This window comes from Sorex araneus, chromosome 10, assembly GCF_027595985.1.
Source record: "Sorex araneus isolate mSorAra2 chromosome 10, mSorAra2.pri, whole genome shotgun sequence".
Lineage (NCBI taxonomy): Eukaryota > Metazoa > Chordata > Mammalia > Eulipotyphla > Soricidae > Sorex > Sorex araneus.
Genome location: NC_073311.1, coordinates 67097370 through 67236366, shown reverse-complemented (window position 1 = coordinate 67236366; position 138997 = coordinate 67097370). Strand labels below are relative to the sequence as shown.

At 58.2% G+C, this 138997-nt stretch overlaps 3 protein-coding genes across 4 annotated transcripts in view; 2 read left to right on the top strand and 1 right to left on the bottom strand.

The window, feature by feature from the left end:
* Positions 1-24510: 24510 nt before the first annotated feature.
* On the top strand, positions 24511-27663 carry LOC129399110 (sucrase-isomaltase, intestinal-like). Its single transcript, XM_055117995.1, has 5 exons — positions 24511-24635; positions 26140-26228; positions 26590-26639; positions 26723-26881; positions 27508-27663. Exons 1-5 carry the CDS (start codon positions 24514-24516, stop codon positions 27661-27663), a joined length of 576 nt encoding a protein of 191 aa, XP_054973970.1. The 5' UTR covers positions 24511-24513.
* Positions 27664-44181: 16518 nt separating this feature from the next.
* CPNE8 (copine 8) lies at positions 44182-111756 on the top strand. 2 transcript variants are annotated; one of them, XM_055118394.1, is made up of 20 exons: positions 44182-44383; positions 50175-50215; positions 50911-50957; positions 59460-59563; positions 60417-60456; positions 65879-65955; positions 73233-73296; positions 74635-74738; positions 77616-77720; positions 78767-78808; positions 84772-84847; positions 89157-89210; positions 89741-89802; positions 94760-94806; positions 98905-99086; positions 103775-103902; positions 104766-104868; positions 105830-105887; positions 106888-106961; positions 110549-111756. In XM_055118394.1, exons 1-20 carry the CDS (start codon positions 44289-44291, stop codon positions 110780-110782), a joined length of 1737 nt encoding a protein of 578 aa, XP_054974369.1. In that variant the 5' UTR covers positions 44182-44288; the 3' UTR covers positions 110783-111756. The 2 variants fall into 2 exon arrangements, with proteins under 2 accessions (XP_054974369.1, XP_054974371.1); XM_055118396.1 differs by having other exon boundaries at positions 44187-44383; positions 110535-111756.
* A 25934-nt stretch (positions 111757-137690) lies between these two features.
* ALG10 (ALG10 alpha-1,2-glucosyltransferase) overlaps positions 137691-138997 on the bottom strand; it is a 3990-nt gene continuing 2683 nt past the window's right edge. The window contains exon 3 of the mRNA XM_055118178.1: positions 137691-138997. This exon is cut by the window's right edge and continues 979 nt beyond it. Coding sequence (XP_054974153.1) covers positions 138939-138997 — 59 coding nt within the window. The 3' untranslated portion in view covers positions 137691-138938.

Genomic DNA, 138997 nt, shown 5'->3' with positions numbered 1-138997 from the left:
TTCTCTGGGATCTCCAAGCCACTCCCAGGAGTCTCTGAGCCAGCCAGGCTTGTTCAAAGCTGGGTCCCAGGAGCATGGTGCTGCTTGCATGTGGCAGCGCTGGGGCCATCAGGACACACCCAGCAGGACTCGCTGTGAGGTGCTGGGACATGTGCCTCCGAGGCAGGTGTCCTGAGCCCCGAGAGTCCCTCGAGGCACCGGGAGCCCGCCTTTCAGCATCCCGTTATAAACGTCATAGAAGTCAGTCCTCCACAGTTACTCTCGGTTTCTCTCCTAACGCTAAAACCCAGCCTGCCTTGTCTCGAGGAGACAGTGGGATCTCCAGTGAGGCTTATTCGCCATCGGCTCCTCATCTCTTAACCTTTCTCCGTCCTCCAACCGCAGAGGAGGTGTGCGAGGCAGGGTCCTGGCGCAGTGACCTCAGCCTGACGCCCGCCCTTCTCGGTGGCCTGCAGCTTCCCTTCAGGCTTATGTCAAGTGCTGCAGCCACTGTGGGAAGCTCCCCCGCTGTCCTCCAGGAGCTTCTGCTCCACACACGCCTGTTTCTTGTGCGTGGCTAGGTCCGCTCTGGGACTGTGGTGCACGACGTGCCGTTTGAACTCACCGCTGGCTGTGTGCTTCCATCACAGCACCCGGATGTCTGTGCCCTTCCCAAACCCCGCTGCTTAGGGTGGTGGTTTCGGGCTCTTGGTGATGCTTAGTGGCCTGTCCAGCGATTCCCACACACCTGTCCCCACCAGCTTCCCACAGGAGGGATGTGTGTCAACGAGGGCAAGCCAGAACCTTCCAGAGGAGCCATCGAGGCAAGAGCCCGTAAGACTCAGTTGCCAGCAAACAGCCGGGCCCCTGGTGTTTGTGTCACTGCCACTCAGGAGCTTTGCTTCAACAACACGGGGCAGACACTTGACTCTCCAAAGGCTACTTGCCTCGCATTGCATTTCTGTAGCTTGTTGATTCACCAAAACTCTGATTTTGGCAATGATGTTCGATAATGACTGAACTTCCCAACATAATTTGGAAATGAGGATCTTTCCCTTCTCCTAGGAGCGATCATGTCCTCACAGAGAACAAGGCTTCGCGCAAGCTGGTCTTTTCTTCCTGCTTCTGTCCCTGCCACTTCCCCTCTCTCGCTCACACACGAGGAACTTCTCTCACTAACACGGCCTAATAGTCATTCTTCTGAGGTTGGTCTGTGAGATTCCTGGTCTCCTGGCCTGGACCCGGAGAGTCTCTGAGGGGCACCACCTGCTTCATCTCTTCTTCTCGGAGCTCAGAGACCGTCTCCTGTTTCCTCAGGTTCTCTCAAGTGCTTGGCACACGCCGTGTGCTGGGAAGGAGAGTCGGGGAGAGTGCTCAGTCTGCCCACCCTGGCAGGTGCGTCTGGCCTGGGGTCCTGCTGTGGGTGCTGTCCCAGGGGCTCGAGCAGAAGCCCCTGGTGGCATTCCTGCCTGGAGAGTGCAGGCCAGACCCACTGCAGGGGCTGTTCTGGTGGTCCCTCCTCTGTGCTCGCTGCTGTCACTGACGAGGGGTGGTGTGGAGAGACATGGGGTCAGTGGCAGTAAAATCTCACAGCTTGTTGCTGTAACTTCTTGGCCCTGAGCGGGGGTTGGCCAGATGGCCCAAAGTGAGGTGAGTTTAGTGTAGGAGAAAGAGACCAGCTAGCTAGGGCGAAGCCTGTCAGGAGACGCTCAGCTCCCAGTTCCCGGGGGAGATCGTTGGCCTCCCCCTGCAACGGCAAAAGGCAAGCAGCCCCCCTCAGAAGGAGTGGAGACAGCCGGCAGAGAGCCGATGCTCTGAGCCCGTGTCCCTTCAGATGTCCCTCAGATATTACAGTCCCCCTTTGTTGCTATAGTGATGGCAGTTCCTGCTGCCTCTGAGGTGATTCAGAGCAAAGCTACTCAGTGGCTTTGAAGTAAAGTCCTTTGAAGATAGGTGTCAGCATCAAGAATGGGATTCTTCATTCCAGGCCCGACTGTAACCTTCGCCAGGGTTTGGCTCGAACCTGGGTCCCATGTGCTGGCAGGGACATGCACAGTGAGGTCGGTCGCTGGCAGTTCAGAGGAGCACTAGCATCAAGTCACCAGGGCTCGTCCCCCAACCAACGGTATACCAGGATCTGAATCAGATGTCTTTCGCCCCCATCCCCTACTTTATATAATCTCTCAGTCTGTTTTCTGCTGAAGTTTCGAGGGTAAACAGGAGTGACCAAGTCCTGCTGTGCTCCTGTGGCCGTGGAATGGCCAGAGAGCGAGCAGGGGCCTCAGGGAGCCCCAGTCCACGGCAGCTGCAGCGAGGCGAGGAAGAGAGAGCACCCATGAAGCTAGGTGCCGCAAACGTGTGGAGAGATCATGGCTGAGGTACTCCCGTGAAGCTAGGTGCTGCAGACATGTGGGGAGATCATGGCTGAGGTGCTCCCATGATCATGGCTGAGGTACTCCTGTGAAGCTAGGTACTACAGATGGGTGGAGAGATCATGGCTGAGGTGCTTCTGTGAAGCTAGGTGCCGAGATGTGTGAAGAGATTGTGGTTAAGGTGCTCCCGTGAAGCTAGGTGCCGCAGACATGTGGAGAGATCGTGGCTGAGGTGCTTCTGTGAAGATAGATGCTGCAGACATGTGTGGAGATTATGGCTAAGGTGCTTCCGTGAAGCTAGGTGCCGCAGACATGTGGAGAGATCATGGCTGAGGTGCTCCCGTGAAGCTAGGTGCCGCAGACGTGTGTGGAGATCATGGCTGAGGTGCTCCCATGAAGCTAGGTGCCAAGATGTGTGAAGAGATCGTGGTTAAGGTGCTCCCGTGAAGCTAGGTGCCGCAGACATGTGGAGAGATCATGGCTAAGAGTGCCAAGGAATTAGCACACATGTCTTCTCTTAGAGAAACTACTTTAATCTCACTTAAATCTGACAACAGAAGCAAAACATAATCTCTGAGGCAGCAGCTGAGGGTGAAAGCAACGGCCTGTGTTGGCCCGTGGGGCTTGTCAGTCTCAGGAGGGTCCAGGTCAGGTCGCCTGTGCGGAGTGAGCGGGGACCGTCGAGAGCGTCAGCTCTGGGTCGGGACTTCGGGACTTGCCCTTCTCTCTGGATGGTTGGAGCAGCGTGGGCTGGGACCCCCGAGAGGTGGGTCTCACACCGTGTGCCCCCGCCTCACCTGGGGCCTCCAGACTTCCCTGAGCACCAGGGCCGGGGCTGCCAGCCCTGAACCAAACAGGAGAGTTCTGCCCGAGAACAGCCATGCGGGCTCAGGACCAGGTCGAGTCCCCACGGGGCCTGAGACGTGAGTATTTCCTGCCAGCCCTTATGGTTTGGAAAACAACAAACCTACCTCCATTTTCTTGTACTTAGTCACTGGGGAAATGTGGCTTAAATACAAAGGTAAATACTATGAATACTGCAAATTGGACAGTTACGACTTTTGCCAAACAGTCTTGCCCCTTCCGAGTAGAGACCAGCAGCCCTGTGGCAGCGTGAGCCACAGGACCTGCGTGTTGCCAGCAGCAGTGTGGCCGCTAAGCTCTCTAAAGGCAGGGCTAGGGCTTATTGTCCTTTATGATTGTAAGACTTAAAAAGATCAAGCTACTATGATCCTTGTACGTGGCTCCAACACCATCCTCTAACCAGTATACTCTCCCGTCTCCACAAGGTTTCCAACAACCCTCCCCTGAAACCAACGCCCCAACTCAGTTCTGTGGATCAATTTTTTTCCTCGTGTTGCCTTTCACCCTCCCTTTTTTTTTTGCTTTTGGGGTCACACCCAGCGATGCACAGGGGTTACTCCTGGCTCTGCACTCAGGAATTACCCCTGGCGGTGTTCAGGGGACCATATGGGATGCCGGGAATCAAACCTACGTCGGCCGTGTGCAAAGCAAACGCCCCACCTGCAGTGCTGTCGCTCTAGCCCTCGCCCCCCACCCTTTTTTTTTTTTTGAGAGAGATCATTTTATATCCCTTTCCTTCTGAGTGACTTCCCTCAGCATGGTAGCCTCTAGTTTCAGTCATGCCGGAGGAAAATTGCATGATTTTGTTCTTTTATAGATCTGCATAGTTCTCCATTGTGTGTTTGTACCACAACTGCTTAATCATTCACCCATTGTTGAACTTATGGATTGTTTCCATGTCTTGACTATTTCTAAGTGCTGTGGTGAACATTGGAGTGCTTATGTCCTTTCGAGTTAATGTTTTTCTTTTTGGGGATGGATGCCAAAAAGTAGTATCAGGTCATAGGGCAGTTCTGTTCCTATACTTTTAAAAGATTTCTGTGTTGTTGGCCATTGAGGCTGAACCACCAGCAGTCACAGCATCCCCACCGACAGTGGATGAGGGTTCCCTTCACCACAGCCCCACCGACACTGGCTATTCCCAGACTTCTTTTCTTTTTTTTTTTTTTTGCTTTTTGGGTCACACCTGGCGATGCACAGGGGTTACTCCTGGCTCTGCACTCAGGAATCACTCCTGGCGGTGCTCAGGGGACCATATGGGATGCTGGGAATCAAACCTGGGTCAGCCGCATGCAAGGCAAACGCCCTACCCGCTGTGCTATCGCTCCAGCCCCTATTCCCAGACTTCTGACACGTGCCATTCTCACTCGTGTGAGAAACTATCTCAGTGTTGTTTTGATCTGCGTTTTTCTAATCATAGTGACAAAGAGCACTTTTTCATATGCATATTGTCTGTCCCTGTGTCTTTTGGGGGCAAGCATCTGTTCATCTCTCCCTCATTTTAGATGGGGTTGTTGGAGTTTTTGGTTGTTGAGTTTTCTGAGTGCTTTATCATTCGTGGATATCAGCCCTTTATCTGAAGAACTGTGTCCAATAATTTAGTAAATATCTTTTTATTATGGAGTTTCTTTTGCTGTGTAAAAGCTTTGTAATTTGATGTTGCTCCATTTTCTTGTTGTTGTTATCTTTGCCTCTGTCTGTCATCCATTTCTGGGAGAGTTCTGCGGATGTTTTCTTCAGTATATTTATGGTTTCTGATCTAATTTTGAGGTCTTTAATCCACTTTGAGTTTACTTCTGTGCGTGGTATGGTACTAATTTTATTTTTTAACATGTAGTTATCTAATTTTCCCAACACTGTGTGTTGAAGAGATTTTCTTTGCTCTGCCTCATTTACTTAGGCTTGTTGTAGAAAAACTGTCCGTATATCTGTGTGGTTAACTTAGGAGTCCATTCTGTTCTATTGGTCTGCAGGTCTGTCTATAGTTCAGTGCCATGTGGTTTTGGTTATTATAGCTTTGTAGTACAGTTGAAGGTTGGAAAATGTGTGTGTGGTGGGGGGGAGGTTTACTGTGGTTCTTGGTGGTGGAATATGTGCACTGAAGGGATGGGTGTTTGAGCATTGTGTAACTGAGACTTGAGCCTGAAAGCTTTGTAACTTTCCACATGGTGATTCAATATAAAAAGAAAAGAAAAGAAAGTTGGAAAATGTAATGCCTTCGACTTATATTTCCCACAACTATTCAGGAAGTTTTGTGATTCCATGCAGGTTTTGGTAGTTTGTTCCACGACTTTGAAAAAAAACATCATTGGAACTTAAATTGCTATTGCATTGAATCTGTATGCTACATTGGGTGGAATAGTCATCTTGAATATGCTGATTCTTCCAATCAGTGAAGAATCACTTCCAGTATGTCTTCCAGTACATGAACAGGGAGAGTCCATTTGCTCATGCCCTCATCTGTTTCTCTTAAGCAGTGATTTATAGTTTTCACTGTATAAGTAATTTGCTTCTCTTGTTAAGTTTATTTCTAAGTATTTGATGCTTGGGGATATTATTTTTAAGGAGATAGTTTTTAAAATTTCTTTTAGTTCTCTTATTTGCATACAGGAATGCCATGGATTTTTGGGTATATTTTTTAACCAGCAATCTTACTATATTAGATTACTTTAAGAGTTTTTGTGGAGGTTTAGGGTTTTCAATGTATAATGCCATGTTGTCTGCAAGTAGTGATAGTTTGGCTTCATTTCCAATTTGGATCCCTTTGTAATTTTTTCTTGTTTGATTGCTGTTATAAGGACTTCTAAAACCATGTTGAATAGGAGTGAGGACAGTGGGCACCTCCTTTTGCCTGACCCCAGGGGGAATGCTTTGGAGTTTCACTGGGAGGAAGAAAGGGCTGGGGGCTCGTCGCAGAAGGCCGTTGCTGTCTCTCGAGACATGTTTCTTCTCTCACTATTTTGGGCAGGGTTCTTTTCTTTTTTTAAAAAAAATCATGAATGGCTGTTGTAGCCTGTCAAAAGCCTTCTCAGCCCCCATTGTTATGGCTATGTGATTTCTATCTTTCTCTTGGCTGATGTGCAGATTACGTTGATTTACATATTTTGAACCACCCTTGCGCCCCTGGGATGAACCCCACTTGATCATGCTGCATAATCCTTTGATATTTTGTTGAATTTGGCTCTCTAGGATTTGGTTGCGGATCTTTACATTGATCTTCATCAGGGATCTTAGTCTATAACTTCCTTTTAAATAGTTTTATGTTTTTGTATCAGTGTAATACTGGCTTCATAGATGCCATTAAAGAGGATTCTGGTGTCCTCAGTATTTGCAAGAGTATGGGCACGAAGTCTTTTTGAAAGTCTGGTATAACTCACTAGTGAATCCAGTTGGACCTGAACTTTTATTCTTGGGGAGATTTTTAACTACTGTTTTAATTTCTTTACTTGAGATTGGGAAATTCAAATTTTCTCTTTGAATTTTCTGTTCAGTCTTAGGACCTTGTATGATTCTAAGAATTTGTCTATTTCATTTAGGTGCTTGAGCTTGGCATAAGGTTGTTCATCATAACCTTTTATGATTTTATGATATTTTTGTATTTCCAGGGTGCCTGTGAAATTTTCCCCCTGTCACCTCTGGTCCTATTTATTTGGGGCTTCTCTCTCTCTCCCTCTCTCTCTCTTGCTCTTTCTCTTCTTGGTGAGTCTAGCCTAGAGGTTGTTATTCTTGTTTACACTTTTAAACACACCTTTGTGTGTGTGTGTGTATGTGTGTGTGTTTTTCTATATTATTGACCCTTTGTGGGTTTTTTTTCTTGCTTTCTATATTATTGATTTCCTCTACAGTTTTTATCATCTCTTGCCTTCTACCTGGTGTTCTTTTTCTAGTTTCTCTAGCGAGGGAATCAATAATTGAACCCTTTCATTTTCTTTTTTCTGGTGTGTGATTTAGTAGCTATAAACGTTTCTCTTAGTACTGCCTTTGCTGTGTGCCATAGTTTCTGGTAGTTGGTACCTTCAACTCTCATTACTTTCCTCAACTCTCATTTCTTCTGTGATTCAACTTTCATTTAGTAATTCATTGTTTAGTTTCCAGCATTTCATCTTTATGCCACTTTCTGTGGTTGATTTCTGCTTTTGTGGATATGTGGTCTGAGAAGATAACTTGGTACGATTTCTACTTTTGTGAATTTGTGGATCAGAGTGAGTTTATTTATGTGCCTGTTCTCTTATAGCCTTCTTATCCAAAAGGAAAAACTTAAATTTCCTTTTATTTTTAAAACTAGAGTAACAGTCTTTGTTGGAGTATTAGAAAGAGAAAGAAAAGAATCCCACAAATTTGAATTCCCTTTTAGTGTCAACAGTAGTTGTTCTAGAAAAGGGGAAATGATGTAAAATCAGGATAGACCAGGTCGAGGTCCAATAAGTCAGATTTCCTATTAAAATGCTGTGGAAGCCTTACTACATGGCGTGTGCCAGAGACCGAGACGGTTTGCCCTCTGTCTACAGTTCATCAGACTCGCTTCCTTAGCTCACTGTTGGGCAGTGTGGACGTCACATGTCTAGGAGAGGGATCCCTTGCCAGACAGTCCTTCTGTGCCTGTCCTTTGCCTTCCATCTCTGAGTGGTCACTGCAAGATTGTCCAGGGGAGGGCTTGCTTCTCCTGCTTCTGTTTTCCTTCTGTAAGAGCTGAGCCACGAAGTCACTTCTATGGCAGAGAGGAAGAACTTGCTATGTTTTCTATGTGTTTTATTATTTGGGGGCTTCTACGCCAACTTCCCAGGAGATTTTTGTGTGTGGTATTTGAGATGGTCTAGTTCTTTTACATGTGACTGCCCAGTTTCCCAAAATGCTATCGGAGAGACTTTCCTTGCTCCATCGTACTCCACAATTGTGTGTATTTTGGAGGGGTTCTCATTTCTATTTAGTTGATCTCTATGTCGGTTCTTATTCCAATTCCATGCTATTTTGATTACCATTGCTTTTTAGTATAGTTTGATGTCAGGGAGTATGGTATTTTTTTCTTTCTCGGTATTGCTTTGGTTAGTTGAGTTATTTTGTGTTTTCATACAATTTTATGATTAAAACATTTGTTTCTGTGAAGAACACCATTGGTATTTGATAGGAAATGCATCGATTCTCCATATATATATACTTACTTAAAATGACCATTTCAATCATGGCAATTGCTCAGCCTGTGAGTACAGAAAGTCTTTTCATTTCTTTGTGTTTTTTCATTTTCTGTCAGTTGTCATTTAATAGTTTTATCATTTTTATTGTATTGGTCATATTTATTCCCAAGTATTTTATTATTTTTGATGCAAATGTAAATGGATTACTTTATTAATTTATTTTTTGAGTTTGTTAATTTGCAAACTACAAACATGCAGCATATTTTTATATATTGATTTTGTAGACTGGAAATTTTCTGTATTTATTATTTCCAATACTTTCTTTTATTCCTTTCCATTTTATTTTGGGTTCCATCTGGCAGTTTTCAGGTGTTACTCCTGGTTCTGTGCTTAGGGATCACTCCTGCTGGTGCTGGGGGACCATATGGGATGCTAGGGAGTGAACCCAGGTAGCCATTTCCAAGGTGAGTGCCTCACCCACTGTACCGTCTCACCAACCTGTTACTTACAATACTTATTTTCCAGAACTTAATTTCTTTTTTAGATTTCTATGTATAATAATTTCATGTAATTCCTTGTCATCTGCAATAGAGAAAATTATACTTCTTCCTTTAGGATTCCTTTTTTTTTTTTAAAATTTTTTAATAACTTTATTGAATCACCATGTGGAGGGTTACATAGTTCTCAGGATTATGTCGGTTATACAATTCTCAAACACCCTTCCCTTCACCAGTGCCCATCTCCCATCACCAACCCCCCCAGTATACCTGCCGCCCCCTCCCACCTCCCCAGTCCCCACCCTTGTACATGATAAGTTCCACTTCGTTTATGCCTTATCTCGATTACATTCCATGTTTCAACACACAACTCACTACCGTTGTTGGGGTTTCCCCCAAAAAAGGAAAGCAGTCCTATTGCCAAGGAGGCATTTGATAGTTCTCCACTGCTAAGAATATAGAGATATTAAGTCCCACTGTTTGTTACATAACTTTTCTTTTTCCCCCTTGCCCCGCGCCACCGAGTTCACGCCTGTTTGGTAATCGCCACGCTGCCTGACAAGGGAAAAAAAAAACCGAAAAGGATGGTTATTTCCCGTCATCGGCAGGCATGGGGCTCTGGCTTAGTTGATAGACTAGTCGAGTGTCTGCAAGCAGTTTCTGGAACCGAACGGCTTGCGCTGGTATCGGCTCCGGCTCGAGATTCCACCAGCGTCCCACTGTTCCATGTACATAATTTTTCCCCTTATATCCCATTCCCACGCCACCAGGTCTGTTTGCTTAATGGACATCACACTATGTTTGACACCACGCCGCGTTTCTTCCCGAGAAAGAAGGATATATCTTCTCAGCTGGTGTGGGGATATAGCTTAGTTCAGTCTAGAGAGATGGCTACCACTTTGATTGCCTTCAATATTTCAGCAACAGACTTACTATTCTTGTTAGGATCTCCCACAAAAGTCCGACCCATTAAAAAGGGACATATTACATATTGCTGATGCTAAGATGACATTAGGTCGTGCAGCCGCGGCAGCGGCCGCGCGGTTTTGGGTTTCTGTATAAAGTCCAGGGAAAGTACAACCAGAAATAACATCACTACAAACTTTTACCCTTTTATGGTGCTCATAAGATGGAGAAGTCCTGCGCTGTGTTCAGGAGGGAGGAGTTGAGAGAGAGAGACAGGTTAAAAGAATTGGGGGATGCCCGGGTCCCACTGTTTCAGCGCACCGTGGGGTCTCTGGTCCCATGCCGGAATTAGTTCAGTGGGCTGCCTGGAGTCCAAGAGCGCTCCCTTGGGCTCTTCCATCATGCTCGCTCCGCAGCCGGATCCAAAGGGCTTTAGGATTCCTTTTAAAATTATTTTTGTCTCATTGCTACATCCAGACTTCCAATACTATGTTGAATAGCAGTGGTAAAAATGGACATCCTTGTAGTACTCCTTCATCTTAGAGGAAAAGCTTTAAATTTTCACTGTTGATTCTGCTGTTATCTGTGGGCTTGTCATAAGTGACTTTTATTATGTTGCATTACATTCACTATAAACCAATTTTACTGAGAGCTTAAATCATAATTGCGGAAACCGTCAGTGCTTTTTCTGCATCTTTTGAGATGGTTGTTATTTTTGTCCTTCCTTTTATCAATGGGGTATATCAGGTTGATCGATCTGCATGCGGTGAACCATCCTTGCATTCCTGAAAAAAAGTCGTTTAATATATTATTGAATTTGACTTGCAAACAACTTACTGAGAATTGTTGCAGCTATGTTTATTAGCTGTATTGACCTATAATTTTGTATGTCATATGGATTTTGGATCATAATAGTGTTCCCTCCTTTTCAACTGTTAAATCAAGTTTGAGAAGGGAATTCACTTACCTTTGAAAACTCATTGACTTACTAATGAAACCCTCTGGGTGTGGGTTTAATTTTCAGAAGTTTACTTTTCCATTCCAATTTCCTTGCTAGCGATTAGTCTGTCGAAATGTTCTGTTTCTGAAATCCCCCCACCCCCCCACAGATTCATGTGTGCACACATGCACACACGGACACACACTCTGTGCCCTGCTAATGTCCCAGACGAGCGTCTTTACAGTCCCACTCAGAGGGACTTAGTGACACTTCCTCTCCGAGACTCGGCAGTGCCTGCGCCCAGCTCTTGCCTACGGTGCGACTCGCTGTTTCCGGCAGGAGTGGAAGTGGCAGACAGAGCGATCTGCAGCGTGAGACCCAGGCAGCACGTCTCCCAGGTGCTGTCTCTGCTCACAGCGCATGTGGCCACGTGCCCCTCTGTGGTCAGGGTGGTCCTGTGTCCTTCTCATGGGAAAAGTCCCCCTGTGCGCGGAGCCGTGGCGCTGGCCTGCGGTGCCGGTGGTCCCTGCCTGCCAGCTCCTCCCGCCTCTCAGTGCAGGGCCGTCTCTCCCGTCTCTCCCGTCTCTGCCACCTCCTCTCTGTCCCCACAGTCTGTGCTCGTCCCCGTGCTGTGCAGTGCCTCTCGCAGAGTGCCTCCCCCTCTGCTGGGGACCTGCCCGTGTGCCCGCCCACTGGGTGCCCGCTGGCGGCGTCAGTGTGGAGCGTGTGTCCCTGGGCTGGCTCCTGCCTGTCTCCTGCTTCCCGACTGTGGTACTGCGGGTGCATGAGTGGTCTCGGGTGGTGGGCTTGGCGCCCACACTCAGGCCCAGTGCCCCCCAAAACCTGTACCTGGCTCTCCTGAGTCTTCTCCGCTCACCAAATAGAGGTGATTGCTCCGTCTCCCCAACCCTGAGACAAAAGGCCACCCGGTTGCTCTGTCCTCTTCTTGGCACGACATCAAGCCCAGAGCAGTTCTGCTGGCTGCAGGCCAGACAGATCCCGTCTGGCTGCCCGTGGACCTGGGCCTGGACTGGGCTGACCTGCCTCCCAAGAGGGCTGCAGCAACTCCCATTTCCTGGGGCTTATCCTCAGAGTTCACCGAGGCGTCCAGAACCGTCGAGAATATCACCCCCTTTAATGGTTCCACTTGTAATCCAACTACCAGAAAGACATTTTGGAGCAAACTAGGAAGTTTGTATGAATATTTGAGGTCATTGAGGGCTTCTGCTTGATTTTGGGCTGGTGCTAAGAGACTAATTTCTAGGGACAAGTTTAGAGGTAACTGGAAACTGACATGATTTCAAGAAGTTTCTTTAGAGTACAGTAGACAGGGCTCTCCCCACCAAGGAGGAAATGGTGAGTGTATGAGGTTAGTTACAGATTCTAGATACTGGGCCTGACGACACAGACTCTGCTTTCGTCCCTGTAGCCCCGGATGCCTCTGCCCTTTGCCCAAGCCACGCTCTGGCTCCCCCTCCCCATGGCTTACTGGGGTCCCCAGCCCCCTCACTCTGTGACCATGCTGTGTTTGCTGTTGGGTTTCCTTCCTGTGTGGTGTTCAGCCCCCCAGAGGTGGGCCCGGGTGGACCCACTGTCCGTGGGCAGCGGGTCCAGCTCTATCACCTCTCCAGGAAGGAGAAAACTGAGACCGTAAGTGGGCAGATATCTCCATGTCACAGGTACTGAGAAGCAGAATCCAGATGCGGCTCAGCCTTTTGGGGCCCTTTCCTAGGGGTCTGCATGCGGAGGGGCAGGGCCCTGGAAGCATGCCCCCTTATTCCCCAAAGTCTAGTGCTGCCTTGGTGTGTCGGCGGAAGCACCGGGCTTGGGATCAGACTCTCCCAGCAGTTCTGCATCCAGCCATCGTCAGCGCCGAGACCTGCGGCTCAGCACCGGGAAGCGGGCACGGCACCGCCACGCCCGCGGCTGCCCGGAGACTGGTGGGAGCGCCTCCTGTGCTTGTCCCCTCTCCACAGGTCGTGGGGCGTCCCTACCTGCCGCCATACTGGTCTCTGGGATTCCATCTCTGCCGACAGGGATACAGCATGGACGAACTGAAGAAAACGGTTGACCGCATGAGGCTGTTCGACATTCCCCAGGTAGCACGGCCGGAGGCGCCCACTCCAGAGAGGAAGGGCCCCGTGACGTGGGTGAGGTGGGCCTGTTGTTTGCAGACATTTTCTGAGTGTCTTGTGAGAAGACGGTTTTCTTTCTCGTCAGCCCTGTGTGACCTGCAGCTCCCCGTGTGGTTCCTAGTAAATACCCTCACCGCGGTCGCGCGGTCAGTGTGGTGTTCTCCGTTTGTGTTGTCAGGACGTGCAGTACAGTGACATCGACTACATGGACCGCCACATGGACTTCACCTACGACAGGACCAACTTCCTGGGCCTGCCCGAGTATGTCAAGGAGCTGAAGACGGAGGGACTGCACTACGTCATCGACTTGGTACTGGCCCAGAGCAGGCGTGGAGCAGCCTGGTTCCGAGCTTGGGCCCTCTCAGTGTATGCAGCGCGATAAACTCAGCACCGAGTTCCAGACACTGCTGCACGCGGGGGTCCTCTGCACACAGCCTGGTGTGGCAGTCCCGCTGCACTGAATGAGCCAGTTATGCGCAGGGGGCAGTAGCCAGTGACCTGGAAACGACATCAGCAGGCGGGGCGGTGGGCTGGCCCCTCACTAGTGACCCCTGAGCACGGAGCCAGGGGTAAGCCCTGAGCACCACAGGGAGTGGCCAAAAATCAAGCAACAGTGGGGATGGAATGAGGCACTGTTCTTTTTTATTTCCTTTTTGGGTCACACCCAGCATGCTCAGGGGTTACTCCTGGCTCTGCACTCAGGAATTACTCCTGGTGGTGCTCTGGGGACCTTTGGGGATGCTGGGAGTCGAACTGGGGTGGGCCGCATGCAAGGCAAACACCCTACCCGCTGTGCTGTTGCTCCGGCCCTGAGGTAATGTTCTTGAAAATGGCCGAGAGATGGCCGGAAAGGCACGCCCGCCAGGATAACCCTGCCTGTGAAGGCGGGACAGCTGTCCACGAAGCCTGGGGCAGCCGTGTGACCATGGCCAGGCTGAAGGGTGGGGCGGGCAGGCTCCGTTCCGCACACCTCCAGGGCAGAACCAGAGGCCTTTCTGGACCCGGCAGGATGAACGGTCCTTAGCGTCGGCCTTCTCTCTGCGGGGGAGTTTCGTTGGGAACTGGTGATTTATTCTTCTCTGTGTTCCAAACATCTCCGTGGTACTTTGTCCTTTATGCGCTGTCCTCAGTGCTTTGTCCTTTGATAGGAAGTGTCACTGTGTTAGAATCCCTACATGACTTAATGGTGTTAAAGTTTCTTTTACAAAAACATGATTTACTATAAATGAGGAAATAGATACGTATTTCCCAGCTGAGATGATTTTGCAGGAAGGGACAATTAAAATGCTAAAGTGTAAACCTACTATGGCCATAAAGTGTTTGGCAAGAGAAACATTTGGAATAGGGTCCAAGTATTAAAAGATAGTAAATATTTCCAGACAAAACCCACACAGAATCAGACACAGTTTCCCTCTGAGTTATGTTGGTTCTGAGAGGACAGGAACAGACAGTTCTCTGCTTACCCGCTGCATTTCGTGGAGGGGAAACGTGGGCTCCGTTCCGTGGCTGACGAGACCTTTCGTAGTGCTATTGACAGTAGGTCCAAGCGGGGTCGCTTCTCACCCAGGGGTCCTCACTCTTCACCCCCATAACGGAAGAGGAGCACACCACAGCCGGGGAGGCAGCCCGCGGGAGTGCCCTGTCCAAGCGGCGGTAACTGGTGCTTGGACCGGGGTGTCGGCTGCATGGCTAAAGCCGCGTCCCTCTCCCGTCCCCAGCCCAGAGACGCGGGAAGACTGGTGTGGCCACCGCCAGTGTGTGCGACGGCAGCAGGCAGGGAGGGCCTCGGGCTGTGAGCCTGAGCAGGGCCGGGCGTCCCCTACCTCTCCTCCTTGGGCCCACTGCCCCTGACGGCGTCCCCGAGGCGAGGCAGGGCAGTGTCCTGCACGGCGATTTCCCCGTGACGTAGCTCTCGGTTTCTCTGGAGAGCCCAGGGCGTCGGGAAGTCATGTTTACATGCCAGTGATCAGACATGTGCCATGGACACTGTGTTTGGGCTTTGCAGGACCCCTTTCTGACGAAGGACGAGCCCGTGGGTACTTACAAGCCCTACGACCTTGGGAAGGACTTGGGAATCTGGGTCAATAACTCTGATGGAGTCACAGCGGCCATCGGCAAGGTAAGTACCAGCAGGAGCAGGGGGCTGCCTGGTGGGCAGGGCGGTGTCCACGGCACCAGGGACCGGCTCCGTCTGTGTCTGGCCGGGCCCAGGTGGCTTTTTAGGGTGTCATTGAAGCCCCGTAGAATCGGTGAAGTACTCAAAGATAGCCAGACGCACACGAAGACACGCCTGAGACAGCTCCAGAAGCTCTCGTGCGTTAGAACAGGCAGTATGTGTTGATCGAGATGTTGGACAATTAATTTGACCTAGATGGATACTTCTCATAAGGTATCTTTTAAGTAGGAGGAAGGTGTGATTTCTTTTATTTTTTATTTTTATTTATTTATTTTTTTGCTTTTTGGGTCACACATGGTGATGAACAGGGGTTACTCCCGGCTCTGCATTCAGGAATTACTCCTGGCGGTTGTCGAAGGATCATATGGGATGCTGGGGATCGAACCCGGGTCAGCCGCATGCAAGGCAAATGCCCTATCCACTGTGCTATCACTCCATCCATTCCCCATATTAATTCCTGTCAGAGTAGCTCATCTTTTTTGGTGGTAGTGGTTGGTGGCCAATACACTGCTTTGGGGTCCCTCTTGGACCTGTGCTCGGGGATCACTCCTGGGGGTCTCAGGAGCCTGTGTGGATGCTGGGATGGAGCCCAGGCTGGCTGCACGCAGGGCAGACACTGCCCGTCTCTGCACTGGGGGTCTGATCCCACAGCAATTACTTAGAAGGGGATTATATCCCCTGAAAAGTGCTTTCTTCGGCCCTGTTCTCTTCAGGCCCCCAAAGGCCTCTAACCCCAGGGCCCGCGGCTGGAGAGGGGTTTCTTGTGTCCGTTTCCCTCTCGCTGCAAGTGAGGTCAGGCGTCTGCTGGCTCCTGGTGCTGGCCCCGTCCCTGGGCAGTTTTACCATGAGCCAGTGGCCACTCTGTGTTATCCGGACATCCAGCTGCTCCGTCCTTTAACTCGCTCACGCGCCTGTGAGCTTAGGCCCCTTCTGCGTGGAGTCAGACTCAGACGTCCGAGAAGGGCTCCCGCCCGTCCTTCCAGCCCTCGTGGCCTCTCCAGGGCAGGGCCCCTGGCTCCAGACCCTGCCCTGGAGGGGCCGTGTCTGGGCTGGCTCCCCGTGCCGGCTGCCTGCCCCCTCCCTGCTCTCACTGACTCAGGGCACTCAGGACGGTTCTCCTGGGCTGACTTGCGTCACGTGGCACGTGGCATCTGCTCAGCGACAGTCTCTCTGGGCTTCGGTGCAGTTGCCCTGGGATGGGGCCCGCAGTGATGCGGCACCGCCGGGGCCTTGCTGTCCCGCTGCAGGCCTGGCCCCCCGGAGACTGCGTGTTCCCGGACTTCACCAACCCCAAGACGGGCGAGTGGTGGATCCAGCTGTGCACGGAGTTCAAGGGCACCCTGGACTTTGACGGCATCGCCATCGTGAGTGGGGGCCCCTCAGGGCCGGGCTCCTGCGGGCCTCACTCGGCGGGGGGCAGAAGTGTGAGCCCCCGGAGGGTGGGAGAGGGCAGGGCTCACACCTGGGGGATGGGACGGGGTGGGGCGGAGTGGGGTGGGGGTCTGACGGGGCAGGGGAGTGTGGCAGTGATGGGAGCCAGCGAGACCGCCTGGACGGCGCTCTGAGGCTCTGATGCCTGCAGGGGGACTGTTCTCCTGTGTGTGTGTGTGTGTGTGTGTGTGTGTGTGCACATGCATGTATGCATAGGTATGTGTGTCTGTGTATGCATGTATAGGTATGTATGTGCGCATATGCATGTATGTATAGGCGTGTATGTATGTGTGCATGTGTATGTATAGGTTTGCATGTATATGTGCATGTGTATGTGTGTATAGGTATGTGTGCATGTATGTGTATGTGCATGAGTATGTAGGTATAAGTATGTGTGTATGTGTGCATGTGTATATAGGTGTATGTATGTATGTGTGTATGTATGTATAGGTGTGTGTATAGGTGTGTGTGTATGTGTGTGCATATATATGTATAGGTATGTGCATGTATAGCTATGTGTGTATTTATGTATTTGTGCTTATAAGTATAGGTATGTGTATGTATGTGTGCATGTGTATATATATGGGTATGTGTGTGCATGCGTATGTGTAGGTATATGTGCATATGTATATGTATGTATGTGTACATGTGTATGTGTAGGTAGGTATGTGTGTGCATGTATGTATAGGTATGTGTGTATGTGTGTGCACATGTATGTATAGGTATGTGTGCATGTATGTGTGCATGTGTATGCATGTATAAGTATGTGTGCATATTTATGTGCGTATATGTATGTATGAATTGTGCATGTGTATATTTGTATAAGTGCGTGTGTATGTACGTATGTGTGCATGTATATGTATATATAGGTATGTGTGTGTGCCTGTGTATGTATGTATAGGTATGTGTGTATGTATAGGTATGTGTAGCTGTGCATGTGTATGTGTGTATAGTTTGTGTGTATATATGTGTGTGCATGTGTATATGTGTATTAGGATGTATGTATGTGTGCATGTGTATGTATATATAGGTGTGTATGTGTGTGCTTGTGTATAGGTATATATGTATAGGTATGTGTGTATGTATAAGTATGTGCATGTATGTGTATGTATAAGTATGTACGTATGTGTGTAAAGTATGTGTGCATAAGTGTATAGGTATGTGTCTATGTGTGTGTGCATGTGTTATATGTATAGGTATGTGTGTATGTGTGCAAGTGTATGTGTGTATAGGTATGTGTGTCTATGTATGTGCATGTATGTATGTGTATAAGGGTATGTGTGTGTGTGTGTGTGTGTGTGTGTGTGTGTGTGTGTGTGTGTGTGTGGCTGCTGCTCAGGGGGAAGGGACGTGCAGGGCCCATGTCTTGCAGAGCCTGCCCTCACACAAGTGCGGAGGTTCTGTGGGACTGTGGAGGCCTCACGGAGCCCCTCTGCCCGTAGGACATGAATGAACCGGCCAATTTCCGTGCGGGCCAGCAGCCGGGGTGTCAGGAGAATCTCCTCAACTACCCCCCCTTCATGCCAGGTGGGTGCGTGCAGGAGCATCGGGGAAGGTTTCGGAGACTCCGCCTGCCAGTGTTGCCAGCGCCCGTCTTGCAGTTCTCACTGCTCACGGGCAGTGGGAGAGTCTGGCCATTCCCCGCAGCCCACCCTGCCCGGGCAGCCTCCTGTGTGCACAGCCCCCCACCTAGAGCCCTTCTCACAGGCTGCGGCACAGGGTGGCCGAGGGGCCCCGGCAGGGTCTGAGGAGGTGACCGACACAGGACTGACTATACTGACCCCAGGCAGGATGCAGGGCACAGAACTGAATGTCCAGCGGGGAGTTCCCATGACCTGTGGCCTGGGGCACCACCCCACTACGTGTGTACACGCCACAAAGGGGTTGGCTAATCTCAGGGTGCTGGGGAGCACAAGGGCAGGAGCCACAGCCCTGGTGCCCACTCAGGAAGGGGCGCGTCTTGCTCCAGCTGTTCCTCAGGTGTGCGGGTAGTCACCGCACAGGGCTCTGGGTGGCACTGACCCCTGCCGGTGCTCTGGGGAGTACGCCAGCTCCCTGCAGACAGACAGACAGCCCGCCCCGCGGGCAGACCCCGCTCTCTGCGAGGACTGTTCTGTGCCTAGTCTTGCCCCTCTGACTCATTTCCCATACTCATCATATTTCCTGCACTTGTTGCATTTCCCCTACTCACCGCATTTCCTCCGACTTTGACCAGCACAGGGCAAGGTGTGTGTGTTGGGGGGGGCGGGGGGGCAGCTGCGCTCAGGACATCTGATTTCAGACTCCAGAAAGTTCTAGTTGCCAGTGGAGTACGAGGCTGCTCTAGAAACCTAAATAGGTTGAATGAGGTTCATTTTATTGCCGTCTCATAGATTTAATCATGAATGAAACTGAATTTTCCCATGCACTTTAAAAAATTTGAGATGATTACTTGCTTCTTTTAAAATGTTAATGTCTGGATTCTGTGAATCTTCAAATGTTACATTTTCTTTGATTTCTGAGACACACCAAGCTGGTCTTGACACGAGCACCAACTATGTCTCACCAACTTGAAGCCAAAGTAGCTTCTGTGGCTTCAAGAGGCCCCACCTGGGAAGGCCAGTGTTCACAGGGGTCAGAGACTGAGGCAGAGAAACAAGTGCTATAAAGATATTTAACCCACGGGGGTGTTGGTCACTTAGTGCCGGGCTGTGGCTCCGTGGATATGTGGGACCCTGAGTTTGATCCCTGGCTTTGCAAGGCACCCCAGGCACTGCGGGGACAGTCCCCAAGCCACTGCCCAGTGGGGCCCGAAAGCCAACCAAAAAGGAATGGAAACTTACTTCATTTCATCCTTAGATGTCACCGGTGGATTTTTGGCTGAGAAAACCTTATGCCCCGATTCCAAGACTTTCTTGGGAAATTTTTATGATACTCATTCTCTGTATGGCTGGTCGCAAGCAATACCCACCTTCTAGTAAGTTTTTAGACCTTCATAAAATGCGTGCTTTTAGTGTCCACAGATTTTACTACAGGAGCCTTTAAGAGATGGGAAAAACGTATTTAAAACAGGAGTCCCATCTTCCTTTCTGCCTCGGGGAGGGGTTCACAAGCCGTGCTTTGGTCTGGGTGGTGCTGGCAGGACACGCAGGCCCAGGGCTGCTGCTGGGCCTCCGTGGGTGGTCTTGGAGCCATGCAGAGCCAGCATTGAACCAGGCCCGAGCCAGCCACGCACAGCCTCTGGCCTTTCCAGTTAGCATCCTGCCCCAGACATTATGTCTTAGAAGATTTCCTGCTGTTTCAAGGATTATACCTAGTCTTCCTCTTGCGGTTGAAGTTGCTGCTTTATTACTTTACTCAGTTCTCTCCCTACTTCCATCTGAAGCAGAGAAGCAGAGAAACAAGTGCCATAAAGACGTTTAGCTCTCATGGCACCTGGTAACAGCAGCACCCACGCGGGCCGCTGGCACTCAGCACTCTCCGCTGAGCAGGGCGCCTGGGCGTGGCTGGGTTCCAGGCAGCCGTGAGCCGCCACGCTTGCCCTCAGCCCTCCGCAGAAGGGTCCTTGTCTCGTCCCAGTGCCTGTCAGAATGCCACCAAGAAGCGAGCCTTCGTCGTGAGCCGGTCCACGTTCGTCGGCAGCGGGAAGTACACCGGCCACTGGCTGGGCGACAACTACTCCCAGTGGAGGGACATGCACATGTCCATCATTGGGATGCTGGAGTTCAACCTCTTTGGGATCCCCTACGTGAGTGTCCTCCGAGCCGCTGCCGGGGTAGCAGGGACCAGGAGAGTCTGTCCTGGGGAGGAGGCGCTCGGGGGAGCCGCGGCCGGAGGTGCCCAGGGCCCGTGGGAAGGGTGTTGGCTTGTGTCCAGAGAGGGTGAGCTGAGAGCACCGGGGGGCGGGCAGGGCCGGCTCTGTGGGCAGCAGGCTCAGTCTCCTCATGTCTGTGGGCTGTACTTGAAGCTGGGGGTGGAGACGGGCTGAGAGCACTGGGTGTGCCGGGACAACCCTGGGTGCCCAGCTCGGCATCACACACCTGGGTGCTGAGCACAGTGTCACACACCTGGGCACCCAGCACGGTGCCACACACCCGTGTCCCTGGGGCCTGGGGTGGCGTGGGGCTCAGCCACAGATACTTGGAAGCTCCCGGGTCAGTGTGTGGGCGAGTCTGCACTCTCAGAGGCAGGAAGAACAGAGGGAAACTCTGAGGTGTGCTGTCACCCACCAGGGCAGCCCCCGGCCCCCAGGTGAGCCCCGTCTCCTCGTCCCCTGCTCCTCCAAGCACCGAGACCCTGTGTGGCCCCGTCACATGGCCCTGAGAAGCTGTGTGGCCTGAGGGATGCCAGGTACAGTGGGACCAGGGCTAACCAGCATCTCTGTCCAGACCGGAGCCAGTGTCTGTGGGTTCAATGGAAACGCGACGTATGAACTCTGCCTGCGTTGGATGCAGCTCGGGGCCTTTTACCCCTACTCCAGAAACCATAATGCCATGGGGTCCAAGGTGAGCGGGGCCCCACCCAGAGCCATAATGCCACGGGGTCCTAGGAGAGCGGGGCCCATTCAGTGGCAGCTGCTGTATTTACCATTTTGGCTCTGCACTGTCATCCTGTTGCTCATTGATTTGCTCGAGCGGGCACCAGTAACATCTCCATTGTGAATCTTGTTGTTATTGTTTTTGGCATATCGAATACACCACGGGGAGCTTGCCAGATTCTGCCGTGAGGGCGGGATACTCTCGGTAGCTTGCCGGGCTCTCCGAGAGGGACGGAGGAATTGAACCAGGGTAGGCCACGTGCAAGGCAAACTCCCTACCCGCTGTGCTACCATTAGGGATTAGTAAATGCATTTCTATAAAATCATGAGGCAAGGACTGAAAATCCAAATGATTTTCAGCATTGCTGAGGTATGGTTGGGTTTTTGTGACACGTTCTTGATTGAATTGTGACTACCTGGGAAAGGTAGGAAAGCTGGGAAACCAGCCCGGCTTCTCAGCCTGCTCTGCCCTGGGCTCCCTGCAAGAGCCCCTTCGGGAAGGCCCCAGCTCTGCTGGGGGCCCCGGCAGGGAGGAGCCCCAAGCCCCTGCAGGCGGGCGGGCGGGCGGGTGGGTGGAAGGGATCGAGCCTGTCACAGCGTGGCTTCCCTGGGCTCGAGCTCTGCAGTCTGTGCCAGGTGGGGCGTGACGCGCTGCAGGAGCCCCTCAGACGCCACAGCTGTTCCTCAGGCCCCTCAGGGAGCGGCGAGGCCCCTGAAGTCGCTCTGTGTTCCAGGAGCAAGACCCGGGGGTGTTTGGAGAAGAGTTTGCGGTGATTTCCCGCTCAGTCCTGAGGAACAGATACTTCCTGCTGCCGTACCTCTACACGCTCTTCTACCGTTCCCACGTCTCTGGGGACACGGTGGTCCGGGGGCTGGTGAACGAGTAAGCCCGGGCCTCCCCCGCCATGCCCAGGGACGGCGCAGGGCGGGGGCCGCATGTCCGAGCATCCTGACGCACCCGGAGGTCGGCCCTCCGTCTGTGCGTGAGCCCGTGTGGGTCCTTGCTCGTGCCCGCAGGCGGCCTTGCTGCTGCCCCTCGGCCTGCCCGTGTCCACGGTGACTGGGCATCGCCCTCTCTTCTCCTGGGCCTCCTCTCGGGCGTTGGTCACCGGGACCACGAAGTAAGAATTTAGCTACTTAAACAAGGTCACCGGTTTGATTAAACTAATGATTTTTACCCCAAAAACCTAGATTTACATCAGATCCGCAGGCTCATGAAATTGACAGAGCGTTCCTGTGGGGGCCGGCGCTAATGATCGTCCCGGTTCTCGAGGAGGTGAGTCCTGGACATGGGCCAGGCAGTAGGGCGGCCCACAGCCTGTGTCTGTCTGGTGTGAACGCATGCGTGTGCATCTGTGTGTGCGTGCTTGTGTGTGTGCCTGTGTCTGCATGTGTCTGCATGCCTGCGAGCCTGCACATGTGTGTATGCGTACATGCCCATGCATGCCTGTGTGTATGTGCATGTGTATAGCAGTAGATGTGCATGTGTGTGCATTCGTGTTTGTGCATATGTATGCCCTGTATGCATGGGCCTGCATGTGTGTGCCTGTGTGTTTGTGTGCACATTACTTGCCTGTGTGTCTTTGTGTGCATACGTATGCCTGAGTGTGCATGTGTGTGCCTGTGTGTTTGCACTTGCATTGCTTGTCTGTTTGTGCCTGCCTGTGTGCATGTGCCTTCCTGTGTGCCTGTATGTGTGCATCTGTATGCATGTGTACCTGAGTACGTGTGTGCCAGTGTGAGCATGCATCTGTGTGTGCATGCCTGTGTGGGCCTGCACGTGTGAAGCTGTGTGCGTGTGCGTGCCTGCCTCGGTGCATCTGTGCAGATGAGAGAGAGATCTAGGGTCACATGGGAGGCAGATCATGTCCAGCTCCCTTTCTCAGCCTTATGTGATGAAATATGCACAAAGCGGGAATGTGCGTGCTGCTCAGAAACCATGAAACTCAATAATTTGCAAAATTCAGGTGTTGACTCAAAATACAGGCCACATAATCTGAAACACACTGTCCTCCTTCACTAGTCTGTTCCTAAGAGAACAGTTTTTCAGAACTGGGAAGACCACAAAGCAACGGTATCTGAGCTATTAGAATAAACACGTATTTCATGAGACTTGCAGTCTGAGACACAGAGCAAACTCAACTAGACTTGTAGAAAACATTACGAGAAGTCAGCTCCAGCATACTGGTGTAAGCACGAACTCAATTTCCCAGATGATCAATTCTCTATGCCTTCTGCACGATCATGTGTGAGTTGATTAACTCTTGTTTCTACACTAAATAATACCATGGTTCATTATACAGAGAGACAAATGTGTTTTAGTTGAAACTTTAATGATGGGAAACATTTTCAAGTATCATTTTTTTTCCCTAAAGGGTGCAAGAACTGTGTCTGTGTATTTTCCTGATGCATCCTGGTTTGACTTTTACACGGTATGTATTCTAGATGTTTCATAGAAAAACCTATAGATTATGCGGTATGGTTTTTATTGTTGTCATATGACGTCTGGAGCCCAAACCCTCTGCTCAGGACTGTTTGCCCTTCCCAAAAGATGGAATTGGGTGAAGGTTGGCAAATATTTAAGATACACAATGACTTATTTTTTTTTAAGTAGAGAAATCAATGCTTTTCATAGGAAGAGCTGAACTCTAAAACACACAGCTTCCCACAGTGACATTTCTTTAGAGGAGAAGTAAGAGACTCCGGTCTTCCGGGACACAGAACTAGAGGTGGCGCAGAGCTGCGGGTCATTGCAGGGGCACAGAGCAGTGGACAAGGAAACGTCACGGGAGGCCAAGCAGATGTCCCAAGTGTTGAGAACAGGATTCAGTGGCCGCAGCTGGCCAGGCCCAGTTAGGCAGGAGGCTGAGTTGTGTGAAGCGACTCAGGTGGCAGGTCCAGCTGTGGAGGCGTCCTGGCAGGACTGTCCAGGACTGCTGCGTCCCATGAACTCTGGTTCCCAAGTCCTCTGGGGGGACTGGACACTCCCCAGGTCGCGGGGGAAGAGCGAGGCACAGGCTCTTACCCAGAGCAGGTCTCAGCCCGGGCACCTCCCCAGGCACTGATGCTGAAGGAACTCCGTTCTGTCACCACGTAGTTTTCGTGGCGGAGACTTGGCTCCGTGCGGGCTCGTCCACGACCAGTTAGTCGTCTGTGGAGATGTGGCATTGCAGACAACGTGTCCAGAGAGACCGTTACGCTCGTGGTGTCCACCACAGCTGCAGACTCACTGGGCTGCTCCCCACCCTAAAGAGAGTGCAATGTCACTCTCCATGAAACTGACCTTGAAAAAGACTAAGGAAGAGGCTCACGCGGTGCTGCCCTTTCCAGCTGAAGCCTGAGCCCCTGTTGAGGGCCCCAGGACTGTGGGCTCTGCAGTGAGCACGGCTTCGCCATGCCCTCCCTCTCCACTCCCGCGGAGACGCCTGGGACAGTCCTGTGCACGGCGAGCCCCGTGCTGTGTGGGTGTGACAGCGCGCGGCCTCGGGCCTGCACCCTGAGCTGGAGACTCGTCCCCAGCCCAGAACCGAGCCCTTAGAGCCGCTTCTCACGGCAGGGGGAGCACATGCCGTCTTCGTGGATCGGGAAGTTTGTGGAAATCCCGGCCCCCCTGGACATCATTCCTCTGTTCATTCGTGGAGGGCACATCCTGCCCACGCAAAATCCCGACCGGACCACAACAATGAGGTAACGGGCACAGTGTCAGCAGACCCGGCTCCAGCAGCCGCCTCCCGTCCCGGTCTGGGCGCCTGTGCTGAGGGCGCGTGCTTGGCCACAGGACCCTACGGGTCCCCGTGTGCAGGCTGTACCATAGGAGCCAGCACATGCGTGTTGGGAGGCAGCATGCGTGTGCATGTGTGAGAGAGACCAGGCGTGTGTGCATGCATGAGGGTGAGTGTGCCGTGCGTAGTGTGTGTGGCAGCCTGTATGTCAGCATGGGTGTGTAAGCACAATGAGACTGTGTGTAAGTGTGAGGTAGTGCACAAGTGCCTGTGTGCACATGCTTGTGAGACAATGCATGCGTGTGTGAGGGAGGAGGGTATATGTGTACATGTGTGCACATGTAAGGCCATGTGTGCAAAACAGGCCATGAGTGTATGTGAGGCAGCACGTGTGTGACAGCATCTGTGTACACGACACAGTGAATATGTGTGAGACAACTGAGTGTGAAGCGGTGTGTGTGTGTGTGTGTGTATGTGACTGTGTGTGGGGGGTGGGGGGAACAGCAGAACTCGAGTGAGAGGGAGGCTGAGCATTTAGGCCAATTTCCAGTGTCCCTGTCCAAGTACCTTCTTGCACTTATTTCTAAGTCAGCTGATGGTTTCTGAGCCCTGAATTCCACCCCGCCCAGGTCTCTGGAAGGCCGGGTCGGGGTCCCTGGGCCTCAGTCTGTGGAGTTCTGTTGCGTTTGCCATCTTCCCCGCAGACGCCGCCTACTCAGAGGAACTGTCTGTATAGTTTCTAAAGCAGCAAGAACCTCTTTCTGCTTCTATTTTACACCAAAGACTCATAATAGCAAATCAGAGCTTGTAAATTTTTATGAATTTAAGTGGGAGGTAAGTTGGAGTCAGCATGATTAAAATGCGTTAGATGTGCTTTAGAATGAGACGTTTGGTACCTGTGAAATATGGAAGCGTCTTGAGGCGTGGTCATCCCGGGCACGGGCCCGACTCCAGGCCTTGGGACACGGCCCTGCTATGGCAGTGGACGAGAGGCGCTCACACCTCACTCTGAGTAGGAGAAACCCGTGGAACAAGGCAGTACAAGGGACAGGCGAGTGTCTCCTGGCCGCCCCCGCGCCTTCTCCCCAAGGGGCTTCTTGCCAGGCGGTTTCCTCAGGCCAGGGCCTCGGCCAGCCTCGCCCTGTGCAGCATCAAAGCGGCCGAGGACCCCGGCCTCTTGGAGCCTGAGGTGGGGCCCAGCTCCCGCAGGGCAGCTCCCCCGCACAGCCCCTCCAGTGAGGAGGAGATGCTGGCTCAGCGTCCCTGGGAGGTGAGCCCCAGTCGCCCCCTCAGTCTGTCCGCCTCAGTCTGCCCCTGCTGTGTCACCCCGTGATTCTCCAGAGCAGAGCTGGGTGTCAGGAGCAAACATTTGGCCAAGATGTTTAGGACAAGATTCAGCATTCTTCTAGAGCCTTCTGTGTTGTGGCAGGGTCTTCTCTGGAAGTACGTTTCTCCCTCTCTCTCCCCAGCCGTCTGAATCCTCTTGGTCTCATCATCGCTCTAGACCATCAGGGGGAAGCTTCAGGCTCCCTCTTCTGGGACGACGGTGACTCCATCGGTAAGTGATGGGCAGTGCGGCAGAATGTTCTGGATCCCCTGATATTAGCGGTTGGAGCCTCCCTCCCCTCGAGGGCAGTGTGGTGGGCCCAGGGCACAGCGGGCGTTTCTGTCCAGGAGCCCGGAGTTTCCCTGAGGTGAGAGCAGCTGGCGGCTCCCACGGAGGGTACTCATGCCCAAGGCGCGCGCCCGGCCTGTCCTCCCAGCCAGGAGGGAGACGAGGGTGCCGCCCGCTCCACCTCTCAGGCCTCTCGTTCCGTGTGGGGGGGTTCTGGCCGGCTCGGGGCCTGGCCCAGGGGCGCGTCCGTGAGCTGAGGGGAGAGCCGGGACAGTGGCCCCCCACGGCGACGTTCTCTCTGCAGACTCCATCGAGAAGGAACAGTTCTTCTACGTGGACTACAAGTTCAGTCACGTAAGTGGCCGCGCCAAGCGCTCGCTGGCTCTGTGGCACGGGGCCCCGGCCGCGAGGGGCCCACGTCCGCACTCTCCCCACAGCACATGCTGAAGACCACCGTGGTGAACAACGGCTTCCAGGGGGTCACCAACCTGGCCTACGGCACCATCCAGATCCTGGGCCTCAGCGCCAGGCCCCAAGTGGTGTCTGTGAACGGGAACACCATCGCCGACAGCAGGATCCAGTACGACAACAGCGGGGTGAGCTGTGTATGCCTCACATACACTCATGGCCTGTTTTGCACACATGGCCCGCGGCAGCTGGCAGAGCACGGCCCGCCCGTGTGGCGAGGGGCGCTCTGGGGCACGGGCAGGACGGGCGGGGTGGGTCGCCGTCAGACGGCGGGTGGACGCCCTGAAGGGCCTGGCCTGGACTCGCCCTCCTGCGGGATCAGGGCTGCGGGCGCTCGTCCCTGTCGGGAGGGGGCAGGCGTCTCCTGCCCTCGAGCCCAGGCCCTAACCCCCCCACCCCGCCCCACCCAGTGACCCGCGCCTGAGAGGCAGGTCCCCGAGAGTCCTACCCTTGTCAGCGTGAGCACGGGCGGCTCGTGGGACCTCAGGCCCCTCGGAAGGAGCAGCCTTCTCGGGCGCTGGAGCCTCCGCCCCCTGGACGCAGCCCCTGGGCGCCCAGTCTCCCGCCGGCTTCAGTGAGGGCCGCCTCGTCTCTGACAGCTGGTGCCTGCTGAGGCCAGAGACGACGGCCCCCCTGAGGCGTGGGTGTGCACGTGCCGAGACCCAGCCGGAGAGCCCGCCCGCGCCCTGTGAGGCCTCCCTCAGGGCAGCCCGCGGCCGGCGCAGGCTGAGCGAGCCCCTCTCCTCTGTTCCAGAAACTCAGCGTGCTGATATCCGCGCCCCTCTCCCAGGAGCTGACGATGAACTTCGAGCTGGAAGGGAGCCTTAGGAACGCGAGCCAGAGTCACACGCCGCCCTCTATGTTTTCCGCCCCACCTAAAAACGTTTCGAATATAGAAATAGCAGGTTAACTTGGATATGATGAGCTCAGAGTGTCTCGGCCTCTGTGGTCTGCGTGGTTCTCTCCCCCGAGTCTCCACGGGCTCCACGGGCTCGGGCCGCAGAGGGGGCGGGAGGCAGCTGCAGGCGTTGCCCCGGGCGCCCCACCCAGATGCTTCTCAGCCGCACCCCAGCCACTCTGCTCCTGGCCGCCCCCCGCCCCCCACGGGGCCAGCCCACACTGCCCCAGGCTCTGGGGTGTCACGGTCGAGGGCGCCCTGGACACCAGGCCCAGGTCAGGGCAGTGACGCCTGGGGCTCTCTGGGGCTCCCCCGCCCCCGGCTGCTGGCTGACAGTGTCCTCCCAGAAACACCCTCGCCCGCACCTGGTTGGCAGATCCACAGCTTGGCACCGTCTGTGGGGCCTGGTGCCCTAGACCCCAGCTGCACCTGCACCTCCCGCCCCGTGGGGGTCCCGTGGGGGTGAGGGCCCTGTGAGGGTATGAGGGTCCTGTGGGGGTGAGGGTCCTGTGGGGGCATGAGGATCCCGTGGGGGTGAGTGTCCGTGAGGGTGTGTCCATGGGGGTGAGTGTCCTGGGGGGTGAGAGTCCCTGGGGTGAGAGTCCCATGGGATATGAGGGTCCCGTGAGGGCATGAGGGTCCCGTGGGGCTGAGTGTTCGTGGGGCTGAGTGTCCGTAGGGGTATGGTGGCCCCAATGTGAGGCCCTTCTAAGTGTGAGGGCCCCGTGGAGGTGATTTTGGGGGCATAGCCCCTGGGGCTGACTTTAGGGTGGCCTGATGCCTCACCGCTGCTCCTACACGCCCCTTGCCCCTGCCGGCCCCTGGTCACAGTGTCCCGGGCTCTGCCCCTGGGTGCCCGACTTGGCGTTACAGTTGGGCTGCCCTAAGGCACAGTAGACTCAGACCCGGCAGCACCGGCCTGAGCTCTCCGCAGTGCCGGGCCTGAGCATGTGCCTCCTGCTGCCCCAGCACCAGCTCCCAGGGGCTTGTGGGGACGCGGTTGAGAGGGCGGCCGCCGGGCGGCGCTGAGTCAGGGCCTGCGAAGGCAGCGGGAGGGCCTGCCTGGGTCTTCCTGGGCAGACGCAGACGGGCCGACAGTGGTCTCTGGTCCTGGGCTGCCACCTCAGGTGTAGCCTCGGGGGCGCCCGAGCCCAGTCCCGGGAAGCTGGTGTCACAGGGGGGTCCCGCCGAGGCGTCTCCCAGCATCCCCCGCCTCAGAAGGCTTTCCACAAGCACGGCCTGGTTAGAGAAAACACTTTCCTTTCTCGGTGTTTAGTCACAAAAGAGGAAAGGTCATGACCCTCGGGTGGCTGCTGCTGCTGCTGGACACCCGTGTGTGCTCAGTGGCCCTGAGCCGCCTCCCCGCCTCCCCAGGGCCCCCCAACAGAGACGGGGAGACGGGGAGACCGGGGACCACAGTCTGATGGTGAAAATGGCCCCTTTAATGCAGGGTTGCCAGCATACTTACAGACCATCAGAGAGGGTTGAGGTAAGCACAGGTGTGATGGTCGTTACAGAGATAAACATTCGGCAGAGGAAATTCTTTTAGGGAGATCAACTCAAGGAGACACACTGTCTCCCAGGGGCAACTGTAATGCTTTTATGTTTCCCTCTAATTGTATAAGTTATTGATACTTATAGTTGTTTGGACAAACACAGCAAGAGACAAAGATCCCAACACCTAGTTCTCTGGGCTGAGAGCAAACAAGCCTTTAAACACTTGGTTTTCTGGGCTCTGAGTGCAAGCAAGGCTTTTACCATAAATCCCAACTAAGTCCTCAGGCCAGTTCAGTTAGTCCTTCCCCAGGGGGGTCCTGTCTCTAAAGTTGTAACAGTCTGCATGAAAACCATGCATTTATGCTTTCTAGAATGTCCCATTTCGCTGCCGGGTAGTCTTGCCACTCGCCCCGGGTCCATCCCAGTCCCACTGCGGGACCTTCCCTTTGGGGTGTCAGGAACTACAGAAACTGAAGCCTGAGTCAGGTAGTTATGATCAAGTAATTATGCCTAGGAGTAGATATATTTCAGAGTCAATCAACTCCCAAATATTAGGAGCATAGTAGTAATGGTCTTTCTGTGTTTAACCAAAGAACATTGCTCTATGGTAACATATGAAAGGCTGTAGGGGAAACAGAAAAGCAAGTACAAATATACAGCACTTCAAATACAAAGCAGTGTCAATACAAGTTCAGAATTACCAGAAAGTTTAGTTTTATAAGCAGTCGAGATTAACATGGGGGACTGTGACAATGCGAGGTAAAATACAAGGGAAAGATTACAAATAAACTTTAACTAAGTTAGCGATGCTAGCAAGGGTAATTTAAATTCCTCTAGGAGGAGGAAAGGAGACAATTCACTGATTAAGCCTAAAGCACTTAGGGTTAATATCCAACACAAAGGGGAGGTTGAAGATAGACCTTGGCTAAATTAAGGATGTTAGCAAGGGCAAGGTAAGCTTCTCTGGGAGGAGGAAAGGGGCAGTTCACTGATAAAGCCTAAAGCACTCAGGGTTGATAATCCAACACTCGGTACTACAAAGGCTGGCTTTTGTCTCATGTACCATGTTTTAATGGTAAGATTTAGGTTTCTAATTTGCTTAGATTCCCCCCATAAATGGATGGATTACTAATCCTTCTTGCCATGACAACGGCTGGATTTTCCTATCCCTTCCACCAAATAACAGTTTTTAGGACGGTGGGATTCTGAGTCACGAAAGATCTCCACGTCGTGTTAATTAATGATTTCCAGCGGAGATGCAGGGGCTGTGGGGGTGTGACAGATGCGGGCGCAGGACCACACACTGGGAGCTGCACTGCGGGCCTGGGCCACTCGAGGCTGGGGGAGGCCTTTGTGACTGGGGCGTGAGGCTCGGTATTTTTTGAGCGGAGTTTTCGTGGAGACCTTGTCATCGGCAGCAGCCACTGCAGGGCCTGATGTTCCTCTGCCCCCAGTTAGATGTTATTATGGAAACACAGATTCTGGCGGAAACATCTTCCATCCAGAATGAAGCTGAGCTCACTCCCTTCGCTCCTCCTCTCGTCCTCCAGGACTGTCGCGGTCACGGGGCCAAGGGGGGATGCGGACAGATGCAGGGTGTGGAGCCCTACCAGAGAAGGGCCCACTGAGCAGGCGTGGGCCTCCCCGTGCCGGTTCCTTCCCATCTCAGGTCACTGTCGCTGAGTCTGGGGGGAGCCCGAACCCCGTTCTTGTAGGGCGGCCGGAGAAAAGCCTGGCTCTGCCGGACTCTGGGCAGAGCCCTCTGCCTCGCCTGGAGAAGGCGGGGGCAGGGGACGGTGTGGGAGCCCGGGCACTTGGCTGGACAGTGACGCTGTCCGGGTGGACCCAGGCAGCCTTGGCATCGTGGGGGGCTGGGGACTCGCCCCACGCCAGGTGCCACCCACGGCAGCCTCTCTCCTCTTCGGGGGTTCTCGCCGGTGTGTCAACATTTCTGTTCAAACTGGCCCCAACCGGCCTTGGAGCTGACCCAGTAACTGAGCGGTAGACCCACGGGTGGGCAGGGACACTGGGGGACAGGCCTGTGGGGCCAGCACCTCTGCCTGGCCCTCGGCTCCTCCTGCCTTTCACACTTGGCCGTGGGAGTGTAGCAACGGGCACTCCAGGGAGCAAAGCAAAAGGTGTCATTTACAGTCTCACTTTTGTGTGTTTTTAAATACACCTTTGTAAAATGAGAATCCTGTAGCTACTGGAAATTCAAACCCCTTTTTCAAGAATGGCAACTTTTCTGTGAACCTGCAGGAAATTCCCACAGCCCACTGCTGGTCCCTGAGCTGGCAGTGGGAACCTCCTCTCTCTAGCACTGCAAGGATGGCCGCCGCGGGCACTCGGTCCCATTCCCGAAAGCTAGCTGGCCTTTCCTAGCTCCAACATACGCGTTTTCATCCAGCATTTTCTGAAATTTTCTGTTGGGGTTTCTCTCAATTTCTTTATTCTAAAATCTTTAAGGTTTTAGCTCAGTGTGGAAGCAAACAATTTAAATGAAACTGGAGAAGGGCCTTTAATTAAACACTATGCTTGGAAATTTAGAGATGGTTAAATTTAACACCAGTTAAAGGACTGCATTTGTTGCTGGAGGGTTCTGTGAGAAAGGCCAGTTTGGAAAAACAGTCACTTCTTTGGGCTTCTTGAAATGCACTTGGTTTTAAATAGAATCATTTAGTAAAGGACTAAAAGAAAACACACACACACACACACACACACACACGCACACACACACACACACACACACACACACCACACAATGTAAGGGGCCACTAGAAATGAGAAAGGAACAGGAAATGCAGTTATTCATGTTTCTGCCAAGGATCGTGGTAAGTTAAAGAAAGTAGGTGTTGGTGCCCATCCTGGCCCAGCTCGCCGACCGCCCAGGCTGCTGGCTTGGGTGGAGATGCCCCGAGTCCCGGCCCTGAGGGAGGGCTTTGGGACTCCTGGCACCCCATGACCGGCTCGTTTGAGGGCCTTGAGCCGCCATTGCAGCTGAGGCTTGACTGGGGAGGGGGGGGGTGTGACTCCTGCGGCGTCTGTCGGGCATACTGTCCCACCTCTGCGTCAGCACCCAGGGACCCCGTGACACCCGTGACACTCCGTCCCACCTGGCCCAGAGGGCCGTGGCGTTCACCTCCCTGGCCCCGCCTCCTGGTGTGTCCCTTTCTACCCCGACATAGCCTTTGTCCTTGCTGAGTAGACGTGGCCCTCTGACCGTCTGTGACCGGGCCTGTGACCCGTGGGGACGGCACCCCCAGCTCATCCTCGCGTGCGCAGCTCCCAGTGTCAGCCCTCGATCACGTCACGGTCTCCATGCTCCCAGGTCTCCCCGTGGCCGCAGGACATTACAGGGCAGGAAGTGCCTGGGCGACCACGCCAGAGAGCCCCCAGCCGGGAGTGTCACCGTGCCGGGCTGTGCCAAGCCTGTGACCTGGGCGGGAAAAGGGGCCCGGTGCTCGCGGATCCCCGAGCCCAGAGCTCTGAGCGCGGCACGTGGACGGGGATGGGCAGGAGTGGCACCGTCGCGCAGGGAGCCGGGATCTGGGTCCTGCTCTCGGAGGGTCTCTGGAGGGTCTGGCCCGCCCCAGCCCCTACGGTGCAGTGAGGCGGAGGCGCCCTCTGGCCCCGCGACTGTCGCTGCTGCCAGGGGAGGTTGGGGCCCGAGGGCGTCCCGGGCAGGTGCCGCCCAGGAACTGGCACGAGAGGGCACTCTTCCCTGCCGCTCTCCCCGGGGGTCCTGCGGGTCGGGGCTGTGCTCTGGGGTCAGTGAGCTGCATGTCCACTTGTGCCCGGGGCCCGGTGTGGAGCTGCCCCGTGCCCACAGGGGCCTCGGGAGGGTCGTGTGGTGGCTCCTCCAGGCCTGGAGCGTGGGAAGAGGGTCCCCGAGTCTCGTGTGGGGCCAGCCCGAGCGTCACGGCGCCCAGCGGGTGGCAACCGTGCAGGCACCGCAGGCCTGGCCAAGCGTCGGAGAGGCCCTGGGGTCCCCAGAGGGCACGCGACTGGCCGTGCCTGGGCTGTGTGGGGTGGCCAGGGCGCATCCTGCAGGGGCAGCGCGGTCTTCCCAGCCCGAGCGGAGACCCAGGCCAACCCCGAGGAGGCAGGAAGCCGTGTGCACCAGCGCAGTGACCCTCAGAGGCCGGGAGGACCTGCAGGACGCAGCCCCACACGCTGGGTTCATGGGAGACGGGGCTCCGAGACGGCAGGTGGGCTGGGCCAACCAGCGGGGCAGCAGGGACGGGCTGGGAGTGGAGGGCGCCTCGTCCCAGGTACCAGCTGACCGTCCACCTGTGTCTCCTCTGGCCCAGCTGAGCTGAGCCCCAGTCCCCTCCCCCATTAGAGCACGGGGAGGGAGGCGGAAAGGCAGCTCAAAGGTTAGACACGGTGGCGGGTGAGGCTCAGGGTGTCTGAGGAGGGAGTGGCCCCACCCAGACACGGCCACAGCCCCCTCACATCCCAGCGGGAAGTAAGTCAGTCAGAGCAGCTTGACACAGACTCTCTGGTAGACGCTCCCCTGAAATATAAACATATGTTCTGTGCTTTGACATGCGTATGTGAGAACACGCATTTAATTTTTAATTTTGAAAGTTAGCACAATGCCCACTGTTCTGCCCAAGGATTTCATTACTGAGGAGCCTGTTTCCTCGTGGGAGGCAGCGGATGTATCCTCCACTGCATCCGCACGTCCCTGCGGGAGGCACATTCCCTTTGCCAAGACCCCCCCTGGGCCAGCAGTTAACTCGCCCCCAGGTGCTGTGCATTAGCCACTGTGGTGCATTAATGACCCCAGGCAGACGCAATTTCCTGCACTTGCAAATATCTCTGTGGAAGGGGCCCCGGAGTCCGCCTGGCAGGACAGGGCCAGCAGTTCGTCCGAGCTGCCTGACAGAGCCTGAGCTGCAGGAGCTCCCTGCAGCCCCGCAGTTGGCTTGTTTGTCTGAGCTGAGGGCACCAGGAGATGACACGGGGCGTCTCCCGCCCCCAGGCTCTCTTTCCTCCTCCCTCCGGTTCCCAGGCAACGAGGATCTTCCTCGGTCTGCGTGGGGACGATGGGCATTTACTGCGATTGCCGGTAGATGGACGGCTGCAGCCTGCAGACTGATGGGGTTTCAGCCGTGGTGTCACCTGTATGCACGATCGTTGGGTGTATTTTGTAGCGTGCACGACAGGCTGAGGAGCAGCTGCCAGGGATGACTTCTCAGACACAATACGCACTCAGAATGAGAGCATTCAACCATCGAGCAATTTCTGAGACAGACCAAAGTCCGTCCCTCCAGAGCTCCGAGCCCAGCAGTGCCATAGTCAGAGGCTGTGGAAGAAAGAGCATTTCCATCGTCTGAGAAATTAGGAATAGAAACTCGAGAATCCTTATGTTGACTCCAGAATTTGCCAGGACGTGGTTTCTGTCTCATCAGAAAGGCTGAAAGCTAATGTCTCGGAAACCGCGGCTGCACTGCTGTGTGTGTGTGTGTGTGTGTGTGTGTGTGTGTGTGTGTGTGTGTGTGTGTGTGTCGGGGGGGGGTGCTGCCGGCTCCATGGCCTCCTGACTGACTCTCCAGCCCTCGGGGCGTGCAGGGGGTGGCCCCGGAACACAGCAGGTGGCTGTGTGGTCCCATGTGGGCGAGAGCCCCACTGCGGGCTGCTCCCACGTGCCACACACACACCGGGTCTTTGTGTGGACGCGTGGCTTCATCACACTGGTGGCGTGGCTGAGACACAGCAGCTCTCTGTCCGGGGGCTCTGGCCCCCAGAGCGGCGTGAGTGTGTGCCGAGGCCCCCAGCTCCGACCTGCCTGGTGGTTCGGGCTGTGAGCGTGCTCCCATGCACTGCCTGCGGGGCTCCGTGTTCTCCTGCCCGGTGCCGAGTGTGCTCCAGTTCTGGCTGCGAGTCCAGAGACGTGTGTTTCCACTCGTGGGAGCTGCTTTCCATGTCTTCACGGAGCCTGTCAGAGCGAAAGCGGCCACGGCCCTCGTGGTCCTCCGTGCTTCCGCTCGTTTGTTTGTTGTGGCTTTGGGGCCCTGGGCAGTGCTCGGGGCTTAGTCTCTGGTCTGCACCCAGGGACGACCCCTGCGTGGGCCGGGTGCAAGGCAGGCCCCCTCCCCTCTACGGTTGCTCCAGGCCTGAGTTCTTGGGCGTTTATTCGCTGGTTCTTTCGTGGACCACGGGTTTGGTTTCATCAATGAAATCTTTGCTCATCCAAGGCCATAATGTTTTCTTCCTACATTTGCTTCCATGACTTTTATCATTTTAGGTTTTATACTGAGGCCAAGAATCTAAATGCATTCTTTTCCCGAGTGGGCAGGAGCCAACAGGAAACTGGGGGACTGTGGCTGGGTCAGAACTTGTGTCTGTGGGAGTATAGCTCTAAACAATTTAGGATAACATTGCCACAGGGAGCTTACCCATCACAGTGCTCCCGAGTCACTCCCATTCCTTCATTTATCTGTAACCTCTTCTCTGTGCTCTCCTCCCCAACCAGTTAATCACATTGTCCTGCTAATCAGATTCTGTTAACTTGTAAGGTCAGGTCCTTCTAAGGACACTGAACTTGTATTGTAAGTTAAATATTGCTTTTCTCCTTCTCTTATGTCCTTTGCATAGTTACTTTAAAGCAACGTCCTCTCTTTATGGACACAGGGAGACAGTTAATATTATGCTTTTGTAACTTGGGAGTTAATTGACTAATAATATTCACTCTCGGACATCTGCTTCCTCAATTGAAGCCTCAGTTGCCCTTAGTTCCTAGCACCCCAAGAGCAGGGTCCTGACGAGGTACTGGTGGACCCAGGGCAAGCTGTGAGCTACCCTGGCATCAAAATGGGCCAGGCCAAGCACCATGATACTTAACTGTAAGTTAAGAGCACGGTCAGAGACAAACTCTGTCAGGACCCAAAAGAGGTAACTGAATAAGGACCCTGCTGGGGTTAGGAAGCCTAACCTGGCCTGAGCACCATGGTCTGGGATATATAGGGAGATGTCCCCAGGAAGAACCAAACTTTAAGCTTGATATATCTCTTACTGTGTCCATCCAGAATGATTAATGTTATGAATGTTTATATGTTTGTTGGGCAAGGAGAGGAGAAACACACCCATGGGATTCCGCCCTTGGGCGGGTCGTCCTGCTGGATGAGAATCTGTCTTGGAAGCAGCTTCCCCTGAGGGAAGGCCTTACCTCTGCTGATTGTGACCACACCTGTGTGTCAGCCCCAACCCCTCAGGCTTTGGGATTTAACTAGGCTGTAAGAGTGGGCTGGGGGTCTAGAAGGAGAAGGAAGTAGCATGGAGAATAAGGCAGATGCAGAGGGAGAACCAGACTGGAGAGGAGATTGGAATAAACTGCAGCTGACAGGGACCAGCCTGGCCCTCGTTCCCTCCTCCTGCCCATGGCCATCAGCCTCCCCGGGGTGGGGGAAGTGGCGTGGTCCTTTCGTATTTTGTTTTTTGTGTGTTTTTTTAAATTTTTTTATTTTTTATAATAAATTTATTTATTTTTAATTAATGAATCACCATGAGGGTACAGTTACTGATTTATACACATTTGTGTTTATGCTTCCTTCATACAAAGTTCGGGAACCCATCCCTTCACCAGTGCCCATTCTCTACCACCAGTAAACCCAGCATCCCTCCCACCCTCCCCAATCCCATCTCCCCCCACCCCACCCTGCCACTGTGGCAGGGCATTCCCTTCTGTTCTCTCCCTCTAATTAGCTGTTGTGGTTTGCAATAAAGGTGTTGAGTGGCCACTGTGCTCAGTCTCTAACCCTCATTCAGCCCGCAACACCCTTCCCCCACATGGCCTTCGACTACAGTGTCCCTTCAGCCAGCAGAGTGAGGGGTGCGGCTCTGGTGTGTGCAGCGCCTGCCAGGTGACGCCACACCCTGCCCCCGCCCTGTTTCCCTCTCTTCTCATCCTCTGCTCCCCCAAGCCCTCCCCCGACCCTGTCCCCCCACCACCACCTGGCACCCCTAAGCCTGCCACAGTGCCCTCACACCTTTGTACTTTCTCTGTCTTTTGCCCGTTATTTCCACTGGGTTTCTTGCAGGAACTAACATAAGATTTTTTTTTTTTTTTTGGCTTTTTGGGTCACACCTGGTGATGCACAGGGGTTACTCCTGGCTTTGCACTCAGGAATTACTCCTGGCCGTGCTCAGGGGACCATATGGGATGCTGGGATTTGAACCCGGGTTGGCCGCGTGCAAGGCAAACGCCCTACCCACTGTGCTATCTCTCCAGCCCCAACATAAGATCTTAAATGCTTTTTCATTGTCTTAGGAAAAAATGCTTCTCTGACGGAGGAAACAGTTTTGTGAGAAACAATAGAACTTTCAGTTAAAATACTTTTTGTTCTTGTCTCAGTTTTAGGGCCGCATTAGTCCTGCTCGGTGCTTGCTCCTGGCTCTGTGCTCAGGAATCACCCCGGTGGCGACCAGGGGACCGTAGGTGGTGCCCAGGGTCAGACCAAGACACCCCCTGCCGGACTGGCCCTCTAGCCCCTCCCACGGTGGCTCTGAATGCAGATGTATCTCCGAGTTGCCAGAGGCACTTCTCTGCATGGACTGACCGCCAGGGGCTGGCCACTAGCACTGGCCGGGGCAGATGCAGTGGCCACAGGGCACCAGCCCCGACCTAGGCTGGGGCTGTTCTCTCGTGCCTGTGGCTGCAAACCGTCTCTCCTCTCACGGTCCGAGTGTGTCGATGCCGCCTTGACCAGCCGCCAGTGCTCCGAGGAGCAGGAGCCAGCAGTGGACAGGGAGCTTCACTGCCACACGCAGTCACTGCACGCAGCCTGGGAGAACTCAGCAAACGCCAGCGGAGACCCCAGAGGAAGCAGAAGCTGGCTCAAGTCAGTCCTTCTATACCCAGGGGCCACTGTCAGCACCCACACAACATTTCCCTCAGGATCAAAAAGACACAACAGCCCAGCGACGGCTGGAGGGACACACTCGGCGAACAGTGCTCGGTCTGATCTTGAGGCGAGAACCTGCCTCTCCCGTGACGTGATGGTGAACTTAACGGTGATGGACGTGGCTTAGGAAAGCGATTCTGGGAAGGACCAAGCGGTGTTCAAATCACTGGGACTCTGAGGACCAAGTCCTGCAGGATTCCGGCCCTTCTTCCCTCGGCCGCCGTGTGCAAGTCAGCCCGGAGCTGGGCCATCCTGCACTGTGCGTGTAACCCGCTATCAGACACCCGGGCTCTCCTCTCTGCTTCCCTGGTTGCCAGAAAGGCCTGGTTCTTCCGCCTGGCTGCACCTTCTCCCTGTCCGCCCCGGCCGCTGTGCCCCCTGTAATTAAACCGGCCAGATCTAAGTCAGGCACCAGCGCCCACACACCCAGACCGTGAAATGTCGGCGGGGTTCCGGGATGAGTGTGTGGCATCGGGGTGGGGCCACCTCGGGTGCAGCTGGGCCGGTGGGAGCATCGCCAGTGGATTCTGACGGCGGGGGACCGCTCCCGCCCTGCCCTCCTGTCCTCGTTCCTCCTGTGGCCAGAGTGCCTGCGGGCCGTGTTGGTCAGCCTGGCAGGTGCTGGTCAACTTCCCAGAACTTGGGCCCGGGCAGAGCCCAGGAGAGGGAGGCCTAGCGCAGCTGCACGTTCACCCGTGCCTGCCACCCCGCAGTGGGCGCAGAGCTGCCTGCGTCCGCCCCGCTCCCCCAAGGCCCCAGTGCTGTGGACGTGCCCGGGCAGCGGTGGGCTCAGGTGAGGTGCCAGGTGTTTCTCTCCCGGAAGGGAGCATAACACGACACATGCCACAACCATGCCGCTGGACCCCGGGGCGCCTGTTTCACGCGGGGCGCCCTGGAGTGGGGCGGGTGAGGCCCCTCCTTGCCCCAAGGGACCCAGCCCCCGCAGCTGGAAACCTCCAGAACTAAACTGCCGCCCTGCTCACAGTCGCTCTCCACAGGCTCGGCCGAGCCCCACCCACATGTGAACCTATTCCTAGGCCACGCGGCCGCGATACCTTACACCACCCACACTGCAGGAGCATCCCGCCACACTTGGTGGGGTTTGAAGTAGGAGGCGACTTACTTAATACTGTAGCAAACCACAACACCCAAGAAGAGAGAGCGAGCAAATGGGAATGCCCTGCCACAGAGGCAGGGTGGGGTGAAGGGGACAGGGCGGGGGTGGTGGGAGGGATGCTGGGACCATTGGTGGTGGAAAATGGGCACTGGTGGAGGGATGGGCACTTGATCACTGTAAGACTGAAACATAAGCATGAAAACCTGTAAGTCTGTAACTTTGTCTCACGGTGATTCACTAATAAAAAAAAAATAAGATTTATGCTGGAACATTTTAAGTCTGAAACTCAACTACGAATGCATTTGTAAATCATAGTGTGTTGGAATATAGCTCTAAATATTTTAGGCCTGACTTCAGTTTGTCCTTTCTCCTTGCTATAAAGACTTTAGCTTCATCTGGTAATAATCTTTAAACAATTCTAGACTACATTGATATGTCCTGCTCCCCTTGCCACTAGGAGCTTAGGTATATCAGTCACGCCCATCAAGTTGCTCCCAAGTCACTCCCATTCCTTTGTTTATCCGTAATCACTTCTATGCTCCCTTCCCCAACTAGTCATTCAGCAGTTCCCCTAATCAGACTCTGTTAATTTGTAAGGTCAGACCTTGCTAGGACAGTGAACTTGTATTGTAAGTTAATATTGCCTTTCTCCTCTCGTGTCTTTTGAATAGTTTACTTTAAAACATTGTCCTTTTTGTATGGACAAAGAAAGACAGTTGTTAATATGCTTTGGTAACATGGGATTTAATTGGCTTCGAATATTATTCACTCCCAGGCATCTGCTTTCTCGACTTAAGCCTCAGCTGCCCTTACTTCCTAGCACCCCCAAAATCACGGTCCCGACAAGGGACGGGACGGACCCAGGGCAAGCAGTGAGTTGTGTGCTACCCTGGCATCAAGATGGGCCTGGCCAAAGTGCCTAATGCTTAACTATATGTTAAGAGCTTGGTCATGGACGTGTCATGTCATGATCCAAAAGCAACGACGAGACTAGGACCCTGCTAGGGACAGGAAAGACTAATCTTGCCTGAGCACTATAGTCTGAGATCGAGATGACCCCAGGAGAGCAATTCTATAAGCTTAATGCGTCTCTTGCTGTGTCCATACAAAATGATTGATATTATGAATTCTTATATGTTAGTTGGACAAGGAGAGGAGAAACACCCCCATGGGATTCCGCTCTTGGGTGGGTGTCCTACTGAAAGAGATTCTGTCCTAGAAGGAGCATCCCCTAAGGGAAAGAACTTTACCCCTACTGCCCTATTGATTGTGACCACACCTATGTGTAAGTCTGATCCCTGATGTGGGGGATTTAAGGTGGCTGTATGAGGGGGTTCGGGGAAGAAGCAGAGAGAGAGACGGGAGTGTATAGAGAGGAGATTGGAATAACGGCATTGAGACCAACCAGCCTGGCTCCGTTCCTTCCTTCGGCTGCTTCGTCATTGCCATCAACCTCCCCGGGGTGGGGGAAGCGGCTGGAGACTACCGAACTCGGGTGGCAGGAGAGAGAGCGCCACTGCCCTGTGCCCAGTGCCCACGGTGTGCTGGCGTGGTGCCCGCGCCCCTTTCTTTTTCTTTTTTGTGTTTTTACACATAGTGCTTTGATAAAATAAATTTTTAATTAAAAATAGGAATTGAACAAGTCACAAAAAAATAAAGTAGGAGGCAACCAATCAGAGAGGGAAATATTTATTTATTTTTAACAGATATATACATATACATGTACATATGTGTGTATATATACATATATATTAAAGCACATAAGGTTCAACCTTTGACAACATGTTAGTGATCTCTTACAGAAGGGTTTAATGGCCCCTGGGTGGATATAGCAATCTTCACACTCTCTCCTCTAAGGAAACTTCTTTGTAGCATCTTCAGTAGTTTTTCATAACAAACGATACAAAATATATTATTTTGGTTCTGCTTTGGGGCAGAGGTTGGGGTTCGGGATGGAAACATCTGAAATATGGTGGTGGGAAGGTGTCGTGGTGGTGGGATTGGTGTTTGAACATTAAATGTAATCAAATATTGTGAACTACTTTATAAAAAAGAAAATTAGAAAATGGAGAGTGCCAGGTGTGCCCCGCTCACTCGGGCACAGATGAGAGCACGCATGGGTAGCACAGCCACACAGACACACACATTCACACACACACACACACACACACAGAGAACTGATTTTTGTCAAGTTACAGCAACAAGTCAGTCGAGAAAGAATGCTTCTTTCAACAAAAGGAAAATTTTAATGCCAATTTGAAAAAAAAAACCCTTAGAACAAAAAATACCTAAAAATAAATCAGATATCTAAATGTCAAACTAAAACCATAGCTATTCTAGAAGGAAACATAAAAGGCAATGTGTGTTATTTCAGATAAAATAAACATTTCTTCAATTCTACAGCAATATCATGATCTGTTAACCAAATCAACCAAAATCATAAACTGCTTCTCTGTCACTGTCACTGTCATCCCGTTGCTCATGGATTTGCTCGAGCGGGCACCAGTAACGTCTCCATTGTGAGACTTGCTTCTGTTTTTGGCATATCAAATACGCCACGGGGAGCTTGCCAGGCTCTGGCGTGCGGGCGGGATACTCTCGGTAGCTTGCCGGGCTCTCCGAGAGGGGCGGAGGAATCGAACCTGGGTGGGCCGAACCTGGGTGGGCCGTGTGCAAGGCAAGTGCCCTACCCGCTGTGCGATCGCTCCAGCCCAAACTCTTCTTAGATGCTTAAAAAAATGTAAAAGCAGCCACACCCACTTCTGACTAACTCCTGTGTAAATGACTCTACACGTCTGGAGGGGTCTCCCCTAGCACCCAAGACACTCTCAAGCCAGGAGCAAAGCGATCACCAGTAACAGCAGTGAAAACGAGGCAAAGACGTGGCTGGACTCCGGCCCTGGCGGCTGCCCAAGAGCAGAAACAAGGGTGAAGGCTCATGGTGTGCGTTCATGGGGCCCGAAGGCCAGGGGCCACAGGGCGTCAGGTAGGGTGTGTGTGGCTGTGAGCACAGGAATGGGAGCCAGGACAGGGGACTGCAGAGAAGGGCGCTCCTGCAGGGCCACAGCCACTGGGCACACGGCCTGGCCACTGGCTCCTCTCCCTGCAGGGTGTCCACATAAGGATGGACAGGTGAGTGCACAACAGACAGGGGTGCACAGAGCGAACAGGTGAGCAACACATGGGACAGGTGAGCACACACAGCAGATAGGTGAGCACACAGGACAGGGGAGCACACAGCGGACAGGTAAGCACACAGGACAGGTGAGCAACACATGGGACAGGTGAGCAGATAGGTGAGCACAAAGGACAGGTGAGCACACAGCGGACAGGGGAGCACACAGGACAGGTGGGCACACAGGACAGGTGAGCACACAGTGGACAGGTGAGCACACAGGACAGGTGAGCACACAGTGGACAGGTGAGCACACAGGACAGGTGAGCACACATAGGACAGGTGAGTATACACAGGACAGGTGAGCACACACAGCAGATAGGTGAGCACAAAGGACAGGTGAGCACACAGCGGACAGGGGAGCACACAGGACAGGTGAGCACACAGCAGACAGGGGAGCACACAGCAGACAGGTGAGCACACAGTGGACAGGTGAGTATACACAGGACAGGTGAGCACACAGTGGACAGGGGAAGCACATAGCGGACAGGTGAGCACACAGTGGACAGGTGAGCACACACAGGACAGGTGAGCACACAGGACAGGTGAGCACACAGTAGACAGGGGAGCACACAGTGGACAGGGAAGCACACAGGACAGGCGAGCATATACAGTGCAGCCAGGTGAGCACACAGTGGACAGGTATGCACACAGGACAGGTGAGCACACAGTGGACAGGGGAGCATACAGCAGACAGGTGAGCACACAGGACAGGTAAGCACACACAGGACAGGGGAGCACACACAGCAGACAGGTGAGCACACGGTGGCCGGAGAGGGGAGCACACAGTGGACAGGGGAGCACACACAGCAGACAGGTGAGCACACAGTGGGCAGGGGAGCACACAGGACAGGTGAGCACACACAGCAGAGAGGGGAGCACACAGTGAACAGGGGAGCACACAGTGGACAGGGGAGCACACACAGCAGACAGGTGAGCACACAGTGGGCAGGGGAGCACACAGGACAGGTGAGCACACACAGCAGAGAGGGGAGCACACAGTGAACAGGGGAGCACACGGGACGGGTGGGTGCAGGGTGTGCTCATCTGAAGGGCCCAGCCCTGGAGCACACAAGTGGAAGCTGGTGGGTAGCGGGTAGCTGGCTCAGACCACTGGCCACACACGAAGGGCCAGGCCAGGGCTGACCTGCAGAGGGCAGGACCAGAGGAGGGTGCGGCGGGGACAGTCCCAGCTCAGGCCCTACAGGGGTGCGGGAGCCAGCAGCAGGGCTGAGCAGAGGCCTGGGGGCGGGAGCTCTGAAGGGGTCCGGGCGGGCGGGGGCGAAGGCAGGGGCCGGCGTTGGGGCTGGGCGGGAGGGACCAGGGGCCACATGGGGGGCCGGGGTCAAACCTGGGTGCTCTGAACCGTGACCTGTCTGGCTCCAGGGCGCGACCCCCGCGCCTTTGGGAGAAGCAGCGGTGCCGCGAGCTGGAACAGGGGCGGAGCGCTGCGCTCCTGCCCGCGCCCTGCGTTGGCCCGCGAAGGGGCGACTCTGCGCCCAGCACCGCGGGACCCGCGCTCCGGGGGTCCCGACCCCGCGCCTTTCCCCTCCCCGCGCCTCTCCCGCGCCTCCCCCACTCCCCGACTCTCCCCTCCGCGCGCCTCTCCCCTCCCCGCCTCCCGGTTACACGGCCCCGCTTCGGACGGGCTCCGTGCTCCTCTCCCAGCCCCCAGCGCGCCTCTGCCCTCCCCGCCCCGCTCCCCGCGCCTCTCCCCTCCCCACCCACTTCCTGCCCGTTTCCCGTCCCTGTCCCAACCCGGGCACACCCGCCCGGTTCCTGCACTTCCCCGCTCCCCTCCCCGCTCCCCTCCCCGCTTCCCTCCCCGCGCCTCTGCCCTCCCCGCGCCTCTGCCCTCCCCGCTCCCCGCCCCGCTCCCCGCCCCGCCCGGCCCGCCCCGCGCCGCCGCTCGCGGAGTCCGGCGGGAGGTGGCCGCGGGATGGACAGGCGGCGGGGCGCGGCGGGGCTCTCGGACCTGAGCCCGCTGGGCGCCGCCATCCCCGCCACGCGCGTGGAGCTGTCGGTGTCGTGCAGGTGAGCGGCCGGGGGTCCCGGCGGGCGGGGGGCGCGGGCACCTCCGCCGGGACCCGCGGAAAAGTTCCCGGCGTGACTCAGCGGCCGGCGGCTGCGGGACCCTCGCGCGGGGCCAGGCGGTGCCCGCTGCCCGCTGCCCGCCCGCCCGGGCCTCGCGGGAGGGGGACGCGCGCCCCTGCCCCGTGCGCGCTGCCCGGTCCCTCCGCGCAAACCCCAAGGCGGGGTTCGGGGACGCGGCCGGGGCTGCTCGGCCCTTCCCGCCAGACCCCTGCCCTCCCCTCCAGCCTCCAAACTTGGAGGACAGAAGGGGCCAGGGACCCCCGGACTCTCGGGGCAGCTCTGCAGATGTACCCAGTGATTTTGGGGGGTGAGCACTGAGGAGGGCGGTTTGGTGGGAGGGGGTCAGCTCAAGGCGGAGTCCCCGGCTGGGGGCTTCGGGCCCACAGGGCAGTGGACGCTCTGGGCACGACACCAGCTGGCCAGGGTGGTGCGGAGCCCAGCGTTGGACCCCGAGTTTCCTGCTGACTTTCACCCCCTGGGGACCCGGCACCCCTCCCCCGGCCCTCCCTGCTCATGCGGCCACTTGGCTTCGTGTGTCTGAGTCGGAGCAGACCTGGGCCTGGTGGGGTCCCCTGGGAGCAGCCCCTCACACCCGTCCCTACCCGACCCTGTGGCAGCTGCAGTGTCTGGGCACCAGCTCATCCTGGACACCACTCGGGGCCCTCGCTGTGCTCCAGCCCCTGGGGTGAGGTGGGCTCTGGCCCAGGGGTCACAGCCTGAGGCCACAGGCTCCTGGGAGCAAAGCCCACCGTCCACTCACGTGTTTTCCTGGGCGCAGCTCCCGGACCCTTCTCTGAAGCCAGGGGCGGGCTGGGGAGACGCAGGTGGGCGCCAGCCCCCTCAGGCCCCTCTACCTCTCCCTCAGCTGAGCCGGCCCCACTTTCCGTGGTCAGTGTTGATCGTGGGTTTCTAGGTCAGTTGCATTAACCAGCTCGAGTCCGGAAGGCGGGCGGCCTCCTCAGAAGGTGTGTGACGGGCCCCGGGGAAGGAGGGCCGCCTGCCCCAGCCGTGTCTGTGGTTAGCCCGGCACCCGGAGGACGGCAGAGATGGAGGTCACCACCCTGGCGGGCCTCCTCCCGGGGTCCCTGGCGGGCCTCCCAGGTCTGCCGTGGCCCCAGCTGGGGGCCCACGTGGCCAGTGCAGGGTGTGTGGACAGCCCCGATGCTGGCGGACAGCCTCAGTTGTGCAGCAGGCTGCTCGGGGCCAGGCCCTGCGGGAGGGCAGTGAGTGGGTTCCTGGGGGCAGTGTGCTGACCGCCGGTGGCTCCTGGCCCAGGGCGTGTCTCACCTGTGGCCACACGGGGACAGTCCCAGGCGGACTCCCCAGCGCACCCTAAGTGAAGCACTTACTAGAAATGAGGTGCCCAGGGAAGGTGGGAGGTGGCCCGTGTCCCCCGAGACCTGGCGCCTGCTGCTGGGCCCTCGTGGGCTGTGCCCTGTAGGCCAGGGTCGTGTCCTGCCGTGTCCCTCCGTGGGCTGTGCCCCTGAGGCCGGGGTCAGGTTCCTGCTGTGGAGTGTGGCGAGAGCAAAGCCCTGAGCCCCCTGGGAGTGGGTGTCACCGGGGTTCTTGTCTGGGTTCTGGTCTGAGTCACTCTCGTGCTTTGCCCCGAATGGGCGGTGATGGCCGCCACTTCTGGAAGGTTCCGGGGACACGGGCAGAGCCTGGCCCTGGGAGGAGCCCCAAGGCCGTGTTGTGGGGCACCTGCTTCCTGCTGCTCCTCTTATCTCTGACCCAGGGCACGGCTGTGTCCAGGAGCTGGCAGGGGGCAGGTCAGCCCAGACCCCACAGAGGCCAGTGAGGTCAGAGGAACTTACCCCGAGGCCCCTGTCTGAGACGTGGGCCCTGCTCTGGTCCCTGGGCGCCTGCCTGATGCTGATACTCTGCCCTGGCCCAGCGTGCCTCTGTGTGTGTGTGTGTGTGTGTGTGTGTGTGCACCCTGGGCCCTGCCTGAGTATGTGTGTGAGTGTGTGTGTGTGTGTGTGCCCTGGGCCCTGCCTGAGTATGTGAGTGTATGTGTGAGTGTGTGTGTGTGTCCTGGGCCCTGCCTGAGTGTTTGTGTGAATGTGTGTGTGTGTCCTGGGCCCTGCCTGAGTATGTGTGTGAGTGTGTATGTGTGTGTGTGTGTGTGTGTGCGCGCGCGCGTGGGCGTGCACCCTGGGCCCTGCCTGAGTGTGTGTGAGTGTGTGTGTGTGCCCTGGGCCCTTCCTGAGTGTGTGAGTGTATGTGTGAGTGTGTGTGTGCCCTGGGCCTTGCCTGAGTATGTGTGAGTATGTGTGTGTGTGTGTGCACCCTGGGCCCTGCCTGAGTATGTGTGTGAGTGTGTGTGTGAGTGTGTGTGTGTGTGTGTGCCCTGGGCCCTGCCTGAGTATGTGAGTGTATGTGTGAGTGTGTGTGTGTGTCCTGGGCCCTGCCTGAGTGTTTGTGTGAATGTGTGTGTGTGTCCTGGGCCCTGCCTGAGTATGTGTGTGAGTGTGTGTGTGTGTGTGTGTGTGTGCGCGCGCGTGGGCGTGCACCCTGGGCCCTGCCTGAGTGTGTGTGAGTGTGTGTGTGTGCCCTGGGCCCTTCCTGAGTGTGTGAGTGTATGTGTGAGTGTGTGTGTGCCCTGGGCCTTGCCTGAGTATGTGTGAGTGTGTGTGTGTGTGTGTGTGCACCCTGGGCCCTGCCTGAGTATGTGTGTGAGTGTGTGTGTGAGTGTGTGTGCCCTGGGCCCTGCCTGAGTATGTGAGTGTATGTGTGAGTGTGTGTGTGTGTGTCCTGGGCCCTGCCTGAGTGTTTGTGTGAATGTGTGTGTGTGTCCTGGGCCCTGCCTGAGTATGTGTGTGAGTGTGTGTGATTGTGTATGTGAGTGTGTGTGTGTGTGTGTGTGTGTGTCCTGGGCCCTGCCTGAGTGTTTGTGTGAATGTCTGTGTGTGCCCTGGGCCCTGCCTGAGTATGTGTGTGAGTGTGTGTGATTGTGTGTGTGCGCCCTGGGCCCTGCCTGAGTATGTGAGTGTGTGTGAGTGAGTGTGTGTGTGAGTGTGTGAGTGTGTGTGTGTGTGTGAGTGTGTGTGTGTGTATGTGTGTGTGTGTCCCTGTTCTCTCAGTGAGGAGCTTGGGGTCTGGTCAGCTCTGGCCTCCCTTCGCCGTGCCCACCCTGTGACACTCGCTTCTGCCCCGGTGGGGGTGACTTTCTCTCTTTTGGCCAGTGGGGAGTCTCCGCTGCTGTCCAGTGCCCTCGGGGTGGTCCCCTGCTCCCTGCAGGGCGCCCCCTGCCCCTCCCAGAGCCCCCAGCCCCGTGGGTGCCATTTCTGCAGTTGCTCGGAGCCTGACCCTCCTTTGTGGAGCCCACGCACCTGCCCCCCCAGCTTCCGGCTCCTTCCGGCTCCTTCTGGCTCCTTCCGGCTCCGGCAGCCGCGGGTGGCGTTCCTCGCTGCGCCCACTCACAGCTCTTGTACTTTCCTGTACTTTTCTGCTGCATAATGATTCCCGTATTGATCCGCCCTGTCTCACGAGTGTTCACGCCTGTCCCCCCCAGCGCGAGGAGCCCATATCTGACTCCTCATTGATCTCCGCAGGCCGCTCCGTTTCCTTGGCACACGCAAGTTCTTCGAGAGCCGGGTGCTCCCGCACCCCTGAGTTTGTCGCTGTGCCCCTCAAGGCAGTGGTCCCTGAGTTCCCCTAGATCTGCAGCCTTGTACCCATCCACGGGGTAGTTCTGGCACCGGCGGGAGCGTCCCAGCTGCTCAGGCTCCCGACACACTCGATGCCATCGTACTTCACCTTTCTAGAAAGCTCCGAAGGAACGAGCAGGAGCCCAGTGCGGGCGAGGAGCCGGGGGCTTGGTGTCGTGTCCCCGGGGGAGGTGGCTGAGCATGGCTGCTCCTGGAGAAGCTTCTAGCAGCTGCCTGGGGGGGTCGGCAGGGCCGAGGCTGCAGGGCTGGGGGGGCAGAGCCCTCCAGCTGAGGGTGCAGGGGGCCACGCGTGTTCTGGAGGGTCCGGCCTGCCCGCCGGAGGGAGCCGCTCCTGCACGGACAGGACGGTCGGCCAGAACGGGAGCTGCGCTTTCCAGTTCTCTCCTGGTGGGGAGCACACTTGGCGGAGCTCAGGGTTACTCCTGGTCCTGTGCTCAGGGGCCCCTCTTGGTGGGCCGGGGACCTATAGGTGTTCCCGGGGTTAAACAGGTTTGTGGGGTGCAAGGGCCCTGGCCAGTCCCTGCAGCCCACGCGGAGGCTTCCAGGGGCACAGGCCTGACAGGCCAGGTTGGAGGCGCGTGGACAGAGGACTGGGCTGGAGGCTGAGTGGACGGGAGTCTGGGCTGGAGGCTGAGTGGACGGGGGTCTGGGCTGGAGGCTGAGTGGACGAGGTCTGGGCTGGAGGCTGAGTGGACAGGGTCTGGGCTGGAGGCTGAGTGGATGGGAGTCTGGGCTGGAGGCTGAGTGGATGAGGTCTGGGCTGGTCACTGAGTGGACGGGGTCTGGGCTGGTCACTGAGTGGACGGGGTCTGGGCTGGGGGCTGAGTGGACAGGGTCTGGGCTGGAGGCTGAATGGACGGAGGTGTGGGCTGGAGGCTGAGTGGATGGGGTCTGGGCTGGGGGCTGAGTGGACGGGCATGTGGGCTGGGGGCTGAGTGGACGGGGTCTGGGCTGGGGGCTGAGTGGACGGGGGTGTGGGCTGGGGGCTGAGTGGACGGGGTCTGGGCTGGAGGCTGAGTGGACGAGGTGTGGGCTGGGGGCTGAGTGGACGGGGGTCTGGGCTGGAGGCTGAGTGGACGGGGTCTGGGCTGGGGGCTGAGTGGACGGGGTCTGGGCTGGAGGCTGAGTGGACGGGGTCTGGGCTGGAGGCTGAGTGGACAGGGTCTGGGCTGGAGGCTGAGTGGACGAGGTGTGGGCTGGGGGCTGAGTGGACGGGGGTCTGGGCTGGAGGCTGAGTGGACGGGGTCTGGGCTGGAGGCTGAGTGGACGAGGTCTGGGCTGGAGGCTGAGTGGACGAGGTCTGGGCTGGAGACTGAGTGAACGGGGTCTGGGCTGGAGGCTGAGTGGACGGGGGTCTGCCTGGGGGCTGAGTGGATGGGGTCTGGGCTGGAGGTTGAGTGGATAGGGGTCTCTGTTGGCCCCATGTGGACGGGCATTTGAGGGAGGCGTGTCTCTCCAGCGCCTAGGAGTGGTTCTGAGTGGGCCGGTCACCACAGGTGCCTTCAGGGACCTTCCATCCCCATCTTCTGCCAGGCTCAGGGGTTGGGCCTTTCCAGGTGCCTCTGTTCAGAGGTCAGAGGTCAGGCAGCCTTGTCCCACCTGCTTGTTCTTTGCTGGGCTCGGGGGCTGGGTGCATTTCGTGTCCACAAAGGCCCGTCCCCTGTCCCAGCTGGGGGAGCTCTGAGTGGGTCGGGCGAGCGTGTCTCTCATGGTCTGGCTGGCCTCTCACTTCATTTCTGTTTTCTGGGAGAAAACTCCTGGTTCTGTGCTCGGGTCCATGGCTGCTGGGGCGTAAGCCGGGCTCTCTCGCCTGCGGGTTGTGCCGGTCACTTCTTACTGCGTTTGAGGGCCGCGGACTCCCCTTGTCTGCTCGGTGCTTCTGGGCTCGGCACGAGGAGGGTTTGGTGGGTCCCAAGGACCGGAGGCCCCGGGATGGTGCATTCTCCCTGCAGTGCTCGGGGACCAGCGGGGCAGCTAGAATCAGCCTCTGGCTCAGCCCTCGGACCACGTGGTGGGGACGGGCTGCCACGTGCTCACGACCTTCTCCGCCTTGTCCCCAGGAACCTCCTGGACCGAGACACCTTCTCCAAGTCGGACCCGAGTGAGTATGGCCACGTGCCGGGGTTACAGAGGGTTCTTCCTCCCGTGTTGTAAAGGCCCGGGAGGCCCTTGGCGCCGGAGTCGGGCCGACCCAGAGACCCCAGTGTCCCCGCTGCTCCCGGGAAAGGCAGAGCCCCACAGAGGAGCGTGCAGGAGTGCGTCCCCCGACCCTGGGTCAGCACCTGCCACCACCCTGTCTGCAGCCGGGCCCCCGCGGGCTCAGTCTCTGAGCTGTGAGTGACCCCGATGGCCACTGTGCAGCCCGGAGGCGGCCCGTCAGAGGGGCAGGGAAGGGCCTCCCCTTCAGCTCCCTCACTCCCTCCCCAGCCCGCACATGCCGTGGCCTCCTCTCCCGTGGCCGGGTCTCTGTGCCCTTTGCCCAGAGAATGAGCGGGCTGGTGGCCAGCACAGGCTGCCTCGGGCGTGGCCCCGTGTCCAGCCGCCCTCCCCCGTGTCCAGGGCAGCCGGGCAGGGAAGCGGGAGTCGGCGTGAAGGTGCCAGGATGGAGCATGTTTGTGTCTAACTCACGTCCTGGTTCTCCTGTTCCCTTAGGGAAGTTTTTCGTCGTTTGCGGGTTAAGTGGTCATGCCCTTGCGAGCGGAAGGCTCGGGATGGCAGTTCGCCTTGATGCCATTTTCGGGCAGCTGAAGGGTGCTGCGCTCTGACTGTGTCTCTGTGCTTCTCCCCCCTTTGCAGTCTGTGTCCTGTACGTGCAGGGAGTCGGCAACAAGGAGTGGAGAGAGGTGAGCGCCCCCTCCCCGTGGGTGCCGGGGGCGGGGGCTGGCCGCCTCTTCCTGTGGTGGAAGGCGTCTTTGGTTGTTTTTTTTTGGGGGGGGGTCACACCTGGCAATGCACAGGGGTCACTCCTGGCTCTGCACTCAGGAATCACCCCAGGTGGTGCTCAGGGGACCCTATGGGATGCTGGGAATTGAACCCGGGTCGGCTGTGTGCAAGGCAAACGCCCTCCCCGCTGTGCTGTCGCTCCAGCCCCGGGAAGGCGTCTTTGTGTCCCGTCTTTGACCGCCAGAGCACCCAGTGGGCAGGGCCTCCTGTGGAATGTTCTCGCTCACACTTGCTTTTCCATGCTCAAGGCTCCGAGGGGCGTGTCGGGTCAGCTGGCAGGGCTGGGTCTGGCCTCGCTGTGGCCCCAGCGCCCCCTGCTCCCGCTCTGCTCCTGCCCTTGGGGACGCTGGTGGAGCAGGTGCAGAGCCCCCAGCAGAGCTGTGCGGTGGAGGGGATGCCCAGCGCTGACAGGGTCCCCTCAGCAGTGCCGTGGCCTCCCCCGGCCTGCAGCGGCTTTGCTTCCACACCAGCACCAGTGCTGACCAGGAGCCTGTCCAGCGTCAGCCAGAGGCCCGAGCTCCACAGGCAGAGAAGCCTGTGTGTGAGGGCTGCATGGTCGCCCCGTGGGCTGGGCTGGGCGGGGCTGTGTTCCATGGCCCCAGTGGGCTGGACGGGGCAGCATCCCGTGGCCCCGTGGGCTGGGCTGGACGGGGCAGCGTCCCGTGGCCCCAGCGGTGTCTGGGAGGGGGCTTCAGAACTCTCGCATGGCGCCTCTCGCTGGCACTCACGCCCTGGCCCCTCCTGGCTATTCCTGGCCCAGCTATTTTGAGGTTCAGGGTCGCCCTGCGAGGCTCGGGGGCTGTGCGGTGGCTGGGACAGGACGCCCAGGCACGTGTTCTGTCCCCGAACTACCTCCCTGGCCCCTCAGAGCCTTTCCCCGTGTCTGGGCCACACCCAGCAGTGCTTAGAGGTGACTCCCAGCTCTGTGCTCAGAGACTGAGCACTGTGCCAGGATGAGCTCCGGCTCAGCCCTGCTGTGTGGGGGGAAGGGTGTGGCCCGATGCAGCAGGGCAGGAGCAGAAATGGGACGTGGGCTGGAGGTGGGAGCCCCGGGCCTGGGTCAGCAGGGCCCCCGGGGCCTCCCAGAGCCCCCCAGCCTCAGCCTCCTCCCCGTGTTCGAGTCACACTGGCGGCGCCGCTGGCCCCCGTCTCTGTGCGTGTGAGGTGGCGTTTCCCCGCGATGCCCCGGGCGCGCCAAAGGACACGCGTGGACACCGTGTCGGTGGGGCCACGGAGCAGCGGCCGTGGGCCGGGCGGGAGCCCTGATCAGAGGGTCCCTGGAGCCCCCGCGGGCGGGCCGTGCGTGAGTGCGGGAAGGGAAGTTAAACGCGCTCGACAGCCGCGCCCGAGGGAGAGGGACGGAGCCATCAGGAACCGGGTCCTGTTGGGGTCCGGAGCAGCCAGTCTGGCAGCACTGGCCCCCCACCCCCTGCTCTCAGGTAAGCTCCAGCAGCTGTGCCTTGCCAGAGGCCCTTGGAGTAACTGCTTTTCAAGTGAAAGCTCTCAGCCGCAGCCAGGCTCGGGGCCGTGCCCGAGGGCGGCCGTGCCCGTCTCTGCAGGGGAGCAGCGGGCGCAACCCAGCCGTGCTCCAGGCTCCGGAGGCCGGCCTGCACCTCTGCATGCCGCAGCGCCTTTCCTGTCAGTCCGTGGGTCCCTGGCAGTGCTCAGGGGCTGCTCCCGGCCCAGTGCTCAGGGGGCACTCCTGCTCCCGTCCTCAGCAGGCTCTGGGCACCTGGAGGTGCTTGGGGGTCCCTGCGTGCCGGAGGCCCACCCCGCGGCCTGCCTGGCTGCCCAGCAGCTGTCGGCTGTGAGCCGGCTGGGAACAGGCTTTACCACGATTATCTCTGAGAGACTGGCCCTGGCTGGCCGCAGCGGCTGAAGGAGCTGGTCTGGCGGTCAGTGGTGGGAGAGGGCAGCTGACCCCGGGCCGCGGTGTCCACCCACCACGGCTCTGGCTGTCCCCATGGGAGCCACCCCACGCGGGGAGAGCGGGCGGCACGTCCTTCCCGCCACGCGGCTCTCTGGGCCTCCGGCACGGCCCGCCCCCCAGGAGCCTTCTCGGCCCATCCTGCCCTTCACTCCACCGTGACCCTCAGGAGGGCGCCCCGAAGGGTGGGCAGGCCACGGGGTGGGGAGGGGGGCGGCGGGTGACCGGCCTCCCGCCTGCCGGGCCTGCAGCTCACGGGAGGGAGGGCCGGGGTCCGTGGCACGAGTCCGGGCTGAGGGGCAGAGCTGCCGTGCCCTGCAGCAAGAGGAGGCTCGTGTACAGCCACGAGTGGGGCTGCGTGTGGAGCCGTGTGGAGCTGTGTGTGAGGAGCCGTGTGGAGCCGTGTGTGAGGCTGTGTGTGGAGCGGTGTGTGAGCCTGTGTGTGAGGCTGCGTGTGGAGCCGTGTGTGAGCCTGTGTGTGAGGCTGCCAGTGGAGCCGTGTGGAGCCGTGTGTGAGGAGCCGTGTGTGAGCCTGTGTGTGAGGCTGTGTGGAGCCGTGTGGAGCCGTGTGTGAGGCTGTGTGGAGCCGTGTGGAGCCGTGTGTGAGGAGCCGTGTGTGAGCCTGTGTGTGAGGCTGTGTGGAGCCGTGTGGAGCCGGAGCCGGAGGCCCTGGAGCCTGGCTGGTCAGCGCTGGGCTGCCCTTCTCGCCTGAGCTGTGTCCTGTTCGCCCACAGACCTGACTCGGTGTCTCCTGCACCCGAGGGGTTTGCTGCCCCCCCCGGGGAGGCTGCCCGGACCTTGGCGAGTCAGTGCCCCATGCAGAGCCCACTTCTGCGTCTGTGGGCCCACTGAGGCTGGCATGGGGGCGGGCTGAGAGTGAGCCGGGCGCTCTCCTGACGGCCCCTCAGCTCCCTCGCTCTTCACTTCCCAGTCTCTGGCCCCAGGACACCCACCGGCGCTTTAAAGCAGAGCCAGCCCACTCCTAAGGAGAGGGCAGTGCTCACCTCCGCCGAGACGGGGCAGTGCTCGCCGCCTGTGTCTCCCGAAGAGACGGGGCAGTCCTCGCCTCCCGTGTAGACGGGCCGCGTGCTCGCCTCCCGTGTGGACACGTGGCGTGCTCGCCTCCCGTGTGGACACGCAGCGTGCTCGCCTCCCGTGTAGACGGGCCGCGTGCTCACCTCCTGCAGAGACGGGCAAGGTGCGGTTCCTGTGTGCAGTCGGGCTGAGCGAGCAACTGGCCTGCTGCTTGCTCACTGCTGTAGTAGCTCCTCCGGATCTGCGGGGTTCGAGAGTTCCCACTCGGGCTGGGCTGGGCGGGCTCGTGCCGGCCGGAGCGTCATTCTTTCTCCGCTTCTTCCGGTTCCCTCTCCCCGTGCTGGGGCTTGCGGCTTCCGCTGTGCTGTCAAGTCTGTATGTTCCTGTCATTCCCAGTTGCTATGGGAGCAGCCCCTACTCCCCTCTCTCGCCAGTGCGCCTGTGCTCCCCCAGCAGTGCTCAGGCCAGCACAAGATGCGCTGGCTGTCTCCTTCCCTGGCAGCTTCTGGCCCCGAGTCCCACTTTGGGAAGTCCCGTTGCTTTGTTTCCTTCTGCGGCAGAGTTTGTGCTTTCACGGACTCTCTCTAAGTTTTCCCGGGGGTTTTGCGTCCAGAGCTGGTCTCTGCTGAGGTTCTTAGGCCGGAGTGTAAACCCACGTCACCAGCCTTCGCCCTTCACTTAGGCCTGAGTGTAAACCCACGTCACCAGCCTTCACCCTTCACTTAGGCCTGAGTGTAAACCCACGTCACCAGCCTTCGCCCTTCACTTAGGCCTGAGTGTAAACCCACGTCACCAGCCTTTGCCCTTCACTTAGGCCGGAGTGTAAACCCACGTCACCAGCCTTCGCCCTTCACTTAGTGCCTCTAGACTGCCCGATGTTGGGGTCACTCTGCCGTTCCACGATTTCTTGCTTCGTTACGTATCTCCACCTTCACCTCTCAGCCTTGCTCCTTGTCACTCCGGGCGGGAGAAGGGACAGTGCCCGCGAGTCCTTCTCGGCTGATTGGGCAATCAAAGCAGCCGCGGCCTGATTGCCGGCTGACGAGGGGAGTTGCTCGTCGTGGGGATCCTACAGGGAGGCAGATTCCGAAAGAGTCCGCTGTGTGCCGGGCCTGCGGCGGGCAGTCTCACGCGCCTGCGGGCGGTCGGCTGGTCCTTGATCGACTCCATCTTGGCCCGCTGCCGCCCCTGCGAGCAACCCCCCTGCCTCAGCCCTGTGTGGAGCAGCTTTGGTTCTGCCGACTTCCTGGATGAGTGTTCAGGAGCTCTGGAGTGCAGGACCTGGTCTGGTCCCCTCCTCAGGGGGCCGTGTTTGTGGGGCCATCGGCCTGTAGCGTCCCCAGGCCAGGACGCCGGGCCCTGAGCTGACCAGGCAGGGGCTCCTGCCTCTCCTTCGCTCACCCCTGCTATCTGGCTTCCTTCCTCCCCCCTGCCGCCTCCAGGCCAAGCTGGGCCCCCAGAACCGGCCTCCTTGTGCCCCCTGGCCACCAAGCCCCATTCTGAGTCTTTCTGCCTTTTGGGCCCGTGGCCGCCCAGGCCCGGCTCCGTGCAAATGCCCGTGGAGGCCAATAGGTGGAACATGTGCATAGGGGCCACACCCACAGGGGGTCTCTTCTGAGCTGCCGTGCTCTGCCCCTTGAGCCACCCTGCCCCTGAGATTCTTAGGGACTCCTCCGGAGGGCAAGTGCTTCAGCACAAGGCCCGGGTGCCGTGCTGCCAGCGTGGGGGGGGGGGGGGCGCTCAGGCTGTGCCCGGCAGTGCTCAGGGGGCTGTGGGGGTGGAGCTGACCACAGTGCCCCGTCAGCCCCAACCACTGCACCGTCTCCCAGGCCCTCTGGGCCTGAGGGTTTTCCTTTTCTCTCTCTCGCCTGTAACCCGGAGTCTCCCCGCCGCAGGTCCCATTCAGAAGCATCTGTGCATCTCTGCTTTCTTTCCTCCAGGTGGGGACCACAGCTCTAGCTTCACGGGTTCTCTGGTGCCTTCTTAAGGACTATTTCCATATTTTGCCTGATTTTTCTAGTGTTTGCAGAAGAGATGGCCTGAACCACTGGCAGAAGCCAAGCCTGGTTCTGACCAGCGGCGCTTCTGTAGGGAAAGAATCCCCGAACAGTGCTCCCCGCCTTCTGTCCCCGTAGGTGTGTATTCAAAAGTAAAATACTAAAGGGCCTCGCCGTGGCTCTCTCTCTTGCCGCCTGCGTTTGGTGGTCTCACGCCGCTTCCCCACCTGGGGGAGGCCAATGGCGACGGGCAGAGGAAGCAGGGATTGAGGGCCAGGCTGGCTGGCGTCCGCTGCAGTTTATTCCGTCGCCATCTCCGTTCTCGTCCTCCTCCAGATCCCCCGGCCCAGGCCCCTCCTCCCCCTCTCGGGTCCTTCCTCCTTCCTTCCTGCCTCTGCCTCCTCAGCCCACCTTACATCCTACTTCCTTCTCCTTCTGGAACCCCCAGCCCACTCTCACAGCCTTAGTATCTCCCAAAGAAGAGGGGTCAGGGTGAGAGTTACACACAGGTGTGGTCACAATCAGCAGAGGTAAGGCCTTTCCTCAGGGGAAGCTGCTTCCAGGACAGATTCTCATCCAGCAGGACGACCCGCCCAAGGGCGGAATCCCATGGGTGTGTTTCTCCTCTCCTTGCCCAACAAACATATAAACATTCATAATATTAATCATTCTGGATGGACACAGTAAGAGATACATCAAGCTTAAAGTTTGGTTCTTCCTGGGACATCTCCCTATATATCCCAGACCACAGTGCTCAGGCCAGGTTAGTCTTCCTAACCCCAGCAGGGTCCTTATTCAGTTACCTCTTTTGGGTCCTGACAGAGTTTGTCCATGACCGTGCTCTTAACTTACAGTTAAGTATCATGGTGCTTGGCCTGGCCCATTTTGATGCCAGGGTAGCTCACAGCTCGCCCTGGGTCATTCAGTCCCTCATCAGGACTCTGCTTTTGGGGTGCTAGGAACTAAGGGCAACTGAGGCTTCAATCGAGGAAGCAGATGTCCGGGAGTTATTAATTATAATGATATAATTATTAATTATTAGTTAATTAACTCCCAAGTTACAAAAGCATAATATTAACTGTCTCCCTGTGTCCATAAAGAGAGGACGTTGCTTTAAAGTAACTATGCAAAGGACATAAGAGAAGGAGAAAAGCAATATTTAACTTATAATACACGACTGACCTGGGTTCGATTCCTCTGCCCCTCTCAGAGGGCCCGGCAAGCTACTGAGTTATCCCACCTGGCAAGCTACCTGTGGCATATTTTATATGCCAAAAACAGTAACAAGTCTCACTATGGAGATGTTACTGGTGCCCGCTCGAGCAAATCGATGAGCAACGGGACGACAGTGACAGTGATAGTGGCAAGTTCAGTCAGAAGAGTCTGACCTTACAAGTCAGCAGAGTCCGATTAGGGTCCCCTGATCAGGTGACAGACTGGTTGGGGAGGAGAGCACAGAGAGGAGGTTACAGATAAGCACAGAGGAATGGGAGTGCTCGGGAGCACTGTGATGGCTGCAACCCGATAAACCTAAGCTCCCTGTGGCAAGGGAGAAAGGACAAACCAATGTTATCCTACACGTAGGAGTGCCAGCTAAAGTCCCAGGGAGTCAGGAAGCATGGGGACTCGGTGCTTCTCTCCGTGAAACAGTCTGGGGACCAGAGCAGTGCTGGCTCTGATTAGAAAAGGAACCCGCGCAGCGTGTGCACCCAAGTCTGCGTACAGAGGCATGTGCACATGCATGATGTGGTCTCATGCATGTATGTGCAGGAGTGCATATGTGTGAGCAAACATGTCTGCACACATGCAACATGGGTTCGTTCTATTACACATGTGCATACCTTACATATACATGTGATGTGGGCTTGTACACACATTCACAGCTGTACATATGTGTGATGTGAGCTCTTGCATATGTGCACACATGTACACACAGTATGGGCTAATACATATGTACATATGCATGTATCTGTGTGACATGGGTGTGTGCACATACATGTGTGAGTGCATGTGGGATTCTGGGCAAATGCACCCGTGTGTGCGCATTTGGCGCCCTTTATGCGGAACGGACAGGGAGATTGAAAACTGAGGGTTTCCCACGCTTGCCCTGATATTTTTTGTCTTTTGGTTTTGTTTTGCTTTTTGGCCACTTCAGGGCTCAGGGGACCATACACAGTGCTGGGAGTCGAACCCGCCTTGGCCGTGCTCCGGGCAAGTGCCCTCCCCTCTGTGCTCTCTCGGCCCTGCCCTGGGATTCTGTCACCCCTCGGAGTATCGGCCGGATGGACTATGCTCGTCGGCCCTCAGGGGCCCTCAGCTGGGCTCATGGCTGGACCCCGCGTCCTGCTCTCTTCCCTGCGGACAGGCCCTGCCGTGCTCCCGCCTGGGCGTCTCTCGGCCTGCGCAGGACCTCCCTGCACAGCCGCGCGGGGCCCCTCCTGGCTCACCTCCCGCAGGCGGCGAGCTGGTCTAGCCACTGAGCAGTCCCGGTTCTCTGCCGTCTAGGTGGGAGGGGGCTTGGTCCGGGCAGCTCCAGCCGGCCGGGCGCTGCCAGACAAAGGCGCGACTGTCTGATGCTCTTGCCTGAAGCTTCACAAAAACAATGTTTTGCATTTTAACAAAATTAGCAGTTGACAGTGATCCCGGACAGGGACTCGAGCCTGCTGACGTTCCGCCCCCTGGGCCCCGCGCTGCTGGCTCCGGCCCGGCTCCATCCCGGCTCATGACCACGGGCCCATTGTGTGGACACTCAGCTTTCAAGGCCACGGCTCGGGCAGAGGTCACAGGTCCTACCCTCACTCCTGCTCTCAGGTTCAGGCGGGCGGGAGTACCCGCAGTGCTCACAGAGCAGACGTGCTGGGCTGGGCCGGGGTGCGCCCTGGGCCCGTGTGGGTGCCCGAGCTGTGGGCTGCATTGGCCCCCGAGCAGACCGAGCCGGGGCACCATGGGGCACGCTGCTCTCTGGTTTAGTTTACTTACATCTTTTCAAAATTAAGATTTGTGGCCACAGTGCTCAGGGATTACTCCTGGCACAGTACTCGGGGGCGTGAAGTGCTGGGGGCGGAACCAGGTGTCCCTGATGGGCATGTCCTGGCCCTGGTTCTGAGGGTGAGAGGAGAGCTGGGTATCCCGGCAGCTGACCTATGGCCAGCACAGCCTTGCCTTCCAGAAACTTCTCTGTGTCCTCTGGACGCCGGGAAGGGGTGCACGGGGGCCAGGCAGAGTGTGTCCCGGGGCCCTCCTGAGCTGGACGCCCGAGTCCCAATGTGGGTCCTGAGAGGGGGACTAGCCTGTGCCCCTGGTGTGTCCCCGGAGGGTTCCCATGGGACGGGGTGGGCTGCGGGCATGTGAGCAGCGAGGCCCTGGGGCCTGAGGCGTGCGGGGTGGGGGGCACGTGGGGAGGGGCGCTGGACGGGCCTCGCTCTGACCCTTCTCTCCCCCAGTTCGGAAGGACGGAAGTCATCGACAACACGCTGAACCCCGACTTCGTGAGGAAGTTCATTCTGGACTACTTCTTCGAGGAGAGAGAGAACCTCCGCTTTGACCTGTGAGTGTGGGCGGGGCGCGGGGAGGGCTCAGGCCGGGGTGGGGGGGCAGGGCGGAGCCCGCGAGGGCGTGGGGCTGAATGTCCCTGCGGGCGACACACCCCGTCCCCCACACACCCTCACACAGCCACATCCTGTCCCACACGCCCACACCCACACCCACACCCCAGCCCCACACGCACACCGTGCCTACACCCGCACACAGCCCAGCCCTACACCGTGCCTACACCCACACACACCCAGCCCCACACCCACACCCACACCCACACACAGCCCAGCCCCACACCGTGCCTACACCCGCACACAGCCCAGCCCCACACCGTGCCTACACCCGCACACAGCCCAGCCCCACACCTACACCCACACCCGCACACAGCCCAGCCCCACACCGTGCCTACATCTGCACACAGCCCAGCCCCACACCGTGCCTACACCCACACACACCCAGCCCCACACCCACACCCACACCCACACACAGCCCAGACCCACACCATGCCTACACCCGCACACACCCAGCCCCACACCCACACCCACACCCGCACACAGCCCAGCCCCACACCGTGCCTACACCCGCACACAGCCCAGTCTCCGTCCCGGGGGAGACACAGCTTTGCTCATCCTGTAACACCAGGACCTCAGCCTGGCCGTGGGGGCGGGGCCTTGAGGGGACGCAGGGCTCAGCCCAGGGGCCCAGATAGGGGTGCTGGGGGGCCCCAGGACTTGGGGCTTGGCCGGGGGCGGGGGCGGGAGAGAAAGGGCTCCTCCCGGCGGAGATGGGACTTGGATTTGTTTTATTTGATTTACATGGCTTGGACATTTAGAATTACTTGAGTTTGATGTTTTTTAATTTCTTAGGTATGATGTCGATTCAAAGAGTCCTAACTTATCCAAACATGTAAGTCCATATTTTTATATTGATGGTATTTTATGATTACATATAATATAATGCATCATAGCTATTTGTGTTCGTTTTAAAGGTTTAAGAATATGTCCACGAGCTTTCTGTAATATGTGTCACAGTGGAGTCTCCTGTTACAGATTCTAGGATGGCACGTTCAGGTGCTAGGTGTGCGAGAGTGAGAGTGTGTGAGTGTGAGTGCACATGAGTGTGCATACGTGTATGTGCGAGTGTATGTCTGCGTGTGAACGAGTATGAATGTGTCTGTGAATGTGTGTGAGTGTATATGTGTGTATGCATGAGTGTGTGTGTGCAAGTATGTGTGTATGTGTGAGTGTGTGAGTGTGAGTGTCTGTGAGGTGTTTGCTTCCTGCTCACCCACAGCGTGGTGCCCCCTGCCCACTGTTCAAGGTGCCCCTTGCCCTTCCCACACATGTCCCCCACCAGTGTGCCGAGTGCCCCAGGGTCAGCTCAGGGAGCTCCAGGAAAGGTGGAGGAGGGAGAGGGAGGAGGGGAGGGAAGGTGATGAGGGTAGAGGGGAAGGGGGACGAGGGGGGGACCGGGAGGGGGGAAGACAAGGGGGAGGGAGGGGGGAAGAGGGAGAGGAGGAGGAGGGGAAGGAGAGGGACCAAGAGTGCCCTGTGCCCGCCCAGGTGCTGCAGGGGCTGGTATCCAGGGGAAAATTCTTTTTTTAAAAAAAAACTTTTTTATTTTATAAAGTAGTTCACAATATTTGATTACATTTAATATTCGAACACCAACCCCACCACCATGACACCTTCCCACCCCCCCCCCCCCCCGTATTATGGATGTTTCCATCCCAAATCCTGACCCCTGTCCCAAAGCAGAACTGAAGTAGTGTATTTTGTATTGTTTGTTATGTAAAAACCACTGACAGTGTTACAAGAAAGTATCCTTAGAGGAAAGAGTGTGAAGGCTGTTCTGCTCCGCAGGGGCCTTTAGGACCCTCTGTAAGAGATCGCTAAGTGTTGTTAAAGGTCGACCTTGTTAGCTCTCAAATATGCGTGTATATATGTATATGTTCCTCTGTGATTTGTTGCCTAAGATTCGGACCCCATCACACGTGGTGCGGTGCTCTTGGAGTACGGGTGGGGAGTGTCTTGTGATGTGTCCAGGAATAGGTCACTAGTGCGTGAGGCCGCGGCTGTGTTCTGGAGGGGTTCGGCTGCCGAGTCTGGGTCCCGTGGTGGGGAGGGCTCTCACCCGCCCACTCTGGGCGCCCAGAGTGAGACAGCCTGGCACGGTGCTGTGCCGTGGCCACGGCGAGTGTCTTGTTACGCTCCCTCGGGAGAGTGGGAGGCCCCTCTCTGAGTTAGGGTCAGTCTGGGCCCCGGATCTCAGTGCTGCGGCTCTGGGGTCTGGAGACTCGGCTCTGTCTCTCCTTGACTTCACCTCTGCTGCTCATCTGTCTCTCCCCCCCCCCCCCTGCCCCTGTCTTTCCTTCTCCCTCTGCTGTGGGGCCAAGTTTGAGCTGGGCAACCCCTTCAAGACACTGCGTTCCCTCACCCGGTTATTCTAAATACCACAAGGAAGTGATGGCACCCGTGTTCATCTGCACCCGTGTTCATCCTTCTCTGGCTTAACATGACGTCTTCCAGTTCCATCCACGTTGCCGCGAGTTGCATGATTTCATCCTTCCTGACAGCTGTGTAGTATTCCACTGTAGTTCCCACATCTTCACGCCCACTGGCCTGTGGACACCGAGGCTGACTCTGAAACTCAGCAGCCACACGAGCTGCAGTGGCGAGTGGCGTGCACACATCCTTGGAATGAACTTTCTTCTGTCCTGGGGGATAGATACCCAGACGTGGAATTATCTGGCATCTGGAGCTCAAAATAAGTTCACTGTGAACCCTCAGGCTCTCCCGTGGGACAGTGCTCCCACCAGCGGTGGACGAGGGCTCCTCGCCACAGATGGTTCCCAGGACCCTCGATATGCGCCACCCTCCCTGGCGGAGGCTGGCATCTCGTTGCCGTCTTGGTTTGGAGCGTTCGGGCTGATAAGTGATGCTGAGCATCTGTGTGCCCGTTGGCCACCTGCTGGGCTTCCTCAGGGAAGTATCTGTTCCCTTCCTCTCCGCACTGTGGGCAGATGGACTTCCTGCAGGAACCGCCCGACTGGCGGCGGCGTGCATTTCTGTGGGACTGTTACGGGGGCCGGGGGGGGGGCGGTGTTCTCTCTGAGGAGCGGAGAGCCGGCCGACCTGCAGGAACTGAGTTGGACCCCTGTGCCTGGCCACTCTGCCGGGCGGTCACTGCTGGCTCCAGACCCACCTCAGGGGCCTGGGGAGAGGCAGCGAGTCAGGCAGACTGGGAGCCCGAGTGCTGCCGGCCTTTGTTTTTAGTGCTGTGGTTTTGTGGCTGTGTGGGTGCTGTGGCTTTGTGGGTGCATGGCTTTGAGGTGCTATGGTTCTGTGGGAGCTGTGGTACTGTGGATACTCTGGTTTTATAGGTGTTGGGATTTGTGGGTGCTGTGGCTTTGCGGGGCCTGTGGTTTTATGGGTGCTGTGGTTTTGTGGTACTGTGGTTTTGTGGTACTGTGGTTTTGTAGGCAGTCGTTTATAGGTGCCTTTGTCTAGCACCCATCTCAGAGCACTGGGCAGAGCAACTACTCCTAGGCCAGGGAGCACAATCAACAAATGAAAGCCCTTCCTTCGGGGCAGCTCTTCCAAGATAAGGCAAAGATCTGCTGCAGCCAGGAGATCCACTCAAGGGTGAAATACCGTCTGGGGGTGTTTCTCCTTTCCTTAGTCCAACAACCGTTTAAACATTCATCTTAACTCTACTTCTTAATATTAGTCATTTTGTATGGACACAGTAAGAGATACATTAAGCTTAAAGGGTGGTTCCCCTGGGGACACCTTGCTATAGACACCAGACTACAGTGCTCAGGCCAGATTGATCTTTCCTAACTCTAGCAGGGTCCTAATCCAGTTGTTTCTCCTTGGATCATGACAGAATTTGTCCATGACCGTGCTCTTAACTTAAGTATTATGGTGCTTAGCCTGGCTCATTTCAATGCCCTGGGTCCATCTAGACCCTGGTTTTGGGGATACTAGGAACTAAGGGCAACTGAGGCTTAAATCGAGTAAACAGATGCCCAGGAGTGAATATTATTCAGAGTCCGTTAACTCCCAAGTTACAAAAGCATAGCATTAACTGTCTTCCTGTGTCTATACGCAAAGGACACTGCTCTGAAGTAAACTATGCAAAGAACATAAGGAAATAGAAAAAGCAACATTCCACTCACAAATACAAAAGCAGAAATTTCTGAGGACTTTGACTTTACGAGTCGCAGGTACTGCTTAGGGGAATGAGTGATTGACAGGTAGAGAAAGCAGAGCACAGAGAAGGTAAAGATGAATACCAGGGGCTGGAGCAATAGCACAGCGGGGGGGGGGGGGCGCTTGCCTTGCACACGGCCGACCCGGCTTCAATTCTTTCGTCCCTCTCGGAGAGCCCAGCAAGCTACCGAGAGTATCCCGCCTGCATGACAGAGCCTGGCAAGCTCCCCGTGGCATATTTGATATGCCTTAAACAGTAACAACGAGTCTCACGATGGAGACGTTACTGGTGCCCGCTCGAGCAAATCGATGAACAATGGGACAAGCAGTGCTACAGTGCTACCAAGGAAATGGGAGTGCTTCAGGAGCACTGGGATGGGTATTACTCAGTAAGCCTAAGCTCCTTGTGGCAGAGGAGAAAGCACAAACCAATGTTGTCCTACAGGTATTCAGAAAATAATTCTTCCCATTCCTTGGGCGGTCTCTGTGAGGTGCAGAAGCTTCTTAGTTTAATGCAGTCCCGTTTGTTTATTTTTGCTCCCACTTGCTTGGTCAGTGGTATTTCATCTTTAAGGATGACTTAACTTCAGTGCCATGGAGGGTTCTCCCTACATTTTCCTCTCTGCACCTTATGGATTCAGGTCTGATATTGAGGTTTTCATTCCATTTTGATCTGACTTTTGTGCCTGGCATTAGACAGAGGTCTGAGTTCAATTTATTTTTGCATGTGCTGTCCAGTTTTCCCAACACCACCTGCTCCACTTCACATTTCTTTGTCAAGGATTAAGTGATCAGATATTTGAGGATCTGTGTCAGTATATTTAACTCTGTTCCACTGGTCTGAGGGTCTGTTGCTAGCCCAATACAATGCTGCTTTAATTACTACTGCTTTGTGGTACAGTTTGAAGTTGGGAAAGATGCTGCCTCCCATTTCTTTTTCCCAAGGATTGCTTTAGCTATTCATGGGGATATTTTGTTCCATATGAATTTCATCAGTGTTTTGTCTGTTTCTTCGAAAAATGTACCGGGCATCCTTATAGGGACCGCAATGAATCTGTACAATGCTTTGGGGGAGTATTGCCATTCTGATGATGTTAATCCTCTCGATCCATGAGCAGGGGACGCATCCTCTCCATTTCCTCCTGTCTGCTTTTATTTCCTGAAGTAGTGTTTTGTAGTTTTCTTTGTACAGGTCCTTCACCTCTTTAGTTAAGCTGACCCAGGGTACTCGATTTTCTGAGGCACAATTATGAATGGGATTTTTTAAATAGATATCTCTTTCTTCTTGGTGCCTTTGTTTTTGAATGCTGTGGTTTTGTGGGAGTTGTGACTGTGTGTGATTTGGTTTTGTGGATGCTATGGTTTTTGAGTGCCGTAGTTTTATGGGTTCAGTGGTTTTGTGCATGTTGTGGTTTTGTGGGCACTGTGGCTTTGAGGATGCTGTGGTTCTGTGGGAGCTGTGTTTTTGTAGGTGCTGTGAATCTATGGGTGTTGTGGTTCCGTGGATTTTGTGGATGCTGTGGTTCTGTGGGTTTCATGGTTTTGTGGGTGCTGTGGTTTTATGGTTGCTGTGGTTTTGTGTGAGCTGGGGTTTTGTGGGTGCTGTGGTTTTGTGGGCTTTGGGGTTTTATGGGTGTTGGGATTTAGTGGGTGGTGGGGTTTAGTGGGTGCTGTGATTTTATGGGTGCTATGATTTTGTGGGATCTGTGGCTTTGGGGGTGCTGTGGCTTTGGGGGTGCTGTGATCTGATTGGCCCCAGGGGTTGTGGGGTCGTGGTCTTGTGGATGCTTTGTTTTATGGGAGCTGTGGATTTTAGCAGCTGTGTGGACAGCTCTGTTGCATCCATGTTACTCGGGCTCTTTGGCATACGTGGCCTGGAGTCAGGTGGGTGCACCTGGCTCTGTGGGTTTGTTTCACCCGAGGCAGCGACAGGAAGTGGCCCCAACAGAGTCCCTGTTTCCAGGGCCCCTTGCACGTTGCTGACCAGGGCCCTGCAGTGCCCACCGTCGGCCTCTGAGGGAAGCTACAGCTTTGGGGTTCCAGCGGGTGATGGGTGTCAGCGATACTGTCCGTGCTCTGGGCTCTCATGAACTCTCACCTTCTTCCCCGTTTAGGACTTCCTGGGACAAGTGTTCTGCACCTTGGGGGAGATCGTCGGTTCCCAGGGGAGTCGGCTGGAGAAGCCCATCTTGTGAGTATCCCCCTGGGTGGAAACGTGCGCCGGCCCCGTCCTGGCTCCAGTGTCCTGGGCTCTCTCTGCAGCATCTGGTTTTCTCTGCGTCACGCACTCTGCCAGGGTGGGCTGCAGGGTCAGCCCCCGGCCCCTTCCTCCCCCGACCCCTGCCCCACTCCCCAGGTCCCTCCTCACTGCCCAGTGCCCACCTGCCATGTCCCCCCTTTGGGGGCTTCCCAGGGTCGTGCCAGGACCCGGGAGGCCTCAGCTCCCGTCCCGTCTTTCCCCACTGCCGTGCCCCGTCTTCCAAGAAACATTCAAGGGACTCACGTGTCCGTCTTCCTTCTGCCCTTCGGCTCTCTGGAGCGGCCCGAGGGCTTCTCCGGCACCTGGTCTCGTGGGCGCAGCTACGCAGAGGTGCCCGACGTGCCCCCGGCTCACTGCAGACCCCGTGGCTTGTTCTCTTCGCTATCTCAGTCACAGGGATTTGAGTCCAGCCTCATCTTTTCAGGTTCTGGGATTCTGTTACTGTTCTCACTTCGGAAAGTAGATTAGGGTGAAACTGATTTGTTCCTCCTAGTCTGTGGGAACTCAGCCGAGAGTCTGAGGACGGGTGTGACAGAGACAGATGCATCTTTTACTCGCCTCTTCGTGGCAGCTCTGGGTTCACCGTCGTCAGCTGTTGGGCTGCTCCGGTTCGGGGCAAACATGTTCCTTGTATGTCTGCTTTACCCCCCTCTCGCCACGCACAGTGGCCCGTGTCCTCGCTTGGCTGCGTCTGTGTCCCCGCCCCTGTCTCTGGAGGGGTCCAGCTTCTGCCGTTGCACAGCGTCCTCTGTCCGTGGGGCGTGAAGGTGCAACCCTGCTTTCCCCGCCAAAGCGCCAGTGCAGCCCCCACCTAAAGGGCCAGGAGCACCTTCAGGCTTGGGGAGCACGGCTGCCCTGCTCCGGGCCACCAGGGCAGAGTCTCCCAGATGGAACCGGGACCAAAGCTGACCCTTCTGTCCTGGCTGTGCTGAGGCAGGTTCTGCAGCTGTGACAGGGCACAGGGGAGGGGGCAGCTGGGTGGTGCTGGGGCCTGAAGCTGCTGTCCTGGGCCCAGGTCCCACTCAGACTCAGAGCTCAAGAAGGGGACCCCCAGGGGCACCAGAAAGGGTCAAGGGAAGGCCCAGACATCAGGGCTGGAGGGCGAGCCAGCCTCTGCCACCATGGCAGGCCCCAGCAAGTGCACGGGACTGTGCAAGTAAGCGTACACGTGCAGATGTGTGTGCAAATGTTAGTGCATACATGCAAATGTGCAGATGTGTGTGCGCAAATCTTAGCATGCATGCAAATATATGTGAGTGTGAGTGCATGCGTACAAATGTGTGTGAGTGCATGTGTGCAAATGTGGGTGCATGCATGTGAGTGTACATGTGAGTGCACATGTGAAAATCCATTGTGTATGTATAAGAACACATGTGAATGTGTGTGTGCAAGTATGAGTGTACATGTGTATATGGGCATGTATGTGAGTGTGTGAGCCTGAATGTGCATGCGTGTAAATATTCGTGTGCACTTGTGCATGTGAGCGTGTATGAGTGTGAGTGTGTGCATGTGTACTATACAGCCCAGAGCAGTCAGACCGTCAGGGAGCTTCAGCAGGGTCTCCTGAAGACCTGGGGTCTTGCCCCTTGCTCTGGGCTGCGGCTGGGGCACTGGGCGTGACTGTCTCTCTTCGGAGCTCCTGCCCACATCTCAGGTTGATGGGTCATATTTGTCCTCCTGAGATAATGAACAGCTGCACTGAGGTCTCCAGGCTCGGGCGGGCCAGGCCTGCCGCAGTGTGTTGGATCATCACTTGAACTGAGGCTTTTCAGTCCCCGAGTCCTGAAGTCCTTAGAAACACTGGAGTGATGTACTTTTCAGAAGATGAAGGTTGCCAGACTAGCAGCTACACCTGCCACCTGCTCTAGACTCTCACACACATGAGCAGAGGCTTGCAAGTGGGTCAGGGCTGTCAAATGTAGCCAGCACCTTTTTCCTAAAAGACCACTGAAATCACCTCATCTCCCTCTCTTTCCTTCCTTCCTTCATCATTATTTTTTTTTAATTTCCTTAGAGAGCTGTTTGGGAATTCAGCAAGCTTAGATAAAGGGCAATTTTGAACCAAACTTGATTACATTTATGTAAATCGTTCACCATATATAAATATTAAAACTATTCTGTCTATTCTCAGCATAGAGCTGAACAATCAGAGCTTTTTCACTGGCTTGTTATTCTGCTGGAAACATTCTGAATTTTTACAGCATTGGAATCAGAATTCCCAGGCAGTTGTAAAATATAACCTAGAGGTAAAAAATCAGCCAACATTCACACGTCTTTGCATTTGTGAGATCACGTGGCTGTGAGTAAATGTTAGTGGTTCTCATGCACACGGAAATGAACCCTGTAGCATGGATGCTGGTGCTTCCCAGGCTGGGGCGTGTGTGCGGAGAATAATGGCCAGGCCAGAGGAGCCTCTGACCCTGAGGTGCGGGTGCGGGCGGATCTCACAGACAGGGCCCTGCACAGACATCCCAGGCCCGCAGCGCCGGGCCGGTGGAGGGGGGCGGGGTGTGAGGCCGCTCGGCTCTGCTCAGCTAAGCCTCCTCGGGCAGGGTCACTGCTGTGCTTCCTTCCTGTCTCCCGGGGCAGCGGAGCTGTGGGCGTCTCCCGGTGTCCCTGGAAGGGACAGTCTCCCTTTCCTCCTGCTCTCTGGCCATCTCGGGGACGCCAGGGACCCCGCCCGGGGCCTTGCTCTTGCCTGCATGCGTCACCGGGGATAGTCCCCACCCCGTGTGAGTCTGAGGGCCTCTTGCTGGTTTGCGAATTGAAGCAACTTGCTAGGTGCCTTCCTCCTGCCTATTTAGATGCCTCTTAGCCCTTTCTCCGACTTGGGGTTGGGTAGAAGTGGCAGAACCAACATTGTGCCTTGCTGAGGGCCTCGGGGACACTCCAGTCCCCACTGACACGACAGTTTGCTTTGGTTCTCCGTGTGTGGAGGCAGCAGGTCGGGTCGTTCCCTTCCAGTCCGGATTGTTCCGTGGTTTTACTCACGGAAGGGTGTTGAATGTTGGCAGATGCCTTTTCTGCCTTAAATGGGACGAGCACATGGGTTTTGTCCTTGGTCCTTGGTGATGGGCTTTTGTAAGGGTCGATGGTGCTGTGCCTGTGCGAAGCCCACGGGGCCGTGCTCTCACCGGGCTGCGGCTGCTTGCAGATGCAGTGCGAGATGTTTGCATCGAAGCTTGTTGAGGATTTTATTTTATATTATTATTATTTTGCTTTTTGGGTCACACCCGGCGATGCTCAGGGGTTACTCCTGACTCTTCACTCAGGAATTACCCCTGGTGGTGCTCAGGGGACCACATGGATGCTGGGAATTGAACCCGGGTTGGCCGCGTGCAAGGCAAACGCCCTCCCCGCTGTGCTATTATTGCTCCATCCCTTGTTGAAGATTTTCATCTGTCGTTTTCTTGTAGAGACTTTATCTGGCTCTCACATCAGAGACTTTATCTGGCTCTCACAGGATGAATGTGAGAGAATTCCCTCCTTCACTTTATTGGGAGAGTTTTTGGAACGTTGATTTTAATCATATCCGTGTTTGGGAATGCAGTGAAACTGTTTGGTCTTCCTTTTGGGGGAGGTTCTCACCTATTGTCCCTCTGGCCAGTTCCTGGGGTGTGGCCATGGGCGTCTGTAATTCACAGAGAGACAGGAAAGACCCCAGAAATGGACGTGTGAGTCCTAAGAACAGGGGTCCTGGGGGGCGTGAGCCTGGTCAGATGGTTTCCTGCCGTCACTGTCGGGGCCCCTCCTGGGGAGTGAATATCAAGTAAAGGTCAAGTCCTGCCAGTCCGTCTCCCCACAAGCATGTGGGCCGTAGGTGTGGGGCCTGAGAAAGGGCGGTGTGGTAGCTTTGAGGTCTGGGCGATCACATCTTTCTTTGGGGGCCACACTCAGGGGTACTCAGGGCTTACCCCCAGCCCTATGCTCAGGGATCACTGCTGGCGGGCTGTGGGAACCAATGGGTGCTGGGCACTGAACCCGGGTCTGCCACGTGCAAGGAAATTCCCCACCTGCTGCACTGTTGCTCGGCTCCTGGGCTGTTACGTCTTAAAACTCAGACACAGCCACTCTTGGAACTCGGTGAAAGTCCCAGTTGCACTTAACAGTCAGGATTATAGATATAGTCACACTGAAGCTCAGTTATAGTCACAATTACAGTACATTTATAGCCACACTTACAGCTCAGCTACAGCCATGATGATAGCCACACTTAAGCTCACAGTCACAGTTGCAGTCACAAATAGAGCCGCACTTATGCTCACAGTTAGTTACACCCATGACTGCAGCCGCACTTAAATCTTCATGTAGAGTCCTACTCACAGCTCAGCTTCAGGACGCTCACGGTTACACTCGGCTCTGCTAGTTAGTTATACTTACAGCCCAGCTACAGTTACAGGCATACTTACAGCCCAGCTACAGTTACAGGCATACTTACAGCCCAGCTACAGTTACAGGCATACTTGAAGCCCACCTACAGTTATAGGCATGCTTAAGAGCCCAGCTACAGTTACAGCTATACTTAAGGACCAGCTAGAGTTACAGTTATACTTAAGGACCAGCTACAGTAACAGATATACTTATCCCAGCTGTAAGTTACAGTATACTTACAGCCCAGCTACAGTTACAGATATACTTAAGGACCAGCTAGAGTTACAGTTATACTTAAGGACCAGCTACAGTAACAGATGTACTTATCCCAGCTGTAAGTTACAGTATACTTACAGCCCAGCTACAGTTACAGATATACTTACAGCCCAGCTACAGTTACAGATATACTTACAGCTCAGCTACAGTTACAGATATACTTACAGCTCAGCTACAGTTACAGATATACTTACAGCCCAGCTACAGTTACAGATATACTTACAGCTCAGCTACAGTTACAGATATATTTACATCTCAGCTACAGTTACAGATATACTTACATCCTAGCCATGGTTACAGATATACTTACAGCCCAGCTACAGTTACAGATGTATTTACAGCTTAGCTATAGTTACAGATATACTTACAGCTCAGTTACAGTTACATTTATTACCCAGCTACAGTTACATATATACTTACAGCCCAGCTACAGTTACATATATACTTATAGCCCAGCTACAGTTACAGATATACTTACAGCTCAGTTACAGTTACATTTATTACCCAGCTACAGTTACATATATACTTACAGCCCAGCTACAGTTACATATATACTTATAGCCCAGCTACAGTTACAGATATACTTACAGCCCAGCTACAGTTACAGTTATACTTATGGCCCAGTATAAGCTACCGATGTACTTACAGGCCAGCACAGGGAGGGTATCTGGAGCATGGGGGAGCGTATGGAGGCTGAGCGGGTATTTCTGGAGGATGTGGGGGATGGAGGGTGATCTGCAGGTGGTCACACACAAGGGTGATGGATAGTCCCCTGTGGGCACAGGGGGCACTGATTGTTGGCCTGCAGGTGACCGCACATAGAGGGTGATGGACAGTCCCCTCGTGGGCTCAGGGTTGGGTTGACTGTGTTGGGCTGGAGGAAGCAGCAGCCAACGCTCTGGGCAGGAAGGAGAGTCAGGAGAAGCATATGAGGGTCCATGTGGTCCAGGCAGGATGAGAGATGTAGAACTGTTAGCACATCCTGTGTGTAGTGTCGCCTGTTCCTCAGTGCTGTCCTCACCCAGATTCAGCTCTGCTGGTCAAGATTGTGGTGAAATGAGTATCCCCAAAGGGGCGGCACATGGCGGTTCTTGTTGGAATATAGTTATGAACATTCTAGGTTTAACATTGGTATATCCATTCTCCTCTGCCACAGAGAGTTTAGGTTTATCTGGTAATACCCATCACAGTGCTCCTGAGTCACTCCCATTCCTTTGTTTATCTGTAACCACTTTTCTATGCTCTCTTCCCCAACCAGTTAATCAGTTTTCAGACTAATCAGACTCTGTTAATTTGTAAGGTCAGATCTTTCTAGACACTGAACTTGTATTGTAAGTTAATATCGCCTTTCTCCTGCCTTTCTCCTCTCCGTATGTCTTTTGAATACTTTAAAACAATGTCCTTTTTGTATGGACAAAGGAAGACAATTAATATTAAGCTTTTGTAACTTGGGATTTAATTGGCTTCAAATATTATTCACTCCCGGGCATCTGCTTTTTCAACTTAAGCCTCAGTTGCCCTTAGTTCCTAGCACCCCAAAAACAGGGTCCCGATGAGGGACTGAAGGGACCCAGGGCAAGCTGTGAGCTACCCTGGCATCGATATGGGCCAGGCTAAAGTGCCACAATTCTTAACTATAAGTTAAGAGCTTAATCATGGACAAATGCTGTCATGATCCAAAAGCAAGGACAAGACTAGGACCCTGCTAGGAATAGGAAAGACTACTCTGGCCTGAGCACTGTAGTCTGAAATTGAGATGACCCCAGGAGAGCAATTCTGTAAGCTTAATGTATCTCTTACTGTGTCCATACAAAATGACTATTATTATGAATGCTTATATGTTTGTTGGACAAGGAGAGGAGAAACACACCCATGGGATTCTGCTCTTGGGTGGGTGTCCTGCTGAAAGAGAATCTGTCCTAGAAGCAGCATCCCCTGAGGGAAAGAACTTTACCCTTATTGATTGTGACCACACCTATGTGTAAGCCCCAACCCCTCATACCTTGGAGATTTAAGGAAGCTGTAAGAGGGGGTGGCGGGGGAGAAGCAGATAGAGAGACAAGAGTGAGTAGAGAGGAGATTGGGATAAACAGCAATCAAGACCAACCTGCCTGGCTCCCTTCCTTCTTTCGCCTGCCCATTGCCATGGACCTCCTCGGGGTGGGGGAAGCAGCGTGAGACTACGAATGGGAGGAGGGGGCGGGGGAGAGATAGAGCACTGCTGCCCCTTTTTTGTGATTATACAAGTTCTGGAGTGACAGTGGGGCGGGGGGGAAGCTGCAGGGTCCCCTGGGAGGTGCTTTCCCTGTCGCGTAAAGAAGGCAGGTTTCCAGGGGCCTTGAGAGCAGGGATGACTCTGGCGACGTCCGGTCTGGAGGACCAAGTCCAGGTTGAAACTGGGAGTGTTTTTTGAGGCCGTGATTGAAGGTGCATTTGTTGGGAAAGAACCTCTCCATGCATCATTGCTCGTTGATTGATGGTATAAAATGTACAGTATGAGTTTACATGTCAGAGCTACTATACAACATTCATGCACACAATTGTGCTTTTTATTGTTTTAGGGGAATTCCAGGGAAGAAATGTGGCACCATCATCCTTACTGCTGAGGAGTTAAACTGTTGCAGAGTAAGTAAATGTTTCTTTGGTTTAGAAAAGCAATTCTGACACTTCTTTGAAATGATATTTTTGAAACTAAAATTATTATGGAATAATTGCAGCAAGAATAATTAAACCCGGGCTTTATGTAATCTGTAACCCATAAAATGTCATTGTGGATTCTGGGAACTTTATCTGAGTAATGGCTTTCCGAGGCTGGAGCCATTCGGTCTCGCCTCAGGCCCACACGCCCACTGTGAGCACCTTAGGGGGGCCATGGCCCACCCGTCGCTCTGGGCCATAGGGTTCCTGCCTTTCTGAGGGCGCGTGTTCTGGCTTTAGCTGTGGCTCTGCTCGGGCTGGTCCCAGTTCAGAGCGGAGACCCTCAGTTCTAGTCGTAACAGGCGCTGGAGAGGGCTGACACGGGACCCCCAGCCCACCCAGCGGCGAGGGCGCAGGTTAGGGTGGCAGTGCTGGGTTTCGGTGCCCAGCGTGTCTGCACCTTCTCAGCCTTGAGTGGCGTCACTGGGGCCGCCCGGGCCCAAAGCGTCAGGGGGGCTCCATGCGGGGTGCCAGCTGGGACCCCTGGTGGGAAAGGAGGGGCTCCACGTCCTCGGGCATGTGGGGTGCACCTGCAGGGCTTGCGAGGGGCAATGCTGTCCTGACGCTGGCCTGGGGGACTGGTCTGAAGCCAGGGAGCCGCGGAAATGGCGCAGAGTGAAGGCTCCCCCCAGCACGGGGCAGCCCCAGCTCAGGGTCCCCTGGGGGCATCGCTGGCGGCCCCCGGGTTCCTGCACACCGTCTCCGTGGGGCCTTCTGTGGGATTGGTGGGATCCAGGGGCCCCGGCGAGTCCTGAGCACTGCTGGGTACACTCTCCCCCCAAACCCTCTTGAGATGGGTAAAATGAGACAGTGGCCGAGCCCAGCTTGTGCACTCATGTGTGACGAGCAGGACCCCTGCCGCCCCCCCCAGTCAGCTGCTCTTGGTCAGAGGTGCTGGTTTTGGGGTGTGGCCGCCCTCTCCAGAGATCAGCCCCCCAGGAACCACGAAAGGTGCATGTGTAATGTAAGTTTGGACAAGGAAATCCTGTTCCCGCACCTGGGTGCGTGGCCTGTCTACATGGCAGCACTGCCCAGCAGCCCTGTGAAGGCTGGAAGTGGCCATTCCAGGCCCCAGACAATGGTTGAGCCCCCTGTCCTCCCCCCCCCCCCCCGCCTGAGCCAGGTTAGGGTGTCTGGGGCTCTGGAACACTTGACCTTGGGCACTAAAATGGAAAATTTGTTTTCCTGGGGAGTCTTGCTTGTAATCTGTCGCGTCTGGTTCTTTGTGACCCTGGTTTTGAGCTGTTTTGTTAATCCTGTCTCTAGGATGCTGTCCTAATGCAATTTTGTGCAAACAAACTGGACAAAAAGGACTTCTTTGGGAAATCAGACCCTTTTCTCGTATTCTACCGGAGTAATGAAGACGGCAGGTACATTTGTCTTTTACGCATTTTAACTCGATGGAAAGAAATGATTTTTTCAAAGGCCATTAAATTTATAAACAGAGCTCAGTTTTGGTGCTTTAAAAATTGATGTGAGTTTTGCATTGCTAAGGGTTCCAGCTGCTTCGATGACAATGCTTAGCTTTATCAACATTCTGTTTTGTTTGAAAAGGACAATGCTCTCATCTCCATGGAATGCTGCTTTGCTGCCGGTATGACTGTGTTATCTTACTGTTACTGCAGAGCTACACCGTTGTGGAAGTCCTCGTGATGATATTTAGTCCAGCTGGGCTGTCCCTTTGGGGGAATGCGACTTTTCAGGGCAGCTCTTAAGGCCGTGACATTTCCCACTAACATCTCCATCTTCCACTGAGTAGCGTTTTCCATTCTACTCTGGTAATTTAAAAATTTGCCATTAGATTGGTTTCTGTGTGATTTCAGCCTGTTTCCGTGGCTTGCTGTAGGTACTTGAACACATGTGGTTGCCATGGGATATTTAGCTCATGATTTTCTAATTTGTATTTAGTTGGTCGTGTTGGAAAGCAATGCCGTGGGATGTGTGTGTGCATCTGAGTCCTTATCCCGCCGCCTGATTTCTGTGGGGCTTTGGGAAGTCTTGTGACCATGTGAGACTCAGTTTCCCATCGGATAAAGGCTCTTAATCATGATTGCCTCTGGTGTTGTCAAGAGAGTTCAGTGATGAGTCAACAGAAACGTGGGAGTCAGGCAGGGGACGGCACTGCGGGGAGGGCGCTTGCCTCGTATGCAGCCGCCCGAGGTCGTCCCCAGCACCACATAGGGTCCCCTGGGCCCCGCCAGGAGGGATCCCTGAGCACAGAGCTAGGAGTAATCCCTGAGCACCGCCAGGTGTGGCCCCCAAACAAACAACGAGAAGTTTGCCTCACACATGGAATGAAAATTGTCGTATTGAGTGGATCCTGTGGCGTTCTGTTTTCCTCAGCCACACCTAGCAAACTGCTGCCTCAAGGAAGTGTCCGGTGGTGCTCAGAGTCCAGCCGGATGGAACATGTGCCCTAGAAGGAAGCTGCAAAATGCAGCAGGTGTGGCAGGGAGCAGGGGCCGGGGTGGGGCCAGTTTGGAGGGTGCAGAGCCTCCGGGAGACTTGCTGATGGAGCTGCTGGTCGCTGGCTTGGTTGGCGCTGCCTGCTTCTGCCTCACTCTCCAGACCAGCACGTGCAAATACCCACACACCCACTGACGCTCCCCACGTGCACACTGACCTTCCCCCGTGCACACTACCCTCCCCACGTGCACACTGACCCTCCCCATGTGCACTCTGACCCTCCCCACGTGCACACTGACCTTCCCCCACGTGCACACTGACCCTCCCCACATGCACACTAACCCTCCCCACATGCACACTGACCTCCCCACGTGCACACTGACCCTCCCCACGTGCACATGACCCTCCCCACATGCACATGACCCTCCCCACATGCACACTGACCCTCCCCACCCCATGTGCACACTGACCCTCCCCACGTGCACATGACCCTCCCCACATGCATATGACCCTCCCCACATGCACACTGACCCTCCCCACGTGCACACTGACCTCCCCACGTGCACACTGACCCTCCCCACATGCACACTGACCTTCCCCCGTGCACACTGACCCTCCCCACATGCACACTGACCCTCCCCACGTACACACTACCTTCCCCCATGCACACTGACCCTCCCCACGTGCACACTGACCCTCCCCACGTACACACTACCTTCCCCCATGCACACTGACCCTCCCCACGTGCACACTGACCTTCCCCCGTGCACACTGACCCTCCCCACATGCACACTGACCTTCCCCCGTGCACACTGACCCTCCCCACATGCACACTGACCCTCCCCACATACACACTACCTTCCCCCATGCACACTGACCCTCCCCACGTGCACACTGACCCTCCCCATGTACACACTACCTTCCCCCATGCACACTGACCCTCCCCACGTGCACACTGACCCTCCCCACGTACACACTACCTTCCCCCATGCACACTGACCCTCCCCACGTGCACACTGACCCTCCCCCGTGCACACTGACCTCCCCACGTGCACACTGACCTTCCCCCGTGCACACTGACCTCCCCACGTGCACACTGACCTTCCCCCGTGCACACTGACCTCCCCACGTGCACACTGACCCTCCCCCGTGCACACTGACCCTCCCCACGTGCACACTGACCCTCCCCATGTGCACACTGACCCTACCCCGTGCACACTGACCCTCCCCACGTGCACACTGACCCTCCCCATGTGCACACTGACCCTCTCCACGTGCACACTGACCTTCATGTGGGAGGTCTAAAGTATTGTACACAGCACTATGCTGCTGTAGTCCCCAGGGTGCCCTCCCCCAAGTGTGTCCCTCCAGGTCCTGGACCCCCCTCCAGAGTGTCCCCGCGACCTCAGGACGTGAGCCTGGCATTTCCTGCACCTCTGGTGTCAGAAATGTCCCTCCGTGCTGGGTCTTTGCTGCCCCCTGCACTCTTCCCGGATGGGATGCTGCCAAGTTGCTCCTCGCCACGCGGCTCTCAGCCTGCCCAGGGTCTCTGGCTCCGTCCCACCCTCCGGCACCACTCACAGTCCGCCCTGCACTTGGACTTCCCAGCTGGGCTGATGAAGCTGCAGCAGCAGGAGTTTAAACCAAGATGTTTTGGTCAATTAGTTACAGAGTCTCATTATCTGATACCTGGGGCAGGTCTCCCAAGTCTGAAAAGCTCAAAACTGTGAAGTGATACAGCGGCCCGAGCCTGACGGCGTTTATTCTGCGGAACAGAAGACAGCTAAGAGAAAACGGCAGGTCAAACACAGTCTGAGCCTCTTTCTTTGGTTCCTTTGCAGCTTCACCATCTGCCACAGGACAGAGGTGGTGAAGAACACGCTGAACCCCGTGTGGCAGGCCTTCAAGCTCTCGGTGCGGGCACTCTGCAATGGGGACCACGACAGGTCAGTGCCCAGTGTCCTCCCGTGGTCGTGCGTGCGGGAGCCGCTGGCAGACAGCAGAACCCTCCTGCGGAAGGTGGAAGGAGCCAGGGCGAGGCAGGAAAGGGGGACGGGTCGACTTTGCTCAGGCTGATTTTCCCAGGACGAGAGTGTGCAGCGTGCTGAGACCACTTCACAGCTGGTGTGAGCTGTGAGGCCCCCAGGGACCCGAGCTGCTCGCCCCCCCCCCCCCGCAGCAGCACCCCTGGGAGGTCAGGCACCCGCCTTTCTGCTGGGTGATGATAATACAGAGACGCGTGTTACCTCAGAGAGATCGCAGTAGGAAGTAAAAGTCTGGAGGCTGGAGCGATAGCACAGCAGGTAGGGCGTTTGCCTTGCATGCGGCCGACCCGGGTTCGATTCCCAGCACTCCGTATGGTCCCCTGAGCACTGCCAGGAGTGATTCCTGAGTGCAGAGCCAGGAGTAACCCCTGAGCATCGCAGGGTGTGACCCAAAAATAAAAAAATTTTAAAAATCCAGACTCTGGGAATTAGGAAAAAGAATTTTGTTACTTGTATGTTGGAAAAATGGGAATTTATTCCACTGGGGAAGGAGCTGTTGGCCAGAGAAATTGTCACTTTAAAGTGCCACGACTTGCTCGTTGGTGAATAAGAAACTTCTCTGGCCTGAGCTCCCTCGGCCTCGGAGGCTGCCGGTGCCGTCAGCGGCAGCGTGGACGCAAAGGGGCAGCGGGCCCCGCGACCCGCCCCACTCCTTGCCCTGGGACCCAGGGTCTCAGGAGAGTTCCTGTCCATACACAGGGAGCCAGCAGGGAACCAGGGGTCCCTCTCCCAAGACCGCTCATCCCCGAAATGGGTCTTGCAGGTTCTGGAACCTTCTCCAAGACCAGAGTTGTGAGAGCAGCACAGTCAGCTTCCAGGACCTAGAGGAGCTGAGAGCGCCCAGGATAGGGGTCTGGGTCTCAGTGTAGACGCCCACGGGGCCTGGGTCTCCTGGGGGGTCTCAGGCCTCTTGCCCCTAACCATGCCCCCCTCTCTCTCCTGCCCAGGACCATCAAGGTGGAGGTCTTCGACTGGGACCGGGACGGGAGGTAAGGCGGGTGTGGGGCGGCTCCTGACGCGGGCTGGGCTCCTGGTGGTCTGAGCTGGGGCCGGGACCCGGGTGTGATCTGAGGGCTGGGATCCACGCGGGATCAGGTGCGACCCCGGGCGCCCCAGGACTCAAGTGTGTCTTGTTTCTCAAACGCTCCTGGGCCCGGGAGCCTTCTCGGCCTCTCTGGTGGTGGGAGCCGAGAGCCCTTCCCCCCCGCAGGAGACCCTCACCCTGACCTGGGCTTTGTCCTCAGTCCGGTCCGTGGCGGGTCTCTGGGTCTCCTCAGCCCTGAAGCGTCCCAGGCCCCGCCCAGCCCCCGTCATCCTGGAAACCTCAGCAAGATCCACTTCAGGCCTCTGGTCTGGGTCCACACCCGCTGGTGCTCACTCCCCGGTGCTCAGGACCATGTGCGGGGATGGGCGCAGGCTCCTGCACACAGAGCCAGAGGCGTGTTCCCTGCGGTGGCTGAGCTGCACAAAGCCGCCTGTGAGGCCCGGAGCGCCGTGCCCCACGTGCCTGAGTCTGTCCGAGGGGCCCCAGGCGGTGACGGACCGCCTGTCACCGCGCTTCTTTGGGTGGGTCCCAGCTGCCCCCTCCTCTCCCCTCGCCTGCAGGGCGCGCGTCCACCTTGTGGCTGTGGGCTGACGTTCGGCTGGGCTGTGCCGGGCGCGGGTGCCCTCTCACCGCCCCTGGGGCCGCGGGTGCAGCCGAGTTTCCTGGCATGATCTTGGGCCACCCAGACGTGTCGTTCTAGGACAGGAGACTTCTTGTTTTTTCTAAGGACTTCTGTGTGTGTGGTGGGGGGCGGGGTTGGGGCCACAGCTGGCTGCCACAGGGGTCAGTCCTGGCTCTCTGCTCAGGGGTCACTCCCGATGGTGCTCAGGGGTCACTCCCGCTGCTCAGGGGTCACTCAGGGGTCACTCCCGCTGTGCTCAGGGCTCACTCCCGCTGTGCTCAGGGGTCACTCCTGCTGGTGCTCAGGGGTCACTCCTGCTGGTGCTCAGGGGTCACTCCTGGTGGTGCTCAGGGGTCACTCCTGGTGGTGCTCAGGGGTCACTCCTGCTTCTGCTCAGGGGTCACTCCCGCTGTGCTCAGGGGTCACTCCCACTGTGCTCAGGGGTCACTCTCGCTGTGCTCAGCGGTCACTCAGGGGTCACTCCCGCTGTGCTCAGGGGTCACTCCCGCTGTGCTCAGGGGTCACTCAGGGGTCACTCCCGCTGTGCTCAGGGCTCACTCCTGCTGGTGCTGGGGACCGTATGTGGTGCCAGGGATGGACCCAGGTCTGGCCGCATGCAGGGCGAGGGCCTTCAGCCCTGCCTCTCTCAGGCCCGTCTCACTGTCAGTAAGATTTGGAGGAAAATGACCCAAGTGCTGGCCCTGGCTCCCTGCATCTCCCCGCGGTGCCCGTGTCTCTCTGCGTGTGGTGCCCACAGAGCCCTGGGCTGTGTGAAGGGGCTGTGTGTGCCCCCTGCGGCCGAGTCTCAGGGACCCACACGCTGCGGGGAGGGTGTGGTCGCTCACAGAGGGCGGAGGGCTGGGGGCTGCCTTCGTGAGTGGTGGTTCCAGGGGTTCCCGCGGGCCCGGGCGCTGCCATGGCTCTCCTGCTGTGTCCCGGAAGGGGTCCTGGGGGCTGGCTGTTCCCTCTCACGTTGCTGAAGCCCGACGTGGCGGCATGTGGCCTCTCTGTGCCCCCTGCCCCCCTGCAGCCGCTCCAGGCTGTCTCAGGACCCTGGCCGAGGGGCTCGGGGGCCAGTGGGGAGAAGGTCCCCAGGGAGAGCACTGTTGGCTGTTGGCAAGACCCCAGCTTGGGTACAGGGTGCTGTGCGCCAGGCCCTGTTTGCTGCTGCGGGCTGGGAGGTGTGTGTGTACACGTGGGGCAGTGTGTAGGGCGTGTCAGTGTGTGTGAACAGAGTATGTGGGAGTGTGTTTGGGACAGCGTGAGGCTGAGAGTATGTGCACGAGGGGGTGTGTGTGAATGGGAGTGCGTATGACTGTACGTGAGTGTGTGTACAAATGGGTGACAGCATTCCCAGGAGAGTGTGTGAGAGCATGTGAGAGACTGTGTGCACTAAAGGGTGAATGTGTGTGTATGAGAGTGTGAGAGCCTGTGCATATGAGTGTGTGAGAGTGTGTAGGAGAGCATGTGTGAGTGAAAGTGTGTACATGGAGTGTGTAGGATAGTGTGTGTGGAGTGTGTATGGGGAGTGTGTGAGTGTGTCTATGAAGGAGTATGTATAGTATGTACATGTGTGTGTGAGTGTGTATATGGAGTGTGCATGAGAGTGCTGTTGTACATGAAGGGGGTTATGCGTATGAGTGTGTGTATGAGGGAGTATGAGTATGAGAATGTGTGTAAAAGGAGTCTGTGTGACAGTGTCTGTGTATGAAGGAGTTTGTGTGTAGGTGAGCATGTGTATAGTGTGTATAAGAGTGTATGTGTGTGTATGAGAGCATGTATGTGTATGGAGTATGTATAGTGTGTGTAGGAGAGCATGTCTGTGTGTGAGTGTCTGTGTGTCAGAAAGTGTCTCTGTGTGTAAGCGTGTCTGTGTATGAGAGTCTTTGTGTGTGTGTCTGTGTGTGCGAGTGTGTCCGTGTGTGTCTGTGTGTGTGTGTCTGTGTGTGCGAGTGTGTCCGTGTGTGTCTGTGTGTGAGTGTCTCTGTGTGTGAGAGTGTGTCTGTGTGCAAGTATGTGAGTGTCTGTGAAAGTGTGTCTGTGTGTGAGAGTGTGTGTGAGTATGTGAGTGTCTGTGTGAAAGTGTGTCTGTGTGTGAGAGTGTGTGTGAGTATGTGAGTGTCTGTGTGAAAGTGTGTCTGTGTGTGAGAGTGTGTGTGAGTATGTGAGTGTCCGTGTGAAAGTGTGTCTGTGTGTGAGTGTGTCTGTGTGTGACAGTGTGTCTGTGTGTGAAAGTGTCTCTGTGTGTCTGTGTGTGAGTGTGTCTGTGTGTGAAAGTGTCTCTGTGTGTGTCTGTGTGTGAGTGTCTCTGTGAAAGTGTCTCTGTGTGAGTGTGTCTGTGTGAGTGTGTCTGTGTGTGAGAGTGTCTGTGTGTGAGAGTGTGTCTCTGTGTGTGAGAGTGTGTCTGTGTGCAAGTATGTGAGTGTCTGTGTGAAAGTGTGTCTGTGTGTGAGAGTGTGTGTGAGTATGTGAGTGTCTGTGTGAAAGTGTGTCTGTGTGTGAGTGTGTCTGTGTGTGACAGTGTGTCTGTGTGTGAAAGTGTCTCTGTGTGTCTGTGTGTGAGTGTGTCTGTGTGTGAAAGTGTCTCTGTGTGAGTGTGTCTGTGTGTGAGAGTGTCTGTGTGTGAGAGTGTGTGTGAGAGTGTGTCTTTGTGTGTGCGAGAGTGTGTCTGTGTGTGTGAGTCTGTGTGTGTGACAGGAGGTGCTCATACCCTCAGTCACTCCTGTCAGGTTTCCCCTGTGCTTACTTATTAAATCTGAGTATCGCTTTGATGACTGAGTCCCTGAGCTCAGACTTGATCACTGTTAAGCGAGACCCCCCAGCGGAGCTCATTATCCGCTGATGGATCAGTGGAGCGAGACGCCAGGAAAGCGGAGCATCGCCCTGTGAGGCCGGGCTCCGCTGAGAGCAGAAGCAGATTCTCCTCAGGCCCTAATCTCTCTCAGCAGTAGCCCAGAACATCCCCGAGTCCCCGAGACACGCTGCTGTGAGGGCTGCCGTGTCTGAGAGGCCTCCCCTCTAGATCCGTTTCCGTGGCCACTGCCCAGACGAGGAAGAGAGAGGCCGGGAGGGAGAGCCGTTTAACTTCAGAATGTTGCCTGCTGGGGATTCTCCTCTCCTGCTGCTGTGAGGGGTGTGTTGTGTATTGTAGCAGCGCTGGTCTGAGTTATTAACGACCGTTAATAACTACCCAACAGACGCCTACCCCTTCAGCACTGTCTGTTCCGGGGGCGGGGTGGAGGGGCCAAGACCACCTTCTCAGAGACGAATGTTCGGCTGAAATGAGTTCATGCCTTAGACACGAGGGACGGGGCCTGGCCGTGACGCCAGCATGTAAGGGCTCACACTGAGGAGTTCATGCCTTAGACACGAGGGACGGGGCCTGGCCGTGACGCCAGCATGTAAGGGCTCACACTGAGGAGTTCATGCCTTAGACACGAGGGACGGGGCCTGGCCGTGACGCCAGCATGTAAGGGCTCACACTGAGGAGTTCATGCCTTAGACACGAGGGACGGGGCCTGGCCGTGACGCCAGCATGTAAGGGCTCACACTGAGGAGTTCATGCCTTAGAAACGAGGGACGGGGCCTGGCCGTGATGCCAGCATGTAAGGGCTCACACTGAGGAATTCATGCCTTAGACACGAGGGACGGGGCCTGGCCGTGACGCCAGCATGTAAGGGCTCACACTGAGAAGAGGCTCACGTCAGACCTGATCTCAGTTCACTTCCTAACGCGTTAATGGTGGGGGATTAACCCGGGACTCCGGCCTGCCAGCCGGGCAGAGTGCGAGCTCTCAGCGGTCAGGTGCTGACCCCCGGCCTGCCAGGGCCGTGCCCTCTGAACCCCCAGACACGCGCCCTCTGCAGCTAGGCCTGAGCTGCCCCAGACGTGCCTAACTGGGACGTGAAAATGTGGAGGTCGGGGGGAGGTTAGCTGTGAGGGGGAGGGGGGCCCGCCTGGTGGCCGTGGGGTCCCGCAGGGGAACACCCAGAGGCTCTGCCAGTCTCGGGAGCTTCTCGTGTGTTTTTCCCGTGGGTGCCTCGCTCAGGGCCGCTCCTGGCAGTGCCCGTGATCCGACCCGCACTCCCCCCCACGAGGCCCGAGACGCTGCCGTGCCCTGCTGGGTAGCCCGCCCACACGGCCGCGCATCCTGATGGGTGAACTCTAATGGCATCAGCCGCAAACCTTGCTCCGTAATTGCACTCGGGAGCGGGGGCCCGGAGCGGGGGTAATTATTTCAGTGACAATGAAATTAACGGGAAATAGCAGAACAGCTTTATTGAATCAGGCGGAAATTGTGGGTGGAGATGCATTGCCAGAGCTCCGCTCCCGGCCTCCCCAGCGGGACCTGCTGCAGGCCTGCCACGGGGAGCATGAAATATTAAGGCGCAGAGAATAAAGCTCCTTCTCCTTGGTGCCGTGAAGAGACGGTCAGGGGGCGTGTGTGGGCGGTCACCGGGCAGCGGGACCGGCCACTGTGCCCGGCAGACTTCCCGGAGCCCAGCCATGTCCACTGACCAGACCTCCGCCTGTGGGAAAACCCTCCCTTTGTCTAGGTGTGGGCGGTCTCCTCGTGAGGTCCGTGTGCCGGTCACGAGTGGGGGTCTCTGCTGCCTTGTGGAGCTGCCCCCCGAACCACGGTGTGGGAGGCAGGACGGGGTGCAGAGACCCGCGGACACCCACGCCGGACAGAGGGACAGCCTGTCCTCTGCTCCTGCCCTTTGTGGCCAGTGAGCTTAGGCTCAGCATGGGGCCGAGGGGACCTGCCCACCGGGACTCCTGGTGACACTCGGGGACAGCACAGCCCAGACACAGTGTGGCACTCGCTCGGGAACCAGATTCAGGACCTGGTCACCGAGTCAGTGGGACAGCCGGGGGCCGTCCTGTCCTCCCGGGAACGTCCCTTTTGTTTCTGGTCCCTCCCGTGGGAGCAGCGAATGTCAGAGCCTCTTCGCTGAGATGCTAATGGGCAACAATTTGATTAGCACAGATGAAAATTTTGAGGTGAGTTATTAAATGAATAAAGCTGCTTAAAATATTAATACGACTGCTGATCGTGATAAGGAAAATGAAATGTTATTTGAACACTGACAGTATAAGTTTTGATTATACGTCACTGTGGGTTGCAGAATTATGTCTTTTAGAATGTCTTTTAGAATGGCACTTATTAAGTTTGTGGATAATATTAGGTTTTTCATGATTAAACCACACGCTTCCAAAAAGTTTTAAAGCCTAAGGGGAAATTCGTGAAAGCTAATCGTGTGTGTTTTTCTTCTCCCCTTTAGCCATGATTTCATTGGAGAATTCACAACTAGCTACAGGGAGCTTTCCAGAGGGCAGTCTCAGTTCAACGTGTACGAGGTACAGTCTGTGTCCCGGCAGGTCTCGGTCGGGCGTGCAGTGGAGAAGGCCGCCCGCCGCCGTCCCTCCCGCCCGTAGTGGATGCAGTGGACGCAGCAGCCGGCATTCGTCTCCGTGCCGGTCATTTGCTGCCTGCTGCCCGCCCCCTGCAGGCCCGGGGCAGGGACGGAGGGTCCCGAGGTCTGGGGTGCTGATGGCCCACTCTGCTCGCGCCACAGCCCACAGGGGCCACTGACCACCACGTGTGCCCCTCACGGTGTGTCCACTCACTGCCCGCCCCACGGCACAGGGAAGGCGCAGCCCCCACCCCCCAGCGGCTCTGCAGTGCTCGGCCACTGCCCGAGGGGCGACCGGCCCGGCCCTCCCGGTGCTGAGACCCTGGCAGGCGGGCGTGTGCGGGCAGGACACGGTCGGCCAGCGCAGGCCTAAGCAGGGGTTCGTGAGGGCGTGGGCGGGGCCAGCTAGTGTGGACGTGGACGTGGCAGCCAAGTGTGTCCTGGGCAGTGAGTGACCCACCAAGCACACGCTTAGCCAGGAGATCTGCCTCATCCACACAGAGGGAGGCCCGGCAGTCCCGTGGCTCAGACACACGTGTGCTGTTACACGGAATCCCCTCAGGCACGTGTGTGCTCTTGTACACGCTCCCTGCCCCTCGGACGTGTCTGCTCTTTCTCTCTGTTACTTGGGCCACCGTGAGACACAGTCGCAAGGCTGTCCGTGGTTGGGTTTCAGCCACACGGTGTCACGTGTGTGCCCTTTGGACATGTGTGTTCTTGTATCACACACGTAGTAGTCACAGGCGGCTGAAGGGACGTCAGTGGTGTCTGTGACATGGATGCATTGGGGTCTCGTGGCCCGTCCACCTGTGCCTGCCCCTCCCCGTCCCTCTCCCCGCTGGGGTGTCCGGCTCTTCCTTCATCATTTCCTCTTCATGCCAGAGGGGAAGCTCGTCACCGTCCCGGGTCCAGGGGCTTTCTGGGCCCGCCTGCTGCCCCCGACCTGCTCGGTGGCCCTCACCCACGGGGCTCTTCCCCTGGTCCCGGGGCAGTGCTCGTGGCCTCTGTGGCTCTTCCTGGTGCCGTTTGTCTGAGGTCCGAGAAACTTCTCTGTGCCTGCTGTTCTTGGCCATGTCCGGGAGCACCTCCGGAAGGCGGGGCGTGTCCGGGAGCACCTCCGGAAGGGGGGCCATGTCCGGGAGCACCTCCTCAAGGGGGGCATGTCCGGGAGCACTTCCAGAAGGGGGGGGCGTGTCCGGGAGCACTGCCTGTTCACCACTCCACTGAGCTGTTGGGAGGACGGGGCGGCCTGCCGTGTGAGCCTGTCCTGGTCCCACTGTGCCGCGCGGCCATCCTGCCCTCAGCCCTGGGGTCAGTCTGTTCCCGCACTCTCTGCTGACAGGCGGCGTCTCCTGAGCTGTTCCCTTGGCAGCACTTACTCCTCTCTCCCTCGTCTGGGCCTGCCCCCTGCGGCTGTCCTGAGGGCTGGTTGGCGTTTGGCGAGTGCGTCAGGGTGAGGCTGACGATGGCTCCAGCCTCACGCCAAACTCCGCACCCCCCTCCCATGGCCCTGCCTGACGTCCCACCTGACACGGCTTCTCCCTGCCCCAGCAAACTCCCGTAGCCCATTCTCGGGCGCCCGTCTGCTGGGAGCCAGAGTTGGGGGGTGTCCCTTGTGGGCGTGGTGAGTGCTGGGCTCCCCCCGCCCCGCCGTGGGCTCTGCCCGGCGCCTTCGGTCCCCCTGTGGCCCACCTCCCAGGTCCTGCTTGTCTCGCTCTCCTTCCTCTGCGGGGCCGCCCCATGGGGCCCCACTGGACGGGCCGGGCCTCTCTCCCGCTGCCCCGGGGCTCACTCCTCTCGGTGCACGCGTGGCCAGTGACCGGTTGGCCCCAGCTCCCCCGGCCGGGACGGTCACGTCTCTGCAGCGTGTGTGTTTATTCGCGCTCGCTCTTCAGCACGTGTCCGTCCGCCCTGCGTCTCCCGGGACCGCGGGGTGCGGGGCGGCCGGCTCGGGGCTTCTCCACACGTCCCCCTCCTGCTCGAGCCTGGCTCCTTGGCGCGGCTGATGCCAGGTGGTTTCCCTTGGGATTTATTTGCCGACTTCCGGCCCGGGGTCTCCTGCGCCCACTCCCCATCTGTCCCGCTGGGCCTCCAGCTCCCAACTCGCTCGGTGCTTTCACCAGGGTCTGTTTCCTATTGAACGTTCTCGTATCGTTATTGCCTGGTTTTCCTTACTCCCTCAGGTGTGTGTGTGTGCATGTGTACGTGTGAATGTGCGTGTGTGTGCCTGTGCGTGTGTGTCTACATGTGTCCGCATGTGTGCATGCATGTGTGTGCGTGCACATGTGTGTGCATGTGCGTGCATGTGCATGTATGCGCATGTGTATGTGTGTATGCATGTGCATGCGTCTGTGCATGTGTGCGCGTGTCCACATGTGCATGTGTGCGTGCGCATGTGTATGTGTGCATGTGTGTGTGCGTGCATGTGTGCATGTGTGTATGTGTGTGCGTGTGTGCATGTGTCCACGTGTGCGTGTGTGCATGCACATGTGTATTTGTGTGCATGTGTGTGCATGTGCTTGTGTGCATGTGTGTATGCATGTGCATGTGTGTGCATGCATGTGCATGTGTGTGTGCATGTGCGTGTGTGTGTATGCATGTGCATGTGTGTGTGTGCATGTGCATGTGTGTGTGTGTGTGTGTGTGTGTGCATGTTCTCTCACCCTCTGCCTCTCCTTGGGTTGATCATTTTAGCTCTGTCTTTCGCTTCCCAGCTCTCCGTTTCCACGGGTCAGTCACCGGCTGTTCTGAGTCCCCTTCAGAGCTGGTCCGTGTGGGTCTGGGCGGGCTGTGTGTCCGTGTGCGGTGTCTGTGCACCCTCCCTGCTTTGCACACAGGGTTCCTGGCCTGCTCTGTGGGGATGTCCCCGGGACTGAGGTTCGCTGGATTTGGGTCAGCTGGAGGCACTTCCCGCCTTCTGTGGACCCTCACCGTGTGCTCCCTGGGGGCTGGGCAGTGTGACTCTGACTAGTTGGGTGACATGGTGACATGGCATCAGCCTGCAGAGGAAACGGAGGGGGCCTCCCCCAGCCAGCAGGGGGCGCTGTCTGGGCCTGGCCGTGCTCCTCAGGGCAGTCTTGTGTGGGCACTAGGGCGGGTGGGCAGGGCAGCAGGGCGGGGCTGCTGCTGGTTCTGCCCCTGGACTGAGGCTGGGCAGGGCTGGGGCGGGCTGGGGCGGGGCCTCTGTCCTGGCCTGCGTTTCTCGGGCTCAGGCAGGCGTGTGAAGGTCTGCTGAGGGCAGGAGGGGTCTCTGCGGCCCCTGCACCACCAGCCTCACCCTCCCTCCCCCATCCAGCCCTTCCTCTCTCCTGCTCCGCGTGTCTCCTGCTCTGGTTGGGTTGAGGGCGCGTACCCCCCCGCCCCCCCCACCCTCCGGGTCTCCTTGGTGCCAACTGAGCCCGGGTTCCGGCAGCAGTGCAGGGCTCAGGCCAGGCCACTGCTGTGCCGCTGTGCCGGCATCACGGCCGTCTCTGTCAGAGGAGGCCCAGGCCGTCTCACAGCAGCTCGTCCCCGCCTGGCCATCGACCCTGGGGGACCAGAGATGCACAGTGGGCTGGGCACGCGCCCTGATGCAGCTCGACCCAGCTCCATCCCAGCACCCACGAGGCCCCCTGACGCCCAGGCGTGACCCTGGGTGCAGAGCCAGGAGTTTCCCCGAGCACCCTCAGGCGTGGCCCGAGACAGAGAAGGAAAGAGCAGCTTTTAAATGCACCGATACCACACTTTAAGGTGCTTAGGCCTGGCGATGTGCCCGTCCCCCATGTCAGCCACTGTGTGGGACCCGGACACGCATGTGTCCTCAGGCCCTGAGGAGCCTGCAGGCGGGCCCAGCGGCAGGGAGCACTTGGGAGGAGTCTGGCTGAGGCGACTTCTTGTTTATTTTTGAAGTTATTAAAGAGCCGGGATTTACAAAGTGGTAACAGGCGAGTCTTAGGCATGCGGTGCTCCCACGCCATCCCGCCAGCTTCCCTGCTCCAGAGCTCGAGCCCCCTCCCCCTCCCCGACAGGCGGGTCAGGGTCCCTCGCTCAGGTCCCACCGCGCTCAGGTCCCAGGGATGTGCCTGCTCCGCCCGGCCACGCCCCAGCGAGACCGCAGCCCGCGGCCTGGGCACTGGATAAAGTGGCTGCCGACAGAGGCAGGGAGACTCGCCGAGCACCGCCCAGGACCCCGGCGGGCAGCGGCAGGGCAGGTGGGGAGCGCGGCGGCCGTGAACGTGGCAAAGCCCACACCGCGGGCTCCTCTGCTCCCACAGGTGGTGAATCCCAAGAAGAAAGGGAAGAAGAAGAAGTACACTAATTCAGGGACGGTGAGTGTGGCCCCGCCCAGCCAGGGCCTGAGTGTGTGATACGGGCCCAGAGCACTGGTCCAGGAGCACTGAGTTGATGGACTGGGCTGTTCTTTCTCGCTCACTGAGCCTCTCTGGTGCTCAGTTGAAGACGGCTGTGACGCAGGTCGGAGGGGGCAGTGGGTGGGGAGGGGCTGGGAGGAGCTCTGGGGTTGATGGGTGAGGGCGGGATCATGGGGGGGCTGTGGGTGGGACCGAGGGTGTGGGCACGGAAGAGAGGCCCCTTGCAGCAGGCTCCTGGGCCCTGGACAGGCTGGGGTGGTCCCTGGGGCGGGGACAGGCTGCTCCCTCCGGCCTGTGACCTCAGTCTGCAGCTGGACTGTCCAGCCCTTGTCTGTGAAATGGGCGTCAGCCCCTCGGCGAGTCCTGCCCGGCACCTCCTTGGCAGACAGAGACCCCCAACCTTCCATGGCTCCCCAGGGCCCGGAGACTGGATCTCCCTAAGGGAGAGCTCCCCGGGGCGCCTCCTGCTAACGGCCCCTCCTCCCCAGGTCACCCTGCTGTCCTTCCTGGTCGAGACCGAGGTCTCCTTCCTGGACTACATCAAGGGCGGGTGAGTGTGAGGCTGACAGGGAGGGGGTCAGCCTGCGGATGGCATCCTGCTGGACAGAGGCCCGGCTCAGCCCCCCTGGACAGTAGGCCCGGCTCAGCCCCCCCTGGACAGCAGGCCCAGGTCAGCCCCCCCGACAGAGGCCCAGGGTCAGCCCCCCTGGACAGAGGCCAGGCTCAGCCCCCCTGGACAGCAGGTCCAGGTCAGCCCCCTGGACAGAGGCCCAGGTCAGCCCCCTGGATAGAGGCCCAGGTCAGCCCCCTGGACAGAGGCCCAGGTCAGCCCCCCTAGACAGAGGCCCAGGTCAGCCCCCCTGGACAGCAGGCCCAGGTCAGCCCCCTGGACAGCAGGCCCAGGTCAGCCCCCCTGGACAGAGGCCCAGGTCAGCCCCCCTAGACAGAGGCCCAGGTCAGCCCCCCTAGACAGAGGCCCAGGTCAGCCCCCTGGACAGCAGGCCCGGCTCAGCCTCCCTGGACAGCAGGCCCAGGTCAGCCCCCTGGACAGCAGGCCCAGGTCAGCCCCCCTGGACAGCAGGCCCAGGTCAGCCCCCTGGACAGCAGGCCCAGGTCAGCCCCCCCGACAGAGGCCCAGGGTCAGCCCCCCTGGACAGAGGCCAGGCTCAGCCCCCCTGGACAGCAGGTCCAGGTCAGTCCCCTGGACAGAGGCCCAGGTCAGCCCCCTGGACAGAGGCCCAGGTCAGCCCCCCTAGACAGAGGCCCAGGTCAGCCCCCCTGGACAGCAGGCCCAGGTCAGCCCCCTGGACAGCAGGCCCAGGTCAGCCCCCCTAGACAGAGGCCCAGGTCAGCCCCCCTGGACAGCAGGCCCAGGTCAGCCCCCTGGACAGCAGGCCCAGGTCAGCCCCCTGGACAGCTCGGGCAGGTTTGGCGGGTCGGAGCGGAGCTTCTCCTCGCCTCTCTTCTCTCCCCTGTTGCCTCCTCGCTGCGTCTCTGAGCCCCGGGGTGCTTCTGTGCGTCTCCCGGGCTGCGGCTCTGAGCCCCGGGGTGCTTTTGTGCATCTCCCGGGCTGCAGCTTCAGGGGCGCTTTTGCTTCTGTCGCTTGAGGTGCGAGGGGCGAGGGGTGCGAGGGGCGGCCCTGCAGAGCTGAGGCCCTTGTCCGAGTCGGCCTCACTCCCGGCTCCCCTCGGGAACTTGCCCCAGAGAAGCGTCTGCGTGTCCAGACGGGCCTGTTCCCGGGGTCGTGAGCACCCGGCCCCCAGGAGGGGCACCCGGGAGCTGCTCTCACCCCCACAGGCACTGACCCTGGCTCTGACCAGCAGGGCCTGCAGCTTCCGCATAGACCCAGAGCGGCCCAGCTGCCTTTCCTGTGGGAGTCCCGAGACCCCCTCCCTCCTCTAACGAGCCTGGGAAAAAAGGGCCAGAGCACTGAGCCGAGAGACAAAGAGAAAAGGCCGGCCTGAGGCTAGAGAGAGAGCAGGGGCCAACCCGACCTCGTAAGGTCCCTCAGCCCCGCCAGGAGTGAGCCCCGAGCACAGAGCCAGGAGTCAGCCCCAAGCACAGAGCCAGGAGTGAGCCCCGAGCACAGAGCCAGGAGTCAGCCCCGAGCACAGAGCCAGGAGTCAGCCCCAAGCACAGAGTCAGGTGTGGTTCCGAGCACAGAGCCAGGAGTGAACCCCGAGCACAGAACCAGGAGTCAGCCCCGAGAACAGAGCCAGGAGTCAGCCCCGAGCACAGAGCCGGGAGTGAGCCCTGAGCTGGGCCAGGAGTGGTCCAAGCACAGAGCTGGCTATGGGCATGTTTAACCACCTGCCTGAGGGGGCAGCTGCCCTGGGCAGGGAGAGGAAGAGCCGCGGCAGGGAAGTGGGGGACGCGGGAAGGCGTCTGCTTGCCCCGTCCTCACCTCCGCAGCCCCTGTGCAGTTCTGTCTTTGCACGGTGGGAAATTAAGAGTTGAACTCAGCAAGACTCGGCAGCTTCCCCAGCCGCGGTGGGTGGGGGCTGGCCCTGGTGGGTGGGTGGGGGCCGGCCTCGGTGGGTGGGGGGCCGGGGGTCTCACTGTGCGGGGAGGGCACTCCTGAGCCTGAGGCCTGAGCTGTCGGGGACACTCCATCCTGAGCGTCCTGAGCGTCTTAGGGGTGGGGGTCTCCTCCCAGGGGTCCAGCCACCCTCTGGGCCTGGAGTTCTGCATCTCGGGGTTCCGGGCTCCTCGGGGGTCCTGGTCTCAGAGGCCTGTGGCTGGCTTGGCCCCCGAGAGTTCCCAGTGTCCTGAGCAGCCCTGGTCTCCGCCTGCGACTCTGGCATGGGGGGCCGCGCCCTTGGCTGGGTGAGACCCTGTTGTTAGCAGAGCGTCAGTTTGGTGGCCCCTCACCCTGCTGGCCTGGGCTGGGAGACTCGTGTGTGTGTGTGTGTGTGTGTGTGTGTGTGTGTGTGTGTGTGTGTCAGAGTCGCCCCTGGCAGTGCTCAGGGATCAACCCTGACGGGGCTGGTGTGGTGTGTGTGTGTGTGTGTGTGCGTGTGCGTGTGCGTGTGCGCGCGCGCGTGTTTGTGTGTGTGTGTGTGTGTGTGTTAGGGTCACCCCTGGCAGTGCTCAGGGATCAACCCTGACGGGGCTGGTGTGTGTGTGCGCGCGCGCGTGCGAGAGTGTGTGTGTGTGTGTGTGTGTGTGTGTGTGTGTGTGTCAGAGTCGCCCCTGGCAGTGCTCGGGGATCAACCCTGACGGGGCTCAGGGGACCATGTGAGGTGCCAGGGCTCGGCCGTGTGCCAGGCACGCGCCTTAACCTGCACCGTCTCCCGCCCGGCTGGTTTGCATTTATGCTGTGCCTTCAGTGACGGGCACGAGGTGCCACCCGCCCTGTAAAGTGCAAGTGGCAGCAATTACGCCTGGCTGAGGGTCTGCGCCCCTGCCCGCCGCCAGCCTCCCTCTTGTCCACACCCTCCCGAGGCGTTGTTCCCTGGTGTGTGGGCGCGGGGCAGCGGCAGCGACTGAGGGCTGGGGGCTCAGGAACGGTCTGGAGCTGCGCTGTCGGCGGCCAGCTCTCCTGTTCCCGCTCACACAGGCAGCTTCAGGGAGAGGGAGAGGAACGTGCCCGGGGAGAATCACGCGGTTGAGGGCGAAGGAAGGCGTCCCGGCCCCGAGCAGTGCCGAGAGACGGTCTGGCTCCATCCCGGCCCCGGGCAGTGCCGAGAGGGGGTCTGGCTCCGTCCCGGCCCCGAGCAGTGCGGAGAGACGGTCTGGCTCCGCGCCAGCTCTGCTGACCGTTGGCAGAGCTCTAACTGGCGTCTGGCTGCCGCACTCCTGCCTCAGTGTCCCTGCGGGAGGAGCTCATGGTCCTGCTCCCAGCAGCACCGCGGCAGCCGCCCCAAGGCCAGCCCGGACTCGGTGCTCATGCAGGCGTTGTGTGAGATGAAAGCTCACTGCAGACTCTCTGGCTAAGCGGGAGCACGTGGCTCCCGTAGCCGCCTGCTGCCTGCGTGGGCGAGAAGGCCCTGCTCGGGCCACGGCCTCTCCGGGCGGGACCCGCGTCCCCCTACGTCACCGTCCGTGTGTCGGTCCCTGCCGGGTGCCGGCTTGCTTTTCCCAGGGAGAAACCAGGTTGCCCTGCAGGCTGCCGGCCTCCGGAGGGGCCGCCCCGTGGGGAAGGTTCCTGGGCAGCGGGACGGCGTGGCCGCCACAGGGGGCGTGTGTGCCCCACGCTTGGCTCTGGGGCCCGGCGGGCGGCTCCTCCTCGGGGACCCCCAGAGGTGCGGCAGGTGGGGGGACGTTACCCCTGAGCTCTGAGCCCCTCCCGGGGATCCCTTCCCCCGCCCCCGGTCCTCCCCAGCTGCCTCGCAACCTCGGTGACCCAGCAGTCAGGCGCTTTGGGGTGCTGCCACCCCACACCCGGAGGCCACCAGGTCAGGACGCGCCGACCCCACATGGGCCCTTCTCCGAACCCCGACTGCACAGTAGGACATTGCAGCTGGCCCTGGCCTGTCTGTCCCCCACACTTGGTGGGGCCCCGGCTGACCCTGACCCTGCTGGCTCACAGGGCGGAGGTGTCAGGTGCTCTGTGTCCCCCACACCTCAGCAGAGGGGACACGGGTGCGGAGGTCAGGGGCAGGTCGGGGGAGGCCGGAACCAGGCGGCTGCACGGGGTGAGGCTGCTGACTCGGGCCTGGTCCTGCTCCTCCCACCCTCTGGCCGACGTCACGGGAGTCCCCGAGGTTCTCTGCGTCTCGGACCAGGCCGGGCCGTCCTCTGCCCCAGCGGTTCTGCCTGGCCCGGTGTGAGCCAGCACCTGAGGGGCAGGGGAGGATCCTCAGAACCCAGAGCAGGGGAGGCCAGACCCCGGACGCAGGTGTGGAGAGGGTCAGGCCAGGAGCCGCCCCCCAGAAGGGTGGGAGCCATTGCAGCCAGGGCCTGCGGTGCCAGCTGAGGGCCCCAGCCAGGTCAGAGGGCCGTGTGCACGGCTGGAGTTTGTGAGGGTGAGTCTGAAGTGTGTGAGTCCAGGCCAGCGCAGGCGTCATTTCCAGCCAGGACTCGGCCTGTGTGAACAGCGTCTGGCTGTGAGTGGGAAGGGCGTCTTCTCTAAGCACGCGTGTGCTGGGCAAGAGCTCTGGTCTGAGCACTGGCGTGTGCCCGGCTCTGGAGCGAAGGGCCCTTCTCGCCTGCCTCGGGCCCCACACACGGACGCTACCCTGGCTTGCCAGAAGCCCGGCAGCCCTTTCCTCCTCTCATGGCCGCTGACCCCGTGGGCCCAGCCCTGCTCGAATGCAGGTTCCGCCTGGGTCTGCTGCCCGGGCTTGAGAGCGCAGGAGCTAGCACCACAGTCCACACCGTGGGGCCACGGCCCAGTCCCTGCGTCCCCGGGCTCTGAACCAAACTCCCCCAGCCGGTCACCTCGCCTGTAAGGGCTGCAGGGTTGGTGCGAGGCGGGTTGGGGCGGGAGGGGGAGGAGTGAGGAGAGCAGAGACACAGCCGCTCTCGGGGGACGGCCGCTGACTGCCCTGTCCACTCTGTCCCAGGACACAGATCAACTTCACGGTGGCTATCGACTTCACGGCGTCGAATGGTGAGTATTTCTCAGACGAGAGTCATCGGTGACGACGTGTGCTCTGACCCCCGGGAACGCTGGACATCTCGCTTTGTGCATTTCTGCAGCTCCCATGTAAAATTCACGTGACTTTTCCTTTCTTCTCGGTGTGATGAGATGTTCAGGTGTAGAAAAGGCTGCAAGGCCTAGTGACACGTCCCTAGTCCCTGTCAGGCTTGTTAAACGTGAGGCGGTTTTGCTTCCGGTCACCTGCTGTCTTTGTAGAAGTGGGACTGTTCACCAGGGTCTCTCCGCGTGAGCTTTGCTGCCCCTTCAGAGGCACCCGGGGCGAGGAAACCGTAGATCTGGTCATGCCTGAAGCTCCCCACCCGTCTCCTCAGCCCCCTCAGCCTGGCGGTGTTCCCGCCTCTATCGCTTAGGGCTCCCGTCTGCAGTGCTCGTGTCAGGGGTCAGTGCCCAGAGCACGCGCGTGGCTCTCCGTGTGTTTCTCCTGGTTTACGTTTCCCAAAGTGCTGGTTCTGGTGGTGCTTGGCCTTTGCCTCCCGTCCTCACAGCTGGCCCCACGCTTCATGAAATGTCTGGGGTGGGGGGTAAGAGCGGGCATGCCCCCGGCACGGGCTGAGGGGGTGGGTGTGGACCGTCTCCCCTCCCGGCCCCTGTCACGCTGCTCCCTCAGACGAGGCGTGAGGAAGGAAGCCAAACCTGGGTTCAGCCGCCCCCAGCTCAGGCTGGGTTTTGTCCAACATTGTCACTCCAGGGGACGATTTTCACCCGTGGATCCTGCCCCGTGGAATGTGGAATATAGAGTAGGGCTGACTGTCCACTTGATTGTCCACTTGATCTACAACAGCAGCCTTTTTCCCACACGAACATTAGCTCGACAAGTGAAGAATTGAGTTAATTCAATAGAAGAACTCAGACAGCTCAATGGGACTGTAGAATAAACCGACAATCTGAAGGCACTTGCAGTGCACAACTGAATTAGTAGTAGAAGATAAGGTTATCTGGGCCCAGATGTCACTGGCGCATTCACCAACTATTTAAGAACAGGTACTTTCATTTTTTTTTAACATTCATTCAAAGCTTGGGAGCAGAAACATCCCCCAGCTCTCCAGAGGCAGCCCTTCCTCGTGCCAGCCACCTGGGGGGACACAGAGAAAGATGAGCTGTGACTTCCGCAGAACCAGCCGGCCAGGGGATCCAGCTGCGTGTGGAGAAACTGGTACAGCTGGCCGAGTCAGTCGCCCAGAAGTGCAGAGACAGGTTTTGAGTCTGGCTGTGGTCACGGGGGCCTCCTGCCCTCAGTGTGTGGACGTTCCACAGTGAAATGGCGGCAGACAGAGTCGGGGGAGGCAGGGGCGCCCGGGCACTTCCTGGTTAGGTCACAGGCCCACGGCGGGGGGCGGCATGTGAGCTCCTGAGGAGGTGTTGTCCCTACTGAAGGGTGATGCCACCTGGACCCGTGGCCAGGCGAGGGGCCGCCACTGCCCCTAGATGCAGCTCTGGGCTGTGCCTGCCCGACGAGGGGCTTTGGCCAGGAGGAGGGACAGTGCTCGGAGGGGCAGTGAGCAGGTTTATTCCCAGGCAGCCTGAGAAAGTTCTAGATCCAGCTAAAGCGCTAGTGAGGCGATCTTTCTGGTAAAGGGGCCGGACAATAGTACAGCAAGAAGGGGGTTTGCCTGGCGTGCAGCCGACCCGGGTTCTATCCCCAGCCCCCCTGATGGTCGCCCGAGCGTGCCCGGAGTGCTCCCTGAGCACAGAGCCAAGAGAAAGCCCTGAGTACTACTGGGGGTGTCCCAGAAATCCAAAGAAGAAACATTGCAAAGGCTCTTTTGTTCAGAGAGCAACTCACAAAGATCTGCGCGGCTGAGTTTGCGGCATGCGTGTTCCAGGGCCGACCCCTCCGCCTGCCACCGCGTCCCCACGTCCTCCCCACTCCCGTCTGCTCCCTCATGGGCACATTTTGAAGCTTGGTTGTTGTCACTGGGGTCTCGTGCTCTCAGGCTGGCTCTGTGGTGAGCTCTACCCCCACCCCACCCCGTGTAGAGGCCCTGGCCCTGCCCGTCTTCTCCACTGCCCCTTCTCGCTTTCCTTCTAGACCTTTCCATGCCTGTCCTCCTCATTTCTGTCACCCAGGGCCGGGGTGATCCAGAGCACCCCTTTGAGACCTGTGTCCTCTCACCCTGTGACTCGGTACACCGCAGCAGATGAGGGAGACCATCCGGTGTTTGTCCTCTGACTTCCTTCACCTCCCCGATCTCCTGTTCTGCCCGAGTGGCAGCAAACTGCCCGAGCTCCTCCCTCCTGTGGCTGCACGGTCGTCCACTGTGTGCCTGTACCACACTGTGATTATTCGCTCATTCGTCAGAGCCGAGCCGTCCCTGGCTACCGTGCGGAGTGCTGCAGGAAGGGAGGAGGCCCCTTTCCCTCTTTCTCTTCTTGTTTTTTATTATAACACTGTCATTTACAGAGTTCAATACCGTTGTCTCAGGCGTACAGTTTTCCAACCCCAGCCCCCCACTGGGGTTACAGTCCTTCCACTGATACGCCCAGTTCCCCCGCCCCCCAGCCTGTCTCCATAGCCCACACACAAGATCTACTCCAGATGCTCCAACAAAAGTGGCAGGTGGGGTCATCAGAAGATAAGGCAGTGAAAGCCCATTTGTGGTGATTGATCGATGGTCCTATCTCGCGGTGGTTTACTGCGGTCAGGGAGGCTTCCTGAGCTGGGGGTGCTGGGAGCCCCTGTGTTCTGCTTTGCCGTGGGGCTCGGTGGGCTTCTGTGCAGCTGCCCCCTCTACGTCGCTGGCTGTCAGTCCTGTGAAATTTGGAGGTGTGGGTGGCTGCGTGTGTGGTGTGTGCTTCAGGGGGGTGGAGCTGGCCCCGGCGTGGAGGCCGCAGGGGCTGGAGGGAGGGAGGCAGCAGCCCGCACCCGCTCTGAGCAGGCCCGGGAGTTTCCAGCCCACAGCTGGTCTCCCGGGAATGGCTTGGCAGCTTGTTGAGGTTCTCATCTGTCCTTCGTGAACTCATCAGGATTGAGGGTAGGAGATCAATGTGTAAAATTAAATTCTTTTCTCGATAAACTTTTCGTGTTTATCGAGTGTGCTATGTCAGGGGAATAAAACTCTGAGTAGATATAACAAAACTGCAGAAGGTACTTTTTTTTTTTTTTGCTTTTTGGGTCACACCCGGCGATGCACAGGGGTTACTCCTGGCTCTGCACTCAGGAATTACCCCTGGCGGTGCTTGGGGGACCATATGGGATGCCGGGGATTGAACCCGGGTCGGCCACATGCAAGGCAAATGCCCTACCCGCTGTGCTATCGCTCCGGCCCCCAGAAGGTACATTCTTAACCGCACTGAGGAAGGCAGACACAGGCAGCACACACGGGAAGCAGCTCCTGTCCTGCCGCACAGCCCAGGGCCTAGGGGACTGTCCCCGTGGGGTGGACACGTCCAGTGGGGTGGGCCAGGTTGCAAAGGCCTGTTGAGGGCAGAGCACCGTCCACAGCCTCGTGCCTGCAGGGCACGCTCCCCCCCCACCCCAGCACATCCCTGGGCAGCGGCCTGGTTTGATACTGGATACTGAGCCCAGGAGAGCAGACTCTCGTGGGACTGCTGGGGGGGCTCCTGGCCCTCATCGGGGGCCTGGGGAAGACCCGGGGCTGGGAGTTCTCGGCACAGTTGGCGTGGTGCCCGCCCGCACCGGCAGCCTCTGCCAGTGAGGTGTGTGCCCCCGGAAGCCGGTGCAGAGCCGGTTCCCAGACACGTGGCAGGGGCTGGCAGCTGGGGTTGCCCCGGCCCTGCCTCCCTGTAAACGGGCGGGCTGCTCAGACGCAGCTCCCGGAGGGGAAGCCACGCGGCTCTCCTGCGTGTGACCTCAGAACGATTGCCAACGTTCCCTTCCCATCCGTGGCCTCGGGCTCTGCAGTCCCCGAGGCAGGGAGCTGGGGGCTGGGGTCCGGGTGAGGCCGCAGGGAGGGTCGCCGTCCTCCTCACGGGCAGAGGGAAAGGGCCAGCGGCAGGAGGGCGGCTCCCTCACTGCCCGTCCCTGGGGTGGGCGGCGGGCAGCAGGTCTCCGCCCCCTTCCCACCTGGCCGGCCCTGTGGTCCCCAGGGAACCCCGCGCAGCCCACGTCGCTGCACTACATGAACCCCTACCAGCTGAACGCCTACGGCATGGCCCTGAAGGCAGTGGGCGAGATCGTGCAGGACTACGACAGTGACAAGATGTTCCCGGCGCTCGGCTTCGGGGCCCGGCTGCCCCCGGACGGGAGGATCTCACACGAGTTCGCTCTGGTAAGGCCCGGGGGTCGTCCCCCTCGGGGCAGACCCAGCCGGGGGCTCGCTGGGCTTTGGGAGTGACTGATGGAGGCATCTCCCGGGCCAGCTCTGCCGGGCCCCTGCCACGGCTCTGCCTTGTCCCTGCTGCGTCGCTTCACGTCTCTGCCACGTCTCTACCATGTTCCTGCCACGTCTCTATCATGTTCCTGCCACGTCTCTACCATGTTCCTGCCACATCTCTATCATGTTCCTGCCACGTCTCTATCATGTTCCTGCCATGTCTCTACCATGTTCCCGCCATGTCTCTATCATGTTCCTGCCATGTCTCTACCATGTTCCTGCCATGTCTCTACCATGTTCCTGCCATGTCTCTACCATGTTCCTGCCACGTCTCTATCATGTTCCTGCCACATCTCTACCATGTCTCTACCATGTTTCTGCCACATCTCCGCCTTGTCCCTGCCACGTCTCTGCCATGTTCCTACTATGTCTCTGCCACGTCTCTGCCACGTCTCTGCTGTATCACTGCCACGTATCTGCCCTGTGCAGGGGTGAGCACTGTGGGGGTCAGTCAGGGCTCCTGCAAAGGTGCCGCCTCTCCTCACCAGCCCAGGGCGGCTCACTCTGAGGGAGCTCCAGCGGCTCCCCCCCCCCCGCCCCGCCCGCCAGGGCCCTGCCATCCGTGTCAGAGCCAGCCTCGCCCGCTGCCAGGGGCTCTAGGGGCAGCCTGTCGGCCGGGGTCCCTTGATGGAAGCCCCTTCCCACAGCGAGTATCCGAGGCCGGCCCCTCCCACTGGACCCACACTAGGGCCAGGCAGGGCAGGCGGGGCTGACCGCCCCTCGGGAGAGCTCCTGGAGGCCGAGGGGCGGCCTGGGGTGGAGGGTCCCCCTGGCCGGGGGAAGGGGCGGGGCGGCAGACTCGGCGGGGTCTTCATTCAGGCCAGCTGCAGACGGCCCAGTCTAAGCCGGTCCAGGCCCTTCTCTGCACATTCCATGGTGCCGGGCTCCGGCCCCGCCTCGTGGCCAGGCTGCTCCGGGCGAGTCCAGCCTGAGCCCCGGCGCACACCCCGCCCGCCCTTCCACTGCCCTGCGAGCGGATGTGCTTCTAGAAGCTTCCGGACGGTTCTGTTTCCCAGAATCTCTGGAGCAGCAGCTGGGTCTTTGCCCTGCTCCTGCGTCTTGCCTTCCGCCCCACACCCCCACCCGGGAGAGGCTGAGCCCCCGGCCCCAGGAGAGCTGTGGGATTCTCGGTCTCAGGAACCAGCCCTCTCAGAGGCGAGAGACGGAGAAGGCCGCTCCCGCACCGGAGGAGTCGGTGCTGGGAAAAGGTCAGCAGCTATTTAAAGCCCAGGGAGCTAATTGCTGAGCTGAGCGCGCCCCGGGCCTCCCGCCTGTCCCCGCCAGCCTCGGAGGCCGGCCCGTCTCCGCACCCTCGAACCCGTCACACCTCTCCTGCCAGGAAGATCTCTCCTTCCGCACCTCACTCAGCTCTGAAACGGTGCCACTCCGGGGCTGCAGAGCAGGTCAGCCAGGCGCAGGACAGTGTCACCAGGGCCCCAGCCATGGTCACACACAGGCCACACATACAAGTTACACACAAGCCACACACATAGTCACGCATAGCCACACACACAGTCACACACACACAGTCACATTTAGTCACACACAGTCACACACACAGTTGCACACAGGTCACACACAGTCACAGTCACACACAGTTATACACACAGTCACACACAGTCACACCACCCCCCACAGGTCACACACAGTCTGACAAACAGGCCATACACTCATACACAGTCACACACAGTCACACTCGGTCACACACACAGGTCACACACAGTCTAACAAACAGACCACACACAAAGTCACACATAGTCGCACAGTTACACACACAGTCATGCATAGTCACACACACCACACACAGTCACACACAGTCATACACACACACAGGTCATACTTAGTCACACACAGGCCACACAGTCACACACAGGTCACACACAGATCACAGGGGTCACACATGGGTGGACACTCAGGCCACCCCCAGGGCTGTTAGGCCCATTTTGGATTCTGCCCTCTGTCCTCTGCGTGTTCCATGCGTGAACATTGTCACTCAGAGGCGGGAAGGGCTAAGTGGAAGGAAACATGGGCGTCAGATCCCTCTTCACGGGGCTGAACACCGAGCGCTCTTTCCAGAGAGAGCCCTCGGGCCAGGGCGACAGGCCAGCAGGGAGAGCGCTGGCCTTGCTATGGTCACTGGACCTGACGCCTGGCACCCCCCATACGGTTCCCGGAGCACTGCCAGGAGTGAGCCCTGAGCACTTTCAAGTGTGACTGTAAAACAAACACAACAAAGCAGAACCAGAAATGAAATACCCCGTGTTATTGCTGTGCTGGGCCCACCCCAAGCTCCGTTTGTTCCAAGAGGCACAGGCTAATTTTCGGATTAGTCTGAGAAGTAGCTCTTTAGACAGATTGTCAGACCTCACTGCAGCTGCCGTCAGGAGGAGGGTCAGCGGAGACCGTAAGTCATTTTAAACCGGGGAGCTCGTTTCTAAAGGAACTTGTCGATTTGCTGGGAGAGTGTCTCATCAGCCCAGGCGTGGCGGAAGCCTCAGAGGTGACTGTGGGTCCCGCTCGGGCCGACTGCCCCTGGCACCCGGGAAGGGGTGAGCGCGCAGGCCGCCAGAGCCTCCCTGGGCCCGAGTCTCCGGGCAGGCGGCACCGGCAGCCCCGGCCACGTCTCAGCTCCGCTGTGTTGGCCCTGCGAGGCGTGGCCAGGAGGAGTCGAGCAGGAGGGCGAGGGCTGGCGGCCACAGGGCCTCTGCCCGCCTGCTCACAGGCCGTCGTGACGTGAAAAGCCCCGTGTTACTCTCAGGTCTGAGAGCTGCACACCTGAGTCCACCCGCAGTGGCCTGAGTCAGCCGGCGGGCGGAGTCGGGGTCACCCTCACGGGGTGTCTGGCAGCAGGGGGCTTGGGCGGCCTCTCCCCGGCCCCAGACACACAGGCCCAGATGGGCGGAGGGCTGTGCTCGCCTCCTGCACGGCCCACTCCTGCCTGTCAGACTGCCCGCCGGCACCCTGGTGGGCAGGACTGTGAAAGGCAATGTGAGTGTGAGTGTGAGAGTGTCAACATGACTGGGTGTGAGAGTGAATATGTGAGTGTGAGTGTAGATGTTGGTGAGTGTGAAAGTGAGCATGACCGAGTTGAATGTGGGCGAGCCTGTGTGTGACTGTGGGTGTGAGCGTGACTGAGTGTGAGAATGGGTGATGAGAGTTGAGTCTGAGCGTGAGTGTGAGAATGTGAGCATGACCAAGCATGAGTGGAGGTGAGCGTGAGTGTGACTGAGTGTGAGTGTGAGCGTGAACATGAGTGTGGGTGAGCATGAGTGTGGGTTAGTGTGAGCGTGCCCGAGTGTGAATGTTGGTGAGCGTGACTGAGCATGAGTGTGGGTGAGTATGACTGAGCATGGCTGAGTGTGAGCATGAGTATGAGCGAGTGTAAGCGTGTGAGTGTGACCGAATGAGTGTGGGTGAGTGTGGGTGAGTGTGACTGAGCATGGCTGAGCGTGAGCATGAGTGTGAGCGAGTATAAGCGTGAGTGTGAGCGTGACTGACCTTGAGTGTGAGTGTGACTGAGCGTGAGTGTGAGTGTGACTGAGCGTGAGTGTGAGCATGATTGAGTGTGAGTGTGTGAGTGTGGGCATGAGTATGGGTGAGTGTGAGCATGAGCGAGTGTAAGCGTGAGTGTGAGCGTGACTGAGCATGAGTGTGAGTGAGCGTGACTGAGCATGAGTATGAGTATGACCGAGCGTGAGTGTGAGTGTGACTGAGCATGAGTGTGAGTGACTGAGCGTGAGTGTGAGTGTGACCGAGCGTGAGTGTGGGTGAGTGTGACTAAGCATGGCTGAGCGTGAGCGTGAGTGTGAGCGAGTATGAGCATGAATGTGAGCATGACTGAGTGTGAGTGTGTGACTGAGCGTGAGTGTGTGACCGAGTGAGTGTGAGTGAGTGTGTGACCGAGCGTGAGTGTGGGTGAGTGAGTGTGAGCGTGTGTGAGCGAGTGTTAGTGTGAGTGTGAGCGTGACTGAACGTGAGTGTGAGTGTGATCGAGTGAGTGTGGGTAAGTGTGAGTGTGACCGAGCGTGAGTGTGGGTGAGTGTGACTGAGCATGGCTGAGCGTGAGCGTGTGAGCGTGAATGTGAGTGTGACTGAGCATGAGTGTGTGACTGAGTGTGACCTAGTGAGTGTGAGTGTGACCGAGCATGAGTGTGGGTGTGTGTGAGCATGTGTGAGCGAGTGTTAGTGTGAGTGTGAGCGTGACTGAACGTGAGTGTGAGTGTGACCAAGTGAGTGTGGGTGAGCGTGAGTGTGACCAAGCGTGAGTGTGGGTGAGTGAGCGTGAGTGTGAGCGTGTGTGAGCAAGTGTTAGTGTGAGTGTGAGCGTGACTGAACGTGAGTGTGAGTGTGACCGAGTGAGTGTGGGTGAGCGTGAGTGTGACCGAGCACGAGTGTGGGTGAGTGAGCGTGAGTGTGAGCGTGTGTGAGCGAGTGTTAGTGTGAGTGTGAGCATGACTGAACATGAGTGTGAGTGTGACCAAGTGAGTGTGGGTGAGCGTGAGTGTGACCGAGCGTGAGTGTGGGTGAGTGAGCGTGAGTGTGAGCGTGGGCCTGAGCCGAGCCCTCCGCCCTGCGCTCTGCAGAACGGCAACCCGCAGAACCCGTACTGTGAGGGCATCGACGGCGTGATGGAGGCCTACTACCGCAGCCTGCGCGCCGTGCAGCTCTACGGCCCCACCAACTTCGCGCCCGTCATCAACCACGTTGCCAGGTGAGCTGTGGGTGAAGGAGGTGCGTCCCGCTGTGCTGTCACTGGGCCTCGGCTTTAATCTGCTCCTACCTCTGAGAGTTCGGTTTGACTGGGGGTAGCTCTCAGCAAGACGGTCCCGGGGGTCCCGGTGCCGTCCGTGAGGGTCTGCCCGTTCTCAGCTGAGCGTCTGCCCCGCCACCTGCGTGACCAGCCGCCACGGGGCTGCAGCCTCCGGCTCCTCCTCGGGGGCCCCAGGCTGTTCCAGACACGCCATAAGTTTATTTACCAGCCAGTCAGTTTACAGACTAGCCTGTCCACCCACGGAAGTGTCCTCTATCAGGGCCGGCGAGAGCACAGAGGGCACAGCCGGCCCAGCTCCGTCCCCCGCGCCAAGCCTGACCCCCGCGCCACGCCTGACCCCCAAGCCCACAAGTGACCCCCAAGCCCACGGGATACCCCCGCAGGGCGGCCCAGTGACCAGCACCAGGTGGCCAGTCTCTGCCGGGTCCCTCTCTGTGGGCCTCGCCGTGGCCCCGTTGGTTGTTTCCTGGGCTGTGCTAAGGGGGCTCCTGCCTCAGCAGTGCTGGGCCTACAGTGCTCCGGGCAGGGCAGGGCCGCCTCTGCTGTTCCCTGCGCCTCCTGGGGACCCGCACCCGGGGGGAGCACCCCGGGGAACTGTGTGTGGCCCTGCCGTCACCCACCGAACTCGGGCCTGACTGCAGACACCCGACGCCAGTGACCGTGTCCAGGGTCGGGCCCCCGGGCAGGGCTGCCGAGGCTCTCTACCAGTGATGGCCCCAGGGCCCGTGGGCCCCCGGGTGTCCCCGTCCTGGCGAAGGGGCTGCCCAGGCCGCAGGGGCCCCGCTGACCGCAGCCCCCCGCAGATACGCGGCCTCTGTCAAGGACGGCTCCCAGTACTTCGTGCTGCTCATCGTGACGGACGGCGTCATCTCGGACATGGCGCAGACCAAGGAGTCCATCGTGAATGTGAGTGGGCACGGGGAAACCGAGTCAGCACTGACCCCGAATAGCGCCCACTCACATGCCTCCCACAGCCACCCTCCCACTGCAGGTGTCCTTACACACCTCTCCTGCTCACACCCGTCCCTCACACCCGTCCCTCACACCCGTCCCTCACACCTGTCCCTCACCCCTGTCCCTCACACACCATTCCCTCACACCCGTCCCTCACACCCGTCCCTCACACCTGTCCCTCACACACCATTCCCTCACACCCATCCCTCACCCCTGTCCCTCACACCTGTCCCTCACCCCTGTCCCTCACACCCGTCCCTCACACCTGTCCCTCACACACCATTCCCTCACACCTGTCCCTCACACACCATTCCCTCACACCCGTCCCTTCCCTCACACACCATTCCCTCACACCTGTCCCTCACACCTGTCCCTCACACCCGTCCCTCACGCCTGTCCCTCACGCCTGTCCCTCACACACCATTCCCTCACAACAGTGTGTGAGAAGTGACCCTGTGTCAGCTGCATGGTCCCATAATAAGGACCTGAGCTTCCGCGCAGAATTGGTGGGGCTCCGGGCCATTATCCTTCACCCATAGTCTTTGCACACTGACCCTCGCTCCCTCCCTCTCTTCCCTCCCTCTCTCCCTCTCCCTCTCTTTCTCTCCTCCCTACTCTCCCTTTCTCTCTCCCTCTCTCTCTCTCCCCCTCCCTCTCTCCCTCGATCTCTCCCTCTCTCCCCCTCTCTTTCTCCCCCTCCCTTTCTCTCTCTCTCCCTCTCCCTCTCCCTCTCTTTCTCTCCTCCCTACTCTCCCTCTGTCTCTCTCTCCCTCTCTCTCTCCCCGTCCCTCTCTCCCTCGATCTCTCCCTCGCTCCCCCTCTCTTTCTCCCCCTCCCTTTCTCCCTCTCTTCTCCCTCTCCCTCTCTCTCCTTCTCTGTCTCCCTCTCCCTTTCCCTCTCTCCCCCCACACAGGCTTCCAAGCTGCCCATGTCCATCATCATCGTTGGCGTAGGACCTGCAGAGTTTGATGGTGAGTGAGGGCAGCTCTGCAGGGTCCCCAGAGGGCTGTCCCCTCCCCCGGCAGCATGGTGGGGAGACGTGAGTCCACGGCTCAGGGGCCCAGACAGTGGTCAGGCAGCCGCTCGCTCCCCGCTCAGAGGACACATGCCATCTGCTGAGCTGGTTCATTCCCCAGGAAGACAGAAAGAGACAGGGAGATGCGCGTGCACACACAGATACACACAGACACACATGTGCGTGCACACACACACAGACAGACAGAAAGAGACAGGGAGATGCATGCGCGCACACACACACAGAGACAGAAAGAGACAGGGAGATGCGCGTGCACACACAGATACACAGACACGCATGTGCGTGCACACACACACAGACAGACAGAAAGAGACAGGGAGATGCATGCGCGCACACACACACAGAGACAGAAAGAGACAGGGAGATGCGCGTGCACACGCACACACAGAGAGACAGAAAGAGACAGGGAGACGCACACAGAGACACACAGAGACACACGTGCATGCACACACACAGACAGAGAGGCAGAAAGAGACAGGGAGACATGTGTGCATGCACACACACAGACACACAGGGAGACACTCACACGTGCACACACAGAGACACAGAGAGACAGACACAGACAGGGAGACGCTTGCGCACACACACAGACACAGACACATACGCAGAGACAGACAGGGACCGACAGACACAGGGACAGACGGACACAGAGACAGGGACAGACAGAAACAGAATGAGAGAGACAGAGACACACAGATAGAGACAGAGGACACTGGTGATCTCCCCGAGACGGGGTCCTGCCCACACCTCAGCTGGGCAGGGCCGGGCAGCCTGCAGGGCCGCCCAGACCCTCAGCTGGCGCCTGGTGACCCTCAGCTGACCCTCCGTGCCAGCCCGCCCGGAGCGGGTCTTGGGGCCCCTGGGGTGTGCAGAGGCCAGGACGCCGTCCGCCGTGCCCGCATGTCCTCGCTCACGGCCCGTCTCGTCCCCCCCAGCCATGGTGGAGCTGGACGGCGATGACGTCAGGGTGTCGTCCAGAGGCAAGTTCGCCGAGAGGGACATCGTGCAGGTGAGGGGCTGGCTGCCGGCGTTGGGGTGGTCTGCTGGAGGGGCAGCGTCCTCCGGAAGCACTGACGGTCACTCTGGAGAGCTGCACACCAGCCCCAGCACCGCAGAGGGGCCTGGGACACCGGGCAGGCCCAGGCCACACGGGAACGTCCACTGGCCAGCCCTGGTGTCCGGGGCGCGGGGCTGCTGGCTCCCCGCCCGAGGCTAGCAGGACGGCCATGCTGGGCCCCTTGGGGAGGGCGATCGTCCTTCACCAGTGCCTGGACACCAGGGGGGGCCAGGGCTCAGCAGACTGGACGCGGGCCCCCGAGGGTGAAGGGGCGACAGGAGGAGGCTCACATATCTGCTCCCCAGAGATTGGGAGCCGAGTCCAGAATGACCCTGGGTTCGTGGAAACATGAGGGTCAGAGGTGACCCTTGCCCCTCTGCTGCCAGGAAGGGGCATGCAGTCTCAAACACGGCCCTGAGATGTTCCCGGGCGGCGGGGCCGGCGGCCTTGGTAAGGAGCCTCGTCCTCTGTCTGTGGCGTGGACACGCTCCGAGCAGCCCCAGCGAGTGGCTGTGCGGTGCAGTGGTCTGAGTCTGCGGGTGTTGGGACTCTAAGGGGACGCTGGCGGCCTCTGACCTTCCGCAGGGTCGGTGGGACGGGTGTGGGAGGGAGCCCGCAGCCTTCCCTGGGGCGAGGCAGTCGGGGCTGCGTCCCCCCACCTCACGGCACCGGGTCACGCCTGACCCGGCCTGAGGCTTGCCATGCTGGGCCAGTGGGACGGGGGTCAGTCTCACCCCAAGCCACCACTGCCCACCGAGTGCCTTTGGTCCTGACCTCTGGTGTTCATTGAGACCTGACCCCACGCGGCTTATCGAAACACGCACATGGACATGAATGCACTCACACACACACATGCACATGTGCACACACTCACAGGCTTGCTCATGTGCACATGCTTGCATGCACACTCACAAGCCTGAACATACATGCACAAACAAAAACTCACATGCTTGTGTGTGTGCATGTGCTCGCATATACATGCACATACCTGCTTACATACACACAAACTCACATGCTATCACATACATGTACACATGCATGCACACACTCACATGCCAGAACATACATGGGCACACATGCCATCGTGTATGCATGCACACTCACACATGCCTGCACATACATGCACATATAGACATTCACATGCTTGCATGCACACTCACATACACACATGCCTCCATGCACACATATACACTCACATGCATGCTCCACATATATGCACATGCATGTTTGCACAAATACATGATTGCACACGCATGCACATGTTTGTACATGCATGCACACAGATATACATGCTTGCTCACAGACATGCACACTCATATGCATGCACACACATGCTTGCGCACACACACACACACACACACACACGACCCTTGTTTCCCTGCAGGACAGGACGGCAGCCACAACCCTCATCCCTCCCTTCCTGAGGCCTCCCCCACCCCTCAGGCTTGGGCTCTCTCCCACCCCTGAGCTCCTTTCCCTCACTGGGCTTTGCTCCGCCCCCAGCATCACCCGGAACACTGACCCTTTGTCTGACTCCATCGATTTGCAAATCAGGAAAGTGAGCCCATGTGGGAGGGGACAGGGTGTGATTGTCTGGCCCGAGCACTGGTGAGCGGGCGCCCCAGCTCGGAGACAGAACACACCTTCCCACGAGACCCACTTACCTGTCACCTCCCCCCCCGCCCCTCCCTGTTACCTTCCCTGCAGCAAACAGCTAGCGCCTCTCACGGTGGGTTCTAGAGAAGCAAAGTGAGGGCTTGAGGTATTCACGGGCGCCAAGGCTGGGGGCCGCTGTCTATAGACCTGTTGGCCCTGCCCAGCTGCGGGCCACAGTTGATCGACTACAGGTGTCAGTAGAAGCTACTGAGAAACCACTCCCCGCATGGGCCGTGCGAGCTGGAGGACAGACCGCCTGGCGGTCCAGCTGGAGGGGCTGGATCCAGCCCAGTGCTGTGTCTGCACGGCAGCCTCGTGCCCACGAGGAGGACTCGGGAGAGAGGAAGGACTCGAGTTCAGGGTCATCCTGCTTACAAGGAGCACTGAGCCCTGAGCCCGGGCCGAGTGCTCGGGTGGGGCAGAGCAACGGCCCATCCCCCCGGACCCCTGAGCTCAGGGGAGCCACATCTGATTCTCTGCAACAGGCCAGAGCTTGGAGACAGCCTTGTTTCCCCCACCCACACCTCCTCCAGGCTGTTGCCCAGATTTCTCCTGTGTGGGTGGGAGGCAGTGCCCTGGACAGCACCGTGCCTCTTCCCTTCCCTGGGCCCCGCTCTCCTCTGACCTGGGGGCACTCAGAAGCCCCCCGCCCCCTCTGGCCTTGTGTTCCCCCCCAGTCATTCCCGCTTCTCCACCTGCCCTCCGGCCTCGGGGCCAGTCTCCTCTGGGAGAGAAGCTGCCCAAACTGCCCGTGCACTCCCGCTCTGAGTGCTCACACCGCTGGTGGCCCCCCGCCTGCAGAGCACTGTGACCCCAGCAGGTGTGGCCGAGCCAGAGCCCCTGAGTGATGAGGCAGGTGCTGCTCCATCCCGCCCCGGGCACCCCCAAGATGGCCCGAGCCGCTGCCCGGAGGCCCAGACAGCAGTGCAGGACACGCGCTGCAGGGCAGGCTGCCTGGCCTCTGGGACGGCCGTGTCGAGGGGCGGTGGGCAGACACCCGAGCAAGGTGTCCCAAGTGCCATGTGACAGGGCTCAGCCATCACACTTTTGGCTGCAGGGCCACGGAGGCCCTCGCGTGGGTGTGGACGTAGAGATCCATGCGCTCTGGCCGAGGGTTAGGGCTGCTCCCAGGGGCTGGCGGCAGGTGCAAAGGGTAGCGTGTGCCTTAGACATGAGGTAGCATGCTTTAAGCGTGAGGTAGCATGCTTTAGGTGTGAGATAGCATGCATTGGGTATGAGGTGGCATGCTTTAGGCATGAGGCAGTGTGCTTTAGGTATGAGATAACATGCATTGGGCATGAGGTAGTGTGCCTTAGGCATGAGGTAGCATGCTTTAGGTGTGAGGTAGCATGCTTTAGGCATGAGGTAGTGTGCATTAGGCATGAGGTGGCATGCTTTAAGCGTGAGGTAGTGTGCATTAGGCATGAGGTAGTGTGCTTTAGGTATGAGATAACATGCAGTGGGCATGAGGTAGCGTGCTTTAGGCATGAGGTAGCATGCTTTAGGTGTGAGGTAGCATGCTTTAGGTGTGAGGTAGCATGCTTTAGGCATGAGGTAGTGTGCTTTAGGCATGAGGTAGTGTGCATTAGGCGTGAGGTAGCATGCTTTAGGTGTGAGGTAGCATGCTTTAGGCATGAGGTAGGGTGCTTTAGGCGTGAGGTAGCATGCTTTAGGCATGAGGTAGGGTGCTTTAGGCGTGAGGTAGCGTGCATTGGGCATGAAGTGGGTGTGAAAGAGGGTGGCTCCCCCTCTGCCGGCATGGACGCAGGCCTGCAGCGCCCCCTCAGGACCCCCAGCCAGTCCGACTTCAGGGGTCCCAAGCTGTCGTCTGCGTGCTGGTGCCGCGGCGCCATGACCCGCCCCTGTCAGTTCGTGCCTTTCAGGGACTACATGGACAGGAGCGGGAACCACATCCTCAGCATGGCCCGGCTGGCCAAGGACGTGCTGGCCGAGATCCCCGAGCAGTTCCTGGCCTACATGCGGGCGCACGGCGTCAAGCCCTCGCCCGCACCGCCCCCCTACACGCCCCCCACACACGTGCTGCAGACGCAGATATGACCGAGCCCGGGCCTTCCGGGGGCCGAGCACTCCCGGGTCCAAACGGATTTTCCTCCTGAACCAAAACTGTAAATACGGTGGTTGCACGGGCCCCGGGAAGCACGTGGGGCTGCTTGCGGGAGACACGGCGTCTTCTCGGACCCTCCGTGGGAGACGCTCACTCCCAGCCTCCCACCGAGAAAAGCACAAACGGGTTTGACTCGGCTCTCGTCCTCGGCCCGGGCGGAGGGGAGTCTGTGCCAACGTTTACACGCCGCTACTTTTGCATCTGCACTTTTATAACTGTCCGCGAGGAGCCTGACCCGGGCTGCTGGCTCGGGCCGCCGCTCCTCTCCCGAGAGCAATACCCCGAGCAGCCGCAGTGCCGTCGGAGGCGCCTCTCCTGGCTGTTCCCGGAAGAGACCGTCCGACGTGAGGGTGTCTCTCCGGCAGCGACAGGGCGGCCCAGCGGGAGGAGCCCATGTCCACGTGCGTGTCAGACCCTCTTCCTGACTCTCCTGTCTGACACGCACACTCAGAGGGGCCCGGCGCCCCGCCTCCCCACGCAGACACACAGCTGGAGCCTTCCGTGGCGTCCGGCTGCAGCCAGCCGGGCCGGCGGCGCCGTGCACATGTGATGCCGTGTGCCCCACTGCCTGGGCGCCATGTGGGTACGGCCCGCGCCAGAATTCCAGTTCTGTGAGGCTGTCGGTCTGACTCGGAGCGTTTCTGTAGAACAAATGGCCTTAAATTCTCCAGGACTCCCGGAGCAATCGGGAACCGCCTCCGCCTACCAGAGGGTCCGCCCCCTCGAGCCCACCTTGTCCCTGCTGGGCCGTCTCCCTCCCCCCTGCCCCTCCCCCGGCTCCTTCTACCGCTCATTCCCTTTGTCTCCAGTGGCTGAGGGTGACACTTTTATACGCATGGAACTATTTTACTGAAAAGACGAAACTCTATATACAGAAATTTCTCTCTACATACGCAACGTTTCCCATGTTCTGATTGTGTAACAGTGTCCGTTTTTAAGTATGTATTAAAATCTTTGAAAGGACAAGTCTGCGCTCTGTACATTCTGTGTCCATATGGCCATGGCATGTGTGCACATGTGTGCAGAGTGCATGTTGTGATGTGCGGCAGGTGCGTTTATATGTGCTTCGTATGATGTGTGTGGTGTGTATGTGTGGTATACCTGTGTGCTGCCTATATAGTCCTTATATGCCTGTGTGTGCATATGTGATGTCTGGTGCTTGTGTGTGTGTGTGTGGTGTGTCTGGTGTTTGTGTGTGTGTGTAGTGTGTCTGGTTCTTGTGTATGTGTGTGTATGGTATTTCTGGTGTGTGTGTGTGTCTGGTGTTTGTGTGTGTGTGTGTGTCTGGTGTTTGTGTGTGTAGTGTGTCTGATTCTTGTGTGTGTGTGTGGTGTCTGGTTTTTTTTTGTGTGTATGGTATTTCTGGTGTGTGTGTGGTGTTTGTGTGTGTAGTGTGTCTGATTCTTGTGTATATGTGTGTGGTGTCTGGTTCTTGTGTGTGTGTATGGTATTTCTGGTGTGTGTGTCTGGTGTTTGTGTATATAGTGTGTCTGATTCTTGTGTATGTGTGTGTGGTGTGTCTGGTTCTTGTGTGCGTGTGTATGTGTCTGGTGCCTGTGTGTGTGCACATGTATGTAGTGTGTGGGGAGCTGGCGTGGGCAGTGCTCTGGCCTTCTGGTGGGTGGGCCCGGATCTTCCTCTCCTGTGCTGAGACGCTCAGCTCTGGGCCTAGGGCCTCTGTAGAAGCGGGTGCTGAGGGCCCTGGGGTGCGGTGGGAGGGCGTGTGTGAGCACCCCTGTCTTCTCGGGCCCCTGAACTCGGGTGGGCCCAGGGCCCACGGCAGCCCACCTCCATGCACAGGAAGAGGCTGCTTCAGCACATTTCCAGGGCAGGCCCGAGCGGGCTGGGGTCTCGCTCATGTTTGGGTGCAGAAGGCAGACGAGACCCAGCCCGGGGCTCTCGCACTTTGCTTCTGCCCACGGGCTCCGGCTCCGCCCCGCGTCTCCCCTCTGGGGAGGCCGGGACTGGCCCTGCACAGGGCTCTTCGGGCCAGCAGGGCACGGTCACACCCAGGGCCGGCACCCTCTCCCTCCTGCCCAAAGCCCTCGGAGGGCTTCTCTCTCACCGGCGTCCACCGTGGGCCGGGGGTGGCCCAGACCCAGTGTCCGGCATGCAGACCACAGGCGCCCGGCCTGGCCGCTCCCCTGCCGCATCCCTCCTGGGCTGCCTGTGGGCAGAGCAGGGACGAGGCCGGACCCACTCCCGGCCCTGCGGGCGTCGCCGTCCCCCTGCCGGGAGGGACACGTGGACCCCGGGCTCAGGTGCGGGTGTGCCTGGCCTTCGGCCTCCTGCCAGGGAGCTCAGTGCCAGTGTGCCCCAGGGCACTTAACCCTGGGGCCGGCGGCAGCTGGTCTCCTGAGCCAGAAGGCCGGGCCTCGTGTCAGCACCAGACTGTCCCCGTGCGACACCCAGAGTCTGACCCCGTGTGACAGCCCCATCCCATACCCCGTCCCACCACCCCTGCCCCATCCCACCATCCTGGCCCCGTCCTGCCCGTCTCCTTCGGGGTCCCGTGTGCACGTGTCACGGACCATATAACCTGGGCTCCTCCTTGTCTTTCCGGCCTGCAGACCTTTCACGGGCGTTTCTTTGTGTGGTGGAAGAGGCGGCCCCGTCTTCCCAGCCCTGTCCGTTGAGGACACGCTCCTCGGTCCTCCTGGCGCTCCTGGCTCCGTCCTGGTGAATCTCGGGCTCCCGAGGGTGCCCGTCTGCTGGCACGACCCCAGGCCTGCTGTGCCAGCGCGGCCTTCCCGGCCCGAGAGGGGAGGCGTTTTCTGCTCTGTGGGACCCCGAGGAGGGAGTGCCTGGAGGCGGCACATGGTCCCCAAACTGGGCAGGACACTGACACAGGCGCTTCTTGTTTGCTTTTGGCACCTGAAGGCAGGAATGAGGCTTCATTTTCTCCCTTTTGTAGGTCACAGGCCCTCTGAGAGGATAAGAGACTCTGGCTTGGGAACTCAGTGATGAGCCTGATAAGCTCACTGTTATCCTGAGCGCACCCCTCCCTCCCTCCCTCCGTCTCTCCCTCTCCCTCCTTCTCTCCCCTCCCTATCTCTCCCCTATCTCTCCCTCCCTCCCTCTCTCCCTCTCCCTCCTTCTCTCCCCCTCCCTATCTCTCCCTCCCTCCCTCTCTCCCTCTCCCTCCCTCCTTCTCTCCCTCTCCCTCCTTCTCTCCCCCTCCCTATCTCTCCCTCCCTCTCTCTCTCCCTCTCTCCCTCCCTCCTTCTCTCCCTCTCCCTCCCTCTCTCCCTCCATCTCTCCCTCCCTCCCTCTCTCCCTCTCCCTCCTTCTCTCCCCCTCCCTATCTCTCCCCTCCCTCCCTCTCTCCCTCTCCCTCCCTTCCCTTCTCTCCCTCTCCCTCCTTCTCTCCCCCTCCCTATCTCTCCCTCCCTCTCTCTCTCCCTCTCTCCCTCCCTCCTTCTCTCCCTCTCCCTCCCTCTCTCCCTCCATCTCTCCTCCCTCTCCCTCCCTCTCTCTCCCTATCTCTTCCTCCCTCCCTCTCTCCCTCTCCCTCCCTCTCTCTCCCTCTCCCTCTCCCTCCCTCTCTCTCCCTATCTCTTCCTCCCTCCCTCTCTCCCTCTCCCTCCCTCTCCCTTCCTCTCTCTCCCTCCCTCTCTCCCTACCTCTCCCTCCCTCCCTCCCTCCCTCTCTCCCTATCTCTCTCTCCCTATCTCTCCCCTCCCTCCTTCTCTCACACTTCCTCCCTCCCTCTCTTCCTCTCCCTCTCTCTCTCTTCTCTCCCTCTCCCTCCCTCTCTCTCTCTCTCCCTCTCTCCTCTCCCTCTCCCTCTCTCTCTCTCTCTCCCTCCCTCTCTCTCTCTCTCTCTCTCTCTCTCTCTCTCTCTCTCTCTCTCTCTCTCTCTCTCTCTCCACTCACGGCTCACACCAGCACAACACTAACGATGCCTGACAGGAGTCCATGGGGCAGCTGATGTCCAGGCCAAGACGGCAGTTGAGCCTGAGACAGCAGTGACGTCTGGTGTGTGAGGGACGTGCTGGTCAGACGCCGTGGTGTGGCTGGCCCGGGACCATGGGGTCAGGTGGGTCTGGCCATTGTGGCCCTGTCCGGTGTGTCCGGCGTCCGGGTGGGGCAGCAGGGCCTCTTCTGTTTGGCAGGCGTCAGCTCCTGCCATGCCAGCGTCACCCCCTCCCCTGCACCCAGGTCCCACGCAGAAGGAAAATCCCAGTGCTTCTCTTGCATCTCCACTCCCGCCAGGGTCAGAACCTTCTGGAGGGTCGGGCTATTGGGGCAAGTGGAAGTTGTCTTATGGTTACTGGGGGACGTGGAGTTGTCTTCCTTTGCCAAGCGAAGACCCCGGACACCCGCCAGGGCCTCTCTGGAAGCCCCTCAAGGTTAAGCAGGAAGCTGACTCCTGGGCATCAAATGCCAGGAGGTGCTGAACACAAAGGCTTCACAGAATCTCAGCTTTATGCGGGTGCTTAGTGCTCAAAAAACTGACTTGGGCTGTGTTGCCGCTCTCGTGGGCTGGGAGTTCCTGAGGAGAGTTCCAAGTTGAGTTCCTCAGGTGAGTTCCTAGGTGAGTTCCAGGGGGAGTTCCCGAGGTGAGTTCTGAGGTGAGTTACCGGGGATGAGTTCCTGAGGGGAGTTCCTAGGTGAGCTCCTCAGGTGAATTCCTCAGGTGAGTTCCTAGGTGAGTTCCCCGGAGTGAGTTCCCGAGGAGATTCTGAGGTGAGTCACTGGGGTGAGTTCCTGAGGTGAGTTCCTAGGGGAGTTCCCGGGGTGAATTCCCGAGGAGATTCTGAGGTGAGTTACTGGGGTGAGTTCCTGAGGTGAGTTCCTAGGTGAGTTCCCGGGGTGAGTTCCCGAGGTAAGTTCTGAGGTGAGTTCCTAGGTGAGCCCAGCCAACAGGCTGCCTGAGCTCCTGCTGCAGGACCCCAGCACTCAGGTCCATGTTGGGGTGCTGATCATAAAGCTGTTGGTTTTGGGTCTTTTAAAAAACAAGAAACAGAACTTAGCTATGCTTTGAGTTCCCTCGGTCAGAAGGCCTCAGGAACAAGGGCCTGTCCACTTGCTCCAGCTGGGAGCAGCTGTCCCAGAGGTGAGCCCTATCTGGCTGGGCCTAGTCCATGCCTCAAGGCCAGCCTGTAGGATTCCAGCGGTGGGGTGAGCTGACAGGCTCGTAGTCACCACCCTCTGGAGCTGAAGTGGGCTCCACAGTGTGGCTGCGTCACACTCAGTATGCAAGCAAAGATGGAAGCTGCAGAAGCTCCGTGTCAAGGACCCCAAAGGCTCAGCTGTGTCTGTGGTGTCAGGGACAGAGCTAGCTGTGCTGGAAAATGCTAAGTCCCCTATGGCTAAAGTAAACTTGGTGAAGAACTGTCACTGGACATCTGTGGCCACAGTCTCCAGTCACGGCCATGTCTGTGGGGCTGTGAGTCCACGTCAGATTGGGAGCCCGGGCCCAGACCAGCCGGGCAAGGTGCTGCCGCAGCTACAGGACATTGGCAGCCAAAAATCCCTGTTGCCTGCATGGTACTGGAACAAAGGCAGAGCCGTAGACCAATGGAACAGGGTGGAATATCCCTACACACAACCCCAAATGTATGACCACCTAATCTTCGATAAGGCAGCAAGAGATGTGAAGTGGAGCAAGGAAAGTCTCTTTAACAAATGGTGCTGGCACAACTGGACAACCACATGCAAAAAAATGGGCTTAGACCTTGACCTGACACCATGCACAAAAGTCAGATCAAAATGGATTAAAGACCTCAACATTAGACCACAAACCATAAGGTACATTGAAGACAAGGTCGGCAAAACCCTCCACGATATTGAAGATAAAGGTATCTTTAAAGGTGACACGGAACTAAGCAATCTAGTAAAAACAGAGATCAACAAATGGGACTACATTAAACTAAAAAGCTTCTGCACCGCAAAAGATACAGTGACCAGAATACAAAGACTATCCACAGAATGGGAAAGGATATTTACACAATACCCATCAGATAAGGGGTTGATATCAATGGTATATAAAGCACTGGTTGAACTCTACAAGAAGAAAACATCCAACCCCATAAAAAAATGGGGCGAAGAAATGAACAGAAACTTTACCAAGGAAGAAATACGAATGGCCAAAAGGCACATGAAAAAGTGCTCTACATCACTAATCATCAGAGAGATGCAGATCAAAACAACCACGAGATACCACCTCACACCACAGAGACTAGCACACATCCAAAAGAACAAAAGCAACCGCTGTTGGAGAGGATGTGGGGAGAAAGGGACCCTTCTACACTGCTGGTGGGAATGCCGACTGGTTCAGCCCTTTTGGAAAACAATATGGACGATTCTCAAAAAATTAGATATTGAGCTCCCATTTGACCCAGCATTACCACTGCTGGGAATATATCCCAGAGAGGCAAAAAAGTATAATCGAAACAACATCTGCACACGTATGTTCATCGCAGCACTGTTTACAATAGCCAGAATCTGGAAAAAACCCGAATGCCCTAGAACGGATGACTGGTTGAGGAAACTTTGGTACATCTATACAATGGAATACTATGCAGCTGTCAGAAAAAAGGAGGTCATGAATTTTGTATTTAAGTGGATCGGCATGAAAAGTTTCATGCTGAGTGAAATGAGTCAGAAAGAGAGAGACAGACATAGAAAGATTGCACTCATCTATGGTATATAGAATAACAGAGTGGGAGACTAACACCCAAGAATTGTAGAAATAAGTACCAGGAGGTTGACTCCATGGCTTGGAGGCTGGCCTCACATTCTGGGGAAAGGGCAACTCAGAGAAGGGATCACCAACTATAATGTCGAAGGCCATGTGGGGGAAGGGAGTTGCGGGCTGAATGAGGGCTAGAGACTGAGCACAGTGGCCACTCAACACCTTTATTGCAAACCACAACAGCTAATTAGAGAGAGAGAACAGAAGGGAATGCCCTGCCACAGTGACAGGGTGGGGTGGGGGGAGATGGGATTGGGGAGGGTGGGAGGGATGCTGGGTTTACTGGTGGTGGAGAATGGGCACTGGTGAAGGGATGGGTTCCCGAACTTTGTATGAGGGAAGCATAAGCACAAAAGTGTATAAATCTGTAACTGTGCCCTCACGGTGATTCACTAATTAAAAATAAATTTTAAAAAAATATCCCTGTTGCCGTCCAGATGCATTCAACTCAGAGCTGCACGCACGAGTTTGATCTTGAAAGAACTAAATAAATTCTCACGAAGTGGCTATGGTGGCCTGAGATTTGTCGTCACCGGCACCAGCCTGGAACTGTGCACAGAGCAAAGGGTTTGAGCTGGGAGCTCCCGCCCTACCTCCCACAAAGCACCAGAAATAATGAGGAAAAAAGAGAATTCAGCCACACCAGTGGCTGGGTATAGAAGCCCAGGAGAATCCTTGACTGCTTTCGAACTTTCTACACTGAGGATGAGCCACATTCCTCTCTTTGGTCACTGGACTGGGGAATTCACTGGAAGAGAGGATGGCTTGAAGAAAAGAATGAATTAAAACAGAAATTAATGACTCCAGGAGGAAGACTCAGTAGCAGAATGGAAGAAGCTGAAAATCGAATTGGGGGCCCCAAAGATAAGGCACATGATATCAATAAGGAAGAAATAAGAGAGAAGAAATGTTTAAAATGAAAATTTGAGATACATTTGACAGTATTGAGAGGAACAACCTCCATATCATAGGAACGCCAGAAGGAAAGGGAAGAGAAATGGAAGAATGGCTGGTGGGAGAAATACCAGACTCTCAGCCTGAGGAGGGGCTTGTGCACTGATGGGAGGCCCAAAGCTGCCAAACCAAACAAACCCAAGCAGACCCAAGACATGCTGTAAACGAGAGAGAGAGAGAGAGAGAGAGAGAGAGAGGGAGAGAGAGAGAGGATAGAGAGAGAGATCAGAGCATCAAGAGAGACGCAAAGCCTCAAATACAAGGAAAATAACTTAAAATCTACATCAATTCTTCGCTTAAACTCTATAAGCAAAAAGACAATAGAGATGCTCAAAGTACTAAATGAAAAGAACCTCCATCTAAGAACCCTCCACCCTGCAAGGCTCGCTCAGATCTGAAGGCGTGATAAAAAGAATTCTTGAACAGACACAGCTAAAGGCATTTGCTGAAGACAAACAAATCACAGCAAGGAAGACTGAATGGCCTATAAAAAGCAAATGTCAAATGACAAAACAACCAAAATCCTCATAGAAAATGGTAACAAACCCATGTAGAGAATAATGTCTCTAAACGTAAGTGGGCTCTTCTATAAAAAGTCACACAATGGTGGGATGGATATGAAAACAAAAATTCAGCTTAGTGCTTATGAGAGATTTGAACTCTCATGATAACACCAGTTAAAGTTACAGTGGGAAACCATCATATAGCTAAAACTAACAGCAGACCCAAAACAAGTCAGAAAGAACTATGCTTGTATCAGACTAGAGTTAGCACTGAGGGAGGTGACGAGATGGGAATGCACATTACCTACTGGCAGTCCGTCACGAGCACTTAAAAATTATCAGCATAGACGCACCAAACAATGGCCTGAGGCGTTTATAAAGGCACAGCTCACAGACCTGAGGAATGGGGAGTGGAAACACCACAGCAGTGGGAGGACTGACAAGACTCTTGGAAAGCCTGGAAGACGTCGAACTCCCCACCCCCACCCCAGGCCAAAAATACATATTCTCTCAAGTGCGCATGCTGAGAGCTGAGAGTGTCTGTAGGTCACAAAAAGGGGATACCAAGTGTCGTCAGTGGCATACAGGTGAGAATTACCCAGACAAGGAGGGTGGGGCAAGCTCCAGCATCTGAAAACTGAACAACATCCCATTAAATAACTCTTGGACCAAGAAGGATAGCAAAGAATAAATGAAAATATTCTTTGGAATGAGTGAAAATGCAAACTATCCAAACCTATGTGACACAGGAAAAACAGAACAGAGGGGGAGTTTAGACAGTATAGGCTTGTATCAGGAAGCAGAAAAAAGCAAGCAGAGTAAGAATTTTTAAAAAAGACCAATAAAGGGCTGGAGCACAGCGGGGAGGGCGTTTGCCTTGCACGTGACCGACCCGGGCTCAATTCCCAGCATCCCGTATGGTCCCCCAATCACGCCAGGAGTATTGCCTGAGTGCAGAGCCAGGAGTAACCCCTGAGCATCGCCGGGTGTGACCCAAAAAGCAAAAAAATAAAAAATAAAAATAAGAAGACCAATAAATCCCACAACATGGAAGGAAATAAAAATTAGAGCAGTAATCAATGGTGCAGAAATCAAGCAAACCATTCAAAGGGTAAACGAAACAAAGAGATTGCTTTATTTTTGAAGATTAAGGAAATATTGACAAATCCTTAGCTAAACTCACGAGCAAGGAGAAGAGAGAAAACCCAAATAGATCACAAATCAGAGGGAAGAAGTTGCAACAGATACCTCAGAAACACAACAGATACCTCAGAAACACAACAGATACCTCAGAAACACAACAGATCGCAGGAAGTAACTATGAGCGGCTCCATGCCACTGACGTGCAGAAGGTAGGGGAATGGCTGGGAACAAACACTGCGGTTCCCGCGCCCGGGATTGACTCTCTAGTGGACACAGGGGCCTTGGGCTCCCCAGGGGAGGCGAGAGACCAGAAAGGAGTGAGGAGGGCCCCGGGCTGGGAAAGAGCATGCAGGTGGGGAGAGTGCTGGAAGCTCGGAGGGAGGCCCTGGGCACAGCCAGCCGTGGAGACCAGGAGCAGTCACGGGTTCCCAGCATCCTTCTCCGCGTCCCAGCTCGCAGCCCCTGGAGTCCCCGTCCTCCGTGAGGTTCTGTGACCTGCCCACACCCACGCTCTCCCTCCACCTCAGAGGCCTGCCCGCACAGCTTAATTTCCTGAAGGAAGAAAGCCAGTCATCCTGCTCGAAGCACTCTCCTAGCGGGTCTGACAGAACCGTGACTTTCACAGAGACGCTCCTTTCCCAGCTGATGCGGTACGTTGGGGGCAGGTCCTCACTCCGGGGGCCGTAGGAAATGAGCAAGTTAATGAGCGTCTAATATCCTTTTATGAGACTCCCTGCCACAGGGGAAGATCATTCTCTCCCCATTCCATTTTTCACAGCCGCTGAGAGGAGAGGGCTCATTAGGGATGCTGCCAGGAATGCGTCTGCCTCCAGTTCGCTGAGGGGGTCGCTGTTCTTGGAGAACGTCTGGAACTATGAGTTTGCGTTGATACTTACAGGTTTTTAAAACCCGTGGCCAGAAAGATTTTGTGACAATCCACGATGAGGTGGGTTTTCTTGGGCAGTGTTTGGGATGACGCGGACGCACCTGTGGTGTGGGGAGCCACGGGCCAGTGCTGTCGTGACCTCGGTTCCTGGGGGTGGGGACTGGTGTGGCTGTGCAGGGGTCAGCCTGGGAGTGTGGGGACAGGGCGGTGTGTCTGCACTGAGCCAAGCCACGGGCTTTCTCTGTTTGCCTGAATTCTTAGGAAAATGCCACATAAATCCCTCCTGACACCGCCATCGAAACCTTTGTTCTGAGAAGGACGTTCTCATCTTTATGTTAGCCTTCCTAGGTGGGAGAGCAAAATGACCCAAATAACTCTCAGTGGGTTATATTTCACCAAATTTCATGAGCTACTTTATACAAAAGTAAAAAAAAAAAAAGTAGTTTCACAATGCTTAGAATAAACACCGCACTAAGTATCTTCAGTGACTCCTATTGGACAGAATACGGAGACTGATGAAGGAAAGGAAGATAGTAAATTTCTGATCTGTGACCCAGCTTTTTAAAAGGGCGATTCAGAAGGTTACACGATTAACCAGCAGTAACTGAAACACTTTCACCAGCGCCTGTTACCGTTTGCCTTTCACTCAGGAGAGAGCGCGTGCTACCGGCTGGGGTGACGGTTGGCTTGGTCCTGCCTCGGGTCGGGGTGGGGGTGCTCTGTCCCTCTGAGCAGGGCTGTCCTCCCGAAGGCCGGCCCAGGACTCTCTGTAGGGCGGGTGGGGTGTGGTGTCAGGTGGGCGCACCAGGTGCTTCCTGAGCAGACTGGCTGCCTCTCACGATTCTCCCAGTGGGCAGAGAAGGCTTCCCTGCTCGCTCCCCCCGACCCACACTTCCCTCCAGGGGATTTCGCTTCCCTTCTTTCTTCTCCTGCTTTGCGTCCTCGCCCTCTCCTCCGTCTCTTGAGTTATGTCTTTTTCCTTTCATGTGTCTGGCCTACATGTCTATATGCAAGGATTATTACTGTTTCCTTTATTAGAATGCTCTGGAACCTTGTTACTCAACAAGACTTCTGGCAGTTCAATTGCTCTTTTCCCGACTAATTGGCCTGTTTTATTTCTCATTCCCGCAGAGGGTTGAGGGGTGCCAGCCAGCTCTCTCTAACGGAAAATTCATCTGCCTCACTGTCGTTTTAGCTGAGAGGGATATTCGTGATTTGACAGGAAACTGCCAGAGATGGGTGTGTGGTGCCTGAGGGAATCCTCAGAGGAAGCCCTCACTTAGTGGCAGTGCTCAGGAGCACTGTTTCCCAAAGCCCCTTCCCTGGGCACCTCCGGCAGAGCCATGTGGCCGTGGGCACCTCCTGCTCAGGGTCGCTGCGGAGGAGTCCCCGGCATAGGGGACTTGCCGAGCAGAGACATTCCCTGAGGAGAGTCCCTGGCAGCTGGAGAGGGCCGTGCCCAACCTTCCATGGCTGCCAACTCCCAATTCATCCATTTTGTACTTGACCGGGTTTCCTTTTGGGTGAGACGCTTCCTGATTGATTGCCAAGAAGTCAACACTCTGTCTGCGGTAAATGGGATCAAACATCCAGATGGCAGCTTGGCAAAAATGAGGGGTAACTAACGTGTCGAAGATAGACCTGGGTTGCCCGGAGCTGCCTGGGTTGCTTCAGTACATCCTCGCAGCAGAACTGATGGGTCGCGCTCATTTCACGCAAAAGGCTCTCACGGGTTCCAGAAAGTGAAGCAGACGGCCGTTCCCGGGCCGGGCCTCTCCCACGGAGGCAGGTACAGTTCATGGGCAGATCGTTCTTTCGTGGCCCTGCCATTTTCCAGTCTCCCAGGAGAGGGCACAGGCCTTGGCGTGGTGTGAACACGGAGGGCCGCAGGCGCCATGCGTGGAGCTGGGCCCGTCCCCAGGAGCACCGCCCCCCCTCATCGTGGTGAGTCCACTCGCGAGGGAGCGGCGGGTCGTGGTTAGAGAGTACCCAGCGGCCCGGCCCAGACTGGAGAGGAGTCAGGCCGTCGCCCCACCGGGTCACATGAACCACGTGGCTGAGCCACGATAGACTTGCAAAGGTGAGAAAAATTACTGGGAAAATTACCCCGCGTGAGGGTTTCTAGCTCGTTAGCGAGCAGGGACATCAGAGAGCAGCGCAGGGGGACAAGCTGACGCCACGCCCAGGTGGAGCCGCCTGCAGCTGCCTCAGGCCCACAGTGCGCTGAGACCCCGCACCACGTGTGCCTGGAGCCACCATGTGGAGGGGGGAGGGTCCCACTCCCCAGAGACAGTGACGTGAGGCTGGCGAGCGGGCGGGTGTGTCCTGCTGACCCAGGGCCGCCTTAGAGGCCTGATTTCTGTTTCATCCCAGAAAACCCAAGGAGACAGAAGCTCCTGCCAGCACAGTGACCCCCGGGAAAGGCCAGCGTCACCCACGTTCCCCCTGAACTGACAGGGTGGAGGAGGGCTCCGAGGGATGCTGCTTAGCCTCAGCCACCAGGCAGGGCCCCCCTCCTCTTCCCCCTCCTCCTCCTCCTCCCCCTCCCCCTTCTCCTCTTCCTCCCCCTCCTCCCCTCCTCCTCCTCCTGCTCCTGCTCCTCCTGTTCCTCCTCCTTCTGCTCCTGCTCCTCCTGTTCCTCCTCCTCCTGCTCCTCATCCTCCTCCTCCCCCTCCCCCTCCCCTCCCCCTCCCCCTCCTCCTTCCCCTCCCCCTCTCCTCTTCCTCCTCCCCCTCCCCCTCTCCTCCTCCTTCCCCTCCCCCTCTCCTCTTCCTCCCCCCTCCCCCTCCTCCTCCCCCTCCTCCCCCTCCTCCCTTCTTCCTCCCCCTCCTCCTTCCCCTCCCCCTCTCCTCTTCCTCCCCCCCTCCCCTCCCCCTCCTCCTCCCCCTCCTCCCTTCTTCCTCCTCCTCCTCCTCCTCCTCTTCTCCTCCTCCCTCTTCCCCTCCTCCTCCTCCACCTCTTCTCCTCCTCCTCCTCCCCCTCCTCCTCCTCATGCATTTATTCTTCACCTTTTAAATTTCTCCGTAGCTTTAGAAAATCCATGAAGAAATATTAAAAACATAAATTAAGGCCGACGCGAGGTGCCACCACACTTTGCAAGATTAGATTTGAGCGTTTAAGCGCAGGATTTATTTCCGGCTGAGCGCGGTGGCGGGAATGGCGGGGGCGCAGGGGCGTGCAGGGCGTGAGTGGGCTTGGCAGCTGCGTGTGCGGCTCGTGGCCAGGTGCCCCCGACGACGGCCCACGGGCCAGCACACTTCGGGCCACTTCATTGTGTCCATGTGAAGTCCTGGGTGGACACAGGTGGCCCCAGTGCACAGATGACCGTGGTCTCCGCACCGGGAGTGAGAACGCGCTGGGCTCCCTGGGACCCCCTGGGCCCCGGGGTTCCCCTCCAGGCCCCCCTCACGTCCTTGTGTCCACCTCGTCCAGCCGCTTGGCAGTGATTGGAGCAGTTCCGTGGCCTGCGCCTGGCGTGGCGGCACCCAGCTCTCTGTGCTCCTTGCGGGGCGAAGCACAGGTCCCCCAGCCAGCAGCTCCGCCTGGCGTTTCCAGGAGCCCAGCGCTGGGCGTGGGGTGCCGGGCGCTGGGGGCAGCAGCGGCTCCCGCCAGGGCCCCACCCCCTGCGTCGCGCTGGACCATCCCGTGTCACCCTTCAGGCCCCATGAGGGAGGAGGAGCTGGCCGGGCCGGCCCGGCAGGAGCCAGCGGGGGAAGCCGGGGAAGCAGTGCCGGGAGCAGACGCTGCCTGACGCGCGCTCCCTCACCAGCTGCTCTGCTGGACTCTGCATCAGGCACAGGAGTGAGGCTGGTTCTGGAAGCTTCCGTGGGCTGGCATAGAGCTGGTGTGAGGGCGGAGTCAGGCTCCTCTGCCCTGGTGGACCCAGAGTGTGGCCGGCGAGTCCGAGGCCTGCTGGGCCGGCTCAGGTCAGTCTTCGCAGGACGGGAGGGAGAAAGGTGGCACTCGGCCCGGTGGTCAGGGCCCGGCGGTGTGCAGGGACCGAACTCGGGGCCTCGTGCATGCCAAGGTCGGCTCCTCACGGGAGCCACGCCCCGGCCCAGGGACAGGCGTCATGATGGCGGGAGGCCAGGACATGTGCCCACTGGCTTCCCACCTGCTCTCCTGCCGTGCTGCGTGTTTACACATGTGTGCAGGCATGTGCACATGCACAGTGTATGTCACGTACACAAGTGTGTATTTGTACACATGCATGCCCACGAGCACGTTTGTGTGAGCACATACATCTATAGGCACACAGTACATGTATGATTGGGTGCACACATATTTTCAGTACACATGTACCTTTGTGTTCATGTGTGCAATGTGTGCACATGCACAGTGCATGGCTGAGCACACATATATGCATGCATGAGTGTGCACACGGGTTCACAGGTGCACTGTGAACGCACGGGCTGGGTGTGTGCGGGTGTACATGTGCAAGTGTGTGCACACTGTGTGCTCAGGCACCGCCTGTGTCTGGCCATGTGTCCGTTTCCTTGCATGTGAAACGAGGAACGCAGAGACAGTGCACGCCCTCCCCGTCCTTTCCACCCCCAGGCGGCCGTGCCCAGGAGTCCCCGGCATCCTCTGGGTTCTGACCCGGCTCCTGTGGCACGCTCACGCCGGCCGCTCCACGATTTTCTGTTTCTCGGAGGAGTCGGTTTGGTGCTTGGAGCACGCGTGTCCCTCCCCACCAGGCTCAGCCTCTCGGAGCAGCGGCCACATGGCCTGCTGGGACGGGCCCGGCCTTCTCCTGAGTCCCTCTGCTGGCCGCTGAGGAGCACTGCCTCCAGAAGGCCAAAGGAGTCTCTGTGGCACCCGCGTGGCCGCCAGCCTGTTTGGTGCCAGGAGCACCGCAGGAGAAGCTGGGAGCCCCCGAGGGCCGTTGACAGGCTGCCAATGAAGTCGGCTCTGTGGCCGTTGTGGCAAGACTGCTCGGCAACACAGTGCTCGTTTCAGAGCAGCAGAGGCAGCCCGAGAGTCAGCAGCCCTGCCCTGCCTGCTGAGGAGGAATCAGACCTGAGCCCCAGAGCTGGGGCACTGCGCCCTGTGTGGAGGCTGCTGCCTTGGCCGCCTCGCTGACCCCGACAGCGCTGGACCCTGACCCGCACCCATACTGCACCCAGCCTCCAGCCTGCTCACACCTCACTAACCCCTCACCCTCACGGTACCTCATGGATGCTTCATTCTGCTCAACACTTCATCACTACCTCAGCCTCACCAATACCCCAGAAATACTTCAGCATCCTCAGTACCTCACCAACACCTCATAAATACTTCAGCCTCATCAGTACCTCACCAATACCCCAGAAATACTTCAGCCTCATCAGTACCTCACCAATACCTCATAAATACTTCAGCCTCCTTGGTACCTCACCAATACCCCAGAAATACTTCAGCATCCTCAGTACCTCACCAAAACCCCAGAAATACTTCAGCCTCCTCAGTACCTCACCAACACCTCATAAATATTTCAGCCTCCTCGGTATCTCACCAACACCTCACCCTCATAGTACCTCATTGATGCTTCATTCTGCTCAACACTTCTCAATTCCTCTCCCTCACCAATACCTCATCAGTGCTTTAGCCTCCTCGGTACTTCATCAACATCTTACCTCATCAATACCTTATCAATGCTTCAGCCTCCTTAATATCTCACTACCTTAGAATTCTCAATACCTCCTCAATACATCATCAATACTTTCCCCTCACCAGTACCCCACCCATACTTCACCCTTTTCCACATCTCACCATGAATTCGTGCTCACCAATCCAGCGTCAATACTTCACACTCTCACCAAAACTCTGTAGTACTTCAGCCGCTGCATTCTGCCACACTCACTCACCGTCCATGTCTGACTCTCGTTAGAACAGAGGAAACTGTTGGCTTGCTGGCTGCGGGATCCGAGAGCCTGGGCTGCTCCTGACTCCAGCTTCGCTTCTTTGGTTAATCACACCAGAGTCGGACCTCGAGAATACGTTATGTGGATATGTAAATAAATGACTATGTTATTCAAGAGAAAACGTTGCCACAAACGAGGCCCTAGCTGCCACTACCGTCTGTCCTTATCTAGAAGAGTGACTGCCTTAGGATTCCGGTCTCTCCAGGTTTCTTTATAACCACACGTTGGTTTATGACTCACTGGCCATCTGGAAGCTATTTATATTTCCATCCAAATACAATTAATTAAATTTCAAAGCATGATGCTGGTGAAGGGCTGTGATGACCTAGAGTGTAAGAGAATGCCATGTGGGTCGGTGCTTGTGAGGCCTCTGCCAGGCAGGGAGGGAAGAAACCCCACCAGACGTCCATCCTGCCAGGGCGGGGCTCGCGTGCCGCCTCCTGTGGGGCCACTGGCTATTTTTGCCGCTGCGCCTCTGCAGATGCCTTAAGTACAGTCATTAGGGCCCGGCTGACTCCACACTCGACTCCTGGTGTGAAGACGCTGCGAAGGCTCCGAAAGCGACAGCTTCCAGTCGGCTTCTCTGAGAACGGCCCCCTGCCCCCGGGCTGCGCACGGAGCGACACTCAGCGGCTGCTCTGCGTGTGCCACCCACTGAGGCCCTGCCCGGTGACTCCCTCCCACCCCTCCTTACCCCAGGAAGAGCCTCGAGGACACAGTGCTCTGAAGCCACAAGCAGCCCCCGTTGCCTGCACCCGGGCACACACCCGGCACAGAGGCAGGAGTCCGGGGGCCTCACAGCAGACGTGCCCACTGAGCCGCGCTGGTCAGGACCCTCCGTCCTCAGCTCCTCCTCTTGGAGCCAGGGCACAGCAGCGCCCAGGTCTTGCACGCCGGGGCTGCTGGCCCCAGGGCCCCCGCCAGGTGCTGTCTGGAGCTTGAGCACACGCCCCCCCCCCCCTCGCTCTCAGACGAGGCTGCCAGGACCCAGCACTGGCACCGAGCCTGCCCTCGTGTGCACCTGCCAGCAGCCCGGCCTTCGGGTCATGGGGTCTGGGCGGCGATGACGCAGTTTGACAGAAACACTCAGGAGCGCAGGTGACCCGGGGGACGGCGCTTCCACGGCTGCTCCTGGCTGTGCAGGACAGCGTACGGCGAGCTGCGTGCTGTGGCTGGAACCCCAGCGTCCTCGGGGTGCAGCCTGCTGCCGTGGGGCCTGTCCACCAGCAGCCTGTTGGCCCGGCCCTCTGCGGGGGGCATGGCCTCCTGCGCTTCATCCCGCCCCGTCTCCCTCTGCCTCCCGTCCTTCCTGGCGTCCCTGGGGCGCCCTGGAGTGCCCAGGCACGTCACTGCCCAGGGCCAAGGGGCAGCACACAGGACAGGGCTTGGCAGGGGGCGCCAGGGGACGGCCGTGCGGGCACGAGCAAGCTCTGGAAAGCGCTTTCCGGAGAGATGTAACCGTCCGGCTGTCTCCCTGGGAATCATGGCACTGAGGGACAGTGGACAGGCCAGAGGGGCACCCACACAAGACACGGGACCATGTCGGGCACGTGCCCCAGCAGGGAACGAGGAGCGCACCAGGCAGTGCCCCTGGCCAGGCCACCCAGCAGGGCCCTGGGGCCTTGTCACAAAGACACTCGGGAGCTCGTCTTGGCCCTTTGGGGCCAGAGATGACCTGGTGTGGCCGTCAGCCCCACGCGGCTGTGGCTGTCCCCAGTGAGAGCCCTGAGTTCTGAGAGGAAGGCGGGACGCACTCCTGGTGATCCAACTCGTCACCACACAGTGGCCCCCAATACCGGCCTGTGTCTGACACCAGGCAGCAAGAGCGTGGCCGCAGCTGGAAGGTGGTCAGCCTTCCCCTCCATGCCCCAGGACATGGGGGTGTTCCCGGGACAGGAAGAAGGCCAATCCCAGAGCAGCCCGTGAGACGGGGGGACAGAGGGATGGAGGGATGGAAGGACAGAGAGATGGAGGGATGGAGGGACAGAGAGATGGAGGGATGGAGGGATGGAGGGAAGGAGGGATGGAGGGAAGGAGGGATGGAGGGAAGGAGGGATGGAGGGATGGAAGGATGAGGAGTGGAGGGATGGAGGGAAGGAGGGAAGGAAGGATGAGGAGTGGAGGGACGGAGGGAAGCACCCCTGGAGAAGTGGGTCGTACTGCCCAGCACCCCAGCAGGACGGAAGGACAGGGCGGCATGGACACGGCAGAGGCAGGAGACTTGCCCGAAGGGAAGCAGGGCCTGAAGGGAGCCCCAAGGGCCCCGGCCCCGGGAGAGCTGGGGCCCACGTCTCCTTGGGGCAACCAGGGCTGATCTGACTGCAGGGGCTGCAGCCTTCCCCGCTCTAAAGGGCCTTCGAGGGTCCCACACCTGCCGTGCGTGGCCTGGTGAGGGCCGGACGGGCGCAGGGGACCATGGGAGGGTGACTGAGGGGCCTGCTGGCCACCAGCAAATCTCTCAGTGGCGGGTGTCCCGCCACAGCCCCTTCCTCCTGCGGCCCCCTGTAAATGTGGGTTCTCGGAGACAGGGAGAAAACCCTCTCCTGGCTGAGGGACTTCCCGGGGTGCTGGCTGCCCCGGCTCACGCAGCCTCGTGCTCTGCTGGCCGTTTGCTGGGATGTTCCAGACCGTTGTGACAGAAGCAGAGACTCGGTTTCCTCACTGGGGCCTCCGGGATGAGTCTTGCTCGGAGAAGCAGGAGGCAGGCTGGGGCGTGTCCTCAGAGAGCGGGAGACGGGCAGAGGCGGCCGTGCCGTGGCTGGACTCCACGCCGCCTCCCCAAAGCCAAGCGTGTCCTTCGTCTGACGTCCCCGCACTCGGCTTCAGTGACCCCCCCTTCGCCGATTCAGGCTGACCAGCTGCCTCCGCTGCTGGACGGGGGAGTCAGCCAGGCCCAGTCTGGCCTTTTGCCTTGGCCAGTCTCGTGATCAGCGGCAGGGCCTCCTGGGAACGTGGCCTCCCGGAAACGTGGCCTCCTGGGAACGTGGCCTCCTGGTAAATGGCTACCTAGTCATGTGGTCTCCCGATAACGTGACCTCCCGATAACGTGACCTTCCAGTAGTGTGGCCTCCCCTTAAAGTGGTCGCCTTGTGACGTGGCCTCCTCATCACATGGCTTCTGAGCGGCGTGGTCCCCAGGAGTGTGGCCTGCCAGCAGGAGGGACGAGCCTCCAGGCAGTGGCCTGAGGTGAGTAGGGGCCTACTGTGTGTGCCGAGACCCCATGAGCCCCTCCTGGCACTGGAACCTTCGTTCCACTTGTCCCCAGCCCGCGGCCTGAATTTCCGCAGTGGGCATGTCTCAGCTCATTCGTCCTGGGGACAGTGGACACTCGCCGGGCTCTCGGTGCTGGCCTCACTGGTTCCAGACGTGCTCTGAAGGGGACTCGCCAGCTGGAGGGTGAGCCCGACTCTCCCCTGCCGCCAGAGGGGGCCGGAGGGGCCGGGTGCCCGGGTTAGATGTGCCCGAACCCCACACACTCCCACAGCCTGCAACTCCCTGCCCCACGTGAGGGGGACCTTGCCACGGGAAGGCGCCTTGATGCTGGGATGACCCCAGACTCACTCGGGACCCACCAGCTGCCAAGGAGACGCCCAGGAGCGCTTCAGAGAAACAGCCCAGCTGAAACCCCACTGCCAGTGGTGTCCTCACCACCCTCACTGGACGGAGAGCATGCCCTCCCTCCCCCTCCCTCCCTCTCCCCTCCCCCTCCCCTCCCTCCCCCTCCCTCCCTCTCCCTCTCCCCTCCCTCCCCCTCCCCCTCCCTTTCCCTTTCTCTCTACTTCTCTCCCTCCCTCCCACCCTCCCTCCCTCTCCCTCCATCTCCCTCCTTCCCTCCCTCTCTCCACCTCTCTCCCTCCCCCTCTCCTTCCTTCCCTGTCTCTCTCCCTCCCTTCCCCTTTTTCCCTCCCTCTCTCTCTGCCTCTTTTTCTCCCTCTCTCCCCCTCTGCCGCCCCCTCCCTACACCTGACTCTTCCTCTGCTGGACTTAAGCCTAACTCCTGCTCCTTGTGTTCAGCCAAGTCCTGCCATCGGCGTCTGTCTTCTAGCTTGTCCGTGTGGAACATCACGCTGACTGAGCCGCAGTCGTGAGCCCCCGCCCCTGAATTCCTGCCACAGACCCACTCGGTCCTCTTTAGGGTCCTAGAGAACCTGGTCTCTGGCTTTCCCGTAGCTCACCGGGGTTCCCATTTTCACCAGGGGTACTGTAATTTCCTTTTATTTCTCTGTAGTGACTACTGGCCTGGTTTTGTTTGCCGGGAAACATCCAATACCTACAAGGAGTCGGACAAGCTTCCCGCGCGTCCCCTTGGGGAGGTCTGCGGGGGCGGGGCTACGCCTCAAGCACCCACCAGAAGCCTCCAGAGGAGCCGTTCCGGGCTTGGCTTCGGGGGCTGGTTCCGACGCCTGCTTCTGAGAGTCTGTCCAGAGTTTCCGTTTCCCCCGACAGTGGGAAGGGGAAGGCGGCATAGGCGGGGCCTGGGCTCCGGCCCCCCAGGGCCAGCTGGGGTGTCCGCCAGAGGCCGCCGCAGGGCCGGCACGGAAGGGGCCTTCCCAGCGCGTCTCTCTGCTTGTTCCTGCACCACCGTCGGGAGGGTCTTGGAGTTCAGCCCTGCACGGCCACTCCCAGCCCCCATCCACGCTGGGCAGTGACAAGTGCAGCAAAGCAGCTGGACAGGGCTTCTTCCACTCTGAGACCCCGCCACACCTCCTGGGGACTCAGCCCAGCACCCTCCCGAGGACTCAGCCCAGCACCCTCCCGAGGACTCAGTCCAGCACCCTCCCGAGGACTCAGCCCAGCACCCTCCCAAGGACTTAGCCCAGCACCCTTCCGGGGACTCAGCCCAGCACCCTCCCGGAGACTCAGCCCAGCACCCTCCCAAGGACTCAGCCCAGCACCCTCCCGGGAACTCAGCCCAGCACCCTCCCGAGGACTCAGCCCAGCACCCTCCTGAGACCCTGCCTCGTGGTCACTCTCAGCCGGCAGGTGCGGGCGAGCAGGCAGCGCTGTCGGTGGTGTGTAGAGTGGTCATCTGCTGACCCCCGCGGGCCAGTGGCCCTCAGGAGACGGGCAGCCAAGCTGCTTGCCTGTCCCGGTTCTGCCCTCAGCTCCGCCCCGTCCCGAGGCAGCTTGCGCGAGCACGGCCCCCGCTGGAGCTCTGCGGGTGCCCAGCCCCCATGGGTGCAGCGGCCACCCCGATGCAGCTGCCCGCACGCCCCACGCCTGGATCCCGGCCGAGCTCTGTCCATCTAGGGCCCCTTTCCCACAAAGCAATTATTTGCAGGCCAAGTGTCCTCCTGGACGTTGTCACTGTGTCCACTCAGCCACTGACCCGCCACCCACCGGGCGGGAAGCAGCCGGCCAGGGATACCTCAGAGATGGCGTAGGGCCAAACGCCGGTGCCCCCGGTCACGGTGCCCTGCCCCCGCTCCATGCCGGCCCATCCCTGTCCCGGACTGCCCCGGGGCCTTGGCCACACGCAGGGGCGGACAGCAGCCTGGGCCAGGGCCGGAGCCCAGCTTGCCTCTGCCCAGTGAAGAATGACCGTGTCCCTTTGTGGGCAGGTGGGTGGAGAAGACTCCTCGCTGGGCACCTGCCCCCGCACCGCCATGGCCACCGGTCTGGGGCTGGACACGGGAGCCCGGGGTGGGCCTTGGCCCTCTGTGTCCCTGGGCCCCGGGGTGTCTGGGCTCTCCGTGGCTGCTTGCGCGGCACTTCCTGGCCTCGCTCCTGCCCGTCTGTGCCTTGGGTCTGCCCCTTCTCAGGCCTGACACCAGCCGAGCCAGAGGCCAGCATGCCCGGGTGGAACCCATCAAGACGGGACCTCAGTGCCGTGGTGGGGGCTCAGGGGGCTGCGCGGGCACTGGGAGGAGTGGACAGCCCCGCTTAGGTCTCAGGACGGACCGCGGAGCTGCACGCACGGCAGTGCCCACTGCTCCCGAGGGCGCTGGGGGGCGGGGCTGTTCACAAAGGTCACAAAGGGGCGACCAAGGTGGAGACTGAAGGGCCAGGTCTCTGTCTCTGACCCTCTCTGAGCATCCCTGAGAGTCTCGGAGTGTCCCCGAGTCTCTCTGAGCATCTCTGGGTGTCTCTGAGCATCTCTGAGCATCTCTGGGTGTCTCTAAGAGTCTCTGAGTGTCCCTGAGTCTCTCTGAGCGTCTCTGAGTGTCTCTGCATCTCTCAGTGTCTCTGCATGGACCTGACTGTGTCTGGGCCAGGAAAGGTGCCCCCAGCCCTGGGTGCGGGTGGGGCAGGAAGGGGCAGGGTGGGTGCCCGCCAGAAGGAAGCCTGTGTGTGAGCAACGGCTGTGCCTGGTGGCTGTGGGCATGTCCTGGTGCTCCAGCCCTGACCCTCGGTGCCTCCTCCTCGGGCCGAGGCCTCCACACGACAGGCTTGTCTCTCACAAAGGCCAGCGGGCCCCGGGGCCTCTGCAGGGGCACAGGCTGGTCTGTGCCCGGCACAGCGTCAGGGGGGCGAAGGAGCCCCCGAAAGAAACGCAAACAGGGCCAAACCTCACACACATCCCCGGCGCCTCTGCAGAGCGGAAGGCCCCACCCCGCCCCTCCCCCAGCACCCCTCCACCCTGCACGGGGGGGGGGGGGGCGGGCGAGACGCTGCCCTCCCCTGCTGCCCTTTCCAGGGCACTTTCCAATTGTTCATTCAACGCTGGCGGAAGGGCGCGAGCTTGGGCAGATGCGGAGTGAATGCTGAGGAGCTGCTGGGAGACCCCCTCGGGCTTCCAGAAGGACCAGCCCCAACCCGCAGGGTTCACCTAGGGAGTGACCGCTGGACAGGGTTTGCCTAGGGAGCAGCCGCTGGACAGTTTGCCTAGGGAGTGGCCGCTGGACTCGAACGTGAGGCCGGAGCCCTGGGCCGGCGGCTGGTTTCCCCCAGACACTGCTCTGTGACCTTTGGTTTCTCTCCTTCCACACACCAGACTCGGGTTCGACATAGGGGGGAATCCTCGCCAGCCACCGACACCCTGGACTCCAGCGTCCAGCCCCGGGGACCCTACGAGAACTCGAGCACCCCTCACTGCAGCCCTGACCCACCCACACGGGCCTGGGCACCGGCCCCGAGACCAGAGCTAAGCGGGGCCTGGCTTTGGGGGACGCTGCGGGGGAGCTGGTATGAGGTACTGGTGTTGGGGGGCGCGGCAGGGGCGGGGCTGGAGGTGGCCAGGACGCTGGCGGACGCTATCGTCCTAACCCCCGGGGTCCCCAGCAGCGCCCGTTTCTGGTGCGGGTCCACTCCCCGGAGGGCGGGCGGCGAGGAGACGGGGGAGGGGACGGGCAGCGCGTGCTGGCCCTCGCCCGGCCAGGCGGGGCCCCCCTGACAGGCCGGCCGAGCCCGGCAGGAAACAGCCCCTTGCTGCGCCCCCTCAGGAGCGGCTGCAGCGGGAGCAGCCCCGGGAAAGGGGGGAAGGAGGAGGGGCGCACGCAGGGCGGGGCAGCAGCCAACCCGCTTCCGGGCTGGAACCCGAGGCCGGGATTTAAGGCTAAAGCCAGCCAGCGCCAATACTCCCACTTTGGTGCTTCCTGGTGTTTCATTAAACAAGCCTCGCCAGAGGGGGAGAAATCCAGTTAGATCCGTTATCTGAAATGCTGATGGTTTGATTCCCACCTTCAGGGGCCCCTCAGTCAGCAGAGGGGGCTGTCCCCGCAGACAGGTCAGACGGCCCTCCCTGGCCCGAGTGCTGCCCCCTGCCGGCCTGCCCGTCCTCCGGGCGCTGCGTGAGAGTGACCAGCCCTCCAGCTGGGGGGCTGCAGGGTCACCGCTCTGGGCACCGGCTCTGGCCATTCAGACAGCAGCCCGCGAGGAAACTGAACCGTGTCAGCCAGCGCCCAGCCCCCAGCAGCGCGGCTCGGAAAGCTCCTGCCGGCCCGGCCGCTCTCCAGAGTGGAGGGTCCGACAGAGCAGGCAGAGGGCGGGGGCACAGGAAGGCAGAGGGCGGGGGCTGGGTGGGCAGCTGGGCGGAGACAGGCCGGACGGGGCAGCTTCTGCTTGCTGCTGGCCCTGCCACCTGCCCCAGCTGGTCGGGCACACGGGCTCCTGCTGCCACGTGTCCTGCGGCCGGAGAGCGGCCTGGTCCCATTTCCTGTGGGCAGGGCCCCTGCCCCCAGAGGCTCCCGAGGGTGCGGCCCATCTTCCGGGGAGGGCAACACCCTGTCACGTGACGGGAGCACCATCGGGGGTGGGGAGGGGAGGCTACTCCATCACACTTGCGCTCCCCACTACTCTACCCTGCCCATCAGCCTGCACAGGCTCCTCGGCCTGCAGTGCTCACTGGGCGGCCGTCACGTCACACACGTGGTGCACGGACATGGACGCCGAAGTCAGCGAGCAGTAGGAGGCTGACGCAGGAGGCAAGGCATGTCCACGCCAGGAGCCTGAAGCCTTTTAGCATGTGACTTGACACGCGAGCAGGAGGGAAGGGGCGAGGAGAGACGCACACACGTGAGCTTCCCGTGCACAGGCCTGGAGGGAGCGCGGAGGCCCAGAGACCTCGCTCGGCTCCCTGGGAGAAGGGCCCGGGATGGAGGGAGCCCAGGCCTCCCGCTGTGGCCGCTCACCTGCCCGGGCCAATGGCTGCAGGGGCGGGAGGGTAAGGGGACCGACGGAGACCCCCTCCCCAGCTCCTCGTTTCCGGCATAGCACTGAGACGTGGGGTCCCCACGGAGCCCCACCTGCACCTGCCCTCCCCAGAGGGGGCTCCTGAGCAGGCCCAGGAGGGGTCCCCACCTCAGCACACCTGCAGTGGGGCCCTCGGTGCAGGCCGTGCTGGGAGGATGCGCGGGCCACAGCCACGACATGGGCAAGACACCCCACAGGGGCCCTGGTTTCCCAGGACACTGAGGCACGGACGCGCTGGTACTGGCAGCTGCACCTTTTCCAGAAAGCACCAGAACTTTCCAGGTGAGAAAAACCAGCTGCTTTGAGTCCGGGCCCACAGCCCAGCGTGTCTGTGGCTGCGTGTTGGTGTCCAGCCAGGCCCCTGTGAGCGGGTGACTCGGCAGCCACACCTAGGGCCACTCTCAAGGTCTGACACGCCCAGGGACATGCGCTCCCGCCCCAGAGCAGCTGTGGGGCAGCCACAGCAGGGACCCGGCACAGCCGCACCCAGGAAGTGACGCCACGGAAGGCGGCACCACGAGGCACTCGGTTCCTCACGGCACCTGCCAGGGCCTCACGTCTGGGTTCGAGAGGGACCTCAGAGCCAGGGCCCCGGGACTGCTGCGGGGCCTTGCGCTGCTCAGGGCACCTCTCGCAGGGGCGCCACCCACCCACCCACCCACCCACCCGCTGTCCCTCGAACAGGCAGCCCCAGCCCGGCCCAGCCCCGCCTGCCAAATACCAAGCCCTGAATTTCAGCCCACGGAGACACGGAAAACCAACTGCGACCCAGATTTTCTTTCTGCATCCTCGGCAGTTACTGCCCACCGTGAGCGGTCTCCCACAAAACTCCGAGGCTTCAGTTTGAGAGGACCCTGCTCCGGGCAGAGGAAAAAGGGTCTGGGAGAAAGTGAATTCTCAGTGATCCCTTACAAGTTAACCCTAAAGATGCAACTGGGAATCCACTAAGCAAACAAAATCTATGAGGACAGGCACGGTCTCCCAGCCACGTGGCTTATGTCCTGCGCCAGGCCGGCAGGCCACGCGTGCATACACACACAAGATACACACATGCACACGTGCACACAGGCACATGCATACACGCACACACATGCGCCCGCGCGCACGCACACACACATACACACACAGGCACAGGATGGCTCTGCAGTGCAAACACAGTCCAGCAGAAAAGACCCGTGACTGCCCACCGCCAGCCGCACAGGGGAAGGGGCACGGCTGGGACGCGGCCCACAGCCAGGGCCCTGCGGATGCTCCCGGGACGCCCCTCTGGCACTAGCCCTGCCCTTCCCGCTGCACAGCGCGACCAGGGGCCGAGAGCAGGAAGCTCCCCACGCAGCCCTGGCAGTGGTGGGGGGGAGGGTGCAGCTTCCAGTGGTCCCGAGGACAGAACATCCGGACCTGCCTACTGGGCCCAAAGGCTCCCAAAAGGGAAAAGCCCGAGGCTGGACCCTGCTGGCACTGCCTGAGGCCGAGAGAAGAGTGAGAGCGCCCCCTGGTGGCCCAGTAGGGCCCTGAGCAGCCAGCAGAGAGCAGGGAGGGGCCACCTCCTCCAGGCAGCCTGCTCTGCATCCCTCCCCTGCTGGGACCCAGGGCGGTCGGCACGTGGCTGCGGTACATAGCACACGGCACATGGCTAAAACACACAACACATGGTCACAGCACAGATCACATGGCACAGATACACATAGCACGTGACACACGAACGTGTGAAGCTGCAGTCCTGGGGCCTGTGGGGACGGACGTGTGAAGCTGCGGTCCTGGGGCCTGTGGGGACGGATGTGTGAAGCTGCAGTCCTGGGGCCCGGCGGCGACCTGCCGTCACGGGGGCCGTGCTGGGCCGACACGTTCCGCTGGGGCAGCAAACTCACCTTCCCGGCTGCTGCAGGCCCTGTGCCGCGGCCTCCCCTTGGCAAGGTGCTCCTGGCCGGCCCCTCCACACAGACCCCGCAGCTCCAGCGCTGACCCGTGTGGGCCGCCAGCGTGGACCCCGCACTAGGCCCCCAGGCTGTAGGGCCACGGCAGGGCTCGTTCCCCAGCCTCGCCTCAGGCTGCTACAGACGGACAAGTCCAAACCCGGTACCAGAGTGCCACTGAAGGCGCCGGCTGCAAAGCGAGGCAGACCCAGCCCGGAACGACTCCCACGTGTGGACACGCCAGGCTGGCATCACGTCCGAAACACGTATCCTTCATCTTTTATTAGCGCGTTCGCAACTACACAAGTCTCGAAGACACTGGGCCTGTCGCCAACGTTACCCAGAACCCCACGGCAGGGCCGGTGCCGGCCAGAACCAGTTTCCCCTGAGTCCAACCACGCAGGGCAGTGTGGGGACCCGGCACGGCCGGAGCACCCACAGAGCGGCGTCCGCATGGCAGGCAAAGGCAGCGGCAGCCGGGGCCGGCGACGGGCCCCGAGCAGGACACCAGGGCAGGGCTGAGACGGGACGTGCCGCTGTGGTGAGTCCACGGACACCGTGGGCTGAGTCACGCGCTCGTGCCTCCTGCTCTGCTCTTCAGGGAGTGTGCGTGAAGATGCCCCGCCCACAGCCCCCCACTCTGCCCGACCCCAGGACAGAAGTCAGGGCCCGGCTGCAGGCTCTCGGGCTCCTCAGCAGATTTCACCACTTAATCGAGAACGGCGAGAAACTCTGATTTTGAAACATCTGTGAGAAATACTGTCACTGCAGGAAGTGTCCGGAACACCCAAACAGACGGTGTGGGCGGCTTCTGGGGGTCCCGAATCTCTGGAGCACCAGCGAGGGTGAATACAGGTTCCGTGTCGTAAACCAGGTCCAGAGACAGTACAGCGGGGAGGGCGCCTGCCTTGCACGTGGCCTACCTGGGTAGATCCATGGCCCTCAAACCCCGGCAGTCAGGAGTGAGCCCTGAGCACCGCGGAGTGTGGCCCCAAAACCAGTAAAACGTAAACTAAAGGTGGTCCTCGCTGACGTAAGTATCTGTGACCATTGTGTGGGACTCCCCAGTTCCAGATTCTTAACAAAGTCAACCTGACCCAAACATGGGCTGAGGCCCCGATCTCCCGTGCGTCTACGGCACCCCGAGACTGACGTGACCTGTGGGCAGAGGGCTGCCCACTCACTCGGGCGCCGGGGCCTTTAGGGGCTCCAGGAACTGCGGCTGAGAAGCAGCCCGGCCCGAGAAGGCCCGCAGACTGACCCACAGGGACACCAGGGGCCGAGCCGCAGGGCAGTGCAGCGGCCCCTGACCTGGGTGCGCGGGACAGGCACCTCCTTCCACAGCTTGTGTCTGCCCGTCTCTCCCTGCCCTCCCCTCCCCGTTCCAGGTCGTGGCACCCACCCGTGTGTGATGGTGGCACGAGAGGCACCAACGTGCTGGAGGAAGTCCCACGTCACCCGCCCACCTGGCGCTCCCAGGGGAAGTGGGCCTCAGTGCCCGAGCCTGAGCAGCCCCTACCACATGAACCTCTGCACGTCCTGACTGTTGGGCCACTGGAACGTCTTATTCAGAA

Bases quoted from the DNA above. Each gene is read 5' to 3' on its own strand.
- LOC129399110 (XM_055117995.1), top strand. From the start codon at position 24,514: ATGCCGTCTTCGTGGATCGGGAAGTTTGTGGAAATCCCGGCCCCCCTG. The intron at 26,229-26,589 runs GTAAGTGATGGG...TTCTCTCTGCAG, and splicing joins GGACGACGGTGACTCCATCG to ACTCCATCGAGAAGGAACAG. The intron at 26,882-27,507 runs GTGAGCTGTGTA...CCTCTGTTCCAG, and splicing joins TCCAGTACGACAACAGCGGG to AAACTCAGCGTGCTGATATC.
- CPNE8 (XM_055118394.1), top strand. From the start codon at position 44,289: ATGGACAGGCGGCGGGGCGCGGCGGGGCTCTCGGACCTGAGCCCGCTG. The intron at 74,739-77,615 runs GTACATTTGTCT...GTTCCTTTGCAG, and splicing joins CGGAGTAATGAAGACGGCAG to CTTCACCATCTGCCACAGGA. The intron at 78,809-84,771 runs GTAAGGCGGGTG...TCTCCCCTTTAG, and splicing joins GACTGGGACCGGGACGGGAG to CCATGATTTCATTGGAGAAT.